Here is a 144,179-nt window from a genome sequence, read left to right as displayed (position 1 = left end):
TGCTTTTAATTCTCTTGTTTATTTAACGTAACCGGTGTAAGAGCCGTTTGCTTTTGAATAAGAAATCCAAATACGAATACCCATAAATATCCACTTGCTATTTCATAAACACTTCTTTTACACTAACTAAGGACATAATGTAGTCTCTAACAATAATCGTCAACATAAAGCATACTTTTTTTCTTTATTTCTTAGTAACCTGCTTATATACAATCTCATATATAAAGACGTCGTTGAAAATAAGGAACATATATTAGATTTAAGATCTTAGTAACAGGATTTCTAATATTTAAGCAACATGAACACAAATTTCGTTTTAGCTAAAGTAAATGATGACCCGAACAGGGATTCGATTAAAACCGCGAAAGTATAACAAGTTCCGTTTCTCGCGCAGTTCGGAAAGTAAAAAATTCTGACGTTTCGTTTCGAACCTCCGCATAATCAGTAAGAAATGAAAAGCCAAAATTCCCGAGACCCGGAAGTGCAAAAGTGCCGTTAACTACAAAAATCCACCCCATAATAAAACAATTCCCACACCCTAATTCTTAGAAAACAACTTCCGAATTCTGAATAACAAAAATTAAAATTAAATTAAACTTCTTGCTGCTCTTATAAACATACCCAAAAGGACCGAAAAAGATTTGGCAGACAGACTCACGAATCATGCCGGACCCTCATCAGCCAGTACCACACAAATAAACCCACGAATCATGACCGAGAGGGACATTGAGGAAAAAAAATCTCAATAGCCAAGTAAAGGAAATACTTAATCCAAATAAAGATTTTTCTAAATATACAGATCAAACAATTAAAAGAAAATTAAAACACAACCTTTGTGAACTAGATAAATTACCAGACATTGTTCGTACACTTAGAGACTTTTCAGGAAACAAAAGCGAATATTCGTCATGGAGGAAAAGTGTCGAGAGGGTGTTAAAAATCTATGAAAACAGAATTGGTTCACCAAAATATTATGGAATTATTTTAACAATCCGTTACAAAATTACTGTTCAAGCGGACGCAGTACTAGAATCATATAATACCCCCTTAGATTGGACAGCTATTTCAAAATGATGAACAGCACATTTCGCCGACAGGCGCGACTAAAAGACCTTAGAATATAAACTCTTTGCTCTTAACCAAGGTAACAATACTATAGACGAATATTATCAGGCAGTTTAACAACAACTATCACTAATTCTGAACCAAATTGGAAGCTTATATGCCTCACAAGAAACTATATAACCTCTGACAGACATGTACAGGGAAAAAGCCTTAGACACTTTTGTCAGAGGCCTTAATGGAATGAACCACATGACTTAGGACACGTTCTACATTTATGCAGTCTGCTACAGAATCAATATGCTAGGAATAACCAGACACCAAAAACTCCGTATTTAAGGAGGGCACCCATGCTACCATCCAAACCCCAACAACCATATCGCATATCCGCATCTCTACCATAACCCAAACCAATCTGGAAACCCCCAATTACTTAAACTAACCAATTCAAATCTTATAGTCAACCTTATGCAAACCAATACGGCGCAGTAGCGCCCTATAGCAAACCAAAACCGTCGTCACGACCACAACCGAAACCGGTACCTATGGACGTAGATCAGTCGGTTCGATCGCGTCATATAAATTATATGAACAAACCTGCAAATAATGATTATGCAGGGAAAAGACCTTTCAGCACCGCTAATGTCCCAAATAATAACATGATGCCAAGACAGTTTCATATTCAACCAGAGACAGAATAAATAAATTTAACATATAAATTTTTGGATTAAATCGTTCCTCACTACCTTACTCTAGAGTAAATATTCTAAAATTCTTAATCGACATGGGCTCAAATCAAAATTATATTCAAAACCAATTAGTACCAAATCCAAAACCAAATGAGAACACTTTTTCAGTTAGTTCAGTCCTGAGGTAACACTAAAATAACATAACACTCAATACTTAAGCTTGCTAATATTTCGGATACACCCATGAAATTTTTTTTACTAGACACACTGAAAACCTTCCACGGTATTTTGGGCAATGACACAATGAAAAGCCTAGGAGCAATAACAGATGTAAAAAATTATATATTAATTCTCGCAAATAAACGCAAAATTAAAATTCATCAACTAGGGACACAAGCAGTAAATACAATGGGTTCGCAAGTCAGCCATATGAACGAGTCACAGAAATCAACAAAAAAAACTCCTCGTACAAAGTCACAAAACCCTCTTTGCAGACCCCGATACAAAGTTAGCATACACAACTAAAATAGTAGGTGAGATCAGAACTTCATCAGATTCCACAGTTCACGGAAAACATTAGCCATACCCAATATCTCTCAAATAGGAAGTAGAAAAACAAATAACAGAGATGCTAAGAGATGGTATTATAAGACCTTCAACGTCACCCTATAATGCACCAGTCTGGGTAGTTCCGAAAAAGTCCGGTCATTCCGAAGAACCAAATTACAGATTAGCAATTGATTATAGGAAACTTAATGAAGTTACTATTGCAGATCGCTATCTCATTCCCGAAAATGGAGAAATTATTGCACAGCTTGGGAACAACAAGTATTTTTCGGTATTATATCTTAAGAGTGGTTTTCACCATATACCATCGAAAGATACAGACATAGAAAAAACAGCATTCGCGGTAAATGGCGGATAATATGAATTTACGGGACTCCCATTCGGTTTGAAAAATTCCCCATCCATTTTTCAAAGAGCGTTAGCGGACATAAATAGAGAAATGCCATTTATTCAAAAACGAAGGGGGTACACAATATCAGAAAATGGAGTAAAAACCAACATAGATAAAATAAAAGCGATTACAAAATTTCCAGTTCCAAAAACATTAAAAGATCTCCGTTCCCTTTTGAGCATGACAGGTTATTACAGGCGGTTCATAAAAGATTACGCCAAAATAGCAAAACCCCTAACCATTCTTCTAAGAGGCGAAGAAGGCCGTATATCTAAGACCAAGTCAAGCAGAACTGCTTTCAACTTGAGCAAAGACGCGATTACAGCATTCGAGAAACTTAAAAATACTCTCGTCTCCAGGGAGGTTATCCTTGCCTATCCAGATTTCGGAAAAGAAATTCAATTGACTTCTGACGTTTCAAGTTACGCAATAGGCGCAGTATTGGAACAAAATCATAGGCCAATAACGTTAGTTTCGCGCACCCTGTCAAAAACTGAAGAGAACTACGCAACTAACTTTTGGGCGCTCCAAAGTTTAGGACATTATTCTTACGGGTATTCAAAAGTGGATCACCATCACACGGATCACCAACCCTTGAGTTTTTCGAACAGCGTAAATAACCATAACGCTAAGCTTAAACGCTGGAGAGACCTCATTGGCGAGTATAACCACGAGATCAGGTACAAGCCCGGAGTAGCTAATGTGGAAGCGGACGCGTTGTCCCAGGCCCCGCAGAAATTAATTCAATCAGCTCCTCAGCATCCGCCCATAGCGACGAAAGCTCGTCACACAACCTCATATTTTCGGTAGAAGCTCCAATTAACGTATTTTAAAACCAATTATTTCTACTGACTGGCGATACAGATTCCTATAATTTCGAAATGCCATTCCCAACATACCACATAATTATACAAAAATCTTACACAGAAGAAAAACTTATTGCAATTTTAACTAGTAGACTTGACCTTAAGCTTATAGACGGAATCATTACATCAGAAGAGGTAATGGGAAAAATTCAAAACATTTACCCTATCTATTTTAAATCATACAAGGCAAGGTTTACTCAAAACGAAAAAGACGACGTAACTTCGGAGTCCCAACAAAACGAAATAATTACCCTCGAACATAAACGAGCCCATAGAGATGCAAAAGAGAACAAATTACAAATTTTGAAGAATTATTTCTTTCCACAACTTACCAAGAAAATCCAAGCAATAGTTCAAGCCTGTCAAACTTGTAAAGAATCAAAATACGATAGACACCCCCCAAAAGGAGAAATCCAACCGACCCCTATTCCTAATTACCCAGGAGAAATAGTTCACATAGATATTTATATTACCGAAAAACATAGAGTCTTAACGGGAATTGACAAGTTTTCAAAATATGTTCAAGTAAAAATTTTAGAGTCAAGAGCATCTGAAGATATTAAAAATCCGTTGAGGGAAATGTTAATTGCTTTCGGTATGCCGAAATGGATAATAATGGACAACGAACGATCATTTGGCTCAGCAGCAATAAAGTTTATGTTAGAAGATGAACTCAAAATATCATTACACACCACCGCACCGTACGCATCGACAAGTAACGGACAAATAGAAAGGTTTCATTCAACCCTATCTGAAATCATGCGGTGTCTCAAAAAAGACAACGGGAGCATATCATTTGAAGATTTAATCTTTAAAGCAGTTCAAGAATATAATAAATCGATACATTCTGTAACAAAAGAAAGACCCATAGACATATTTTTCAGAAGCACAATCTCTAGTTCAACAGAAGACATAGAAAAGAAACGAGAAGAAATAAAAAAGAAAATTAAAAATAAACAAACAGCCGACCTCGAATACCATAATCAAGGAAAAATATTACCAAAACTTTTTAAGCCAGGCGAAACTGTACATGTAAAAATAGATAAAAGATTAGGAACTAAACTTACACCTAGATACAAAACCGAGAAAGTAGCGGAAAATAGAACGACCACCATTAAAACACAAACCGGAAAAATCATACATAAAAATAATATAAGAACATAATTTTTCAGATTATTTTTACCAACATGCTTGGGAATAACTACAGTCCTCGACTATTCCAATTCACAAATCATTTCATTCGAAACCGGATCAGCAACTAAACAAGACGGAACATTTAAAATCATCCACATCTTTGACCTACAAAGCTATATAGAAACTCTGGCGAAGTTAGAAGAATCATTTCATTCACTCACCTCATCTCATCCATTACACCCATACCTTTCCTATGAACTAAAATAGATCCAAACGGATTTACGCATACTACAAACTCAAAAAAGACAAAAAAGGGCAATAGAAGCAATAGGTACTGCATGGAAATGGCTGGCGGGATCACCAGATCATCACGACTATCAGATCTTAGAAGATAAGATAAATGAGCAGCTAAAAAACTACAATAGACAAGTAGTAAATAACAGATTAATTAATCAAAAAATAAAAAAATGTACTAATGCTACTAATGCAATGTTGAAAATTACCCAGAGCTCGGAAGAAATCGTAAATCAGAAAGCAAATATTTTAAAGTATAAAATTCAATGAATAAAAGAAGAAATATCCAACATAATATACGCAATTACATGGGCCAAATCTAACACAATAAATTCATTTGTACTTACAAACACAAAAACCAAAATAGTGGAAGAAATTTTTAAATAGAAAATTACTTATTTTTTAACATAGAAGAATTATTGGAATTTGCTCGAATCAAGTTAGGCCAACGGAAAGTACAGAAACGCAAGAAAAGCCCATGTATTCCGGACCTGTACTTTACTACGTTGCGACCGAGGACAGTCGCGTTTAAGCAGGGAAGAGTTAACACCCAAAATAATACAATTTCCCAGACAGAAGTTTTCTTCTGGGAAGCATTGATTGCACAACAAACAGCAAAGCAATGCCCTAAATAAAGCTCAAACGAACTTAGCCACGTGCGCTGAGCTTGCACCTTTTGGTCAGCGTTCGTGGGAATGCAGAACAGCCAATTTCCAAAGTTGATCGAACTCAACTTAGTGCATACAATAAAAAAAATAATTAAAATTCACTGGCCAATTACAATTAAGTTTGGTCAACGGCAACGGCGACCAAGAGTAGCAACCAATAATATGAAAGAACGTCAGCAGAAACACCAACAGCGGCAGAGACGGCGGCAGCGATGGAGCGACGCGTAGCTATAAAAACAATTGTTTCACCTAAGTAAATCAGTTCTTAATCCAACTCAATAAAGAAAAGTATGATTTTTTTTTATATCAAAATCATACTCAATCATTTAATCTTAAATTAAGGTTTTTTCAATACTAATACATTGCAAACAAAAGGAGATCGTATTGTCCACCGTTACCGGTGTTCAGTTGAAATCACCCTACATAAGGCAAAACCCTTTTAATGATAGCTTTGAAAAAGTAATACTTACATTTAATTCAATGGGAAGAATTATATTCCATAAATAGTATAAATATTTGACCCAAAATCAGCAAAATCGCCCAATCAATAAAAGGTCCACTAGTCTCAAGTATCAACATTTTTGATCAGACTACGATCGAATTTATTTACGCGGAAATAAGGAAGAAAGATCTTAACGATCTTCCCATTCCCGCAGTTTTTTGAAGATCAGTATTGTCAGATCAATATATAATAGATTCCGATTCTGACAATAGTGAAGTAGATAATAAGCATTGCACAATGGCTGACGAAGCAGCCGCCAGAACTTAATGGAAAAAATATGTTGGTCAACATTACAAGAGGGTCCTACGAAGGAATCGCAATAGAGGTAATTAAGTCGAAGATAATTGGTACAACCATTTAAAAAGTCCAAAACGAGCTTACAATTGATGCAATTTTCGCATTAGAGGCCAATATTACCAATATAATAACTATCGAGGACAATATAGTCAAGGCCAATACCAAAACCAGAACTATTACCAAAATCAAAACCAGAACAATAAAAAAATAATTTCTATAATAGATAATATTCAAATGCTCAACTAAGAGCTATTGGAACAAAACTGGAAAACTAAGAAACTTCTCTAAGAAAGAAAAGAAAACTGGTTTGTGTGCAGTTGTATACAAAATAAATCTCAGTCTCAACATTTATATACAAATAAAAAACTATCACACGAAAACACCTCTAACCATTTTATTAGATCCTGGCGCTGATTTAAGCCTTTTCAAATTAAATTCTGATAGCTACAATGAAATGGACACAACAAAAACAATAACAATATCTGGAATAGGAGAAGGTACTCTTGAATTAAAAATATTTACCATTTATGGAAATACAAACACGAACATTTTTAGTCCCTTTCAATTTTCAAATAGTTAATGATGACTTTCCATTTCCTTGTGATGGTACAATAGGAATGGACTTTCTGAAAAAATGTAATTCCCAACTTGACGTCCAAGCTTATCAGGATTGGTTTATACCATAGCTACACTCGAAAACTTAGATCACGAGAACAACATAAATAACAAGTAATTAGCAGATAAATTCCCTTCACCACAAATCGATGATACTCGATCAACTTGGTAAAGAAAATTTCTATTCATATCTAGACTTAATGTCTGGATTCCACCAAATTACTATAGAAAAAGACTCCAGAGTCATAACATCATTTTCAAGAAGCACTGGCTCATAACGCTTCAAACTATTACCTTATTTGAAGCTTGACTTCAAAATTTTGTTTTCGCTGTAGCTCAGCTGAATAGATAACGCGACAAATGTAGCGAGATAAGAAAGGCGAAGAACAATAATCATGCAAAGCTGTATAACAGCCCTGCGTGTGCAGCGCACACCTATGAGCATTTGACTAGGTGCTGGTGCCCTTTGGAACAGGCACGGTTCCAACCAAATGGGATTCGATGGGCAGATGGTGACGGCCCTTTTGGTAAGAACTGTAGCTGTCCGGACCACAGCTACTCTGACTACGCCGTCCTTTCCGGGTATGACTTCATGGATGCATCCAAGCTGCCATTTCATCGGTGGAAAGTTGTTCTCCTGAAGCAATACAACACGACCGATTTGGATGTTGGATGTTTTGATCCGCCATTTGCTTCGTTCTTGCGACAGGGATAAAAACTCTCCATCTTTTCAAAAATGTATGAAAAGCGGTCGCGTGTAGACGTGTTTTCTTAACGCTCCGGCAAAAACAATTAGTCACGCAGTCGAACAAAATTATAAACGCGAGGTTTTGCGATTCGCGATGCTAATTCGAAAACTGTAAACTAAAGTTTAAATTAATTACATAATTAATCTTTACGCACTTTCAATAAACAATGGATTAAGAACGTGAATCAGCGCACTCAACGCCAAAAACAACAAGACGAAGCCCGTGAAAAAATTCAGAGAGAGCAAGACAAACGTCGAGTAATACTCCAGAACCGAAAGTGCAAGAAAGTGCAAGAAAGTGCAAGTTTACTGACCACCGAACACCAGACAGCTAGTTCTTGCTCTCCCGCCCTGCCTTTCATCGCACAAACGCCACCTAGTGCAACAACAACAGTAACTACTACGTCAACTACAACGGTCTCTGTCACCAACAATGCAACAACGACTCTACTCTCTTCTTCTGCAGCGGGTAAAGCAACAACACAACCAAGAGCAAAAATTGGCTACGGTAGAAGAAATGACAATTCCGCAATCGGTTTCGGCCATGCAGACAGGCATGGATCGCTACGTTAATATTTCCAAGCGTAAGCTAACACCCCCCAAAAAATCTGACGGCAATATGCCCAAAATAAACCCTACCAACAAAGGCCCTGAAAATCTCGGGCCATTAAATGAAAATAGATTTTCCATTCTGACGGAGCCTGAATAAGAGTCTGAAGAATTAGCCCCAAAGAAACTTAAGCCCCCGCCTATCTTTATTCGGGAGAAGATCTCCAACGTCCTAGTCAACAAAATAGTTGAGCTTGTCGGAAAAGATAACTTTCATGATATTCCGCTTATGAAAGGGAATATAAGCGAAACCAAACTTCAAACCAAAACCGAAGATGATTTCCGAGCAGTGTCGAAGTACTTCAACGATGAAAAAAAGAATTACTACACGTACCAGCTGAAAAGTTGCAAAGGCTTAAAAGTTGTGCTCAATGGAATAGAACCCGATATGACCACCTCCGAAATTATAAAGGCTTTAAAAAAAGCAGCCAGGTTATCATTTGGCCATTCAATTACTCCCAACGGCATATCCTACGCCAGTGCTCTAAGATCAGGCACAGCTCACATAGAGCCGAAAATTGATAACATATAGCAGGCCATGGGACAGTCACAAAGTAACATGGAAACTATGATGATAACTTTGCAATAAAATATCTTAATACAAATACAAATACAAGCTCAGCTGTCCAAATAAATTATGCATAGCCTTCGAATAACTCTGTGGAACGCCAAAAGGTGTTTCACGGCATGTACCTGAAATACCTCAATTTCTGAACGAAAGCCACGTCGACGTTATGTTGCTGGCAGCCATAACTTTCAAATACGGGGACACACGTTCTACGGCACCGATCATCCAGATGGTAAAGCACATGGCGAAACCGGCATCCTAATAAGAGACCGCATCAAACACCACTTTCACCAACGGCTTGCAAAAAATTATCTGCAAGCTACATCAATAAAATTACAATTGGGCAACTGCAAACTTGCCATTACCACTGTCTTCTGACCACCCCGCTTTACAGTCTCCGAAGACCAATTCATGGACTCCTATAATTCACTTGGAGAGCGATTCATAGCAGCAGGTGATTACAACGCCAAGCACACACACTGGGGATCCCGCCTTGTGACCCCCAAAGGAAGGCAACTATATATTGCACTCATCAAAACATGCAACAAACTGGACTACGTTTCACCAGGCAGTCCTTCATACAGATCCTAGGAAACTACCTGATTTAATTGATTTTGCTGTGACAAAAAACATTCCTCGCAATCTAATATCTGCAAAATCGCTTTTGGATCTATCATCGGACCACTCACCAGTGCTAATAACTTTTCTTCAAAACCTGCAACTAATCGAGTACCCTTGCAGGCTGACGTCGCATCGAACCAACTGGCTGAATTTCAAAAAGTACGTTAGTTCCCACATTGAACTAACTCCACAGCTCAATATCAAGGAGGACATCGACTGCTATGCCAATGCACTGGAGTCTGTACTCGTCGCAGCAGCCAAAGTCTCTACAACGCAAGGGAGGGATGGGCACACAGACCAGCACAAGACTAACCTTGAAATCGAACAGCTTAAGGAAGATGGTCGCAGACTGACCAGGGCTCTAAGGCACAAAGAAGAAAAAGCACAACGCCAGTACGTTGAGAAACTTTCACCCACCAGCACCAAGCATCCCCTGTGGAGGGCCCACCCAAATCTAAGTGCGCCGGCCGAAACAGTAATTCCCGTAAGAGACTCTTCAGGCAACTGGGCCAGAAGCGACAAAGACAGAGCCTGTACATTTACTTTACACCTTCGAAATGTTTTTCAGCCAAACCCTGCAAATAATTTATTCACACTACCGTCGCCGTCAATTCGAGGTGGAACTGAGACGGCGCCAATTCTGTTCCAAAAAAACGAAGTTGCAAAAGTCATCAGCGAGCAATTAAAAACAAAAAAGGCCCCAGGCGGTGATCTAATAACTCCTAGGATGCTAATTGAACTCCCAAACTGTGCAGTTGAGGTAATTTGTAAAAAATGGAAAAAGTCGGTAATCATAATGATCCCAAAGCCAGGAAAAGATCACACAATACCAGCCTCATATAGACCGATAAGTTTACTCTCGTGTCTGTCAAAACTGTTCGAAAAATGCCTTTTGACACGCATAATCCCATATCTGAAAGAGCACAACATTATTCCGGCGCATCAATTTGGCTTTCGAGAAAGCCATGGAACAATAGAGCAAGTTAACAGATTAACAACAGAAATACGAACTGCATTCGAGTCTCGGGAATACTGCAGTGCGGTATTCCTTGACGTTGCGCAGGCTTTCGACCGAGTCTGGCTCGATGGCCTTATGCATAAAATCAGAACGTTACTACCGGAAAACACTCACAGGATACTTGAATCGTACCCTTACAACAGAGCCTTCGCCGTGAGATGCAACACTACAATATCCGACGATTACACGATAGAGGCTGGAGTTCCTCAACTCTATTTCTCCTTTACACCGCAGATATTCCCACGAACGGCTAACTACTTCTACATTTGCAGAAGATACCGACGCTCTTAAGTCGGTCCAAATGCCCAATTCAGGCAACAGCACAACTAGCTGATCATCTCGTGGTAGTGGAGAGGTGGTTTTCCAATTGGCGTATAAAAATAAATGCGCAAAAGTGTAAACACATAACGTTTACTCTTAACAGACAAACGTGCCCCCAGCTAACTCTGAATAACTCGCCACTTTCACAAGCTGACGATGTAACGTACCTTGGCGTCCACCTTGACAGAAGACTTACATGGCGGAGACATATCGAAGCTAAGAAAATTCATCTAAAACTAAAATCCAATAACCTCCATTGGCTCATAAACGCTCGCTCCCCCCTCTGCCTGGACTTCAAGGTTCTGCTCTACAATTCAACGCTTAAGCCAGTCTGGACTTACGGCTCCCAATTGTGGGGAATCGCGAGCAGCAGTAACATCGACATTATCCAGCGAGCACAATCAAAAATCCTGAGAACTATCACTGGGGCACCTTGGTATGTTCGGAACGACAAAATCCACAGAGATCTTGGCATTCTACCCGTAAATGATGAAATTTCAAAACAAAAGGCGTCCTACCACACCAAGCTAACTTCTCATCCAAACCAACTCGCCAGGGCCCTAGCCAGGGTTTCCAACCGGACCCGATTGCAACGAAATGACCTTCCAGCTCAGCAATAGTTATTAGAGCCCTTACATCCCGCGTCAGTCAACTTGACTGTCAGATATAGCTTTTTAATTTAAGATTTTATATACTTATTGTTAGTCTCAATTCAGAGAAGATTCAATAAATAAAATGCATATGTAAAAAAAAAAAAAAAATAATATCAACTCTATGCTCTTAACCAAGGTACCAATACTATAGATGAATATCAAGCAGTTTATCAACAACTATCACTAATTCTGTACCAAATTGGCAGCTTATATGCCTCACAAGAAACTATATAACCTCTGACAGACATGTACAGGGAAAAAGCCTTAGACACTTTTGTCAGAGGCCTTAATGGAATGAACCACATGACTTAGGACACGTTCTACATTTATGCAGTCTGCTACAGAACCAATATGCTAGGAATAACCAGACACCAAAAACTCCGTATTTAGGGAGGGCACCCATGCTACCACCCAAACACCAACAACCATATCGCATATCCGCATCTCTACCATAACCCAAACCAATCTGGAAAACCCCCAATTACTCAAACTAACCAATTCAAATCTTATAGTTATGCAAACCAATACGGCGCAGTAGCGCCCTATAGCACACCAAAAGCTCCGCCACGACCACAACCGAAACCGGTACTTATGGACGTAGATCAGTCAGTTCGATCGCGTCATATTAATTATATGAACAAACCTGCAAATAATGATTATGCAGGGAAAAGACCTTTCAGCACCGCTAATGTCCCAAATAATAACATTATGCCAAGACAGTTTCATATTCAACCAGAGACAGAATAAATAAATTTAAAATATAAATTTTTAGATTAAATCGTTCCTCACTACCTTATTTTAGAGTAACCACGGGGAACGGAAATATTCTAAAATTATTAATCGACATGGGCTCAAATCAAAATTATATTCAAAACCAATTAGTACCAAATCCAAAGCCAAATGAGAACACTTTTTCAGTTAGTTCAGTCTGAGGTAACACTAAAATAACATAACACTCAATACTTAAGCTCGCTAATACCCATGATATTATTTTTACTAGGCACACTGAAAACCTTCCATGGTATTTTGGGCTATGACACAATGAAAAGCCTAGGAGCAATAACAGATGTAAAAATAATATATTAATTTTTGAAAATAAACGCAAAATTAAAATTCATCAACTAGAGACACAAGCAGTAAATACAATTGGACCGCAAGTCAGCCATATGACCAAGTCACATAAATCAATAATAAAACTTCTCGTACAAAACCCTCTTCGCAGATCCCGATTCAAAGTTAGCATACACAACTAAAGAAGTAGGTGAGATCAGAATTTCATCAGATTCTCCAGTTTACGGAAAGCATTACCCATACACAATATCACTCAAACATGAGGTAGAAAAACAAATTACTGAGATGCTAAGAGTTGGTATTTTAAAACCTTCAAGATCACCATATAATGCACCAGTCTAGGTAGTTCCGAAAAAATCCGGTCAGTCCGAAGAAAAAAAGTACAGATTAGTAATTGATTATAGGAAACTTAATGAAGTTACTATTGCAGATCGGTATCCCATTCCCGAAATTGGACAAATTATTGCACAGCTTGGGAACAACAAGAATTTTTCGGTATTAGATCTTAAGAGTGGTTTTCACCAAATACAATGAAGAGTGGTTTTCACCAAATACCATTTAAAGATACGGTCATAGAAAAAACATCATTCGCGGTAAATGGAGGAAAATATGAATTTACGAGACTCCCATTCGGTTTGAAAAACTCCCCATCCATTTTTAAAAGAGCACTAGATGACATATTGAAAGAATACATAGGGAAAATTTGCTATGTGTACGTTGATGATAGTATAGTCTTTAGCAAAAAAGAAGTGGAGCACGGCAAAAATTTTCAAAGAGTATTTTCAACGCTACAAAACGGAAATATGAGGGCTCAAATAGAGAAATGCCATTTTTTTCAAAAACGAAGTAGACTTCTTGGGGTACACAATATCAGAAAATGGAGTAAAAACCAACATAGATAAAATAAAAGCAAATTTCCAGATCCAAAAAACAATAGTAGATCTCCGTTCCTTTTTGGGCATGACGGGTTTTTATAGGCGGTTCATAAAAGATTACGCGAAAATAGCAAAACCCCTAACCATTCTTCTAAGAGGCGAAGAAGGCCGTATATCTAAGACCAAGTCAAGCAGAACTGCTATCAACTTGATCGCAAAGACGCGATTACAGCATTCGAGAAACTTAAAAATACTCTCGTCTCCAGGGAGGTTGCCCTTGCCTATCCAGATTTCAAGAACAAAATCATAGGCCAATAACGTTCATTTCGTACAGCATGTCAAAAACTGAATTACGCAACTAACGAAATGGAGATGCTCGGTATCTTTTGGACGCTCCAAAGCTTAAGACAATATCTTAACGGGTATTCAAAAAGGATAATATACACGGATCACCACTCCTTGAGTTTTTCGAATAACGTAAATAACCATAACGCTAAGCTTAAACGCTGGAGAGACCTCATTGTCGAGCATAACCACGAGATCAGGTACAAGCCCGGAGTAGCTAGTGTGGTAGCGGACGCGTTGTCCCGGGCCCCCTCGCATATTAATTCAATCAGTTCCTCAACATCATATTTTCGGTTGAAGCTCCAATTAACGTATTTAAAAACCAATTATGTCTACTGACTGCCGATACAGATTCCTATAGTTTCGAAATACCATTACACAGAAGAAAAGCTTATAGCAATTTTAACTAGTAGACTTGACCTTAAGCTTATAAACGGAATCATTACATCCGAAGAGGTAATGGGAAAAATGTAAAAAATTTAACCTACCTATTTTAAATTATACAAGGTAAGGTTTGCTCAAAACGATATAGACGACGTACTTCGGAATCCCAACAAATCGAAATAATTACCCCTATTCCTAATTACCCAGGAGAAATAGTTCACATAGATATTTGTATTACCGAAAAAAGTAGAGTCTTAACGGAAATTCACAAGATTTCAAAATATGTTGAAGTAAAAATTTTAGAGTCAAGAGCATCTGAAGATATAAAAAATCTGTTGAGGAAAATGTTAATTGCTTTCGGTATGCCGAAATGGATAATAAAGGACAATGAACGATCATTTGGCAGCAATAACGTTTATGTTAGAAGATGAACTCAAAATATCGGTACACACCACTGCTCCGTACGCATCGACAAGTAGCACACAAATAGAAAGGTATCATTCAACAGTATCCGAAATCATGCGGCGTCTCAAAAAAGACAACGGGAGCATATCATTTGAGGATTTAATCTTTAAAGCAGTTCAGGAATATAATAAATCGATCCATTCTGTAACAAAAGAAACACCCATAGACATACTTTTCAGAAGCATAATCTCTAGTTCAACAAAAGACATAAAAAACGAGAAGAAATAAAAAAGAAAATTAAAAATAAACAAACAGCCGACCCCGATTACCACAATCAAGAAAGAATACTACCAAACTTTTTATGCCATGCGAAACTGTTCACGTAAAAATGGATAAAAGGTTAGGAACTAAAATTACACCTAGATACAAAGCCGAGAAGGTAGCGGAAAATAAAACGACCACCGTTAAAACACAAACCGGAAAAATCATACATAAAAATAATATAAGAACATAATTTTTCAGATTATTTTTACCAACATGCTTTGGGATAACTTCAGTCTCACTCACAATCTCACTCGAAGCCGGATTAGCGGCTAAACAAGACGGAACATTTAAAATCATCCACATCTTTAAAATCTACATCTTGCAAAGTCAGAAGAATCATTTCATTTACTTACCTCATCATATCTTTCCTATGAACTAAAACAGATCCACACTGATTTACGCATACCCCAAACTCAAAATAGACAAAAAATCACAATAGAAGCAATAGGTACTGCATGGAAATGGCTGGCGGGATCATAAGATCACCACGACTATCAGATCTTAGAAGATAAGATAAATGAGCAGCTAGAAAACAACAATAGACAAGAAGTAATTAACAGATTAATTAATCAAAAAATTAATCTACTTACTAGTGCTACTAATGCAATGTTGAAGAGTTCGGAAGAAATCGTAAATCAGAAAACAAATATTTAAAAGTATAAAATTCAATAAATAAATTAAGAAATAACCAACATAACATACGCAATTATATGGGCCAAATCTAACACAATAAATTCATTTGTACTTACGAACACAGAAACGAAAATAGCGGAAGAAATTTTTAGAAATGAAAACAACCTATTTTTTAACATAGAAGAATTATTAGAATTTGCTCGAGTCAAATTAGCCACAAATGGCAATTATTAGTTCCCTAACCATTAAATTAGACAATTGTAGAACTTTAAAAATTAAAGCAATAAAAAAAGCCCAAATAATCATTGATATAAAATATGAAAATTTTTTAGAATGTAAGAGACAATTATTTGCATTAATTAAATCTTGTGAATCCTATATGCTTTAACGCTCTCTTAAACCTTCCAGAACCCGAATGTAAGATGATCAACAAAAAAAGAAGAAATAACCAACATAATATACGACTTACATGGGCCAAATCTAACACAATAAATTCATTTGTACTTACGAACACAAAAACCAAAATAGTGGAGGAAATTTTTAAAAAATAACTTATTTTTTAACATAGAAGAATTATTGGAATTTTCTCGAATCAAGTTAGCCACAAATGGCAACGACCTTATTTACATTATTAGCCTCCCAACCATTAAATCAGACAATTGTAGAACTTTAAAATTAAAGCAATAAAAAAAGCCGAGATAAAATTATGAAAATTTTTTAGAGTGTAAGAGACAATTATTTGCAATAATTAATTAATTAATTAATAATTAAACCTTGTGAATCCCTCATTGATAGGACAATTTTTAATTCAGAAAATTTGTTAGATTAAAGCAATGACACTTGCGTAAGCGATCTTTTAAAACTTCGAGAACCAGATTGTAAGATGATCAACAATCAACATATACCGGATTTCGAAGAAATACTACCAGGCACCATTCTGCTGAACAACTTCAATGGACAAGTCTCACTAGATGAAAAACTTCTATAACTGCAAGGCTCTTTCATAATACAATATCGTAATTCGACGGTAACAATTGGAGAAACTATCTTCAAGTCAAGGGAAATCAACAAGGGAAATCGAACCAGAACCTCCGTTATTTCAACTATTGGGAGAAAAGACTAAGTTAGAGGAAGTTCTCTCACTAAAAATGGTCAAGGAATTCAAAATTAACAACACAAAAGCGCTGGAAAAATTATGAAGCAAGGCAACCATAGAATCTTCCGTTAGCTACGGATCCGCCATTATCCTACTACTAATTATAATAGGATCAATCACGGAACTCCTAAAAAGACGTAGGTCAACGGAAAGTACACCAGCTTGCGTGCCAGAAACGCAAAAAAAAACCCACCCATTCCACCCCTGTACTCTACTACGTTGCGACCGAGGACAGTCGCGTTTAAGGAGGAAAGAGTTAACACCCAAAATATTACAATTTCCCAGACAGAAAAAAAAAGTAAGCACAGCAAACAGCAAAGCAATGCCTTGTGGTATGCACTGTTCCAAGAGTACTTAAAGGGTACACACTGTAACTTTTTGTTGTGGTGTTTATAAAAACCAAATGTCCCAGTCTTAAGCCCAAGTGGCCGAAATATGAACCGATCGCTATGCTTTGGACTACACACCGAAAGTGCTAGCGTCGGTATAATTGTAACACGAACGGACCACATGTGCATATACCTCGCGCTCCCGCTTAATAGAGCATAGCCTTTAGACCTAAGCATATTCATAGCTGTCTCTCTGCCGCCGTCTGTGGGCAGCGAGCGACGAGACTTAGCCTTACTTAGAATTAAAAGAATAATGTAAAAATCAGAAAATATATAAACGTTGGAGCGGCACCATTGTTGCTCCTACAAAATAAAGAAACAAGTTTAAATTAAAAACTTGATGTTTCAATTGTGAATTAAGAGGATACTTAAGCCCTCAATAATAAATTTCCCAGACCATAGAAAAGAGCATTTATTGCACAACAAACAGCAAAGCAATGCCCTCAATAAAGTTCAAACGAACTTAGCCACGTGCGCTGAGCTTGCACCTTTTGGTCAGCGATCTTGGGAATGCAGAACAGCCAATTTCCAAAGTTAATCGAACTCAACTAATTGCATTCAATAAAAAGACCGGGCAATTACAACTAAGTTTGGCCAACAGCGATGGCGACCAAGAGCAGCAGCCAATATTACGATCAACGTTAGCAGAAACAGCAACAGCGGCAGAGACGGCGGCAGCAATGGAGCGACGCGAAGCTATATAAAATAATTGCTTAACTTAAGTAAATAAGTTCTTAATCCAACTCAATTAAGAGAAGTTTTTTTTTTTTATGTCAAAATCATAATCAATATTTTAACTTACTTAATCCAAAAACTTTCTATAACATGTCTTACGATATATTCTATAACGATCAAGTTTAAATTTTAATATATGCAAATGCAACATTTTCCCTTGTTCGTATGTTTAAGCTGTTTGCCCACAAGCGCCACTACAAATTCCCGCTAACAAACTCTTACTTGGGGGTAACAACAAGGGTGAGCCGCGCTTTTGCTTTGCTTGGTATGTTTAAATAAATCGTCCTTGCGGGTCTTCCATACGTACATTGTAGGTTTTTTAGTAAATTGCCCTCCTTGGCTGACTGTCGAATAAAGTCGAATGAATAGAGCTTATTAAATCTTACAGCTTGATCATCCACCATGTCGAGATTCCTTAACAATTGGTACGCCCCCTTATTAATAATCATGCTTTGGCCGAAAGCTACTTGATATGCACTATTATTAATAGCAGAATGCACGCTACCATGAAGAGCCCAGATATGACTTAGTTTCTCATCTCATTTGACTTGTTCTGTATCTTAATACGATTTTATAGTGGCTAGAACGGATCTGTTGACCCTCTCAGACGCATTGGTTACGAAGATACCAATGTTGTCGTTTTTACTCCGACTTTACCCATCGGAGGACCCAAAGTTCAATTCGAATGCTTCAAGCTTCTGGATACACTACAGCTGTTAATATATTCCTCTCAGACGCATTGGTTACGAAGATACCAATGTTGTCGTTTTTACTCCGACTTTACCCATCGGAGGACCCAAAGTTCAATTCGAATGCTTCAAGCTTCTGGATACACTACAGCTGTTAATATATTCCTTTACTTCGGCCACCAAGTTCGGCCAATAAAAGAATATTCGAATTTTCGTTAAGGTCTTGTTTATGCCACTATGGGCGGCTAACGGATTAACGTGGTTTTTTTTTTAAGAACAGAGGGTACAAGAGTTGTGGGAACCGAAATTTTACTACAAACCACATCGGATACTTGCTCAGCAGTGCCATGTTTTGCACGACGACATATATATTTATCCAATACCCTGACGTTAGGCCTTCGCGTTTCGTTTTCTGATATTTTGGCTTTGAGTGCTGTGCATTCGCCTGAATTGAAGTGCTTTGACTCCAGATCTATGAAGGTAACTCAACTGCAGACAGGTCCTCTGTGTGGACTCGTGAGAGTGCATCCAGGTTTGCGCACAAGTACGACTGGCTAAGACCAAGAACTGTCTGACTCCTCTATCACTCCCAGTGCTAGCATTCTGCCTAACTGCCCTTTCTCATCTGGAGATACTGGGTAATAACACTGTTTAACAGGTTTAGATGTCCTGCGTCAATATCGTGTGAAAATCAATCCGTCATCCCGAATTTTTTTTTCGCAAATGAAGGCGAATGTTCCACTACCAGCTCCTGTCCTACACGAACATCCCTAACAAGTGCAAATACATTTGGTCAATACAGTTGATTAGCAAGAATCACTGGCAAAAGGTTTTAGCTTAGTTTATCTTATTTAATGATGGTGATATACAAAAAGTGAATTGTTTTGACTCTCCTCGGAAACAAATATTAGTGTTGATTCGGCCGACAATGGCTTGACTTGCCCCATCGACGGTACTTGGCTTGCGCCGGTGTTAAATTTGCGTTACTAACCGCTGGATCTCGCATAAAGTTCCCTTCGATGCAATTAATCGTTGCCCCGGCGTCCATTAGTCCACTTAGTGTTTTCCCAGAAAAGTCACCTCAGCGAAAGGTCGATAATCTTTTGAATTGTCAATTACTGAGGCTAGTATTCCATTCTTCCCTATAAGAAATCCTTTGTTTTCGAGTTACCTCTGACTTAATGGTTACTTTATTTTGGTGTTGCAATTTTAGGTGCAAAGGAATATCTGTTAGTTTTGGAACGTCCGATGCTGAAGAGGTTGAGTATTGTTCAGTTACTCGGTATTGCTTGCTATCGTTATCATCCGTTCGCGTGCATTGTTTACCAGTGCTCGCCCTCTCGAGTTTTTTGTTAGATATTGCAGTTGCTGCAAGTAGGTTTATAAGTCTCCGGCTTTCCACATCCGTAGCACTCTCCTGTGCACTCTTTATATCGTTGACCAGGAACGCCACTGTTTCAGCAAGGCCCTGCTATAGCCGCCATTTTAGCTTCCTCCACATCGCTTGTCTCTATTCCATTATCTGACTGGCTTATGCCACAATTTCCTGGACCTGACGTCGAGGCGCAGGTCGAGGAGCTGGAGTGCTAGGTTTCTCAACAGGCTGAAGATATCTTTTACGCGTCCGAATCACATGTCTAAGATGAGCAATGCTTGAAACTAGAACATATACAATTTCGTATTGGACTTCTGAAAATTGTACTAAGATGAGATCCCCCAGAGATTGCATAGCAAGTGCTTCAACTCGATAAATAAACTCGTCTACTGGGTGTAAAGTTGGTTGTATGTATATTAGACTTTATTTTATAAACACAAGAAAAAGAGTGCACTGTAATGTTATAATTTATATTGGGCTTTATTATTCCGTCCGTTTAGATCGGGACTCATTTTTAGAAATGCTCACTTAAGACTAATGTTGGCTTGGCTTAAAATTCATATATCTGTACGAGCAGCGCCGCGGCCAACGCTTATGTATCTGAATATATATGTTAATGTATACGTAAGTGTATTTAGGCGGCGCAAGCAGCGGCCGCGCATGAGAGGGAGAGTGTTATGCTCACATGGTAACCGAATGGTCGTCCGCGCATGCAGACATGCCGACTCAGCATTTAAGATGTGCATGACATTGTTGTGTGGGTCGAATTGCTTTGCACTTGAAGTGCTGGGACTATTCGGACATAAACAAATGCTACAATGTTTCAGTGATATAAGCGGTACAATGTGTACCCTATATATGAGCATACTACATCTCCCTCCTTTTGAAAAAAAACGTAATTTATGGAGTTATTTTGTTAATTATTGTGTTAAGTATATATATATATATATGTTTATAAAAATAAGTAAATTAGTAAAACCTTTTTTTTTTTGTTATTATTATTATTTTTTTTGTTTAATATAGTAAATATTGGAAAACTTAGTGAAGTTGAAACTTTAAAAATTTATGCGAATATTTCCTATTATTTATTATAAAAATTTTGTGTATTTGTATTCCTATATTTTTATTATAGTAAAGTAACAAAAAAAAATTTTTTTTTTTTGGTTGTTTTTTTTTTTTTGAAGAGAAAATTTTGATGTTATTTTATTTCTTTTTTTTTTTTATGAATGGCCATCCTACAAAATCTATTCTATAAAAATTTTTAATCTATCTTTATGAACTGTCTATTTTTTGTTTTTTGCATTTAAAATAGTTATATTATTATTGGATTCTATCCTCTTTACTATATATGGTCCTGAATATTTAAAGTCTAGCTTATGGCCAGTTTCATTTTTTAATAAAACCTGGTCTCCTATTTTTAATTCAAAGTCTAAGCTATTTTTGTCGTATCTATCTTTTTGTTTTTGTTTATTAGTTTCTAGAATTATTCTGGCTCTTTTATATGCCTGTTCTAATCTAAATTTAAATTCCTTAGCATAATCTTCTATATTATATAATGGTTCTATTCTATCTATGCTATTGAAATGTTTTGATAAGTTTGGAGTTTTCCCAAAAACTAGTTCATATGGACAATAATTATGTGCCATAGAGGGTGTTGTGTTAAAGCAGTATACGAAGTATTGTAGCCATACATCCCAATCTGTTTTATCAATTGAGTGTTCTGTGGCTTCGCTCCACTGTTCCGACGGTCTGGTGATGGTGTGCAGTAGAATTTATGTTTTTGATATTTAAATTTTTACATAAATCTTCAATTATTGAATTTTTATATTCTGTTCCCATGTCCGTAATGAACGTCTTTATTGGACCGTACTTCAGAATAAAATCTTCGAATATAGCTTTTGCTATTGTTTTTGCACTTTTGTTTTAAATTGGTATTGCTACAAGGTATTTTGTAAAATCGTAGATTAAAGTAACTGCGTATTCATTCCCTTGTTCAGACTTAGGTAGTGGACCGATCATGTCCACGATTACCCTGTCGAAAGCTGTTTGTGGTGTTTTCGTAATTGTTAATGGGGTCTTCGTATGCGTGATTATTTTCGCTTTTTGACATTTTAGACATTTTCGTACGTACTCTGTAATGTATCGAGTCATTCCTTTCCAAAAGTAATGTCTTTTGACCTTGGCCAAGGTTTTAGAAATGCCAGTATGACCTCCTTGAATTTGTTCATCATGGTATGTAGACATAATTGCTTCTTTTTCTTTTTCAGAATTTATTAGGGTCACCGGGTTGAGTAGCGCTACTCTCAATGATTTTAATGTTTTATTGCCCATTTCCTTGAAATTATCTATTGAAATGTATTCAAAGATATTTTCCCACGGTGCCACTTTGAGTTGGCTGATTTGATGTATACCGGCTTGCTTCTCAAGCCTTTGGAAAAACTGACCTAAGTCAAGGACTCCATTGGTATATAAATCGCTAACATCATATCTTGCAGTAACTTTTTTTCCATGTTTAAATAAACATAGCATATTTTTTAGGTGCAAGGTCACTACTTTACGTACTTCGTCATTGTTTATGACTCCGTATACGTTGGGCTTTGAAGCTTTTTCTATAGATTGCCTAGGCAAGTCTATTTCTTTTTCTCCTGCGCAGGATTTAAAAGCTAGACAGGAATATTTACGTATATTCATATAAAATCTCTTCAAATGAATGAATAACAATAGAATAGATAAATTCTCTGATTAATTATAATAATACCGATATATTGGAAGTACATCTACCCAAAATGGGAATCGTAGACGTTAAGTCAGTGGACTCCACTGCTAACGTTATTAATAAAGTAGAACCAAACAATATTGACCTATATTGGGTACATGTACTCTTAATAATAATCATTGTCATCTTGAGTGCAAATTTTATTACCAAAATATACAAATTGCACAATAAATGTTTAAAGAAGAAGTATTTAAGTAGAGCACACGATCTAGATAAGATATAAAAAAAAAATTTTTTTAGATTAGAGTGTTCAATTTAATATCCCCCCTATAAAAAAAAAAAATTTTTTTTAATATTTTTTGTTTAAATTATGGCATTTAACACGATAGAATTGGATAGCTGTCTTGAGGAAATAATTACTAAAGATCCAGAATTTAGAATGCGTGCATTACATACTCTCCATTGTCATAAAAACTTCATTACAATCACTGAATTCGAATATAACTATATGGAAAAGTACAATTTGGAATTTAGCCTTTTGTTTGCTTACAACAAAAAAATAAAAGGTTTAATCCTAAATACTTTGCCATACGTCTCAGTAAAAGAGATCGTGGATTACCATTCTATACTCTGTGAAACCACGATCCTCATGGTAAAATTACATAGATAATATGGCCATGGAATGGAACGATTTGTATGCGAAATTGAACAAAATAAAAACAGAGTTCGATAAATCCTACAAATCCCTTGATCAAAACAGACCAATTCAAGGGAGCACAATAAAAAAAACACGCAGAAATAGTAGTAAACTGTTTTAACGAAGCGCGCATATTAATACATGGGCAACGGGGAAAATTAAATGACGACCATTGGTCAAGGGTATCAAAATTTTTGCAAAGACTTAGAGAAAACCTAATATTGATAAAAGAAAAATTCAATTTGGACATCTCTGTACCTACCATTCTTAATACCGCAATAACAGTTGAAACCGATGAAGAATCAACAGTGGAAGAGTCAACTGGTTTAGATCAAACGGAACAAGAACATTTTAACGCGGAAATTAAGGAAGAAGATTTAAATAATCTTACTATCCCAGCCGTTTTATTATCAAACGCAGATAATAAAACAGATTCAGAATCAGATTCAAGCGCAAACATAACTAAGAACAATAACTTCGAAATGGCGCAAACAAATATCGACTTCATTAACACCTGCATCAAAGCTTATACCAGTTTTCGATGGTAAAGCAGAACTTAACCAGTTTCATTGATGCATTGCATATTATAGAGTCAATAAAAGGCGAACACGAAAGCCTAGCTGTCTCTATAATAAAGACAAAACTAAAGGGCGTAGGAAGAAATCTAATTGGAAACGAAACAACGGTAGGTGAAGTAATTGCCAAGTTAAAAAGCAACGTCAAAGGCGAAACTGTAGAGGTATTGTCAGCAAAGCTAATGAATCTACAGCAACGAAATAAAACTGCTGACGAAGGCTTTAGAAAGTGCATACATAACAGACGATTTTACACTAGAACTAGCAAGAAGTTATTCCACACAGCACGCAGTAAAAGCAATGACTAAAAACTGCACGATTGATAAGGCAAGCCGGCAACTTCAACACAATGAACGAAGCAGTTTCAAAATTCGTAAACAGTTGCACAAAAGCAACTGGATAACCAAATTCGGTCCTCTACTACAACAATTATACACAGCGCGGCGGAAACCGCGGACGTGGAAGTTATAGAGGTAATTTTCGTGGTCGTGGTAACAATTATGGTTACTACAATAATACCAACCAAAACAATGGTCGCGGCAACTACAGATGAAACTCAAGGGGCCGTGGCAACTCGAGCGGAGGTTACAATAACAACAATACAAGCAATGTAAGAGTAGCCAATGACACGTCGGGAAACTCCGAACCCCCTTTAAATGTTCAACAGTAGAAAAATTAACGGTCCATACTATTAATCTCAGTCAGAATATATTCGTCTCATTCACCCATGTGGCTACCGGAAAAGAACTTGTCTTTTGGTAGACACAGGTGCCGAAATCTCTATAGTAAAAGAAAATTCAGATATATTTCAAAACGTACAAAATAATAACATAATAGATATACGGGGAATAAGCCAAGAAATTACTAAGTCCAAAGGCTTAACATCAATTGAAATACAGACTACCAAGTACATAATTCCACACGATTTTCATATCGTAGACTTACACTTAGCCGTCCCTTGTGATGGCATTTTAGGGATTGATTTTATTAAAAAATACAACTGTCAATTAGATTTTCAGCCATCTGAAGATTTGCTTATAATAAGACCAAACAATTTAAAATTTCCAATTTATGTTCCAATAGAATACAGTTCTGGCAATAACTCAATTCTTCTGCCAGCAAGATCACAAGTCATTAGAAAAATAAAATTAAATTCAAAAGAGGACAGTGTATTAATTCCAACTCAAGAAATTGAGCAGGGAATTTATATAGCAAGTACAATAGCTACAACACAAAATGCCTTCATAAGACTACTGAATACAACAAACGAAGATAAAGTGGTCAGTGCAGACAATTTAAAATATGAATCACTGTTGAACTATGAAGTAGTCGAAGGAAACAAAGAAAATAGAGAAAAGTCTGTATTATCCCAATTGTCAGAAAATTTTCCCCCACAATTCAAATTCCAACTCACAAATTTATGTAAAAAATATAATGACATATTCGGATTAGAATCCGAACCAATTAGCACAAATAATTTCTACAAACAAAAACTGAGATTGAAAGATGATGAACCCGTTTACATAAAAAACTATAGAAGCCCACATGGTCAGGTGAACGAAATTCAAAAGCAAGTCGGAAAATTAATCACCGACGTGATAGTCGAACTTCAGTATCGGAATACAATAGCCCATTATTGCTTGTCCCTAAAAAATCAGCTCCAGGTTCCGAAGAAAAAAAGTGGCGATTAGTAATTGACTATCGTCAGATTAATAAAAAATTACTGTCCGATAAATTTCTACACCCTAGAATTGATGATATTTTGGACCAACTAGGTCGAGCAAAATACTTTTCATGTCTTGATTTAATGTCAGGATTTCATCAAATAGAACTTGAAAAAAGCTCAAGGGACATAACTTCCTTTTCAACGAGCAATGGCTCGTATCGATTCACACGATTACCTTTTGGCTTAAAAATAGCGCCAAATTCATTTCAGAGAATGATGACTATTGCATTCTCTGGACTTGAACCTTCACAAGCATTCCTTTATATGGATGACTTAATAGTTATAGGTTGCTCCGAAAAACATATGCTTAAAAACTTAACAGACGTTTTTGAGAAATGTAGGAAATACAACCTAAAGTTACATCCACAAAAATGTTCATTCTTTATGCATGAGGTGACTTTTCTAGGTCAGAAGTGCACAGATAAAGGAATACTTTCAAATGACAAGAAATATGACGTCATACTGAATTATCCAGTCCCACACGATGCAGACAGCGCAAGACGTTTTATAGCATTCTGCAATTACTACAGAAGATTCATAAAAAATTTCGCCGATTATTCACGGCACATAACACGATTATTAAAAAGAATGTTCCTTTTGAATGGACATCTAAATGCCAAAACGCATTCGAATATTTAAAAACAAAACTTATGGAACCTACTTTGCTACAATATCCAGATTTTAGTAAAGAATTTTGTATAATTACTGATGCAAGTAAGCAAGCATGTGGAGCGGTTTTAACTCAAAACCATAACGGACTCCAACTCCCCATTGCATATGCATCAAGAGCTTTTACCAAGGGAGAAAGTAATAAGTGTACTACCGAGCAGGAACTAGCTGCAATACATTGGGCAATATTACATTTTCGACCATACATTTATGGCAAACATTTCATTATCAAAACCGATCAAGGGTATCAAAATTTTTGCAAAGACTTAGAGAAAACCTAATATTGATAAAAGAAAAATTCAATTTGGACATCTCTGTACCTACCATTCTTAATACCGCAATAACAGTTGAAACCGATGAAGAATCAACAGTGGAAGAGTCAACTGGTTTAGATCAAACGGAACAAGAACATTTTAACGCGGAAATTAAGGAAGAAGATTTAAATAATCTTACTATCCCAGCCGTTTTATTATCAAACGCAGATAATAAAACAGATTCAGAATCAGATTCAAGCGCAAACATAACTAAGAACAATAACTTCGAAATGGCGCAAACAAATATCGACTTCATTAACACTGCATCAAAGCTTATACCAGTTTTCGATGGTAAAGCAGAACTTAACCAGTTTCATTGATGCATTGCATATTATAGAGTCAATAAAAGGCGAACACGAAAGCCTAGCTGTCTCTATAATAAAGACAAAACTAAAGGGCGTAGGAAGAAATCTAATTGGAAACGAAACAACGGTAGGTGAAGTAATTGCCAAGTTAAAAAGCAACGTCAAAGGCGAAACTGTAGAGGTATTGTCAGCAAAGCTAATGAATCTACAGCAACGAAATAAAACTGCTGACGAAGGCTTTAGAAAGTGCATACATAACAGACGATTTTACACTAGAACTAGCAAGAAGTTATTCCACACAGCACGCAGTGCTGTGACTAAAAACTGCACGATTGATAAGGCAAGCCGGCAACTTCAACACAATGAACGAAGCAGTTTCAAAATTCGTAAACAGTTGCACAGAAGCAACTGGATAACCAAATTCGGTCCTCTACTACAACAATTATACACAGCGCGGCGGAAACCGCGGACGTGGAAGTTATAGAGGTAATTTTCGTGGTCGTGGTAACAATTATGGTTACTACAATAATACCAACCAAAACAATGGTCGCGGCAACTACAGATGAAACTCAAGGGGCCGTGGCAACTCGAGCGGAGGTTACAATAACAACAATACAAGCAATGTAAGAGTTGCCAATGACACGTCGGGAAACTCCGAACCCCCTTTAAATGTTCAACAGTAGAAAAATTAACGGTCCATACTATTAATCTCAGTCAGAATATATTCGTCTCATTCACCCATGTGGCTACCGGAAAAGAACTTGTCTTTTTGGTAGACACAGGTGCCGAAATCTCTATAGTAAAAGAAAATTCAGATATATTTCAAAACGTACAAAATAATAACATAATAGATATACGGGGAATAAGCCAAGAAATTACTAAGTCCAAAGGCTTAACATCAATTGAAATACAGACTACCAAGTACATAATTCCACACGATTTTCATATCGTAGACTTACACTTAGCCGTCCCTTGTGATGGCATTTTAGGGATTGATTTTATTAAAAAATACAACTGTCAATTAGATTTTCAGCCATCTGAAGATTTGCTTATAATAAGACCAAACAATTTAAAATTTCCAATTTATGTTCCAATAGAATACAGTTCTGGCAATAACTCAATTCTTCTGCCAGCAAGATCACAAGTCATTAGAAAAATAAAATTAAATTCAAAAGAGGACAGTGTATTAATTCCAACTCAAGAAATTGAGCAGGGAATTTATATAGCAAGTACAATAGCTACAACACAAAATGCCTTCATAAGACTACTGAATACAACAAACGAAGATAAAGTGGTCAGTGCAGACAATTTAAAATATGAATCACTGTTGAACTATGAAGTAGTCGAAGGAAACAAAGAAAATAGAGAAAAGTCTGTATTATCCCAATTGTCAGAAAATTTTCCCCCACAATTCAAATTCCAACTCACAAATTTATGTAAAAAATATAATGACATATTCGGATTAGAATCCGAACCAATTAGCACAAATAATTTCTACAAACAAAAACTGAGATTGAAAGATGATGAACCCGTTTACATAAAAAACTATAGAAGCCCACATGGTCAGGTGAACGAAATTCAAAAGCAAGTCGGAAAATTAATCACCGACGTGATAGTCGAACCTTCAGTATCGGAATACAATAGCCCATTATTGCTTGTCCCTAAAAAATCAGCTCCAGGTTCCGAAGAAAAAAAGTGGCGATTAGTAATTGACTATCGTCAGATTAATAAAAAATTACTGTCCGATAAATTTCTACACCCTAGAATTGATGATATTTTGGACCAACTAGGTCGAGCAAAATACTTTTCATGTCTTGATTTAATGTCAGGATTTCATCAAATAGAACTTGAAAAAAGCTCAAGGGACATAACTTCCTTTTCAACGAGCAATGGCTCGTATCGATTCACACGATTACCTTTTGGCTTAAAATAGCGCCAAATTCATTTCAGAGAATGATGACTATTGCATTCTCTGGACTTGAACCTTCACAAGCATTCCTTTATATGGATGACTTAATAGTTATAGGTTGCTCCGAAAAACATATGCTTAAAAACTTAACAGACGTTTTTGAGAAATGTAGGAAATACAACCTAAAGTTACATCCACAAAAATGTTCATTCTTTATGCATGAGGTGACTTTTCTAGGTCAGAAGTGCACAGATAAAGGAATACTTTCAAATGACAAGAAATATGACGTCATACTGAATTATCCAGTCCCACACGATGCAGACAGCGCAAGACGTTTTATAGCATTCTGCAATTACTACAGAAGATTCATAAAAAATTTCGCCGATTATTCACGGCACATAACACGATTATTAAAAAGAATGTTCCTTTTGAATGGACATCTAAATGCCAAAACGCATTCGAATATTTAAAAACAAAACTTATGGAACCTACTTTGCTACAATATCCAGATTTTAGTAAAGAATTTTGTATAATTACTGATGCAAGTAAGCAAGCATGTGGAGCGGTTTTAACTCAAAACCATAACGGACTCCAACTCCCCATTGCATATGCATCAAGAGCTTTTACCAAGGGAGAAAGTAATAAGTGTACTACCGAGCAGGAACTAGCTGCAATACATTGGGCAATATTACATTTTCGACCATACATTTATGGCAAACATTTCATTATCAAAACCGATCACAGACCGTTAACATACTTATTCTCAATGACTAACCCAAGCTCCAAACTGACACGTATGAGGCTAGAATTAGAAGAATACAACTTCACCGTTGAATATTTAAAGGGAAAAGACAATTACGTAGCTGATGCGTTATCAAGAATAACCATCAAAGAACTCCTGCCTAGGCAAGTCTATTTCTTTTTCTCCTGCGCAGGATTTCTGTCTACTTTGATTTCTTGTAGTGACTTTATGTATATTTCCGGTTATATTTTGTAGTTCTTTGATGGTTATTCTTGATAACGCATCAGCTACGTAATTGTCTTTTCCCTTTAAATATTCAACGGTGAAGTTGTATTCTTCTAATTCTAGCCTCATACGTGTCAGTTTGGAACTTGGGTTAGTCATTGAGAACATATATGTTAACGGTCTGTGATCGGTTTTGATAATGAAATGTTTGCCATAAATGTATGGTCGAAAATGTAATATTGCCCAATGTGTTGCAGCTAGTTCCTGCTCGGTAGTACACTTATTACTTTCTCCCTTGGTAAAAGCTCTTGATGCATATGCAATGGTGAGTTGGAGTCCGTTATGGTATTGAGTTAAAACCGCTCCACATGCTTGCTTACTTGCATCAGTAATTATACAAAATTCTTTACTAAAATCTGGATTTTGTAGCAAAGTAGGTTCCATAAGTTTTGTTTTTAAATATTCGAATGCGTTTTGGCATTTAGATGTCCATTCAAAAGGAACATTCTTTTTACATAATCGTGTTATGTGCCGTGAATAATCGGCGAAATTTTTTATGAATCTTCTGTAGTAATTGCAGAATGCTATAAAACGTCTTGCGCTGTCTGCATCGTGTGGGACTGGATAATTCAGTATGACGTCATATTTCTTGTCATTTGAAAGTATTCCTTTATCTGTGCACTTCTGACCTAGAAAAGTCACCTCATGCATAAAGAATGAACATTTTTGTGGATGTAACTTTAGGTTGTATTTCCTACATTTCTCAAAAACGTCTGTTAAGTTTTTAAGCATATGTTTTTCGGAGCAACCTATAACTATTAAGTATCCATATAAAGGAATGCTTGTGAAGGTTCAAGTCCAGAGAATGCAATAGTCATCATTCTCTGAAATGAATTTGGCGCTATTTTTAAGCCAAAAGGTAATCGTGTGAATCGATACGAGCCATTGCTCGTTGAAAAGGAAGTTATGTCCCTTGAGCTTTTTTCAAGTTCTATTTGATGAAATCCTGACATTAAATCAAGACATGAAAAGTATTTTGCTCGACCTAGTTGGTCCAAAATATCATCAATTCTAGGGAGTAGAAATTTATCGGACAGTAATTTTTTATTAATCTGACGATAGTCAATTACTAATCGCCACTTTTTTTTCGGAACCTGGAGCTGATTTTTTAGGGACAAGCAATAATGGGCTATTGTATTCCGATACTGAAGGTTCGACTATCACGTCGGTGATTAATTTTCCGACTTGCTTTTGAATTTCGTTCACCTGACCATGTGGGCTTCTATAGTTTTTTATGTAAACGGGTTCATCATCTTTCAATCTCAGTTTTTGTTTGTAGAAATTATTTGTGCTAATTGGTTCGGATTCTAATCCGAATATGTCATTATATTTTTTACATAAATTTGTGAGTTGGAATTTGAATTGTGGGGGAAAATTTTCTGACAATTGGGATAATACAGACTTTTCTCTATTTTCTTTGTTTCCTTCGACTACTTCATAGTTCAACAGTGATTCATATTTTAAATTGTCTGCACTGACCACTTTATCTTCGTTTGTTGTATTCAGTAGTCTTATGAAGGCATTTTGTGTTGTAGCTATTGTACTTGCTATATAAATTCCCTGCTCAATTTCTTGAGTTGGAATTAATACACTGTCCTCTTTTGAATTTAATTTTATTTTTCTAATGACTTGTGATCTTGCTGGCAGAAGAATTGAGTTATTGCCAGAACTGAATTCTATTGGAACATAAATTGGAAATTTTAAATTGTTTGGTCTTATTATAAGCCAATCTTCAGATGGCTGAAAATCTAATTGACAGTTGTATTTTTAAATAAAATCAATCCCTAAAATGCCATCACAAGGGACGGCTAAGTGTAAGTCTACGATATGAAAATCGTGTGGAATTATGTACTTGGTAGTCTGTATTTCAATTGATGTTAAGCCTTTGGACTTAGTAATTTCTTGGCTTATTCCCCGTATATCTATTATGTTATTATTTTGTACGTTTTGAAATATATCTGAATTTTCTTTTACTATAGAGATTTCGGCACCTGTGTCTACCAAAAAGACAAGTTCTTTTCCGGTAGCCACATGGGTGAATGAGACGAATATATTCTGACTGAGATTAATAGTATGGACCGTTAATTTTTCTACTGTTGAACATTTAAAGGGGGTTCGGAGTTTCCCGACGTGTCATTGGCTACTCTTACATTGCTTGTATTGTTGTTATTGTAACCTCCGCTCGAGTTGCCACGGCCCCTTGAGTTTCATCTGTAGTTGCCGCGACCATTGTTTTGGTTGGTATTATTGTAGTAACCATAATTGTTACCACGACCACGAAAATTACCTCTATAACTTCCACGTCCGCGGTTTCCGCCGCGCTGTGTATAATTGTTGTTGTAGAGGACCGAATTTGGTTATCCAGTTGCTTCTGTGCAACTGTTTACGAATTTTGAAACTGCTTCGTTCATTGTGTTGAAGTTGCCGGCTTGCCTTATCAATCGTGCAGTTTTTAGTCATTGCTTTTACTGCGTGCTGTGTGGAATAACTTCTTGCTAGTTCTAGTGTAAAATCGTCTGTTATGTATGCACTTTCTAAAGCCTTCGTCAGCAGTTTTATTTCGTTGCTGTAGATTCATTAGCTTTGCTGACAATACCTCTACAGTTTCGCCTTTGACGTTGCTTTTTAACTTGGCAATTACTTCACCTACCGTTGTTTCGTTTCCAATTAGATTTCTTCCTACGCCCTTTAGTTTTGTCTTTATTATAGAGACAGCTAGGCTTTCGTGTTCGCCTTTTATTGACTCTATAATATGCAATGCATCAATGAAACTGGTTAAGTTCTGCTTTACCATCGAAAACTGGCAAAGCTTTGATGCAGTGTTAATGAAGTCGATATTTGTTTGCGCCATTTCGAAGTTATTGTTCTTAGTTATGTTTGCGCTTGAATCTGATTCTGAATCTGTTTTATTATCTGCGTTTGATAATAAAACGGCTGGGATAGTAAGATTATTTAAATCTTCTTCCTTAATTTCCGCGTTAAAATGTTCTTGTTCCGTTTGATCTAAACCAGTTGACTCTTCCACTGTTGATTCTTCATCGGTTTCAACTGTTATTGCGGTATTAAGAATGGTAGGTACAGAGATTTCCAAATTGAATTTTTCTTTTATCAATATTAGGTTTTCTCTAAGTCTTTGCAAAAATTTTGATACCCTTGACCAATGGTCGTCATTTAATTTTCCCCGTTGCCCATGTATTAATATGCGCGCTTCGTTAAAACAGTTTACTACTATTTCTGCGTGTTTTTTTTATTGTGCTCCCTTGAATTGGTCTGTTTTGATCAAGGGATTTGTAGGATTTATCGAACTCTGTTTTTATTTTGTTCAATTTCGCATACAAATCGTTCCATTCCATGGCCATATTATCTATGTAATTTTACCATGAGGATCGTGGTTTCACAGAGTATAGAATGGTAATCCACGATCTCTTTTACTGAGACGTATGGCAAAGTATTTAGGATTAAACCTTTTATTTTTTTGTTGTAAGCAAAGAAAAGGCTAAATTCCAAATTGTACTTTTCCATATAGTTATATTCGAATTCAGTGATTGTAATGAAGTTTTTATGACAATGGAGAATATGTAATGCACGCATTCTAAATTCTGGATCTTTAGTAATTATTTCCTCAAGACAGCTATCCAATTCTATCGTGTTAAATGCCATAATTTAAACAAAAAATATTAAAAAAAATTTTTTTTTTTATAGGGGGGATATTAAATTGAACACTCTAATCTAAAAAATTTTTTTTTTTTTATATCTTATCTAGATCGTGTGCTCTACTTAAATACTTCTTCTTTAAACATTTATTGTGCAATTTGTATATTTTGGTAATAAAATTTGCACTCAAGATGACAATGATTATTATTAAGAGTACATGTACCCAATATAGGTCAATATTGTTTGGTTCTACTTTATTAATAACGTTAGCAGTGGAGTCCACTGACTTAACGTCTACGATTCCCATTTTGGGTAGATGTACTTCCAATATATCGGTATTATTATAATTAATCAGAGAATTTATCTATTCTATTGTTATTCATTCATTTGAAGAGATTTTATATGAATATACGTAAATATTCCTGTCTAGCTTTTAAATTCTGAGGAGCACTCAGCAAAATAACGTCATCAAACAAAAATGTAGGAATTTAGTTGTTCAAATCTGGTTGATTAAATTATTGTCTTGTGGCATAATCGCATAAATTTCATTTTATTAAAATTGGAAATTGGAAGAAAAAAAAATGTTGTGTTAATATTCATATAACTGATTTACAATATTTTGCTCTATATAAACCAATATCAGTTATATGTTGTTAGTATATAGCCTAACAGTGGTTAGTATTTTTCGAGCAGCGCTTTCGCGCATCGGCTCGGGTTGAGAAGTTTATAATTAAAGACAACTTAGGCATTGGCATAAATGCAGCCCTTGTTGCGTTACTTTGCTCGTTTACAAAGAATTCTGTCCAGTTCTTTGATATTTTGTTCGTGTGCTTCCTTCTCCTGTGGGGTTGTTGCTATTTTCCTGAAGTCCTTCAGTAATCGTCTCTGTTGCAGGAGTTTTACCCTTTTTCCACTCATTTTTCTTTTGTGGATGGGTTTGCTGGACTCCTGTCGTGCCCTGTACTCAGCTATTGTGAGGGGGCGAGGTCCATCGTTGGGACACAATTCGAGGGCCTCTTGTAATGTTGGTGCGTCCCTTTGCTCAACAGGAGCAGGTGTCTCCCACGACGGTGCAGAGGTCGGACTGCCTTCCGCACTTAATGCTTCCTTCGTTGGTGTAGCCGGCGGTCTGCCTACCACACTTCAGTTTCCATTGTTGGTGCAGAAGGATTGGCCATTCCTTCCACACATGTCCTGGTCAATTTTTTCCTTTCCTTTTTTTTTTGTGTTGATTTTGTTGTTTGTTGTTTTTTTTTTTTTTTTCTTTTTTTTTTTTTTTATTGTAGGCCGGGCCTTTTGGGCTCAGGCGGCGCCGGTGCTGGTCATCGCACAGGCTAATTACTGTTATATTTTTTTTTTTAATTTGGCTGGAGATTTCGATTGACGATTTTCGAGGGCGGCTCTGGAGAACCTAATTTTGGACAGCCGAGGATTAGGGCTTGCATCGGCTTGCATCGTCCACATTGGACGGCCACACTTGTTAAGCACTGGCTTTAATTAGCCAAACTCGCCGATTTACGCATTTTGGGGCCAAAATAACGAAAATTACACAGCGCGCAGAGACAAAAATTAAACCGTCTCACTTTCTACTCGCGCACATGTCACGGTCGCCATGTAAAGTTGGTTGTATGTATATTAGACTTTATTTTATAAACACAAGAAAAAGAGTGCACTGTAATGTTATAATTTATATTGGGCTTTATTATTCCGTCCGTTTAGATCGGGACTCATTTTTAGAAATGCTCACTTAAGACTAATGTTGGCTTGGCTTACAATTCATATATCTGTACGAGCAGCGCCGCGGCCAACGCTTATGTATCTGAATATATATGTTAATGTATACGTAAGTGTATTTAGGCGGCGCAAGCAGCGGCCGCGCATGAGAGGGAGAGTGTTATGCTCACATGGTAACCGAATGGTCGGCCGCGCATGCAGACATGCCGACTCAGCATTTAGGATGTGCATGACATTGTTGTGTGGGTCGAATTGCTTTGCACTTGAAGTGCTGGGACTATTCGGACATAAACAAATGCTACAATGTTACAGTGATATAAGCGGTACAATGTGTACCCTATATATGAGCATACTACATGGGACGGATGAATAACCTGAGAAATGTACTTTCCAGTTCGAAATTATTTGTCCTATACGATCGGGTCGAAGATCTTGTTGAGGCTAAGACCCCGACTGTGAGAATACCACTCGGTTGAGATTTCTTCCTCTGCTCTGATCTGTTCCAGGCGGTGGCGTTTGGTCAAACTTTGATCGAAAAAAATTTCTCGCTCCAATTTCGCAACGTCCATATTTGAAAGCTGGCTGCTATGGTACGCGATAAGCGTTGGGTCTGATCAGCTAAGGAACACGCGATCGCTGTCCCAATGACCTGTTGTAGATTTGCAGCTAATGATTCCTGAGAATTGGTATTATTACCTCTCGTCTCTTTTGTCACACTGGGGTCGCCTCCTTCAGCACTGAATCCAGCTACGTCACTTGAAACTGAATTTTGTAACGCTACTTGACAAATTGGGCAAATTTTTTTGTTTCCTCATCGGCACGTAAAGCATCTGCGATGGAAAATGTGGTAACAGGATGTTAAATAATGTTGTGCTTGAAATTTTATAGCTTGCTCACAAATATTGCTCCTCGCCATCTGCTGCGCTAGCGTCTTCAGTACTGTGTCTGACCGGCATTGTGACTATAATATTTATTTGTTTTACTTTTTAAATATTTTTATTTATTTATTTATTGTTTTTGAGTTTAATTTCTCTTATACAATTTTTTTTTCGGGAGGAAACTATTTTTCAATTATGACCGAAAATCAACGACTATCGACTATTATCAAACAAACTAAAAGCCATTGCGTTCTTCCTGACCACAAGAAGATTAAAAGATGATAGACAGGGTTAGAGAAATGTAAAAGACAGGAAGTAAGGAATATTGCGACACTCAAGCATTACTATTAATTTAGCCAGGCCGTAGACTTTATTCATGTAACAACCCGACTCCATAGACTAAATTCTCCAATCGTCTTTGAATAAGCGTTGATATAAACAAATTTGTTTGTTTGGTTTAAAACATTTTAACAGCAATGTCTGTTTAAAAGCGTAAAATTTCTCCACCATTTCTTTTGATCACAGATTTAAAACTACCGTAAATATCTTTCGACGAGTTATCAAACTCTTTAGTTTGACGCACTTTAAAGGCAAAATACCTTTTTTATTATTTACGGCAAGACAATCAGAACGAACATAACAACTAGTTTACAGGGAATTGAACTGATCGCCTTGATATTATTGACTTTTGATTCGGGCCAGACGGACTTGGCCCCACTCTGCCCTTGTGATCGTTCCCCAAGTATACTAGATGGACTCGAGCCAATCGCCATTCGTTTCACCCAACATTTTTGGGTGAAAAAGCCACTTATTTCGTGTTTACAGTTCGCTTAAATACTTTCGGTTTTATCTGACACAAAATTGTTGGGTCAGAGCCCTCATGCGTTGCCAATTGAGGTCGCATTTAAAATTGAGGTCGCACTTTTCTTAACCTCCGGTTCAGCGAAAGAGAGTAATGGTGCTCTAATAAGGAAATGGCCCTTGCTTAGCGGCAGCTGATTTGTTAGATCTTCAGACATTGGTTCAGTCGGCTTGGAATTCAGACGGGCTTCAACTTTGAAAAATAAACTGTATTGTAGGGACAGCAGTAAATGTAGTGACGATGAGCAATGGTAAGCGTGCGCAAGAAGACTACCATATATAGGCGAAATATTCGAAGTCAGCTATGAATAGTCTGAAAGTCTGAATAGTCAAAAGGTTTCACTTTTATAAGACTTTGTTTTACTTACTAAGAGTTTTACAAAGTCATTTGGTTTCGGAGGTTAAAAGTGCGAAAAAATGTTGTCTTACACAGGAGCTGTTGGGGCTGGTGGACCAAAAGTTTTACTTTTATGGCATGGTTGTATTCTGTCTTTAAATACGCGTCCTACGACACCACAATTATCTCAATCCGATATATTGTACATTAAAAAGATATTTAATAAACAAGAAAAACGCGGCATTTTTGAAGTGAGAACGTTTTTCCGTTTTTAGTTTGTGTGTGCGATGTTTTAGGGTCCTGAAACCAATTTGCTACCAATTTTTGGAAAACCCGCTAGCTTAAAGCTACGGTTAAGTGCTATATATCGTTAATAAGGTATTTTTAAGGGCTGCGTTATCTTAATAACGTTACTTGACAAATTGGGCAAATTTTGTTTCCTTATCGGCACATAAAGCATCTGCGATGGTAAGTGTGGTTACAGGATGTTAAGTAAAGCTGTGCTTGAAATTTTATAGCTTGCTCACAAATATTGCTCTTCGCCACCTGCTGCGCTAATTGCCAATTTTTGGAAAACCCGCTAGTTTAGCGGGAAAAAAAAATAAAAAAAACTAGATTTCACACGCCCACAACTTCCAAACGACTAAAGCTACGGTTAAGCGCTATATATCGTTAATAAGGTATTTTAAGGGCTTTAATTAAAATAATTACGGAATTATAGCCAAAATAAGGTTTTTCTCTAAAAAAAAATCGCTCTTATGAGCTATTTAGCGTTAAAAAATTCCAATCTATTTCAAATATTTTATACTAGGGTTTTATGTTTATGCTTATTCAAGGCGTCCTGCTTATGGTGTTGACGTACTTTAATACAAAAAGTGGGTTTTAGTGTCTTGTACAAATTAAAAACAAGAGAGCCTTGTAGCTTCTGCAAGCAAAAAATTGATATTTATTCGTATATTTAAGATAAAATGATTTTGAGATCAATCGTTATTGTTTTGAACCCCGATTGTTCCAATAAGAGCAGTAGGATTTTTTTTTTTTTTTTTCCTATGCAATTTATTTATTGAATCTTCTCTGAATTGAGACTAACAATAAGTATATAAAATCTTAAATTAAAAAGCTATATCTGACAGTCAAGTTGACTGACGCGGGATGTAAGGGCTCTAATAACTATTGCTGAGCTGGAAGGTCATTTCCTTGCAATCGGGTCCGGTTGGAAACCCTGGCTAGGGCCCTGGCGAGTTGGTTTGTATGAGAAGTTAGCTTGGTGTGGTTTTGAAATTTCTTCTTTTACGGGTAGAATGCCAAGATCTCTGTGGATGTTGTCGTTCCGAACATACCAAGGTGCCCAAGTGATAGTTCTCAGGATTTTTGATTGTGCTCGCTGGATAATGTCGATGTTACTGCTGCTCGCGTTTGCCCACAATTGGGAGCCGTAAGTCCAGACTGGCTTAAGCTTTGAATTGTAGAGCAGAACCTTGAAGTCCAGGCAGAGGGGGGAGCGAGCGTTTATGAGCCAATGGAGGTTATTGGATTTTAGTTTTAGATGAATTTTCTTAGCTTCGATATGTCTCCGCCATGTAAGTCTCCTGTCGAGGTGGACGCCAAGGTACGTTTCATCGTCAGCTTGTGGAAGTGGCGTGTTATTCAGAGTTAGCGGATGACACGTTTGTCTGTTAAGAGTAAACGTTATGTGTTTACACTTTTTCGCATTTATTTTTATACGTCAGTCTGATAACCACCTCTCCACTACCACGAGATAATCAGATAGTTGTGCTGTTGCCTGAATTGGACATTTGGACCGACTTAAGATCGCGGTATCGTCTGCGAATGTAGAAGTAGTTAGCCGCTCGTTCGTGGGAATATCTGCGGTGTAAAGGAGAAATAAAGTTGGACCAAAACCGCTACCTTGAGGAACTCCAGCCTCTATAGTGTAATCGTCGGATATTGTCGTGTTGCATCTCACGGCGAAGGCTCTGTTGTAAAGGTACGATTCAAGTATCCTGTGAGTGTTTTCCGGTAGTAACGTTCTGATTTTATGCATAAGGCCATCGAACCAGACTCGGTAGAAAGCCTGCGCAACATCAAGGAATACCGCACTGCAGTATTCCCGAAACTCGAATGCAGTTCGTATTTCTATTGTTGCTCTATTGGTCCATGGCTTTCTCGAAAGCCAAATTGATGCGCCGGAATAATGTTGTGCTCTTTCAGATATGGGATTATGCGTGTCAAAAGGCATTTTTCGAGCAGTTTTAACAGACACGAGAGTAAACTTATCAGTGTATATGAGGCTGGTATTGATCATTATGATAACCGGCTTTTTCCATTTTGGGAAGTAGCCAAGTCGTGTAATCCCGTTAAATAGTTTACAAATTACCTCAACTGCACAGTTTGGGAGTTCAATTAACATCTTAGGAGTTATTAGATCACCGCCTGGGGCCTTTTTTGTTTTTAATTGCTCGCTGATGACTTTTGCAACTTCGTTTGTTTGGAACAGAATTGGCGCCGTCTCAGTTCCACCTCGAATTGACGGCGACGGTAGTGTGAATGAATTATTTGCAGGGTTTGGCTGAAAAACATTTCGAAGGTGTAAAGCAAATGTACAGGCTCTGTCCTTGTCGCTTCTGGCCCAGCTGCCTGAAGAGTCTCTTACGGGAATTACTGTTTCGGCCGGCGCACTTAGATTTGGGTGGGCCCTCCACAGGGGATGCTTGGTGCTGGTGGGTGAAAGTTTCTCAATGTACTGGCGTTGTGCTTTTTCTTCTTCGTGCCTTACAGCCCTGGTAAGTCTGCGACCGGCTTCCTTAAGACTATGTTTTGAGGATGGCGATCTGCTGGTTTGCCAAGCACGCCTCAAACGTCTTTTCTCCAAAACAAGCTGTTCGATTTCAAGGTTAGTTTTGTGTTGGTGTGTCTGCCCATCCCTCCCTTGCGGTGTAGAGACTTTGGCTGCTGCGACGAGTACAGACTCCGGTGCATTGGCATAGCAGTCGATGTCCTCCTTGAAGTTGAGCTGTGGAGTTAGTTCGATGTGGGATCTTACGTATGTTCTGAACTTCAGCCAGTTGGTTCGATGCGACGTCAGCCTGCAAGGGTGCTCGATTAATTCCGGGCTTTGAAGAAGAGTTATTAGCACAGGTGAGGTCCGATGATAGATCCAAAAGCGATTTTGCAGATATTAGATAGCGAGAAATATTATTTGTCACAGCAAAATCAATTAAATGAGGTAGTTTTCTAGGATCTGTTGGCCAGTATGTAGGACTGCCTAGTGAAACGTAGTCCAGTTTGTTGCATGTTTTGATGAGTGCATTATATAGTTGCCTTTCTTTGGGGGTCACAAGGCGGGATCCCCAGTGTGTGTTCTTGGCGTTGTAATCACCTGCTGCTATGAATCGCTCTCCAAGTGAATTGTAGAAGTTCATGAATTGGTCTTCGGAGACTGTAAAGCGGGGTGGGCAGTAGACAGCGGCAATGGGAAGCTTGCTGGTGCCCAACTGTAATTTTATCGATGTAGCTTGCAGATAATTTTTTTGCAACCCGTTGGTGAAAGTGGTGTTTGATACGGTCTCTTATTAAGATGCCGGTTCCGCCATGTGCTTTACCATTTGGATGATGCCGAAGAACGTGTATCCTCGTATTTGAAAGTTATATTTGCTGGTGAGATGCGTTTCTGCCAGCAACATAACGTCGATGTGATTTTCGTTCAGAAATTGAGTTATTTCAGGGATATGCCGTGAAACACCGTTGGCGTTCCACAGAGTTATTCGGAGGCTAGGCATAATTTATTTGGACTGCTGAGCTGCAAGCATTTGTAACAAGATATTTTGGTTTTGCATTAGAGTTTGCATGGTGGTTTTCATGAAGGACATAAATTCCATCATATTTTGTTGCAAAGTTATCATCATAGTTTCCATGTTACTTTGTGGCTGTCCCATGGCCTGCTGTATGTTATCAGTTTTCGGCTCTATGTGAGCTGTGCCTGATCTTAGAGCACTGGCGTAGGAAATGCTGTTGGTGGTAATTGAAGGGCCAAATGATGACCTGGCTGCTTTTGCGAAGAAAACTTCGGGTGTCGTTTGTGATTTCATGTAAATGTTCTGGCGTGCCGTTGTCGCTCTTTGCATCCGACTTTTCATCTCCTTGTAGACTGGACAGCCTCTGTAGTTTGCTGTGTGGTTCCCTTGGCAGTTTACACACTTTTTAGTGAGAGAGTCTCCCTTGTTGGCAGGGCAGGGTTCGGAGATGTGGCAGTTTCCACAAGCTACACAAACTGACCTGAGGGTGCAGTAAGCCCTGGTGTGTCCGTATTCCGTTTGTGCGGCTCTTCTACTGTGATCCTACGGTGCAGAAGGTACTGCAACTTGTAGATGGGGTGCACTGCGATTTTTTTTCAAAGTTCTGCTGTCCAGCTCGACCTTGAAAAGTGGTTGCGGCTTCTTGTTTTTGTTCATAATGTTTATAACATTTTTGGCGCTAAAAACCGTTTTCTTTAAAAGCCCCTATAATTTCAGAGGGGGTCACATCGGGTTCTATTCCCTTGAGGACAACTTGTAAGCCCTTGCAACTTTTCAGCTGGTAAGTGTAGTAATTCTTTTTGGCATCGTTTAGGTACTTCGACACTGCGCGGAAATCATCTTCGGTTTTGATTTGAAGTTTGGTTTCGCTTATATTCCCTTTCATAAGCGGCATAACATGAAAGTTATCCTTCCCGACAAGCTCAACTATTTTATTGACTAGGACGTTGGAGATCTTCTCCCGAATAAAGATAGATGGGGGCTTAAGTTTCTTTGGGGCTAATTCTTCGTACTCTGTTTCAGGCTCCGCCAGAATGAAAAATCTATTTTCATTTAATGGCCCGAGATTTTTAGGGCCTTTGTTGGTACTGTTTATTTTGGGCATATTGCCGTCAGATTTTTTTGGGGGGTTAGCTTGCGCTTGGATATATTAATATAGCGATCTGAAAATTTAATACTATTTTGTATTAACAACGCGAAAACTTGTGAACGCAGTAGTTCGAGATGATTTTAATTGCGAAACTTGTGAAAACTATGTCGAAAGCGCGACGAAAAGGAGTGGCTACGATGACGTTCGATGGATCACTAACAATTATATTTCAATAATTTCTTTTAGAACCTAACTTATGCTACGGTGGCGAGAGACGGGGCGAATTCGCAAGAGCGAACAGACGAAAGCTTTATTGGCTCCCGCTCTCGCCCTACAACTAGTGATTTAAATACAAGCGCTGAGTGCGCAAACACCGCCCCCTCTGAAGGGACGACGTCCTTCAGCCCAGAACGGGCAACAGGGCCAGTCGGTGGACAGCTCGCCGATATTCGCCGTCCTGCGTCCTGACGTCCGCCTCGCGAACCTTGCTATCGGCGCTTGCGTGCACCGCTACCACTCGTCCGATCCTCCACTGCTGGGGCGGAAGATTGTCTTCTGCGACGACGACGAGCGCTCCCACGACGAGGTTGGGCTCCCCCTGGTGCCACTTGGACCGCTGCTGGAGGCTGGAGATGTACTCCCGGGACCATCGCTGCCAAAACCTGTGCCTGAGAGACGAGACACCTCGCCATCGTCGCAAGCAGGACAGACTGATCTGGTCCGGGAGCGCCGCTGATGGTGGGGCCAGAAGAGGGCCGCCGATGAGCAGATGCCCGGGGGTCAGGGCCTCGCCGTCGTTCGGGTCGCTGCTTAGAGCGCCGAGGGGCCTGGAGTTGAGCACGGCCTCCACGCTGGTGAGCAGAGTTCCGAGCTCCTCCGCGGTCAAGAGGTCTTGGCCTACCGTCCGAAGGAACAGGTGCTTTGCAGACTTCACACCTGCCTCCCATAGTCCGCCGAAGTGCGGTGCTCTGGGCGGTATGAACGCAAACTCGCATCTTTTTTTTGATGCGAATGTTTCGATACCGCCCCCCTGCTCCTCCAGACGGGCTCGGAACTCTCTCATGTGGCGATCTGCGCCGACGAAATTGGTGGCGTTGCCGCACCACACCTTCTCCGGAATCCCGCGACGACTCACGAACCTTTGAAATGCCAACAAGAACGCATCAGTGGTTAGGTCAGACACTAATTCTAAGTGGACCGCTTTGGACGCAAAACAGACGAACAAGGCCACGTACGACTTGTACGGTGGCTTACCACGGATACGATACGTTGTGCTGAAGGGACCACAAAAATCAACGCCACAAATATTGAACGGGCGGAGAGCTCGAAGTCTATCTGCTGGCAAGTTTCCCATAATTTGCGTCAAAAGTTGCGGCTTACAGCGAAAGCAGCGCATGCACGACCGAACTGTTCGTCGGCAGACTTCTTGAGCATTAACTAGCCAGATTTTCTCGCGCAGACGACTTACGAGAGCTCGTGGGCCAGCGTGACAGTTCGTAACGTGCAGGTATGACACATAGGATCTGACGAACTGTGAACTTTTAGACAGCAACAACGGGAATTTGGCTTCGTACGGGATAGGAGCATTCAATAACCCCCAACTCGTAGCAATGTCGAGGAGCACCAATCTAATTTATTTTCGTGAAGAAAAGGGTTTAACTTTTGAATATTCGTTGCTACCGGTTTATTCTTCCGAATTTTACTTATGTCGTCCCTGAACTCGTGAAATTGGACAACTTCGACAATTTTATCAAAAGCGAAATCCAGTTCTCTTGGCGAAATACTTTTTTCAAAGGGCTTCGACACCTTTCTGCACCTTTGAATAAAACGAAAAACCCACACGAAAACTCTCAGAAGCTTCAGGTGCGACGAAAAGGACTCTATTTTCTGAAGCACATAATTTGGCTCTGGGCTGACTACGAGAGCTATTGCCGATTTGCGTAGCTCCATCGACATTAAATCAGCCGGCAGTTCGAAATGTTTATTTACAGGCCAATTATTTTCTGAGTCTAGCAAGAACGAAGGCCCACCGAACCAAATGGACGTTGTAAGCTCCTCTACGTCACATCCTCGGGACACTATATCTGCTGGGTTGACTTTCGTGGGAACGTGTCTCCAAATTGCTTTCTCCGACCACTCCTGAATTTCTGCAACCCGGTTCGAAACAAAAACCGACAACGACGAGGGATGGGTTTTAATCCAGTGTAAAGTGATCTCGGAGTCTGTCCACAGGAAAACATTCTCAATGGGAGAATTTAGCAATGGCCTGACACGATTATAGAGATCTACTAAAAGGTGAGCTGCACACAGCTCAAGGCGAGGCAAAGTTTTCGTCTTGAGGGGAGCTACTTTCGATTTGGCGGTCAATAAAGACACTTTCAAACCTTCAGCAGTTTGAGTCCGAATGTAGATGCACGCTCCATACGCTCGCATGGAAGCGTCAGCGAAACCATGTATTTGAATCGGGACTTGTGGATCTGTGTTGACGAATCGCGATACCTTAATTTTAGGCAGCTGCAGAAGCGTCGCTTTAAACGTCTCCCACGACGTGAGCAACTGCATCGGTAGCGACTCGTCCCAATCTAATTTTCGAAGCCACAGTTCCTGCAACAACATCTTTGCCTTTGTGACCAAAGGACACAAGAGGCCAAGTGGGTCGAAAAGTCGAGCAGTCACCGACAAAATATTTCGTTTTGTCGCGCGAAGATCCAGGAAAGAGTCATCCAACCGAAATTGAAAGTAATCTTTAACCGGTAACCAAACCACGCCAAGGGTCTTGGTTACGTCTGAGTCTGCCATAAGTGGCATCACAGCGCTATCAGATGCGGATAACTCTGGGCAGTTTGAAAACCACTTTGCCAATTCAAAGCCTGCCTCTTGCAAGACCTGAGAAACTTCGTCTCGAAGGCTTTGCAGGTCCTCAACGTATCCGGCGCCAACAAATCGTCAACATAAAAATCATTCTGAATAACCTTTGCGGCTTTTGGATGAGTTGCTTGCGACATCTCTCCTAGCCGCATTAAACACCGAATCGCCAAAAAGGGGGCTGGCGAAGTTCCATATGTAACGGTGTTCAACTTAAAGATTTTCAGGGACTCAGAAGGATCTCGTCTCCATACTATGAGCTGGAAGTTACGATCAGCTTCGTCCACCATCACTTGGCGATACATCTTTTTGACGTCGGACGCAAGGGCAAACTTATGCAATCTAAACCGAAGCAGAGTCGAGTACAGCTCCTCTTGAATAGTTGGGCCTACCATCAAGATGTCATTCAACGCTACCTGCGTAGAAGTACGGCTCGATGCATCGAAACTTAGTTGAAGTACTTTGTGGCCGTAAAACGCATTGGTGCGGAATGAAATAGTGCGGAGTATTCGGAATTTTGTCATTGGTGGAGGACATGTGGCCCAGTGAAACATATTCCTCCATGAATTCAATATACATCTTCTTCAGCGAAGGGTCCTTTGACAATTTCCTTTCTAGCGACAAAAATCTACGTTTCGCAACTTCGTATGACGAACCAAGAGTATTTGGGTCAGATTTAAACGGCAAACGAACCGAAAATCTACCGGACGACCATCTTTGAGTATTTTTCTCAAAGTGTTGTTGACAGAGTTTTTGCTCAGGAGTATGGACTTTAGCCTTGGGCGGCAAGTCCTCCACAGACCAAAATTTCTGCAGGGTTGTGTCAATTGACTCCAACGCTTCCTCCTGGCAGCTGAGATGTACCATTTTTTCAGCGTTTTTATTATTTTCAGAGGCACATCTGCCTGACACTATCCAGCCGAGAACTGTCTTTTGTAGGATGGGGAATTCAGGCCCCTGCTTTATCTGGCCAATAGATAAAAGTTCAAAGAATGTTTCAGCGCCGATAAGCATATCTATTTTTTGGGGCTTGAAGAAGAATGGATCTGCCAACTGAATATTTTCAGGCACCCTCCACCCGCTGGTGCTCACCGCTTGATCCGGATGATAACCAGAAATATTTTTCGTAATCCAAAAATCGGACGACAATTGGCTGTTCCCTACTCGCGACTTCACAATCGTGTGTATTTTTTTTTGTGGCTTGGACATTAGTTCCACCAATGCCTCGCAAGCTCATGCACACGTCCTCTCTTGTAATTTTGAGCCTCTGAGCGAGCTCGTCGGTTACAAAGTTTAATTGTGAACCAGAGTCGAGCAACGCTCGAGCTAATACAAACTCGCCGCTTTTTGTTTGGACGCTCACAACAGCAGTTGCAAGAATGACTCGATCCGATGCATTCGCATGCAAAACATGCGAAGTGGATGGAGACTCCTGCATGAGCGTGGGCTGAGAAGGAGGTGGCAACGCGAGATTTGTGTTTGGGGCATATATATGTAGCAAAGTGTGATGTTTGCGCACTCAGCGCTTGTATTTAAATCACTAGTTGTAGGGCGAGAGCGGGAGCCAATAAAGCTTTCGTCTGTTCGCTCTTGCGAATTCGCCCCGTCTCTCGCCACCGTAGCATAAGTTAGGTTCTAAGAGAAATTATTGAAATATAATTGTTAGTGATCCATCGAACATCATCGTAGCCACTCCTTTTCGTCGCGCTTTCGACATAGTTTCACAATTTTTCGCAAATTAAAATCGTCTCGAACTACTGCGTTCACAAAGTTTTCGCGTTGTTAATAAAAAATAGTATTAAATTTTTCATGGTGACCCCGACGTGATCAGCAGTAGAGTTCGCGAGTTTTAATTTTTTTTGTCGGTGAAAACTATAAACAATACCAACAACAACCAATTTATTCGCTGGAAATTTTCTGCCGTTCTTGAAGTTGCGCCTGACGTTTCGGCAATTTAATTGCTCAATTTGCTGCTGCCGCCAAATGGAAGACAAAAAGGAAGTTGCAATTATCAAGTCGGCCATCCAGGTATAGAGTGCCAAAAGTTGAAAGTTAATCTGTGGCGTTTTGTCAATTGTGTTTTGGCCCATCTTTCAACTTTTTGCATTCGTGTAAAAATCGGTAGATAGTGAGCATTCTAACCAAGAAATAAAAATTTGCATATACTAACAACCAAAATTCTACAATAAACATAATCTATTTCGAATTATATGTGAATCGCTTTGGCCAAAGAACAAGCAATAAAATACTCGTCGTCGACCCAATTAGTGCGAACTTAATTCCCCCAACTTTCGTCGTAGTGAGCACCAATTTAGGGTATAAATAAAAATAGCTGGAAAAAAAGTGCAAATTGTGAAAATTGAAGCTCTCAGAAAATTAGCGGCAATAACTTTCGCTGCAGTTTGTCCGAACATTTCCCGCGCTTTTCAGAATTTTCCCGCGCTTTTCCAATTTTCCGCGCTTTTCATAATTTTGCGCGCATTTTGGCATCAGGCTTATATATTCGTTGCCCTTAGTTATCGGTCAGTGTATCATTCTCCGTTAGCATCTGCATAGGAAGAGCCGCTAGCCGCGTACACATACACACGCACACCGACACCGCTGCCGCTATTTCGAGTTATCTTTTGTCGTTTTCGTTCTCGATCGCTGCAGCAGTGCAATTTTCGGTCTGCCTAAACGTTTGTTCGTTTTTTCGGTACGCTTGAGCTTGAGCGGAAACTCCCCTACAGTGCGTGCGTGCGGCATATACTGTCGCAGGGTTTATATAAAAAATATAAAAACCCTATTTAGATTTTTCGCTGTAATTCTCTCGGCACTTAGCTCCCTTACACCGTGTGCGATCGGTATAGTACTCGTTGATTTTTTATTTTATTATTTAACAAAAAAAAAAAAAATAATTTAATAAAAATAAATATTTAACACCTCTTCGATACCAACCAAATAAATACAAGTAAACGCAATGGCAACTAAGGATATCGAAGAGCTTAAACATCAACGAGATGTTTGCATGAAAAGTATAAACCGAACTTATCGCCACTTAAAAGAAGCTAAATTATCTATAAATCCGGTCGAGCTTGAGTGTCGATTAGAGATTCTAAATACGCACATTGAAAATGCTTCACTTTTGCAAAACCAAATAGAAGTGAAAGATACAAAAGATGTATACCGCGAAGAGTTGGAAGAGAGGGCCGTAATGACAAAGTCATTGATTGATTTCAATTTTAAATAAGTCCAAACAAAATAATATCGAGAAATCCGCTCCGCCAGCAAATCGCCCGCCTCAATGCCGTCTGCCGAGCGTTGCACTCCCAACTTTTAGCGGAAAACACTCCGAATTTAAAAATTTTATAAGCCTTTTCGAAACTTTCGTTGACAAAGATGACACTTTACACGATATTGAAAAATTCAATCATTTAATTTCGTGTTTAGCTGGAGACGCTTTAGGAACAGTTAGGGCCTTCCAAGTCACTGCGGAAAATTATCCCAAAGCCCTTGCTAGCCTGAAGCGGGTGTACGATAATGATTGTCTTATTTTTTTTGACAACATATCGACACTTTTTAATTTGCAAAAAATTTCCCAGCCTTCAGCTACAGCCTTGAGAACCCTCATCGACACGGTCACAGCCTTGTATGACTCCTTGCTGTCTATTGGGGATGATAGACGCATTACTAATGCCATTTTAATACATCTGGTAATGAGCAAGGTCGATGCAGGAACTAAAAGAAAATGGGAAGAACAGTTAGATTATACTTCGCTTCCACTTTGGAGCGAATGTGAGGCGGCCCTCAACAGGCGATACCAACACATGGTAGCAGAAGAGGCTTTCAAGCCCAAAACTGTTCAGCAGGCCCAATCTAACCCTAAGAAGAATGGAAATAGGAGTTTTTCGTTTGTCGCTGCCGGGAACGACTCTGTTCCATGCATGTATTGCAACTCAGCTGAACATCAGATTAGAAACTGCGCTTCCTTCGCAGCCCTGACAGTTCAGCAAAGATTCGATTTCGCTAAAAGAGCACCCTTATGCATTAACTGTTTAAGAAAGGGTCACACTGTCAAAAAATGCAAATCGAACAGATGTAGAGTGTGCAATTTAAATTTAATTCTATTTTGTATTAACAACGCGAAAACTTTGTGAACGCAGTAGTTCGAGGCGATTTTAATTTGCGATTTTAATATGTCGAAAGCGCGACGAAAAGGAGTGGCTACGATGATGTTCGATGGATCACTAACAATTATATTTCAATAATTTCTCTTAGAACCTAACTTATGCTACGGTGGCGAGAGACGGGGCGAATTCGCAAGAGCGAACAGACGAAAGCTTTATTGGCTCCCGCTCTCGCCCTACAACTAGTGATTTAAATACAAGGGCTGAGTGCGCAAACACCGCCCCCTCTGAAGGGACGACCAGTCGGTGGACAGCTCGCCGATATTCGCCGTCCTGCGTCCTGACGTCCGCCACGCGAACCTTGCTATCGGCGCCGGCGTGCACCGCTACTACTCGTCCGATCCTCCACTGCTGGGGCGGAAGATTGTCTTCTGCGACGATGACGAGCGCTCCCACGACGAGGTTGGGCTCCCCCTGGTGCCACTTGGACCGCTGCTGGAGGCTGGAGATGTACTCCCGGGACCATCGCTGCCAGAACCTGTGCCTGAGAGACGAGACACCTCGCCATCGTCGCAAGCAGGTCAGGCTGATCTGGTCCGGGAGCGCCGCTGATGGTGGGGCCAGAAGAGGGCCGCCGATGAGCAGATGCCCGGGGGTCAGGGCCTCGCCGTCGTTCGGGTCGCTGCTTAGAGCGCCGAGGGGCCTGGAGTTGAGCACGGCCTCCACGCTGGTGAGCAGAGTTCCGAGCTCCTCCGCGGTCAAGAGGTCTTGGCCTACCGTCCGAAGGAACAGGTGCTTTGCAGACTTCACACCTGCCTCCCATAGTCCGCCGAAGTGCGGTGCTCTGGGCGGTATGAACGCAAACTCGCATCCTTTTTTTGATGCGAATGTTTCGATACCGCCCCCCTGCTCTTCCAGACGGGCTCGGAACTCTCTCATGTGGCGATCTGCGCCGACGAAATTGGTGGCGTTGTCGCACCACACCTTCTCCGGAATCCCGCGACGACTCACGAACCTTTGAAATGTCAACAAGAACGCATCAGTGGTTAGGTCAGACACTAATTCTAAGTGGACCGCTTTGGACGCAAAACAGACGAACAAGGCCACGTACGACTTGTACGGTGGCTTACCACGGATACGATACGTTGTGCTGAAGGGACCACAAAAATCAACGCCACAAATATTGAACGGACGGAGAGCTCGAAGTCTATCTGCTGGCAAGTTTCCCATAATTTGCGTCAAAAGTTGCGGCTTACAGCGAAAGCAGCGCATGCACGACCGAACTGTTCGTCGGCAGACTTCTTGAGCATTAACTAGCCAGATTTTCTCGCGCAGACGACTTACGAGAGCTCGTGGGCCAGCGTGACAGTTAGTAACGTGCAGGTATGACACATAGGATCTGACGAACTGTGAGCTTTTAGACAGCAACAACGGGAATTTGGCTTCGTACGGGATAGGAGCATTCAATAACCGACCCCCAACTCGTAGCAATGTCGAGGAGCACCAATCTAATTTATTTTCCTGAAGAAAAGGGTTTAACTTTTGAATATTCGTTGCTACCGGTTTATTCTTCCGAATTTTACTTATGTCGTCCCTGAACTCGTGAAATTGGACAACTTCGACAATTTTATCAAAAGCGAAATCCAGTTCTCTTGGCGAAATACTTTTTTCAAAGGGCTTCGACACCTTTCTGCACCTTTGAATAAAACGAAAAACCCACACGAAAACTCTCAGAAGCTTCAGGTGCGACGAAAAGGACTCTATTTTCTGAAGCACATAATTTGGCTCTGGGCTGACTACGAGAGCTATTGCCGATTTGCGTAGCTCCATCGACATTACATCAGCCGGCAGTTCGAAATGTTTATTTACAGGCCAATTATTTTCTGAGTCTAGCAAGAACGAAGGCCCACTGAACCAAATGGACGTTGTAAGCTCCTCCACGTCACATCCTCGGGACACTATATCTGCTGGGTTGACTTTCGTGGGAACGTGTCTCCAAATTGCTTTCTCCGACCACTCCTGAATTTCTGCAACCCGGTTCGAAACAAAAACCGACAACGACGAGGGATGGGTTTTAATCCAGTGTAAAGTGATCTCGGAGTCTGACCACAGGAAAACATTCTCAATGGGAGAATTTAGCAATGGCCTGACACGATTATAGAGATCTGCTAAAAGGTGAGCTGCACACAGCTCAAGGCGAGGCAAAGTTTTCGTCTTGAGGGGAGCTACTTTCGATTTGGCGGTCAATAAAGACACTTTCAAACCTTCAGCAGTTTGAGTCCGAACGTAGATGCACGCTCCATACGCATACCATGGAAGCGTCAGCGAAACCATGTATTTGAATCGGGACTTGTGGATCTGTGTTGACGAATCGCGATACCTTAATTTTAGGCAGCTGCAGAAGCGTCGCTTTAAACGTCTCCCACGACGTGAGCAACTGCATCGGTAGCGACTCGTCCCAATCTAATTTTCGAAGCCACAGTTCCTGCAACAGCATCTTTGCCTTTGTGACCAAAGGACACAAGAGGCCAAGTGGGTCGAAAAGTCGAGCAGTCACCGACAAAATATTTCGTTTTGTCGCGCGAAGATCCAGGAAAGAGTCATCCAACCGAAATTGAAAGTAATCTTTAACCGGTAACCAAACCACGCCAAGGGTCTTGGTTACGTCTGAGTCTGCCATAAGTGGCATTACAGCGCTATCAGATGCGGATAACTCTGGGCAGTTTGAAAACCACTTTGCCAATTCAAAGCCTGCCTCTTGCAAGACCTCAACGCATCCGGCGCCAGTCAACAAATCGTCAACATAAAAATCATTCTGAATAACCTTTGCGGCTTTTGGATGAGTTGCTTGCGCCATCTCTCCTAGCCGCATTAAACACCGAATCGCCAAAAAGGGGGCTGGCGAAGTTCCATATGTAACGGTGTTCAACTTAAAGATTTTCAGGGACTCAGAAGGATCTCGTCTCCATACTATGAGCTGGAAGTTACGATCAGCTTCGTCCACCATCACTTGGCGATACATCTTTTTGACGTCGGCCGCAAGGGCAAACTTATGCAATCTAAACCGAAGCAGAGTCGAGTACAGCTCCTCTTGAATAGTTGGGCCTACCATCAAGATGTCATTCAACGCTACCTGCGTAGAAGTACGGCTCGATGCATCGAAAACTACTCTCAACTTAGTTGAAGTACTTTGTGGCCGTAAAACGCATTGGTGCGGAATGAAATAGTGCGGAGTATTCGGAATTTTGTCATTGGTGGAGGACATGTGGCCCAGTGAAACATATTCCACCATGAATTCAATATACATCTTCTTCAGCGAAGGGTCCTTTGACAATTTCCTTTCTAGCAACAAAAATCTACGTTTCGCAACTTCGTATGACGAATCAAGAGTATTTGGGTCAGATTTAAACGGCAAACGAACCGAAAATCTACCGGACGACCATCTTTGAGTATTTTTCTCAAAGTGTTGTTGACAGAGTTTTTGCTCAGGAGTATGGACTTTAGCCTTGGGCGGCAAGTCCTCCACAGACCAAAATTTCTGCAGGGTTGTGTCAATTGACTCCAACGCTTCCTCCTGGCAGCTGAGATGTACCATTTTTTCAGCGTTTTTATTATTTTCAGAGGCACATCTGCCTGACACTATCCAGCCGAGAACTGTCTTTTGTAGGATGGGGAATTCAGGCCCCTGCTTTATCTGGCCAATAGATAAAAGTTCAAAGAATGTTTCAGCGCCGATAAGCATATCTATTTTTTGGGGCTTGAAGAAGAATGGATCTGCCAACTGAATATTTTCAGGCACCCTCCACCCGCTGGTGTTCACCGCTTGATCCGGGTGATAACCAGAAATATTTTTCATAATCCAAAAATCGGACGACAATTGGCTGTTCCCTACTCGCGACTTCACAATCGTGTGTATTTTTTTTTGTGGCTTGGGCATTAGTTCCACCAATGCCTCGCAAGCTCATGCACACGTCCTCTCTTGTAATTTTGAGCCTCTGAGCGAGCTCGTCGGTTACAAAGTTTAATTGTGAACCAGAGTCGAGCAACGCTCGAGCTAATACAAACTCGCCGCTTTTTGTTTGGACGCTCACAACAGCAGTTGCAAGAATGACTCGATCCGATGCATTCGCATGCAAAACATGCGAAGTGGATGGAGACTCCTGCATGAGCGTGGGCTGAGAAGGAGGTGGCAACGCGAGATTTGTGTTTGGGCATATATATGTAGCAAAGTGTGATGTGAGGAATTGCACACTCTACATCTGTTCGATTTGCATTTTTTGACAGTGTGACCCTTTCTTAAACAGTTAATGCATAAGGGTGCTCTTTTAGCGAAATCGAATCTTTGCTGAACTGTCAGGGCTGCGAAGGAAGCGCAGTTTCTAATCTGATGTTCAGCTGAGTTGCAATACATGCATGGAACAGAGTCGTTCCCGGCAGCGACAAACGAAAAACTCCTATTTCCATTCTTCTTAGGGTTAGATTGGGCCTGCTGAACAGTTTTGGGCTTGAAAGCCTCTTCTGCTACCATGTGTTGGTATCGCCTGTTGAGGGCCGCCTCACATTCGCTCCAAAGTGGAAGCGAAGTATAATCTAACTGTTCTTCCCATTTTCTTTTAGTTCCTGCATCGACCTTGCTCATTACCAGATGTATTAAAATGGCATTAGTAATGCGTCTATCATCCCCAATAGACAGCAAGGAGTCATACAAGGCTGTGACCGTGTCGATGAGGGTTCTCAAGGCTGTAGCTGAAGGCTGGGAAATTTTTTGCAAATTAAAAAGTGTCGATATGTTGTCAAAAAAAATAAGACAATCATTATCGTACACCCGCTTCAGGCTAGCAAGGGCTTTGGGATAATTTTCCGCAGTGACTTGGAAGGCCCTAACTGTTCCTAAAGCGTCTCCAGCTAAACACGAAATTAAATGATTGAATTTTTCAATATCGTGTAAAGTGTCATCTTTGTCAACGAAAGTTTCGAAAAGGCTTATAAAATTTTTAAATTCGGAGTGTTTTCCGCTAAAAGTTGGGAGTGCAACGCTCGGCAGACGGCATTGAGGCGGGCGATTTGCTGGCGGAGCGGATTTCTCGATATTATTTTGTTTGGACTTATTTAAAATTGAAATCAATCAATGACTTTGTCATTACGGCCCTCTCTTCCAACTCTTCGCGGTATACATCTTTGTATCTTTCACTTCTATTTGGTTTTGCAAAAGTGAAGCATTTTCAATGTGCGTATTTAGAATCTCTAATCGACACTCAAGCTCGACCGGATTTATAGATAATTTAGCTTCTTTTAAGTGGCGATAAGTTCGGTTTATACTTTTCATGCAAACATCTCGTTGATGTTTAAGCTCTTCGATATCCTTAGTTGCCATTGCGTTTATTTGTATTTATTTGGTTGGTATCGAAGAGGTGTTAAATATTTATTTTATTAAATTATTTTTTTTTTTTTGTTAAATAATAAAATAAAAAATCAACGAGTACTATACCGATCGCACACGGTGTAAGGGAGCTAAGTGCCGAGAGAATTACAGCGAAAAATCTAAATAGGGTTTTTATATTTTTTATATAAACCCTGCGACAGTATATGCCGCACGCACGCACTGTAGGGGAGTTTCCGCTCAAGCTCAAGCGTACCGAAAAAACGAACAAACGTTTAGGCAGACCGAAAATTGCACTGCTGCAGCGATCGAGAACGAAAACGACAAAAGATAACTCGAAATAGCGGCAGCGGTGTCGGTGTGCTTGTGTATGTGTACGCGGCTATTCCTATGCAGATGCTAACGGAGAATGATACACTGACCGATAACTAAGGGCAACGAATATATAAGCCTGACGCCAAAATGCGCGCAAAATTATGAAAAACGCGGAAAAATTGGAAAAGCGCGGGAAAATTCTGAAAAGCGCGGGAAATGTTCGGACAAACTGCGGCGAAAGTTATTGCCGCTAATTTTCTGAGAGCTACACTTTTCACAATTTGCACTTTTTTCCAGCTATTTTTATTTATACCCTAAATTGGTGCTCACTACGACGAAAGTTGGGGGAATTAAATTCGCACTAATTGGGTCGACGACGAGTATTTTATTGCTTGTTTTTTGGCCAAAGCGATTCACATATAATTCGAAATATATTATGTTTATTGTAGAATTTTGGTTGTTGGCACATGCAAGTTTTTATTTCTTAGTTAGAATGCTCACTATCTACCGATTTTTACACGAATGCAAAAAGTTGAAAGATGGGCCAAAACACAATTGACAAAACGCCACAGATTAACTTTCAACTTTTGGCACTCTATACCTGGATGGCCGACTTGATAACTGCAACTTCCTTTTTGACTTCCATTTGGCGGCAGCAGCAAATTGAGCAGTTAAAATTGCCGAAACGTCAGGCGCAACTTCAAGAACGGCAGAAAATTTCCAGCGACGAAATTATTGAATTTAATTTGTTGGCCGAACCGACACGAATAAATTGGTTTTTGTTCGTATTGTTTATAGTTTTTCACTGAAAAAAATATTAAAACTCGCGAACTCTACTGCTGATCACGTCGGGGTCACCATGAAAATTTAATACTATTTTGTATTAACAACGCGAAAACTTGTGAACGCAGTAGTTCGAGACGATTTTAATTGCGAAACTTGTGAAAACTATGTCGAAAGCGCGACGAAAAGGAGTGGCTACGATGACGTTCGATGGATCACTAACAATTATATTTCAATAATTTCTCTTAGAACCTAACTTATGCTACGGTGGCGAGAGACGGGGCGAATTCGCAAGAGCGAACAGACGAAAGCTTTATTGGCTCCCGCTCTCGCCCTACAACTAGTGATTTAAATACAAGCGCTGAGTGCGCAAACAGCGATCCATGCCTGTCTGCATGGCCGAACCCGCTTGCGGAATTGTAATTTTTTCAACCGTAGCTTTGTTTTTGCCGTTTGACCCGATATTTGCACTTGGTTGTGTTGTTGCTTTACCCGCTGCAGAAGAAGAGAGTGGAGTCGTTATTGCATTGTTGGCGACAGAGACCGTTGTAGTTGACGTAGTAGTTGCTGTTGTTGTTGCACTAGGTGGCAGAAGCTCGGTTGGAGTTTTGCATTGCTCACTCCATGGCTTTTGAGCGGTGAAAAGCAGGGCGGGAGAGCAAGAACTAGCTCTCTGGTTTTCGGCGGCCAGTAAACTTGCACTTTCTTGCACTTTCGGTTCTAGAGTATTACTCGTGAACGAGTAATAAGCATTGTTACGGGCCAAAGAGAGACGACGTTTGTCTTGCTCTCTCTGAATTTTTTCACGGGCTTCGTCTTGTTGTTTTTGGCGTTGAGTGCGCTGATCCACGTTCTTACTCATTTATTGATAGAGCGTAGTATTAATTAATTAATTAACTAAAACTTAAGTTTACGATATGCGAATTAGCATCGCGAATCTCAATACCTCGCGTTTATAAATTTTTCGAACGTTTTCGACTTAGTGGCTTATTGTTTTTCCGGAGCGTTAAGAAAACACGTCTACACGCGACCGAAGTTTGACTCTATCAATGATAGTAAGATATATTCGACGGATTTTAACCAAATTTAAAAAGAATTAGCAAAACAAGTTATAGTTTTTTTCCCTTCTTTTCCTAGTAGTTCCAATGGGAGCTATATGATATAGTCGACCGAACAGCCTAGTTTCGACTTATATATAACCTGCAATAGAAAGATTACTTTTGGGAAAATTTCCTGTAGATAAATTTACAACTGACAGACTAGTTTCGGTAGAAACGGCAATGCGGTTAGGTATACTCTCCTAATGTTGCTGATCAAAAATATATGTATACCTTATAAAGTCGGAAAAGAATCACATTTTGTGACATTTTTACAAAAAAAAAAATTTTTTTTTCAATTTATTTCTTTATCGGCACAAAGCTGCACAATAAAATCAGCCTTGTAAAGCAGACTGCCGATAACAAAATTAATTGAATAAAAAAAATGTTTTTTTTTTTGGTAAAATAAAAAATAGTCGTCACAAAGTGAGATTTCGCGGCTGGCAAAATGTAGTTTTTTCCACGACAAACTTATTTCCCTTTTAAGCGTCATAGGTTCGCTATAAGTAATTTTTAAACAACAATTTACCGCGATGACCAGGGACAAAATTGCGCAGACTATATGTACTTGCGGAATTTTAGCGGCGGAATTATGCCGTAATGCCAGTCCTAGCCTTCTTTAGTTGCAGAAAATCTGAATTCAAAAGATGATCAACTGATGCCTTTTGTCAAGAGCGTCAAGAGCGTCAAGGTATTCACGAATCATCAGTCGAAGTGCTAGGAAGGCGCACAGTTAATGCCGATGGTTACTAACTTTATCTCAAAATCGTTAGGATTACCGTTGTGATCTCGAAATAATATTCTTTGGAGTTGAGTGTGTTGTCGGTCTACTAGGATTTGGCGATACATATTTACATATTTACCGAATCAAAACCGTAACCGGTTTGGCTTTTACTACATAAATTAATTCTTGGTACGAGCTGAACAGGATTTAAAAGCTTTTTCTGTTGATGCTGGATCGAGCCGCTGTCCTGGCGACGTCATCCAATTCCGGCTAAAAAGAGAACTAGATATTTCTTCAAAATTAGATGTCACAAATGCGGAATGTCGCTCACCTGGTGTGTTCACGCAACATAATCAACCAGGTAATCAACGTTCTGAATATACTGGAGGAAGAGATCAATCCACTCTAATCCGCTTTAAGTGTGGAAAGGAGTGGCACGTGACTACTGTGTATCCGGGTTGTCAGCAGCGCCCGACACAGGCCAAGAGGGACTATGTTTAAGATTTCAGCCTGTGTACCATATTAGAAGCTGTCTGGATCGAGAATAAATAACGTAGTAATTTTAAGGGGTATTAGTAGTAAAACCGTTTGTAGCACCCTACAGATATTGGCTAATGTTTTGATTTGTAATCATTCTTTCGAAGTCCTTTTTCAGGTAGTTCAAGATAGTTATATCAAATACGATGCTTTGATTGGGCGAGAACTTTTGAGCCAGGGAATTGCTGTGACAGTTACATCAACTTTAGTTTCAATGCTTAACAAAAAAACCCGCATTGCATTATGGGGAAAACAACCAAAATGCCACCCTTTAGTTTAGAAATAGAAATTAAACGCACGATAGGTTCAATTGAAATTATTTCTTGATTTTATTAGATGTGCTCGGAGTTGCAGTGATTTTGGATTACTGACTTGCCGAAAGCTTGACTTCAAATTTTTGTACATGTTTTTGCTGTAGCTCAGCTGAATAGAAAGCGCGACAAATGTAGCGAGATAAAAAAGACGAAGAACAATAAACATGCAAAGCTATATAGCAGCCCTGCGTGTGCAGCGCACATCTATGAGCATTTGACTAGGTGCTGGTGGTCTGCTCTAAATATGCTCCCCCCGTTGGAAGAGGCACGGTTCCAACCAAATGGGATTCGATGGGCAGAGCGGCTAGTTTGGTGACGGCCCTTTTGGTAAGACCTGTAGCTGTCCGGTCCAAAGCTACTCTGACGACGCCGTCCTTTCCGGATATGACTTCATGGATGCACCCAAGCTGCCATTTCATCGGTGGAAGGTTGTCCTCCTGAAGCAATACAATACACGACCGATTTGGATGTTGGATGTTTTGATCCGCCATTGGCTTCGTTCTTGCATCAGGGACAAATACTCTCTGCTCCATCTTTTCCAGAAGTGCTGCTTGATTTGTGTTATTCTTTGCCAACTGCTTAACCGGCCTTCGCGAAGATGAGTAACGTTCCTTGTGTAACTGGAACCTTTGAGTAAATGCGCTGGCGTTAGCACCTCAAAATTTTCAGCGTTTTCTGAAATTGAACAAAGCGGAAGGGAGTTAAGAATGGCAGAAATTTCATATGCAAGAGCTCTCAATTCATCAAGGGCTAAGATGGCTGCACCGAGAACTCGGTAGAAGTGAAATTTTGCCGATTTTACAGCCGCCTCCCATAGACCACCGAAATGTGGGGCACGCGGGGGTATGAACTTCCAATCAATCCCATTCGCTAAGCAGGAAGAAGTTGTCGAATCGTGTGCGGTTCGCTCAAAAATAACTCCTTCAGTTCCGCTAGCTCTCGTTTAGCGCCAACAAAGTTTGTAGCATTATCACTCCAAATGAAAGAAAGCTGCAATGAAAGAATCCGTTGTGAGATCCTGGACGACTTCCAAGTGCGCATCCTTCGTCGAAAAGCAGACAAAGACGGCGATGTAGCACTTGTGGGGTGCTTTGTTCCGGGCCTTTTACTTGTGATAGAACGGTCCACAATAGTCCACTCCTGTGGTGTGGAATGCTGGGTTAGGCTGAACTCGATCTGCTGGCAGGCTTCCCATCACGTGTTCCCAAGCCACAGGCTTCATCCGAAAGCATCTGGCGCATTTGTTGATGACGCTAGCCACGAACTTTCGGCCTCCAATTGGCCAATACCTTTGCCGTAAAGCAGCGAGCAACGCCTGTGATCCTGCGTGGAAGTATTTCTCATGATAATAGACGATAATCGCCCTGGTGACCGGATGATCCTTGGGTAACAATATCGGATGTTTAGCCTCGTAGTCCAAGCTCGAAATGGAGGTCCATTTGCCCAAGGGGAGTGCTCCAGCAATTCTTTGGGGGTACATCCGCGCGATACCACATCCGCCGGATTCAAGTCTGTTGGAACATGACGCCAAGCCAAGGATTTTCGCGATTCTATTAGACACAAATACGTTGAACTCCCTCGGAGGTTGCCGAATCCAAGCCAACACAATAGACGAGTCCGACCAGCAGTGAAAGGTGCAATCAAAACCTATGGTTTCCTTAACGTTTACGATAAGCTCAGCCAATAAACACGCTGCTGAAAGTTCTAATCTGGGTATTTATTGTTATAGCTTTTAAGGGAGCTACTTAAGACTTGGCGCAAAGTAGATATGCTTCAGCGGCAATGGCAAGGCCTCCGACCGCAAATATACGCACGCTCCGTAAGCTGCTGTGCTAGCATCACAGAATCCGTGCATCTCGACGGAAGCCTGCGATTTCATTACGAATCGTGGAAATTTTAGGTTCTAGACGATCGACAACTGAGAAGTCAACTCCCCCCATGACGAAAGAAGGGCTCTGGCAGTGTGGCGTCCCAATCCATGTTTGGATTTTGTAACAATAGGTGCTATTAAACCAAGCGGATAATAAAATTTCGCAATTGTTGACAACATAATCCGTTTTGTTGCTCGTTGACTTGATAAAATTTGTGCAAAATTAAATAGAAGATTATCCGGAGATGGATCCCAGACCAACCCCAAAGCTTTGGCGATGGCTGATCCGTCGTGGAATTTAATCAATTGCTCTTTATCGCGATCAGACTCTCCTTCGAGAGAGCTTGCTTCATTCGAACACCATTTTCGAATCGGAAAGTGGTCGCGCGCCAGTAGCTTCTTTACCTGATGACGAATTTCTTTCACCTCTTCAACTGAATCGCCACCAGAGATTAGATCGTCTACGAACGAATTTTGCTCCAACTGGAAATGATTCCTCTTCATCATAAGAGAGCTGATGCATGGCTCTTATAGCCAAGAAGGCAGCCGACTTGGTTCCATAAATTACTGTGTTTAGTTTATAAACACTCAATTTGTCTGTGGAGTTCTCTCGCCAAATGATACATTGCAAAAAGTCATCAGGGTACGAAATACGAACGCAGCGGTATATCTTGCAGATCTCTCCACAAAGAGCTACTTTAAAAAATCTAAACCGAAGCAAAATATTAAAGATTTTTTGCTGAAGTGTTGGTCCTGCTAAAAGCAAGTCGTTTAGAGCTATCCCAGATGTAGTTTTAGCAGAAACATCAAAGACGAAACGAAGTTTAGTGGTAGTGCTTTCAAGCTTCTGAACAGAATGGTGAGGCAAGAAAAACTGTGGCCGAATACTGCGCTTTCAGATTGGGGTTTTTATTTAGGTTTTAAAACGACGACGGGCAAGACAGTAGGAGTCACCCAAAGATTCGAACCCTAAATTGGATAAAAGGCGAACCGAATATTGACCATTCTCCAGCCTAATGCAATTTTCTTTGAAATGCTGCTCGCATCGTAAGTCCTCGGACAGCATCGATGGTTTTTCTGAACTAATGTCTTCAATCTCCCAAAACCGCTTTACTACGGCAGCAAGTGTGTCATCATCTGAATGATCAGCAGGATCCTTGACAATGGCAGCCAAGACAGATTTGCGATTTAGCATACTTGACATCCCTCCAGAAACTATCCAACCAAGCTTGTTGTTTTGAAGCGTGGGCAAGGTGCTATCCAAATGAATTTTCCCTTTAGCGATTATTTCGAATAAACAGACCAGCGCTAATTAAAAGATCAATTCGTTGTGATTGGTTGAAATGAGGGTCAGCTAGCGAAATGTTTTGTGGCATCCTCCATCCTGCAGTATTTATATTGAAATTTGGCTGGTAATCAGTGATACTATGGGTTACAACAGCTGCGAATGACGCACGATAGCTTGCATCCCGTGATTGCGCCAGAATATCGACTGCCTTATTAGAGTTCATTGAAGATTCCCCTATCCCAGAAATAAGTGTGTGTGATTGTCTAAGTGTCAAATTAAGTTGGCTAGCTAGGCGCGTAGCAATAAAGTTTAACTGAGAAGCTGAATCTAATATGCAAGGCATAAATGCACCAACTCTATTTTTTATGTAGATAATAGCAGTTGGAAGCAGCACGTAATTCATTGGCATTGTATTTAAGTTTTGTGGTGGAGAGTGCGTTAAATGGTGATTAGGTTGCGATAATGGAGATGAGCATGACACTAGTGATGATGAAGTCGATGGTAATGGCTGAGAGCTTATAAATGGGTCGGATGATGGGGATGAATCTGAGGTCGATGGTATGGCTGCCTCTGGGATAATGTGCAGTAATGAGTGGTGCTTCATGCGACAATGTTTTCAATGAGTTGACTTACATTGCTGCAAGCTGTGCCCCTTGCGTAAACAGTTGAGGCAAAGGTGCATTTGCTTTGCTTCTCTATATCGAAGATTGGGACTTAAGCTTAAAAATCGGGAGCATTTTGGCAAATAATGATATCTAGCATCGCAAAATAGGCAAATTGGATGTTTTGAGTTAGGAGCAGATATAATCAGTACACTTGGGTTATATCTATGTATGCCTTTTCCCACATGATGGTGTGGTGTTTGAATTACCACGGCATGGTCCAAGTTTTCCATCATCCTGCACCTCTTCTCCAATAACGACTCCATAGCAGCCATAGCTCAGAGATTGACAAATCATCTTCCCATTTTTCACGAGTCTATTGATCCAGCTTGTGTGCCACGATATGAATGAGAAATTGCCCTTAGCTGATCCCTTCTCGATATCTTTTAAACCGAATAGTGCCTAAACGTGTGCCTGAAAGTGTAAAACTTTATTATCAAATCGATTAATAAGTAAATTTAAAGCCTTTTTCTAATTTTCATTTGAGGGCTCGAGCGATCGTATGGTTTCCAAAGCCACGCCGCCTAAAGAGGACCTCAAATATTGTAATTTTTCAATATCACTTAGCTCGTCATCATTTCCAATGACCGTGGTAAAAGTTGCAATAAATTCCGGCCATTCTGAGTACGATCCTTGAAAACGAGCAATCTCTAGATTTGGCAATCGAGGCTTCCTAAATCTGAATGAAATATCCGCATTGTTTATAATATCAAAGGATGTAGAATTGGCTGCTGTGGAACCCGGCAAATGCAGTTTGCGCAGAGCTGCTAAGGCCCGATATAGCTTCGCCTTTAAATTCATTAAGATTGCGGAAAATTCAAACCGCTTATCTTTACTAATCTCCGAAAAGTCCAGTTTTTCCAGCGAAGTCTGTGCAAAATCGAATTCCAAGTTCATAGAGTTCACCCATTCCAGCCGCGCGACGACATCAGATTCATATAACTGCTCACTAGCTCCAGCAGTTAAATAATCTTTCATTGCGTTTAACTGCCGCAAAACGGAGCGCACTTTGGCTCGGTAAAACTCGATGTCACTGAGAGCATCATTTTGAGGCTGAATCGCGTCTCCTGGGTTAACCATTTTTTAATTGTCTGACCGGATTCAGAGGGCAGGAAACATTCTATGCCTATTGCCGCGCAAATGTTAATACACCGAGCGTCGCCAACAACGTAACGGAACCATTGACTTTGTTTTTGTTCTTTTTACCGAAATTTTTGCCTAGCAACAGCGCATTGACTTGGCAAAGGAATGTATGTGACCATACACATACACGGCTATTTACACTTAACAACAATTAATTGCGTTTCCTTTTATGTTAAATGTTTGCAGCACAACACAGTTTTGCTTCTTTCACAGCGCGAAAATGCTCAAAAAATTTAAACGGCCGGCCGACAGCACGCACATAAAGTGTTCGTGTGTTTGTGACTGAGATGCAGCAAACGACAGCGAAAATAAGATATTGCTTAAACGATATTAAACAATGTTAAAAACCGACATGCAGACTACGATTAAACGAATATCACGTCGGGTTCACCAAAATGTTTATGGGGAAAAGAACCAAAGTGCCACCCTTTAGTTTAGAAATAGAAATTAAACGCACGATAGGTTCAACTGAAATTATTTCTTGATTTTATTAGATGTGCTCGGAGTTTCAGTGGTTTTGTATAAGTGACTTGCCGAAAGCTTGACTTCAAATTTTTATACATGTTTTCGCTGTAGCTCAACTGAAAAGATAACGCGACAAATGTAGCGAGATAAAAAAGACGAAGAACAATAAACATGCAAAGCTGTATAGCAGCCCTGCGTGTGCAGCGCACATCTATGAGCATTTGACTAGGTGCTGGCGGTCTGCTCTAAAGACCTGTCTTAACATCAGATTTTATTACCGATTTGGCCAATGTTAATACCGATTTGTATGGTTTGGATAAGGATAGGCTTATATCAATGCTACAAAATTATTCTGACTTGTTTATAAACTGTATTCCCCAACAACGAGTTACTACATGACAGTTAGAGATTCGACTGATTGATCAAAACGAGACTGTTCAGTGACGCCCTTACAGATTGAGCGTGGAAGAAAAAGAACAAGTTAGAATATCTATTAATCAGCTGTTGGGTGCGACCATTATTAGACCTAGTTCGTCCCCCAGAGCTAGTCCAATGCTACTTGTTACGAAGAAAAATGGAAGCGTCCGTTTCTGTGTTCATTATAGATAACTGAATGCGAACACGGTTCCTGAAAAGTATCCGTTGCCACCTGTTACGGATCAGATAGGTAGTCTGAGTGGCGCCAAGTTTTTTACCTGCATAGAAATGGCAAGCGGATTTCACCAAATCTCGATTCACCCGACAGTTTGAATTTGTAACTTTGACATTTGAGCTAAAGAATGCAACTTCCGTGTTTCAACGAGTTAACAATTGTGCTTTAGGTGATTTTGTTCATTCTTATGTCGTCGTCTACATGGACGTAATGATAGTATCTTTTAATATCACAAAATACTCTTTTTCTTAAATCTTGTGTTGAATATTTGGGGTTTGAAGATAAGGCAGGTAAAATACAACCCAATTTAAGGAAAATTAAAGCTTTGACTGATCTACCATCCCCAACAGTCGGTGACGCAGCTGGGATGGTTTATTGGTCTTGTTTCTTATTTTAGGCAATTTTTTTCTCAGTTTTCACAATTGTTGAACTTTCAAAAACATATCATTCGGGTGGAACCCTGGACACGAGCAAAGCCTACAAAAAGTAAAATTTGCAAAATTAGTCCCCAAATTTAAGGGCCCATTCTTGGTTGTTGAGCTATTACCAGGAGATCGGTATGAACTTAAAGCGTTAAAAGGAAATCGAACTAACAAATATTCCCATGAATTTTTATGATGTATGTCTGAGAAGGGGATTACAATAGAGTGTACAAATGGGTGCCCGAGTTATGCGGCTCGCCATTTGCTTGGTCTAAACGAAATCTTCGGAAGGATCGAAGATTTTTATCTGTTTGATAGTTTTTGGCCGGTTGGTCGAGACAACTGTGTGCTATGTGTTGGCCGGTTGATCAAAACAACTGTGTTCTGTGTGTTGGCCGGTTGGTCGAGACAAAAATGTTGAATTTCGTAAGAGGGAATGAAATTTTTTGTGAATAAGATTTTTTGTTTAACAATGAGATTGCTAGATGGAGAAGGAAATGATAATAAAATGAAAATGAATCAGTTAATATTATTTAAACTGATGGTAATTCGGATCTCTTTATATAAATAAATATTATCCTTAGATTAAGTATGAGGAAATTTGAGTTTGAGTTCCTCTTCAAGAACTAAAAAAAAAAAACAATGTTCTACGTTTTTTTAATCGTAAAGAAATATGTTAAGTTCAACTTTTTGCTCATAGATTAATTGCTTATAAGGCTTTTGATTAAAGCGAATATAATTGCTTCTGCTTCAACCTGAGGATATCGTGTTTTATTTATTATTGGGAGATGGTATTTTGTGAGTGTCAGAATGGCCGTGTCGTGGATTAATTGGCAAGTTCAAGCTATCCCATTCGTTTTCGTGTACTTCTGTGCTGATTCTTTGACTCTCCAAATAGCCGCCACAGTTTCTTTAGTTAACGTTAGTCTGAGCGCTGGTGTGAGTGAGATAGAAGGATGCAGATGGCTGCATCAAAAAGGAATACCGGAAAGCTCCTTAAATTGTGTGGGTCGAAGTGTGAAGAAGTGATGAAGAACACGACACCAGAGCAAAAGGGCAGCTAACTGTGATAGAGATTATTTGTATTTGGGAGGTCAAACAGTAAAGATCATGTCACGCGCCAGAAAACGTTTCTGTTTGGAGCTAAGCGAAGAGCAGCCTGAAGCAGAGGACGATTCCACTGAATCCGCGATATGTTCATTCATACAAAAATGCTTAAAACAAAACCAAATCCCTACTGATTTAAGTTAAGTTGTACTTAGTGACAAAAAAAAGTGTCGATGGGTAAATAATATAAATTTTTGTATAAGAAGTTGCAAAGGGTTCATAACTTATAAGTAAATAAGTACAAGTAAAAAAATTCGCTGTTTTTATTTATTTTTATGCAGTAATAAATAGTTATACTGCTACCCACAACTTGTTTTGGTTGCGGTACCGTAACCGCAAACGAAATACAAACTGAAACCGTTATCGAAATAGTTTTATTGGTTGTAACCGTAACAGTAACCGAACCTGTTATTTGAGCCGGTTTTAATCCCTGCATTTTTGTGATGTCGGCATTAAAGGCAAATCAAATTGCCATTTTAGCAACTGGATGCTTAAGTCTGTTTGTAGGACAGGCACTGGATGTTGAATTTCATTTAAGGAAACTTCACAAGCTAATTGCTTGATGCGTTAAACACAACTCGCACCTTTGTTGTTGTACTGTCCGACTTAAAAACCGCATGATAATCGATATAAAACTTTTGTGAGGCGGAATCAGCTGGATCTTGGAACATGTGTCCCAAATATAAGTATACTTGCTTGACTTGGTTATACTGCGCCTGCAAGTTGGAATATTAACTCAAACGATTTTTTATGAATTAGGACATAGCTTTGAAGCTGGAATGACCCAAAGAAATGACATTTGGGTTACGAAACGGAAGAGATACCACAAATCTCTCGCACTCTAGTCGCTTTGTCTTTTTTGAAAAAAGTGCTCTCAGAGTTCTTTTGACTTCCAAAGCGAACGGTCGTGTTTTTTTGTGCGCTCTGAATTTTTATTGTTTTTGTAATAACTAATCGGTGGGATATAAAAAATGTAGTAATCTATACTAACAATTTATTTAACCTTTTGTGTTTTCTTTTCTGTGTTTTTGTGGTTCTTGCAGTTTCTATTTCCGTCCACGCCGTAGTGTTGCCTGCGCTTACCGCATTACACTCCCGCTCTCATGATCTCCCGCTGTTTTGTGCTCCCGCTCTCTCCCTCGAAAAGTCTAAGCGTGCAGTTTCTGCGCTCTTGCGGTTCCTTTAACTGCTAGCTTACCAAATTCAGTTCCCATTCCCTGGTACAGTGGTCGTCGAATTTGATATAAATATAAATATTAACAAAAATGTTACCTGTGGATACCATAATGGTTTAGTGATAGTTCTCAGGATTTTTGATTGTTTGCGCTGTATGATGTCTATGTTGCAGCTGCTCGCGTTCCCCCATAGCTGGGAGGCATATGTCCAGATAGGCTAGTGGAGTTGTACAGCAGGACCTTGTATTCCAAAAGCAGCGATCTAGCGTTTAGGGTCCAGTGGAAGCTTGTAGCTTTTATTTTTAGATGTAGTTTATTGCATTCGATGTGTCTGTGTAGTTGAACGCCGAGTTATGTTACTTCGTTGACCGGGGGAATCAGCGTACTGTTTAATGATGGTGGAGGTCATGTTTGCCTGTTAAGAGTAAATGGAATGTGTTTACATTTTTGTTAATTTGTTTTAACACGCCACTCTTTACTACAATGAGGGGATTGGCTAGTTGTGTTTTTGCTCGGTTGCGGCATCTAGAGCGACTTAGGATTGCAGTGTCGTCAGCGAATGTTTATGTTGTTTGCCGCTTGTTTGTCGGAAAATCCGCTGTATTTATGACGAACAGAATAGGTCCAACTTCGATAATATAGTCGTTAGATTTTTGTTCTTACTGCGGAAACTCTGATGTAGGGGTACGACTCAAGTAGCTTATGATTTTTAACATGAGGCCATCGAGCCAGACTCGACCGAAAGCTTGAAATACATCGAGGAATATTGCGCTGCAGCATTCCCGATGATCGAAGGCTGTGCGTACTTATGATGGTATTCTGTTAACTTTTTCGATTGTTCCATAGCTTTGACGGAAACCAATTTCCATTTTTGGGGTTATAAAGTCACCGCCCGAGCCATTTTCGGTTTCAGTTCCCCGATGACTTTCGCGCTGAAGCAGTGTTGGTAAGGAATTAGGTTCAGATTCGATTTGTGGTAACAAAGTTCGGCTGGAAGACTCTTCGTAGATGTGAAGCAAAAGTTTCGGCTCTATCATTGTCTCTGCAGGCCCAGCTACCAGATGAAATTCTTATCGGTGTGACTGTTTCGATTGGAGGGCTCAGATTTGAGTGAGCCCTCCACAGAGGACGTTTTTTCTGTTGGTTTGCCAAATACGTCACACAACTGCCCTGGGTTTCTCGCTATCCCGCCGGACGTAAGCTCGTTTTTCCTATCGATCTCAAGGCTATCGTTATAGCCACTATCATCTGTAGAGCATAGGCTCACCAACACTGGCGGGTTTTATAGCCCTGGTGCGCGCGAGTATTTAAACCTAATATGGCTTAGGGTTCTATGTTTTATTTAAAATAAGATGCCTTCGTGGCGGAAAAACTTTAAGCTAATTGCCTTCATTTCGAAAAACTTAATTTAGTTGCCAACAATGTGGAAGGTGAGTTTTACACATCCTCACAACCGCCAACAAGGGAATTTTGTTTGCGCAAAAACCGGATGTACATAGCTGGTTCGGCAGAAATTCAGTCTGCAGATCTGAAACTCCTCTCAGTGGTTCCACTCGAAGGATCTTCTGATGTGCTGTTTTATATATAAAACAGAACTAAATCCGATAATGTTAATGTAAAAGTGGAAAAAATTTAACTTTTCTTGCTCCAGGGACATTTCATCTTTCAAGATCACTGTCCCAAACGAGCTTTTTGAAACCATATGCCGTGCCGACATTTGGCTGCAACATATGGTGGTAAAAGAGTTCGAAGCTAAGACAAAAAAGAAAAGGCCCGTGGGAGTCAGTCTACCCAGTCGAGGCCCGACTAGTGTGCCATCTTCTTCTTCAGCTCCCTCTTCAAAAAACTAACATTCCGCTTCCTTCTTTCCTATCAAAATACAAGGGGCTTACTTAGTAAGCTGACTAAATTGTGTTCTGATAATTTTTCTTTTTCATCCCATGTTATCGTGTTCCCGGTAGTTTTATATATTTTACTTTTTCATACATTCCGCCAGCACCTGAGTTTCCGATTTATGCGAACCACCTTGTTGTTATACAGTTCATTTTCAAAAGAACTGCCAGATAGAGATTAGCATGACTTTATTGACGACTTGACAGTCTCAAGTAAACCATGTCCAGGGTTCTTTGGGTCGCTTACTGGATATGTGCTTATTGTCAAATTCAGAGAGAATCTTTTTGCTAAGAATGTCACCACCTATGAAACCTGAGGATCCTTCTCACCCAACTTTAGAGCTGACTGTTGATGCAGGACCAGAGCATAAGAAAAATCTGAAAAGCCTGCTAAACTAATCCAATGCTTTCGCAAGACTTACTTTGATCGCTTAAATACTTGTATATCTGGCTTTAATTGGTCCGAACTTTAATTATTCACTTATGCTGAGGCCGTTAATATATTTTATAATGCATTAAAGTACGTCAAACTACATAAACCTCAGTGGTATAATAAGGAGTTACTTGCCTCAAAAATGTGAAGTCCAGACTTTTTAATAATTATTAAAGATTACAAGCTTCCTTTTCCAGATACATAAGTGCTTGGTCTAATTTTACTGTGCTTAATCTTTTGTCCGAGTCTGAGTGAAAGCTCCCTTCTTCTAGATCTGCAAAGGGTAAAGCCAGTCTACTCCCCGGGCCCTGACGGTGTACCTGGCTGTGTGCTTAGATACTGTGCAGAGACCCTGTGCAGACCACTTCACAAACTGATTACGCTATCCTTAGTAACTACCGACTTTTTACCTATAGAAGAAATCATTTGTTGTTCCCCTTCAGAAAAAGGGAAATCAATCATATACTAGCAAATATAGAGGTATCATCAAGTTCTCCACTATCTCCAAGCCTTTCGAAAACATTATTACCCCCATCTGCAACATCTTTGTAGATCGGTTATATCTCCATGTCAGCACGGATTTATAACACGCAGGTGTATAACGACAAACCTTTTGAAGCTAACATCGTAGTGTACATAACGAGTCCTTTTCAAAAGATCGGGCTGTTATCTGATCAATGTACGTTATTTTTAACGATCTCCCTTTAGTGTTGACAAAAGCCGCGCGTCCTTATGTACGAAGATTACATTAAGTTATGCCTGCAATATTGCGATATTTTCCGAAGTTCAGACTTACAAACAGATCTTAACGCCTGTAAAACATGGAATTGTTAAAATCTATTAAACTTAAATAGTACTAAATGCAAAATAATGGCATTTTATCGTGCCAATCCATGAGTTGACTGGATTTAGACAAATTGATGTCCTTGGCGTGCTTCTGGACCTAAAACTTAAGTTTTCTGACCATATTTCGTCCTTGGTAAATAAAGCCAGGGGAGTCTTGGATTTATATAAGCTCGTTAAAGGAATTCGATGATCCGTATGTCACAAGAACCTTATTTATTTCATTAGTTCGCTCAATCCTGAAGTACAGCTCACCTGTTTGGTTTCCCCAACGCGATGTGCATATAGAGTCCGGGCAAAAAAACTTTTTAATAATTGCTCTATGGGGCCTTAACTGGGAAGCCAACCTTGTCTTACCATCTTACTCTTGTAGACTTCTGATAATTAATTTACTAATTTTTTTCAACCGTAGGACTATGCTTGGAATTACTTTTATTTGTAAGCATACTCAAGGGGATGTGGAGAGTACCGAACTACTTGGCCGCCTACATTTCTCAGTGCCTATTCGTATTACTAGGAATTATATTCCTCTTATTGTTGTTGATCAAACATTTAAATGCATGTATCCAGAGTTTTTTTTATCCAGATTTTTACGAGAGTGGCGAGAGGTCTAATCAGATTGAATGGGTCAAAAAAGCGAGAGGCGAATGAAAGTGTTGAATGCTTTATTGCAACAGAGCAACGAAGAAAATGGGATGAGATTTGCTTCTATATGTTGTTGCACTGACCATGTGCTTCCAACACCAATTTGTCCAATAGCAAAAGTATTTTGCGAGAATATGCTGCATATTAGCATGTTATTTCAAAACTAGATTATTACATACATTATTTATTGATACTTTGTATGCAATTCAAACGGCGATGACTTCCAGAGTGCGCTCCCTTGTGTGTGTGCGTGTGGAACCGGCAAAACGACGAGAGTTGTGCCCAAACGGCAGCTATAATGCGACTTCCACTTTATCAGCCGGTTAAGATCCAACGAAGAAATGTGGTCGTCTGAAGCAAGGAAACACACACGTGGCAATTGGATAGCTGTACTCCAATGAAAGGCTCCGTCCACACAGAGGGTGTACGGGCTCGATTTTAGGCAAATCAACGCCAAGACGATAAAAGACATTGACGCGTTTGCATACTAAGACGACATCACGACGCTGGAGGAACTCAGACGGAATTTGATAGAGGTGACGCCTAAAGCAGGCTAACCTGAGGATAACTCCAGAGAAGCGAATTGCAGCTTGTGGGTCACCGGGTTACAAGGGATTGGCACAGATCCAGAAAAGGAAGCAGCCATAGCCGAATTGGAGCCACCATCAACCGTTTGGGAATTAAGTCAATGTCTAGGCGTAGCTTCTTGGTACAGACGTTTCGTGTCAGACTTTGCCGGATAGTAAACCACTTAACGATTTAACGGGCAAAGGCACGAAGTGAGCATAGACTCCAGAGAACCAGCAGGCCTTTGAAGAAGTAAAGGCATGTCTAGTGGCCGACCCGTACTGGCGTGCCCAAATTTTGAGAAACGGCAATCCTGACACAAGAAGCAGAGAACGGCATAAGTTACATATCATAGCAAGCACCCTGAATGGCGTGGAGAAGAACTACTCCAGCACTGCAAAATTAATGCTTGGCAATCGGGTGGGCGAACAGAAAGTTGAAACCATACCTATAAGGACACCAATTTATAGTGATAACTGACCACAGTAAAATGGTTAAAGAGCATCGAAAGCCCTTTAAGAAGGATCGTGCGATTGGCCCTGGAACTGCAGCAGTACGATTTTTGGTGGCTGATGCACGTTCGAGGCAGCCACTGCCAAAAGTCCTGAGGCGAGCAAAGGAAAGCGAAGATGTGGCAGAATGGAATCTCTGTGTCCCACGAGATCTGAGAGAAACCGTCCTAAATGAGAAACCCTACTCCCCAGCTGCTTGACATATAGGAAGTCGAAAAACATTTGCAAGGCCAGGAATGCATAGAGACGCCCTAGAACATGTGTGGAAATGCAGAACATGTTTAAAATACAAGCCTAACCAGATGCAGGCAGTTGGGAAAATGCTGAAGCAAATACCCGAAGTATGCGCAGACTTTGTCGGACCATTGCCAAGATCGAAGTATGAAAACCAGATTCTGCTAGTGTTGATAGATAGGGTTTCAAAGTGAAAACATATTGCACACTAAGTGCACTGGTTTTACAGGCCGAGCAAATGATGACCTTTCTAAGGGGCCCAATCAGCGATTCTGTTCTGACGCTTGTGTCGAGTTTGCGAACGAGATAAAATTTTTCATGCTAAACTAGAGGCTAGAGATATTTTTCGCCGAGGGACATTTCATCATTCAAGATGACTGTCCCAAGCGAGCCATACGCTGTGCCGACTTATGGCCGCAAAAAAAAAAGGCCCGTGGGAGTCAGTCTACCCAGTCGAGGCCCGACTAGTGTGCCATCTTCTTCTTCAGCTCCCTCTTCAAAAAACTAACATTCCGCTTCCTTCTTTCCTATCAAAATACAAGGGGCTTACTTAGTAAGCTGACTAAATTGTGTTCTGATAATTTTTCTTTTTCATCCCATGTTATCGTGTTCCCGGTAGTTTTATATATTTTACTTTTTCATACATTCCGCCAGCACCTGAGTTTCCGATTTATGCGAACCACCTTGTTGTTATACAGTTCATTTTCAAAAGAACTGCCAGATAGAGATGAGCATGACTTTATTGACGACTTGACAGTCTCAAGTAAACCATGTCCAGGGTTCTTTGGGTCGCTTACTGGATATGTGCTTATTGTCAAATTCAGAGAGAATCTGTTTGCTAAGAATGTCACCACCTATGAAACCTGAGGATCCTTCTCACCCAACTTTAGAGCTGACTGTTGATGCAGGACCAGAGCATAAGAAAAATCTGAAAAGCCTGCTAAACTAATCCAATGCTTTCGCAAGACTTACTTTGATCGCTTAAATACTTGTATATCTGGCTTTAATTGGTCCGAACTTTAATTATTCACTTATGCTGAGGCCGTTAATATATTTTATAATGCATTAAAGTACGTCAAACTACATAAACCTCAGTTGTATAATAAGGAGTTACTTGCCTCAAAAATTAATAATTATTAAAGATTACAAGCTTCCTTTTCCAGATACATAAGTGCTTGGTCTAATTTTACTGTGCTTAATCTTTTGTCCGAGTCTGAGTGAAAGCTCCCTTCTTCTAGATCTGCAAAGGGTAAAGCCAGTCTACTCCCCGGGCCCTGACGGTGTACCTGGCTGTGTGCTTAGATACTGTGCAGAGACCCTGTGCAGACCACTTCACAAACTGATTACGCTATCCTTAGTAACTACAGACTTTTTACCTATAGAAGAAATCATTTGTTGTTCCCCTTCAGAAAAAGGGAAATCAATCAAATACTAGCAAATATAGAGGTATCATCAAGTTCTCCACTATCTCCAAGCCTTTCGAAAACATTATTACCCCCATCTGCAACATCTTTGTAGATCGGTTATATCTCCATGTCAGCACGGATTTATAACACGCAGGTCTATAACGACAAACCTTTTGAAGCTAACATCGTAGTGTACATAACGAGTCCTTTTCAAAAGATCGGGCTGTTATCTGATCAATGTACGTTATTTTTAACGATCTCCCTTTAGTGTTGACAAAAGCCGCGCGTCCTTATGTACGAAGATTACATTAAGTTATGCCTGCAATATTGCGATATTTTCCGAAGTTCAGACTTACAAACAGATCTTAACGCCTGTAAAACATGGAATTGTTAAAATCTATTAAACTTAAATAGTACTAAATGCAAAATAATGGCATTTTATCGTGCCAATCCATGAGTTGACTGGATTTAGACAAATTGATGTCCTTGGCGTGCTTCTGGACCTAAAACTTAAGTTTTCTGACCATATTTCGTCCTTGGTAAATAAAGCCAGGGGAGTCTTGGATTTATATAAGCTCGTTAAAGGAATTCGATGATCCGTATGTCACAAGAACCTTATTTATTTCATTAGTTCGCTCAATCCTGAAGTACAGCTCACCTGTTTGGTTTCCCCAACGCGATGTGCATATAGAGTCCGGGCAAAAAAACTTTTTAATAATTGCTCTATGGGGCCTTAACTGGGAAGCCAACCTTGTCTTACCATCTTACTCTTGTAGACTTCTGATAATTAATTTACTAATTTTTTTCAACCGTAGGACTATGCTTGGAATTACTTTTATTTGTAAGCATACTCAAGGGGATGTGGAGAGTACCGAACTACTTGGCCGCCTACATTTCTCAGTGCCTATTCGTATTACTAGGAATTATATTCCTCTTATTGTTGTTGATCAAACATTTAAATGCATGTATCCAGAGTTTTTTTATCCAGATTTTTACGAGAGTGGCGAGAGGTCTAATCAGATTGAATGGGTCAAAAAAGCGAGAGGCGAATGAAAGTGTTGAATGCTTTATTGCGACAGAGCAACGAAGAAAATGGGATGAGCTTTGCTTCTATATGTTGTTGCACTGACCATGTGCTTCCAACACCAATTTGTCCAATAGCAAAAGTATTTTGCGAGAATATGCTGCATATTAGCATGTTATTTCAAAACTAGATTATTACATACATTATTTATTGATACTTTGTATGCAATTCAAACGGCGATGACTTCCAGAGTGCGCTCCCTTGTGTGTGTGCGTGTGGAACCGGCAAAACGACGAGAGTTGTGCCCAAACGGCAGCTATAATGCGACTTCCACTTTATCAGCCGGTTAAGATCCAACGAAGAAATGTGGTCGTCTGAAGCAAGGAAACACACACGTGGCAATTGGATAGCTGTACACAGAGGGTGTACACAGAGGGTGTACGGGCTCGATTTTAGGCAAATCAACGCCAAGACGATAAAAGACATTGACGCGTTTGCATACTAAGACGACATCACGACGCTGGAGGAACTCAGACGGAATTTGATAGAGGTGACGCCTAAAGCAGGCTAACCTGAGGATAACTCCAGAGAAGCGAATTGCAGCTTGTGGGTCACCGGGTTACAAGGGATTGGCACAGATCCAGAAAAGGAAGCAGCCATAGCCGAATTGGAGCCACCATCAACCGTTTGGGAATTAAGTCAATGTCTAGGCGTAGCTTCTTGGTACAGACGTTTCGTGTCAGACTTTGCCGGATAGTAAACCACTTAACGATTTAACGGGCAAAGGCACGAAGTGAGCATAGACTCCAGAGAACCAGCAGGCCTTTGAAGAAGTAAAGGCATGTCTAGTGGCCGACCCGTACTGGCGTGCCCAAATTTTGAGAAACGGCAATCCCGACACAAGAAGCAGAGAACGGCATAAGTTACATATCATAGCAAGCACCCTGAATGGCGTGGAGAAGAACTACTCCAGCACTGCAAAATTAATGCTTGGCAATCGGGTGGGCGAACAGAAAGTTGAAACCATACCTATAAGGACACCAATTTATAGTGATAACTGACCACAGTAAAATGGTTAAAGAGCATCGAAAGCCCTTTAAGAAGGATCGTGCGATTGGCCCTGGAACTGCAGCAGTACGATTTTTGGTGGCTGATGCACGTTCGAGGCAGCCACTGCCAAAAGTCCTGAGGCGAGCAAAGGAAAGCGAAGATGTGGCAGAATGGAATCTCTGTGTCCCACGAGATCTGAGAGAAACCGTCCTAAATGAGAAACCCTACTCCCCAGCTGCTTGACATATAGGAAGTCGAAAAACATTTGCAAGGCCAGGAATGCATAGAGACGCCCTAGAACATGTGTGGAAATGCAGAACATGTTTAAAATACAAGCCTAACCAGATGCAGGCAGTTGGGAAAATGCTGAAGCAAATACCCGAAGTATGCGCAGACTTTGTCGGACCATTGCCAAGATCGAAGTATGAAAACCAGATTCTGCTAGTGTTGATAGATAGGGTTTCAAAGTGAAAACATATTGCACACTAAGTGCACTGGTTTTACAGGCCGAGCAAATGATGACCTTTCTAAGGGGCCCAATCAGCGATTCTGTTCTGACGCTTGTGTCGAGTTTGCGAACGAGATAAAATTTTTCATGCTAAACTAGAGGCTAGAGATATTTTTCGCCGAGCAGATGAGATACTCTCTGCGCTGGCTACAAGCTATTATCGGATTCTCCTAAGCGCAAGAAGGCCGCTGGTGGTAGGCCGCCTAATGGGAACACCCTGCAGCCATCAGCAAGCGAGCAGAAAAACGCTCCCGCGGATCAGCAGCCGATCGCAGCAGCCTCTCCCAAGGCTGTTAAGATCGGCAGCTAAAAAAAGATTTGGAACTCGAACAATCCGTAGCAGCGGGTGTCCAGCCAGGGACTTCCCAAGTTTCTGATTTGTCCGTTGTGTCTTCACAATCAGTGAACTCGCAAAGTCTTCAGTCTTCAGTTCCGAGACACCTTTCAGTGGCTCCACTCAAGAAAAAAATATTTGTTTCTCGGCTTTCCTCTGATCTTCTGACAACTTCTGATGCGCTGCCTTGTATACAAGACAGAACTAAAGCCGATCAAGTTAATGTAAAAGTGAAAAAATTAAACATTTGTTGCGCTAGGGACATTTCATCATTCAAGATGACTGTCCCAAGCGAGCCATACGCTGTGCCGACTTATGGCCGCAACATATGGTGGTAAAAGAGTTCGAAGCTAAGACAAAAAAGAAAAGGCCCGTGGGACCATTTTCAGAATTCTTTCCAGAAAGCGTCTGTTTATTAAGAATGTCAACACTTACGCTATTTGAGGATCCTTCTCACCCAACTTAGAGCTGTCTGTTGATGCACGATCAGAGCTTAAAGAATAATCTAAGAAGTCTGTAAAACTTATTCACTGCTAAAATACAGGTATATCTGGCTTTAGTTGGTCCGAACTTTATCTATGCACGGCTGAGGCCGTTAGTATCTGCTATCTTTTATACAAAGTTCTTTTCTTTGTGTGTTCAGTTACAATATCCGTCGAACTCCTTTATGGTTTAAAAAGGAGTCTCGCCAAAAAATTTTTAAGTCCAGGCTTTATAATAAATATAAAATGTGTGGATCACAAGCTGCCTTTTCCAGATACATTAGTGCTCGGTCTAGTTCACCGCGCTTAACGCACAGTGTTGTAGGGCCAATTATTTATTTAACCAAAACATTTCTATAATTTTGCTTACACTAAGCGTAAATCCGCCTCTTACCCAGCATCACTATCATATGCAAGTTCTACTGCAAACACTGATCAGGCATTTGTCGATCTTTTTGCGCAGTTTTTCCAAACGACATATTCAGGTACGTCCTAATATTTTGTCCGCGTCGGAGTGAAAGCTCCCTTCTCCTAGATTTGCAGAGGGAAAAGCCAATCTTCTCACCGGGTCCTAACGGTGTTCCTGGCTGTGTGCTTTGATACTACACTTCACAAATTGATTACCCTCATCTGAGAAACTACTGACATCCCACCGATTTGGAAGGAATCACTTGTTATTTCCCTTTGTAAAAAGGGAAATAAATCGAATACCAGCAAATATAGAGGTATATATAACTTGGATCCGCTAACCCCCAAGCTTTTCGAAAACGTTATTACCCCCCATATTCTTTGTAGTCAGCATGGATTTATAACACGCAGGTCTACTACGACAAACCTTTTGGAGCTTAAATCGTACGTCATAAATGGCTTTAGAAATAGCCTTCAGACTGACATTGATTTCGAGTCATTGGTCTCTAAGCTGATCCATGTTACTTTAGGCGTGCCACAGAGAAGCCACCACTTCTTTTTAGATTATTTATTAACGAACTCCCTTTAGTCTTGATAAAGTCTGCAATATTGCGACAGTTTCCGCACTTCAGACTTACAAACAGAGTTCCCTCGGAGCCCAAGTCGATCAAGAGCGTGAAAGCCGTGCCATTGTTAATGACTTGCACAAGTGCAAGTTGCGTTGTAGAAGCGTATGATTCACCCGAAAATTATTCTGACTTGGAGCGGGCGTGATAGAAGCAGCTTCAGAAGCATAATGGCGGTGAAGCAGCGTATGATGTCGACCCCTGCACTTGTAACAACGGCGAGTAATAGTACACTCACGAAGTCAGTGTCCCCTTGCGAAAGAGTTCATCCATAATTTTTGCTGTAATTAGGACTCTCTTCCACTGTTAGTTGCAGGAATTTTCTTTGGAACAAGACTTGTAATTTTGTGGCTTTGTGCTCTCTTTTGTGTCTTCGATCGCTTTCAATGTTCTGGTTTTCTCATTTACAAGTAAGTAGGTGTTAATTTCAAATTGCTCAAGCACAGGAAAACGAGCAACAGTGCTTTAAAGCAAGCAAACAGCCTTGGATAGATTAATGAGAATCTTAATCTGATCTAGCAGTCTTCGGTTAACAAATTGTGTCATTGACACCGTCGTCATTAAGAGGGATTTTGGAGACAATCGCATGAGCGTCTCCAGTGGTTTTTGCGTTTAGATGAAATAATTTTTCGAACTCGGTAAGCTCAAATATATGGTCGTATAAATGTCCCTAAATATGGGCTAGCGCAGATAATTTCCACTGAAATCATATATTCACGAATGGCTCAGCTGTGCTATGGATCCTTGATTTAAACTGACTCAACTGCCAAAACTGCCATTCTAGCGGTGGATCGAGTGGCTCTAGAATTTCTCACATGTGTAAATATCCATCTACGTACTAATATATATTTATATATCTATGCTTCGGTCAGTGTGGTACAGGGCCAAAACAATTGGCGGAACTAGGAACTGAAGGCGGCAATATCTATATCTATATACATACAATAGTGTATAAACATGTGTACTATATGTACAATCCTTTAGAAACCTGTATTTCAAAATGTCATTCTCCTTGGAAATGGTTTAGGTTAATTTGTTTGTGTGTTTTTGTTTGTATGGTTTGATATTTTTTTAATACTTTGTTTATACGGAATTTTATAAATGGATTAGCGGATAATACGTTCATGCATAAATGGTGCCAGAGCTGGTGGATAAGGGGGGAACTTAGTGTTATCTGCTGGAAACTCGCGGGTAATGAACCCCGCTCGAAGGACCAAATGTTCGGGTGGTCAGCAAAACAGCAGAACTTAGAACTTCAAAACCTCGTCCAAGGGTAAAAAATAAGAGACGACGTTCTCCTTCATTTTTCAATTTCAGTAGTAGTCGCCAGTCATTATAACAACAATTTACCTAGACTTTACAAAGGAACATTTTGGAACTTCGGAAATATCGAAAATGATCGAAATTTCACAAAACAAACAAAGTGCATTTTGAACGAGATTTTTTAAGGTAATTTTGCCGAGAAATACATGTTTCCCCAGTGCGTGTGTTAATAAAAGAAAACGCTGAAATTCTTTTTGGTCAAGGGCGATCAACCCAGAGCTGGCGCTGCCAAGCTGTCGCACTTTTACAGATACACACAAATCGCTGCCGCAGGTGTCCCAACTTTTAGGACTCGCATCTCCGCGATTAAATTGATCGAGCCAACAAGGACTTAAGAAGCAAAAAGTACAGCAGAGGCGCTGAGAGGTGGGTGCAACAAAACCCAAACTGAAAATAAAAGGAAATTTTATTGCAACTAAGCTACTAACTAATCTAATGAAATATAACCTAGTCGACGTGAGTACGACTAGACGCAGCTAAGCTACTCTGACGTTATGGATTATTTGAAACACACCTCACATACAATAACTGGAATTGTGGTAGTCCTGATAGTACTTTCGAACTGAAAGAATCACCCTGTACCGCGAAAATTAAAAACAGTTCTTGAATGTTCCTTACTTACAATTATCTTGAATGTGAGCATAAGCACGAATATGGTTTTAAAATTAAGAACTGAGTCATTTATGGTGCAAAGCACCTTTCTATAGCAAGGTTAACATAAATGCATTCTATATAAATAATAATAACTAATAATATCTTGGTCCTCAAGGCGGGTCGCAGGTTGCGGATAGCGAACGACCTTCTGGGAAGGTTAGTTGCGAATAAGCGCAAGCAAAAAGGGAACCCCGAACAAACAGCGGGTATAACGACGGAGGTATACCGAAAAGACGCTTGTTTGGCCGTCTAAACACCGTAGCCTTACACACCCCCTCCCTCACAACTAAGTACCTCCATCCTATCCCCAACATCTCACCTCGGTGCCGAACTAAGGTGTCATTCGACCCGTGCCGATAGTCAGCCTGGCTGGGGGCCCGAGTTAACAAATAGCCCAGTCGCAAACGGAGGGTTCAGGCAAGTGTCCTAACTACGCCTTACCCGGGTACGGCGGATCTCTGCCCGGGCGGACTGTATACTTCTCCGCAACTCGTGGAACCCCATGATGAAGAAAAGAAGAAATATAAAAATCCCGCAGGATATCCCTGCAACCGGTATCGCAAGACACTTCGAGGAAAGATCCCTCGACGGCGACAGACCCCAGGCAGCCCAGGCGAGAAGACCTGCGCCGCAGTTATTCCCAGCCAGGGATCGTGGTGTGCCAGCAGGAGCTACCCTGCCAGCACGCCCACCTCTCGCGTCTGATAGGCCAACCTCTATCAGACAGCTGAAGCAGCAGGACGCTCTTCCAGCCCAATGCATCGTTATAAGGAAAGATATCAATAATAGTATCTTTTCAGAGTTCACGAGCAGAGACTGCGTCACCGTAACCATCAACGGCACAGAAGCTGCACCGAAGCTAGCAGTGGCCACCGCCTATTTTGCCGGGGAGGAGGCAGGTCTACCGCCAGGAATACCCGGGCTCGTGGACCACTGCCGGACGAACAGGATCCCCCTCATCATAGGATGTGATGCCAACGCTCATCATGTGATCTGGGGCAGCACGGATGTAAACAACAGAGGTAAGCAATTACTAGAATTTATTTTAAACAATAACCTAGAGATCTGTAATGTCGGCGCCAAGCCGACATTTGTTACTAGGGTACGGGAAGAGGTGCTAGACATAACTCTGGCAACCAATTCATTTAAACCCCACATTAGGAACTGGCATGTGTCACCAGAAGAATCCATGTTCGACCACAGGACAATTTTGTTTGAGGTAGCCTTCAATACAAAAAGATGTAACCCTAAAAGAATTTCCAACGAATCGTCAGGATACCCTGGACATCCCTTGGAATTAGTTAGAGCGGTAGACAACCTAGGCCATTAAATAGTGAATGCCTTTGAAGACAGTTGTCCTCTAGGCAGACAGAAGCGGGAAACAGACGCACCATGGTGGAATGCTAGTCTTGAACGACTACGAGTAACCACTCGAAATCTCTTCAACAAACCAAAAACTGATAGGAACTGGGAACTATACAGGCGAAGCCTAACGCTCTACAACAAAGAGATCAGGAAAGCCAAACGGAAAAACTATAGGAACTTCTGTGGGGCAATAAGTAACGTCAACGAGGGCGCGAGACTGCACAAAGCAACGTCTAAAAGTGCAACGGATAGTAATTTAGCCCTGAGGAAAGGGAGGTAGCCTTCACCTCCACGGATCGGGAGAAATTAGAATTGCTATTTGACACGCATTTCCCGGGGAGTACTCCCACTACGGGAAACATAAGGCGTGATCAACATAGAACCCCTAGGACAGTAGCTAGTGACTGGGCAGCAGCCAAGTCTATAGTTACGCCCGAGAAACTCAAATGGGCTATTGGAACCTTTCAACCATTTAAATCACCGGGATTAGACATGATCTCACCAGCTTTCTTACAGCAGGGGCAGGAACTACTCCTAACCCGCCTAAGAAGACTAATGGTGAGCAGCCTAGCCCTTGGGTACATCCCAAGTACATGGTGCAGCGCTAGGGTGGTCTTCATCCCCAAGATCGGGCAGAAAGACATCACCAGCCCAAAGACCTTCAGACCTATCAGCTTAACTTCGTTTTGTCTTAAAACGTTGGAAAAACTGGTAGACTACAATATCAGAAGAACAGCTCTCCGCTGCAAAACACACAGCATGCATACAGAGCAGGCCGTTCAACAGACACTGCGCTTTATCAACTATGCCGCACCCTAGAAGGGGCAATTGACAGCAAAGGAATAGCTATCTGTGCCTTTCCAGACATAGAGGGAGCCTTCGACAATACACCACATGATGCGGTTCTAGATGCCCTGTCCAGAAGGAACATAGATGTTACTTCGAACAAATGGATTGGCAACCTACTTGAATCCAGGCAAGCAACATGTACACTGGCTTCGGATAGAGTGACAATTGCAACCAGCAGAGGCTGCCCGCAAGGACGAGTACTGTCCCCTTTGCTATGGATTCTGCTAGTAGATGACCCTCTTAGCAAACTTGCTGGAAAAGGAATCCAATGTCAGGGATACGCCGATGACATCGTGATAATCGCCAGAATCAAATTTGAAGTGACACTCGACATGCGACACTGCGACATCGTCCAATTCGGACTAAAGACAACGCTAGACTGGTGCAGGGAGGTTGGACTCAACTTAAATCTTGCTAAGACAGTCATCGTTCCTTTCACAAGGAAGTACAAACTACAGAGAATGAGAAAAATCTCAGTGCTAGGAACTCCTATAGAAACTAGCCGAGAGGTTAAATATCTAGGAATCACCTTGGATAGTAAGCTGAACTTCGCCTCCCATGTCCAAAAGACATTGGAAAAGTGCTACAGAGCACTCTATACCTGTCGGAAAATTGCTGGGAAATCCTGGGGAACCAGGCCTCAGATAATACTATGGCTACACTTAATGATCGTGAGACCAATCCTCACTTACGGAGCACTTGCATGGGGCAAACGAGCTAAGCTCACCAGCATGCAAAACCAGCAAGGAAAGCTACAAAGACTTGCCTGCGTATGCATGACAGGGGCAATGAGGACCTGTCCTACAACTGCCTTAGAAATTCTGAAGGAGCTAACACCACTCCACTGTGTGATTGAAATCCAATAAGCACTGAGGGCACATGTAGTGGTTGCATTCTAAATAACAGGGATGCGACTAATCTGTTAGGTGAGGTGCCCCTAATACTCCACCCTAGGGATGAAATGACAGACGAACTAATCTTCGAGCAGAACTTCACAGCACACCTAGGCAATAAGAAAGATTGGACCACATTGTCTGAAGTGCACCCGATGGCTAAACACACCATTGCATGGTACACAGATGGATCCCTGACACAACAAGGCACGGGCCTTGGAGTGGTAGGGCCTCGCATAAAATACCACGAATTTCTTGGCCAATACACCAGCATATTCCAGGCTGAGGTATGTGCCATTGGATGGATTCCGGGACATAAGGATATATCCGGAAATGAACTTGCCGATAAAATGGCAAAACTAGGAGCCGAACAGCCCCTGATAGGACTAGAGCCCTACTGTGGCATAGGGAGGGACACGCCATTAGACAAGAACACTGGAGGAATACCCCAGGCCTAAGGCAAGCCAAAACTCAAATAAATAACTACAACAAGAAGAGGTTTAAGGAACTTATTGAACTAGGGAAAAATTCACTTACGATCGTTACCGGACTGTTAACCGGGCACTGTAGACTGAAAAGTCACCTAGGTAAGATGGGAATAACCAGCAGTAGAACTTGCAGATTCTGCGACATAGAGGATGAAACCTCTAAACACATCATCGCAGACTGTGCGGCTTTAGCAAGTATAAGATGTAAAATCTTAGGAACCAGAACTCTTACACCTGAGCTCCTAGGAAGAATCAACCCACTAAAACTCCTCGACTTTATTCGAGGAAGTGGGTTGATATCTGAGCTGTAGGCTCTGAATGGGGGTACAATAGATCATACAGGTCGCAGTACGCTAAACACCTCGATACTAATAATAATAATAATATAAATAATATCTGGAATTTTGTTGGCCGCTTTCTCGGCCAGATATATTGCCGCCTTTTGGAGCTCTTCGATCGAATAAAAAACGTGTTAAACTGCGCTTAATTTTCTGAGTTTATTGGCGTCCGTCGCATTCACTCAAAAAGGAGAGCCGTAGAAGTGGGTCTGGTATTGCCAGAGCTCGTGCCTTCCAGGTTCTCGTTGTATCGATTCAGAACAAACAATTTACAATGTGGTAGAATTAATAATCAGGGATATGAGAGGCGTTTGTAACGAATTACGAATAATTCCGAGTTCAGGCGAGATGGTAATACATGGAACTGAGCGCACGCGAGCGTTGGTCCACCTGCTGCTTGTCGGCAAGGAGGGGGTGGTGGTCTTGCTTCAGATTCCATAGATGCCTTTTTTGATCCTAAAACTTATTTTCGCGTGAAAGACAAGCTTACTAGAACCGGAAGTAGAGAACTCATATAAGAAAAGTGGAGAGGGACATTGGTTTCTTCTAGCCCAAACAAGTCTCAGTTCACCTCCTATGACTGAGGAGGTCTTCTGCCCGCCCTACCTATGGCCATCATACCCTTTTATTTTCTTAATTATTGATGACCCCTTATTAGGCCCAAGTAACTTACTCTACAGAGGCTTCATGCTAGCTGCGGCAAAAAATATTGATGTTCAAAACATTATAAACATATTTATTAAAACTAAGACGAAATAATACTCTTAAAAATAGACATAAAAATTATGGTGAATAAATAAATAAATATTGAAATTGACATGTATGAACGTATATAACGGTTGATATAAATAATAACTAAAAATATATTAATGATCAAAAAGGCGACTAATGAAATTAATGGGAAATCCTAATACAATGAAATTTATTTCGGGCAAATTAGTTGCTTAAGGCAGAGTATTCGATTGACATAGTGCGTGAGGATAGGAATACTTTTAAACGGCGACTGGGTTGCGTTCGCGCAAACATATTAATGCATGTAAATTTCTTTTGGTTATTTTGCCTTTGTTTACATTTTTCTTTTTCAAGAGGCCCTAGCGAACGGTAGCGTATGATTTATTTCTTTTCTTTTTGTAACAGCATAACTATACGCAATGTAGGAACATTCTTGTAGGGGTAATATCGGGATTTATTCAATTAATATCACTCACCAAATTTCTTTAAACATCCATCGATGAAAGCGCTTTCGGCGACGGTAGTCTGCTGTTTGGGAGGAACTAGAAATTTTATTTATTTGAACATTACCCGATACCACTAAATGAACGTTAGTACTTTTAATTCTTATTCTTTTTTTTTTTTTTGAGTTATTTTTTTTTTGTAATATAAGCCTAATTCGTTTTTCTTTTTCCTTTAAGCTACCAATAAAACAACACCACGATAGCCACACATTCCATATTTTCTCACTCACTTAATCACTCACTCCATTGGAATACCAAACAAAATTATTAAAAAAAAACTTAGACTAAATTAACTTTACTAATTTCCGCACATCATTGCAGCTTTTTGCTGCCTTACTTTTTAGTTGGGCTGACGATAAAACTATTGGCAATTAATATGCCATTTTTCTTAATACGATGAGACTTTTAACACCACCGACGAATTCTGAGACACTTTCGCTCTCCCGCCGGACGCTGACTTGACCGCTGATTTCTTTTATGTTTTCTGCCGGCCGTCCATCCGTGGTCTCCTCCTTCTCCTCTTTGGAGCGCCGATCACTGGTGGCTTTTTGCGCTGTGGTGGCTTCACAGCACTGCAAAAAAAACTGGTGCCTGCTTCTAACTTCACGGGTTGCGTCTTGGACTTGGGGCGGCACCTTTTGGCCAACACCCCTGAACTTGGCCGGAATCCCGCTGGGATCTTCCTTCTGGGCTCCCTTGCCGTGGTAACTGTGCGGCTGTTGGTAGCCGCTTCTGCTTGTCGAGCACTTTCACTGGTTAACTGATTTCAAACACTTTTTAATCAACCGACCACTTTGGATGCCCAATTAGGAATGGCGGCTAGTGACGCCGCAATAAAGGCGGCAACCTACCTCTCCACCTAATTGGAGAAATTCTCTCACTCAGAGAAAGTCTGACATTTCGCCCTGTTACCGCAAATGATCTAACCCTGCCAGGCCACCAATTCTCCCCATCGAGATCTAGATGGCGCCACCGATTTTTTTTTTACTTCGTATCTAGATGGCGTTGGACTATCTGCAGCTGCACCAAGCGCTACACGTTCTCCACCAACAGATATATTAAACTAACGCTTGTTCCACATCAACCGGCAGCGTTTAATGGGGCCCAAAGAGCATGTTAGAGGTAAATTTGAGTGGTAACTTCGTCCGATAGTCAGGCACCTGTTTGCTTGCATGATTTGTGTGTGGTTCTTGCATTGGCCTGGTGTCATTATGGTCAGGAATTCGCCTATAACTTGCAAAACCCGCTCATCTTTCAGAATATTTAGATCGAAGTCTTTTGGTTGTCTGGTAATGCGGAGCCGGTGCTTCTGGCTGTGCATTGCTTCAGCCAGAAGCTGTCAGTACGGAGTGATTCGGACCGGTCTGGCGTATTTCGAGCCGTCATAAGTTGGCCAGGCAGTTGTGAACGGTTACTTACAGTTACCTGGCTTTGAAGTTCAACCATTTGGGATTTCATATCCTGAATAGCGGGCGTCAGTTTATTATTCTGCGTGATTACTGAAGCTATTGGTTTTTTCTTTTCGTTGGTGCTGATATTTCCCCATTTTTTTTTAAATCACTGCAGTGACTTTCTGCGTCTGATTATGGTGTTGGATGTATATATATATAAATATATAATTTGTCGACTGCTCTGGATCCTGGGCATTAGAGGATGTAAAAATTACATATACATATATGCGTGCCTGAAGGCTGCTGTTCTTGAATCAGTAATTCACAACAAAAACTGAAAACTTAAAAAATAAAAACAAAAACTACAACATATTTATATATATTAACCGGCTCGAAACGCGACTTTGCTTCTGAAATTACGTTGCTCACTGCATTTCGTATTTGCACTTTGAAATGCATTAATTACTCGTTTGTTATTATTGGTCCATTATTTTCTATAAATGTTGACAGTGGCGAATTTTTGTCAGATTGTTTATGTTTGACACCTCAACTTGGGTTTAAAGACAAGCATTCCGTTGTCGTACAATGAAAGCGGTAGATTTGGAAGTGATTTTATGAACCTAGTCATATTGTGAAACACAAAACTAAAAAATGCACCTTTTGGTTGCATGAGTTATTGGGTGGTGTAGATATTGTATGACTCAACTTTAGGGTGGACATAAGCTCGCACTCTTCGTTTGGTGTTTTCATGGGTATGGGAAATTCTTGTACTAGACTTGACAGATCTAGTAGGGTTTACTTAACAGGCTCGAAATTATCGATGCGATAAGCATGGAATGTCTTCGCAAAAAAGTCTGTGTATGACTACCCATTATCGCTTGCACCTTTTTTTTTGGTGTCCGCATATCATTCTCCAATAGACGTGTGGCTTCGACCAGTGCCTATAATAAGTAGTCTCATGATATTTCGATTTAACTTGCCGGGCTGTCACCGATAAAATTCATTTTTCTAGTTGATGATTTTATAGTTTTGGTTGGACCCTTCTCCTTCACCTACGTCCATCTGAAATTCATCGACTGGAAGGTCTGTGTCGTTACTGTTTTCCGACCATTCCTCAATTTCGTTTATTTCTCGGGTTCTTGTACGTTCTTCTTTTGGCCATCAGTCAGCTGGAGTTGCCTCCCTTTTTAAATTCCGCGATTGTTTTTTTGGGGGAAGTGTTAATAGGAAAGCTCGTATCTGGCAATTAAGATTTTATTCATAATTCCTATAAAATGTTTTTTAACTTAAAGTGCTGGTTATGCATTCCGGCTATATAATCGTTAAACGGCTTATTGATTCCCTTGCGTCTCTCCATTGATGTTATTATAACCTGAAGTGGAAAATGCTTAGGTCAGCTCGCGTGTGACAACGTAATAAACGAATTCATAGTCGTCAGCTGTATCTTCCATTCATAAACAATGAAATTTTCGGAATGTTTGCAGAAGAGTGACTCTATAAAGCTTTTGTAAGAGGTCGATAAGGAAATAAAAACTTTTTACTTTCATTCCTCGGGTAGTCCCATCAGATTTGATTATCTCGAGTCTTACTCCTTTTGGACAGGTTAAAAGGGGCTAAGTTCATCGGAACATGAATTCCTATCTATTGAATGTATTTATATGTATATCCGTGCCTCACAAAAATTACTATTTTATGGACTTTATGGATCAATATCAATAGCCAACACTTTCTGTAACGATTCAGAATTTTATAATCGAGTGGAGTATTCCGGCATGTCTTCCTTATCTCTGTATTTAAAACAGAAAAACATATAATAATTTTATTTAGATTTTCCCCTCTACCCATGTAAAATTTCACTTATGAAAAACCCTTCCTGGGCAGAAACATAGAATTTTTAATCACCCGTTAATAATAATAACAATCCATATGTTTTTTTATTTTTTAATGACTTCTGTCAACTTTATAATTTAAATCGGCCCGCCGTTTGATTGTAAGTAAATTAAATTGAGAAAAGTCGCCTAGGGCAGTCATGGGTACGTTTTGTCTGGATGACTAGTGTAAACGATAAAATAAAACAAAAAACCCAACGTTTAAGAACGCAAGAGCTAAAACAAATTTTAAAAATGAGCAATAATCGGAAAAAACGAACGTCGGCTTTTGTCAATTAGAAACAACGCTTACTTTTCTATACGAGCGGCAGAGATATCAGAACCAGCAAAAACTGCTTTACTTTATCTAAGCGGCAAGGAACAAAATGAGCCGTGGAGTCCAATGTCCGTTCCCCGACCCGTACAACCTTACCAACGATCTGCTAATAACAACAACGACCAGCACACTGAACCTGTTTATAACTGTGACCTCGACCCTAACAATGACAATTACCTACCACATCAACTCCACCTACTCAGTGTCCGGTATCGTCAGTTCTCTCTGACAAGCTCCCACTACCTCCACCAAAAACAAACGCACCAAATTTGGCGTAAAGAAATTTTATGTCATGTCTATAAAAAAGGGTCACATAAATGAGACAAACAATCCAATTAATGGCGAACAAGATTATCGATCAGTGACCAAGTACCTCGACACCGGAAAAATAAATTACAACTGTTGATGAATTCATATATTTGTATTCAACTTAAGTTTTGGTATTTTTTAGTGTCATATACCATATGTGCTGCGCCACACTCTTGAGATTTTTTAGTGATAAGACTACAGCCAAACATGTCGGACACGCAGAAACCGTCTGGTTAAAATAAAAATAATACAGTTCACTCAAACTCGGGAATTAAACGTTTTAATTCATCACCATATCTTTGGTCCTTTTCGCCAGATAAAGTAATTGATTAACATGGATCAATTAAAATTACTTGATCACAAGATCCACGTGCGGTATCACCCTGGGAACTGGACGAAATAACAGTATTATTGGATATGGTCACTACCATTTGGAAAAAATTTGAGACACTCAGCGACAAAATGGCCCTTTTCGACGAGGAGGAGGGGTATGTCGATCCAGCCATCGAAAACGAGCGGTACGAAGCGGTACTTGCAAGCAAACACCTTATTTCACTCGCTAAAACGGGGTTACGAACAAGCAAGGGAGAGCGAGGGGGAAAGCAACAACGGAAGACAGTCTGGCAACCTTGATGAAGCCTCATCTATTGCACCTGGGTTGAGAAACGAAAATCTGGTTCGTTTTCTACAACAACAACAGGAGCTTAATGAACGTTTGGCTGAGCAACAAACTACGGTTTTGCGGGCAAACTCGACAGTAAACGTAATGCAGAAGGAGTTGCCAAAAATACACATAAAGTCTTTTACTGGTGACTACAAGGAGTGGCCAGCATTCAAGAACATCTTCGAGAGCACGATTCACAGCAATCAGCATTTGACAGCGATACAAAAGTCTCACTACTTAAAGACACACATTACGGGAGAAGCAGCTGACTTGCTACGTCATATGCCAATTACGGTTGCAGCTTACGAGTCTGCTTGGAATTGCTTGATTGAGCGCTATAACAGACCACGTCACATTGTAAACACTCTGCTGGATACTTTTGTAAACTTACCTTCGAAATCCAGAGCAGATGTATTTTCGTACAACGGATCAGCTACTACTAGCTACCAGCGAATTGTATGGAGAGATGATGAATGTTCGCCTATCAAACACTATGAACTGTCCACGATAACATACGGCACGTCTAGCGCACCATTTTTGGCAGTAAGAGTTTTGGATCAGTTAGCTCACGACCATCAACACGAATTTCCCACTGCTGCATACACAGAGGAAGAACTCGTTCGCAATCAAAATGAGTTAATCAAACTTATGAAATGTGCAGGCATGAAGCTTGGAAAATGGGTCTCAAACTCGCCACGCATTTCTGAAGCAACGCTCACTTCTAAAGGAAAAGGATTCCAAACAACAGCGAAGGTTCTTGGCATCCATTGGGAGCCAAAGCAAGATACGCTCTTATTCAAAGTTTGCCTTTCATCAAATCCGAAGAATTCTAAGCGACAAGTGCTGTCTGACGTGGCACGCATCTTTGACCCGCTGGGTCTCCTATCGCCAGTGGTGGTACAATTCAAAATTTTGTTTCACGAATTGTGGCTTCTTGATCTCGGCTGGGATACGGAACTTCCTCCAAAAATCGCTGAATGGTGGAACAAATGCCGTAACGCCTTGAATGCACTACAAGAGCTACGTATGCCAAGATTTATTGACAACAAGGAAAATCACATCGAACTGAACGGATTTTCGGATGCTTCTATCAAGGCGTTGTCTACAGCAGATTCGTACGCGCGAATGGTACTGTTTCTGTGTCACTCATAGCAGGAAAAACCAGAGTTGCAGCGCCTCGAGCTGTGTGGAGCTCTGCTACTTAGTCGACTAATTTCTTCAATCAAAAACACAAGGAGATCGTCATACATGCGTGGTGCGACTCAACTATCGTTTTGGCATGGCTTCACACCCACCATCGAAGCTCAAAACATTTGTGGCAAACCGAACGACAGAAATACTCGATACAATACCTCGCAATGCCTGGCATAATGTAAATACTAAGGAAAATCCTGCTGATTGCGCCACGCGAGGCATGCTGGCTGCAGAACTCATTCATTTCGACCTGTGGTGGATGGGTCCTCCATGGCTGCAAGATCAAGAAAAACTCGAGGTAAAGTTGAGCCTGCCAAAAGTTCTGTTCTTTTATTTCAGAAAACCATGGTAAAAAAGAGGTGAAGACCACCGCACTGACTACTCATGAGGTCATCTTTTTGTCACCGACCGAAGCACTGGCTCAGCGGGTCAAATCCTGGACAAAAATGGCTCGCATTGCAGCTCACTCCCTACTTCATTCAAGGGATCAAGGCTATTAAGTCAGTCACGCTGACGAATTGCAAGGGGCTCACCTTTGAGGAGATGCAGGCTGCTCGCATTCTTTGCCTTCAAGAGGCTCAGAAATGCTTCAAGAACGACTACACTACTGTTGGAGTACAAGCATCTTCAGAGCCGCTCCCAGCTCATCAAGCTTTCACCGATCATTAGCAAGGATGGATTTCTTCGAATTCACAATTACCAGCTGATGTCAAACACCCAATTTTGCTTCCCAAATCGCACAGCATTACAAAGATGATTTTGGAACACGAACATGAGTCAAATCTGCATTTTGGAGTTTCAGCACTTTTTGTCATTATCCGTCAAAAATATTGGGTCTTTAGCACACGCAACCTCATAAGGAATCTGGTGCACAATTGCATCAAATGTTTTCGCCAACGAAATCAAACAGCACAACAATTCATGGCCGATCTACCGGGGATTCGCAGCACTCAGGATGCGATTACGCTGGACCATTTATTCTCAAGGAAAGAAGAGGGCGAAATCCACGGAAAACTAAGGGCTACATATGTCTGTTTGTCTCGTAACATCAGCCATTCACTTGGAACTAGCCACCGATCTCAGCACAGACACCTTCAAAGCATGTTATCGTCGTTTCATGTCCCTGCGTGGGAAATGTTCTCAAATCTGTAGCGACAACGGGACGAATTTTGTTGGTGCCAAGCGGGCTTTAGATGAAATACAGCAACTTTTATCTTCACAGGAGCATCGTAATACAGTAGCGCAAACTTTGGCCACCGATGGCATAAAATGGAATTTCATACCTCCACACTCGCCACACTGGGGCGGAAAATGGGAGTCAGCGGTACGTTCTGTGAAATTGCACCTTCGACGCGTCGTGGGAAAGACGACCTTGACTTTTGAGCAAATGCAAACTCTAATCGCCCAGATAAGCGCGGTTGTGAACTCAAGACCGTTGTGCTTTACACCTGACACTGACCTCACATACTTGTCGCCAGCCCACTTTCTTATTGGACGCCCATTTACAACTGTTCCAGAGGGTGATCTAACTTACTTGCCAATCAATCGCATGGACTATTGGCAGCATTTGCAATCCATGTATCAAGGATTTTGGAAACGCTGGCACCATGAATACTTAACATCGCTACAGCAACGTCACAAGTGAAACAGCAAGGAACGCAACATTTCAGTGGACAACGTCGTGCTTGTAAAGGACTCAAATCTTCCACCAGCAGCTTGGCAACTAGCCCGTGTGTTAGAAGCACATCCTGAACCAGATGGAATTGTACGCGCCGTGAAACTTAAGACATCCACCAGAGAGATGACTAGACCTATCACCAAGCTAGCAGTATTGCCTAATTCTGAAACCGTGTTTCAGGGCGGCCCGGGATGTTGATGAACGCTTTGCAGCCGTTATTTTGAATTCATATATTTGTATTCAACTTATTTTTGGTATTTTTTAGTGTCATATACCATATGTGCTGCGCCACACTCTTGAGACTTTTTAGTGATAAGACTACAGCCAAACATGTCGGACACGCAGAAACCGTCTGGTAAAAATAAAAATAATACAGTCCACTCAAACTCGGGAATTAAACGTTTTAATTCATCACCAACAACACCTACCAATTTAAAATTAGCAAAGGACTACAGGTGGTTAACGAAGGAGTCGAATAAACAATCATTTACGACGAAGTAATAGCTGGTCTTGAAAAAACGAGCTTTGACTTCAAAAAGGCAATGAAAATAATAAATTGAGATACAATTTCTAACCAATGTTCAAGGAAGAATTGTCACCTAAGAGTATAAATAAAGTTCATACGATCTACAACCCGAAATATCTACTGCACCTAAAGTAATGCAAAGTAAAAACGATTGTTAATATTTGACTCTTGTTTTTTCCACCAGTGGCTAAAAACACAGCAGAAATTCAAAAAAAAGCTATAAAAATAATATATAAATTTTTGCCATCGAGCAATTATTACATCGAAAAAGTGTTTAATTTAAATTGAAAGTTTACAGAAAAACAAACAGAAATCCAATAAAATAGTAAAAAATCCAGAAATTGAAATAAAAAAAAAAATTATCCAACCCAAGATCCCTGGCTCCTTACACAATTTGTAAAAATCTTTTATCTGGGAACTTGTTACTCAGCTTTCCTATTTTTTTAAATATTTCACGAACGAGAAACTTAATTGGCGTCCAACGTGGGGCCGTGTGATTAAAAAATTCGTAATACATATGAATATATAAAGCCTGTGTTGATGCAAATATGTGGATATTAATAAATACAACAATCATAAAAGCCTGTAAATCTTTATATTAAATGTGCTAGTCACAAGAAATAACGGTATTTTATCACATAATTTAAAAAAAAAATAAAAAAAATAGGAATCAAATTTTTAGGGAATGTATAAATGGATGATATGAACTCCTGGAATAACATAAGTGCGTTTAGTGCGCTGAGCTCGTAAAGTCCATCCGGGATCATAAAAGCTGTAAATTTCTTGCTTGATTGGACCATTGGAATCTGGTAGTGTCCTGAAGTTATTTCCAGATTTGTAAAGTACGTAGATTTGCTCCTCCACAATTCGCAGTATGTTTCGCTTCTTCACGGTAACTGCGTTGAGAGCCCTGTAGTCAATGCACAATCTCCATTCGACTTTGAAACCAGAATAGCCGATGACTTTACTAGATAAAATTATGTTTGAGAAGCAGATCCAACTGTGAACTGCAAGTTATCCAACCCAAGATACCCAATTTGCAAACAACTTCTAGATGGGAACTTCTTACTCAGCTTTCCCACTAAAGTCAGAGTTATTAATCATCTTCCCCACTCCAATGAATTCATTATTAGGTTCGAATTGCGCTGCGATCACTCTACTGTAAACAATTGCCGCGCCGCGGTCCTTCTACTGTAAACGAAGCCGGGCCTTCCGAACGTAAACAATAGCATCCGGTCAGCATCTAGCGCGGACCAAAGTTGCAGAGACATCAGTTAACAGATTTTCACAATCAACCTAAAAATTTCATCATCCAATTTATTTCGATTCTTTTAAGTCCAATTTATTCCGACTCTCTTGAGTCCATTTCTTATCCAATATTCAAGTCCCTAGATTCTCTTAAGTCGAGGTTTGCTTATCAGATAATCGGCCTTGGGCCAGTCAGTCCATTTTGGAGAACAGAATCGAGCAGAAGAACAAATCGAGATAAAGAGCAGTGAATTAAATAAGTTCGACCTATTGTAATAATGAAGAAGTGATTAAATGAAATAAAAAACATTTTTTTAATTATTTCACGAACGAGAAACTTAATTGGCGCCCAGCGTGGGGCCGTGTGAATAAAAAATTCTTAGACACAGTAAAAAAGGAATTTAGCGCGACCAAAAACCGGATACAATCGACGAATATATAAAGCCTGTGTTGATAAAAAATAATGTGGATATTGTAGTAGGCTCATACACACACTAACACACATAAATTATTATACCGATACTTACACAATACAAATAATTATAAAACACCAATATACGATACTTATGTTAAAAGTTATGTTAAACCTATGTTAAGTAACATGAACTGTTAGAGGATCTCTCCGAGAGGTCATTCTAAAACTTGGAGTGTGAGTGAGTGGTAGCGTTGAGACGTGTGAGAAAATAAAGAGTTGTTAAACGCCGACCACAAATTCAGAAGTGGTCAAATCTACGCCATGAACGAAGAAAATTTAAACCAATTTACGGTCGTCCAGCTGAAAAGATGGCTTTCAGCATTGGGATTATCAACCCAAGGTATTAAAACCGAGTTGATGGCTCGTCTAGGGCAGTTACCGCCTGAACAACGAGGCCAAGTACCAGAGGCAGAAGTTGACCAGAATGCTGGAGAAGATCAAGCTGGCGCCTCTGGAACAGAACGTGAAGAGGTTAACACAAACCCTGAAAGCGCATCGCAGGTACTACAGGAGGGCGTCTCCGACGATGTTACAGACCAAGACGACCTTCTGGAAATTATCACGCAGCTGCGAACAACACTTATTGCGCAGCAGAATGCGTTGCGGCGAGCGGAGACGCGTGGCGCCATACAGCGACAACAGTTAGAAGAGATCGCTATACAACAACAGCAACAGCAGGTTGAAACTTGCGGTACCATCCAACAACAACAACAGGCAGAGACACACGTTGCGCGCGAACAGCCAATTGGAGATGCATCGAATGGCAACGCCAGCAATCCAACTTCAATCGCTATAGGAAACGGATTAGGTGGCAACGCGGAAGGTGCACGAAATGACACACAGGGAGTTCCATCGTCCAGGGCTGGATCAGCTGCTTCACTCTCGTTTGCCAAAGAAGCTGCCATCGACTTCGACGGAAACATTTGTGCACGCAACTGGGTAGATCACCTTAAGAACATAGGCCAAATCTACAACTTAGATAATGACTGCCTAAAAATGCTACTCGTTACCAAATTAAAAGGTAATTGTCAGCGTTGGCTGCACGCCAACCCATCCCGAATACTAGATTCTTTTGAACGACTGTGCGAACAACTAATCAGAGCGTCGCCGCAAATTCGATCAACGGAAATGGCAAAAGGACGAGAGATTCACAATGTATTTCGAGGATAAAACAATGATGTCCCAAGCCATCAACATGGACACTGAGGAACTGCCCGAACAACTCATCGAAGGAATCCCATCTGCAAGTTTGCGTGATCAAGCCCGTATCCAAAGGCTCGCAAAGCCGGAGAAGATGCTGCTAGCATTTGCCAATATACGTCTTCCACAACAACCCGGAACATACGAACCGAAGAAGTCGACGTTGGAAGCGACGCAGATCAACAACTTGCGCTGCAGGAACTGCAATTCGAAGGGCCATTTCGCCAAGAAATGTCGCAAGCCAGCAAGGGCACCTGGATCTTGTTTCGCATGCGGAGAAATGGGTCATTTTGTGGGAGAATGCCGCCAGAGGAAGAGCAACAACAACAACAATAGCAACGACAACAACTATGTAAGAAAAGTAGTAATTTTTTCGATCACTACCTCAATTCACATATTATTGCAGAATGTCTCATAGACTCAGGAAGCGCGATATCATTCATTAAGCATTCCAGAATTCCAGCTGCATTATCATTAAGTAACGTTAACCAAGTTTATCATGGGCTGAACCAGAGCCAACTTAACATTTTTGGAAAAACTTCATGTTTCGTTTTAAAAGAAAAATTAAAGATCAAATTTGATATGATTGTTGTAGCAAATGAATCAATGAGGCACGACGCAGTCCTGGGAAGGGACTTTATGAATCTTTATGGTTTGAACATGAATCTCGACACCCTTGAAACTTATGGAAATATTAATGACATATTAAAAGTAGATGCCCATGGCTCAAACCTAACACCTGGGAGAAAGGATCAACAACAAGCAATTACCGCAGAAGCCAACTGCGATTCCAAAGAGAATTTTAACGAGACCGTTAGGGAAAAATCTTTAGAAAATGAAACGACTGGCGAAAAAGTTTGTAAAAATGAAAAACTGTTAGGAAAGGCAACTGTTAATGAAAAACTGTTAGGAAAGGCAACTGTTAATGAAAAATTGTTAGGAAATACAACTGTTAATGAGAAATTTTTAGAAAACGAAACTGTTAATGAAAAACTGTTAGGAAAGGCAACTGTTAATGAGAAATTTTTAGAAAACGAAACTGTTAATCAAAAATGGTTAAGAAATGCAAATATTAATGAAAAATTTTTAGGAAATGAATCGATTAATGAAAAATTGACAGGAAATGAATATTTTAATGAACGATCATTGGAAAATTCAACTTTTACGGAAAAACTATTAAAAGAGGCAACTATAGAGAGAAGTTTGCTAGAAAAGACAAGTAGTACCGGAAAAAGTTTAAGAGAGACTGTTAACGGTGTTCAACTGGAAAATGAGAATATTAATAAGCAACAAAGAGATAAGCAAACTAATAGAAATGAGTCAACATACAGGCAAATGAAAACATGAGAATCACATTTAAAAGACAGTCAATTTTACAGAGAGATGCCTCGAGGTGAAAAAACAGAAAATTTTGAAGACAGTTTTGAAAGAGATATGTTAGATATCAACGTGGCTGATGATCAGTTTGTTGACTACTACTGTGGGAGCGATGTAAGCTATCAAACGAAATGTAAATTTGTTAAAATGTTTGAAGAATTTTATGTCAATTTTATTTAGACAAAGGGATAATAAGAAACCGTAATTCAGAATATTGCTCTCCCATTGTACTAGTAAAGAAGAAAACAGGAGACTATATAGACTATCGAAAATTGAACAAAGTTTTAATAAAGGACAATTATCCGTAAATAAAAGTGTATTTTCAAAGCTCGACTTGAAAAATGGTTACTTTCACGTATTCGTTAGCGATGAGTCAGTGAAATATACTTCGTTTGTCACTCCACTAGGACAATTTGAATTTTTAAGGATGCCTATGGGCATAAAGAATGCATCAGCAGTATTTCAACGCTTTGTAAATAAAATTTTTGCGGATTTGATACGGGAAAATAAAGTAATCATATACATGGATGACATTATGATAGCAAGCAAAGATGTGGAAGAACATTTAAGGACTTTAAAAGAAGTTTTAATAAGATTAGTAAACAATAAGTTAGAGTACCTAGGTTTTTATTACCAAAGAAGGAATCAGAGCAGACGACAGAGTAATTGATGCAATTAAAAACTTCCCAATTCCCGAAAAAGTACATAACGTACAAAGCATTTTAGGACTATGTTCCTATTTTAGAAGGTTTATAAAAGATTTCTCCACATTAGCTAAGCCACTTTATGACACTTTAAGGAAAGACAAGGAATTTTCTTTCCAAGAAAGAGAACTAGACTGTTTCTTGAACCTAAAAAAAAACTAATAGAATCACCTGTTTTAGCCATATACAATCATTAAGATGAGGTTGAATTACATTGCGATGCAAGCGCTATGGGTTTCGGTGCGGTTTTAATGCAAAGGAAGGGAGATGGAAAACTCCATCCCGTATTCTACTTTTCAAAGCGAAGTACAGAGACTGAGGCAAAATACCACAGCTTCGAGCTGGAAACCCTTGCCATCATCTATGCCCTGCGTAGATTTCGAATCTATCTTCATGGTAAACATTTTAAGATAATAACCGACTGCAATTCCTTAACTCTGACATTAAACAGAGTCGAACTAAATCCTAGAATCGCCCGATGGGCACTTGAACTGCAGAATTATGATTATGAACTGATTCATAGATCCGGAACAAAAATGCAACACGTAGATGCTCTGAGCAGATGTTATATTTCAATAGTAGAAACCACTAGTTTTGAAGACAATCTATTAATCTGTCAATCAAAAGATATCAATATACAGAAAATTAAGGAAGAATTAGAAAGAAATCAATTCAAACATTTCGAAATGAGAAACGGCGTTGTGTACAGAAAAACGAATGACGATCGTTTACTATTTTTTGTCCCTGAGGACATGGAACGTCACGACTTGCATAAATATCATAATGAACTTTGTCACGTTGGTAGAGACAAGATGATGCAATTTCAAAGAGTTATTGGTTTAAAAATATTAAGGAAAAATGCAAGAATCAGATTGAGAATTGTTTAAAATGCGTAGCATTCTCTCGAAATACTGGAAAATCAGAAGGCTTTTTACACAGTATCCCCAAAGGAGACAGGCCGTTTGATTTGTTGCACATCGATCATTACGAACCAGTGGCAGCAGGAAGAGCAAACAAACACATTTTCCTAATCATAGATGGTTTTACGAAATTCGTTGGACTTTATACAACAAAGACAACAAGCACAAAATAAGTAATAAAAGCTTTATCCGATTATTTTAGGGCGTATAGCAAACCAAAATGTATAGTTTCAGATAGAGGCAGTTGTTTTACATCTAATGAATTTAGTGAATTTTTAACAGAAACAAACATCAAACATTTGAAAATAGCGACAGGTTCTCCACAAGCAAATGGACAAGTGGAACGCATAAACAGGAGCATAGGGCCCATGATAGCCAAATTAACGGAGCCTGAAAATAATGTACATTGGGATAATGTAATCGAGCAAGTTGAACATGCACTTAATAACACTGTACACAGAAGTATAAGACAAATTCCTAGCAAAATGCTGTTGGGTGTAGAGCAGAGAGGTCAGATTATTGATGAACTTAGGGATAAGTTAGAAGAAATTAACAACACAGCTCAAGTAGAGAATTTGGATGAGATTCGAAAACTGGCAATGGAGAAACAAATACAAGCGCAGAAATACAATGAAACATATTATGATAAGACAAAGAAAACGCCAAAGGATTACACGAAAGGAGATTACGTAATGTTAAAAAATTTTGACAACACTGCGGGAGTTGCTAGGAAGTTGATCCCAAAAAATGAAGGCCCATATACAATTGCTAAAGTGCTTCGCAATGACAGGTTCTAACTAAAGGATGTTGAAGGTTTTCAAGTGTCTCGAAATCCATACAAGGGTGTATGGAGTGCTCAAAACATAAGACCCTGGATAGGAAATCGAAAAAAATAAATGAAGAAAATACATGTAACTAAACACTGTTTTAGTATAAGATAGATATAAGAGTTATTTGTCAAAATTTTTTCCAAAAGAAACCAGGATCAGGGGATCCGTATTACAGGATGGCCGAATTGTAGTAGGCTCATACACACACTAACACACATATATTATTATACCGATACTTATACAATAAAAATAATTATAAAACACCAATATACGATACTTATGTTAAAAGTTATGTTAAACCTATGTTAAGTAACATGAACTGTTAGAGGATCTCTCCGAGAGGTCATTCTAAAACTTGGAGTGTGAGCGAGTGGTAGCGTTGAGACGTGTGAGAAAATAAAGAGTTGTTAAACGCCTACCACAATATTAATAAATGCAATAATCCCCTTAAACTCTATAACACCGGCAAAAAAAAAAAGTTTGTGTCGATCAAAAAACTAAGGTCGAAAATAGATAATAAAACAATCCTTTTAAATCTTAGATTACAAAATAGTTATCGTAATATAAGTTCAGAATATATATATTAAAAAGTGACAACAAAGTTTATCGAAACAAATAACAATTGTGAAAAACAATTTAATTAAAAAATGTATAAAAACAAAATTTATCAAAAAAATCTTCGAAATCAAAAAGACATTCAAAGAAAAAAGGCTGAAACCTCGCAAAAAATAAACACTGAAAAAGAAGGAAGACCCCTAGATAAAATCTGAAAACCCAAAAAAGAAAAGGACGACCCCAACAGAATCAAAAAACAACAAGAAGAATAAGGAGGACGATTTGTGAGCGACACTCTCTTTATTATTTTTAAAGAAATTTGTATAAAATTCATATATAAAAACAAAGTGGAAGACATGATTTCTGATTTCAAAAAGATTCTTAAAATGTCAGAACCTTCAACAAGCCAGACTGGAGCAAATAAAAGACTCCACCTGAATTTGCCTCAAGAACATACATACCACCAGGCAATGTTAAATGTATTAAATTTAACTAAACAAATTGTAAATTGTGAAATAAATCCATTAAAGGACAAGATCGTAAACTTAATATCGCAGCTTTATCTTAAAATAAATTTGGTTATGGATTATCAGATAGTGACTGTGGGTCCAAATATCAAATCCGACACATCTTATGGTATCATCAAATCCCTTAGGTAATATAGAGGTTTAGAAGATAAATATGTCAGTTGGAGAGAATCAGCCGAAATAGCCATTAGGCAATATAGCAAAGCTAGTAAAAGGTTTTATTCTGCCTTATCAATATTAAGGAACAAAATAACGGGAATGGCAAATGATGCCTTAACCCATAATGGTACGGTATTAAATTTCGATGCCATAATGCCCAGACTTGACTTTGACTTTAACGACAAACGTCCAATTCACATTATTGAACAGGAACTAAGTGTATTGAGTCAGGGAAAATTATACTGTTAAACGAAAATTAACTCTATTAGTAAATAAAAGTATTATGACCCATGGTAGAAACAAACCGATAACAGCGGAAATGAATGAGAATCAGTTCTAAGAGTTTTTATTACCGGCCACCTGAATCTACCAAATGCCATGGTCATAGTTCAGGAATTGGAAAGCAACAACATGAGGGCCCATTTTGCAAGTAGCTTCTCAACTACTCAGAGAAAACACAGTGAGCCAAACTTTTGTGGATATGGAAAAACCAGTTCAAACACAAGCCAAGACAACAAAACAACAATTACAATAATCAGCGAAACAATAATAATTTAAGGTTTAATCATGACAACAACCAGATCAAAAATACTTATGGTTATTATAATCATAATATGAATAAATCCTGGAAATACAGTAGATTTAATAAATCCTGAACAAGCCGACTTTAGTTCACGACAGACCCATTTACGGAAAGCAGTATCCGTATTCGTTTTCGGTCGACGATTTTGTTAATAACGAAATCAGTAGAATGCTTACAGAAGGAATAATAAGACCAAGTCGCAGTCCTTACAATTCTCCAGTATTGGTGGTACCAAAGAAAGGTCAAAACGAGGACGGAAGTCCTAAATTAAGACGAGTTATTGACTATAAAAAGTTGAACGAAAGTACGATGCCCGACAGGTATCCCAAGCAAAACCCTTCTGTAATTCTAGCTAATTTGGGAAAGGCAAGATATTTTTCAACCATAGACTTAGAATCAGGATTTCATCAGATTCTAATGAAAGAATCAGATGTGGGAAAGACTTCTTTCTCAATAATTAACGGGAAGTATGTATTTTTAAGGATGCCATTTGGATTTACCAATGCACCAAGAATTTTTCAAAGAGCAATGGACGACGTTCTAAGGGAAGAAGTAGGAAAAACATGTCATATTTTTATGGACGACATAATAATTTTCTTTAATACACCTGAACAACATTATTTCGATTTAACTAAAATTATTGATATATTATTTAATATGAAGATTTCCTTGGAGGAATTGTTTGCGCACTCAGCGCTTGTATTTAAATCACTAGTTGTAGGGCGAGAGCGGGAGCCAATAAAGCTGTCGTCTGTTAGCTCTTGCGAATTCGCCCCGTCTCTCGCCACCGTAGCATAAGTTAGGTTCTAAGAGAAATTATTGAAATATAATTGTTAGTGATCCATCGAACGTCATCGTAGCCACTCCTTTTCGTCGCGCTTTCGACATAGTTTTCACAAGTTTCGCAATTAAAATCGTCTCGAACTACTGCGTTCACAAGTTTTCGCGTTGTTAATACAAATTAGTATTAAATTTTCATGGTGACCCCGACGTGATCAGCAGTAGAGTTCGCGAGTTTTAATATTTTTTTCGGTGAAAAACTATAAACAATACGAACAAAAACCAATTTATTCGTGTCGGTTCGGCCAATAAATTAAATTCAATAATTTCGTCGCTGGAAATTTTCTGCCGTTCTTGAAGTTGCGCCTGACGTTTCGGCAATTTTAATTGCTCAATTTGCTGCTGCCGCCAAATGGAAGTCAAAAAGGAAGTTGCAGTTATCAAGTCGGCCATCCAGGTATAGAGTGCCAAAAGTTGAAAGTTAATCTGTGGCGTTTTGTCAATTGTGTTTTGGCCCATCTTTCAACTTTTTGCATTCGTGTAAAAATCGGTAGATAGTGAGCATTCTAACTAAGAAATAAAAATTTGCATGTACTAACAACCAAAATTCTACAATAAACATAATATATTTCGAATTATATGTGAATCGCTTTGGCCAAAAAACAAGCAATAAAATACTCGTCGTCGACCCAATTAGTGCGAACTTAATTCCCCCAACTTTCGTCGTAGTGAGCACCAATTTAGAGTATAAATAAAAATAGCTGGAAAAAAGTGCAAATTGTGAAAAGTGTAGCTCTCAGAAAATTAGCGGCAATAACTTTCGCCGCAGTTTGTCCGAACATTTCCTGCGCTTTTCAGAATTTTCCCGCGCTTTTCCAATTTTTCCGCGTTTTTCATAATTTTGCGCTTCATTTTGGCGTCAGGCTTATATATTCGTTGCCCTTAGTTATCGGTCAGTGTATCATTCTCCGTTAGCATCTGCATAGGAATAGCCGCGTACACATACACAAGCACACCGACACCGCTGCCGCTATTTCGAGTTATCTTTTGTCGTTTTCATTCTCGATCGCTGCAGCAGTGCAATTTTCGGTCTGCCTAAACGTTTGTTCGTTTTTTCGGTACGCTTGAGCAGTAGCTTCCCTACAGTGCGTGCGTGCGGCATATACTGTCGCAGGGTTTATATAAAAAATATAGAAAACCTATTTAGATTTTTCGCTGTAATTCTCTCGGCACTTAGCTCCCTTACACCGTGTGCGATCGGTATAGTACTCGTTGATTTTTTATTTTATTATTTAACAAACAAATAATTTAATAAAAATAAATATTTAACACCTCTTCAATACCAACCAAATAAATACAAATAAACGCAATGGCAACTAAGGATATCGAAGAGCTTAAACACCAACGAGATGTTTGCATGAAAAGTATTAACCGAACTTATCGCTACTTAAAAGAAGCTAAATTATCTATAAATCCGGTCGAGCTTGAGTGTCGATTAGAGATTCTAAATACGCACATTGAAAATGCTTCACGTTTGCAAAACCAAATAGAAGTGAAAGATACAAAAGATGTATACCGCGAAGAGTTGGAAGAGAGGGCCGTAATGACAAAGTCATTGCTGATTTCAATTTTAAATAACTCCAAACAAAATAATATCGAGAAATCCGCTCCGCCAGCAAATCGCCCGCCTCAATGCCGTCTGCCGAGCGTTGCTCTCCCAACTTTTAGCGGAAAACACTCCGAATTTAAAAATTTTATAAGCCTTTTCGAAACTTTCGTTGACAAAGATGACACTTTACACGATATTGATAAATTCAATCATTTAATTTCGTGTTTAGCTGGAGACGCTTTAGGAACAGTTAGGGCCTTCCAAGTCACTGCGGAAAATTATCCCAAAGCCCTTGCTAGCCTGAAGCGGGTGTACGATAATGATTGCCTTATTTTTTTTGACAACATATCGACACTATTTAATTTGCAAAAAATTTCCCAGCCTTCAGCTACAGCCTTGAGAACCCTCATCGACACGGTCACAGCCTTGTATGACTCCTTGCTGTCTATTGGGGATGATAGACGCATTACCAATGCCATTTTAATACATCTGGTAATGAGCAAGGTCGGTGCAGGAACTAAAAGAAAATGGAAAGAACAGTTAGATTATACTTCGCTTCCACTTTGGATCGAATGTGAGACGGCCCTCAACAGGCGATACCAACACATGGTAGCAGAAGAGGCTTCCAAGCCCAAAACTGTTCAGCAGACCCAATCTGTTCAATGCATGTATTGCAACTCAGCTGAACATCAGGTTGGAAACTGCGCTTCCTTCGCAGCCCTGACAGTTCAGCAAAGATTCGATTTCGCTAAAAGAGCACCCTTATGCATTAACTGTTTAAGAAAGGGTCACACTGTCAAAAAATGCAAATCGAACAGATGTAGAGTGTGCAATTCCTCACATCACACTTTGCTACATATATATGCCCAAACACAAATCTCGCGTTGCCACCTCCTTCTCAGCCCACGCTCATGCAGGAGTCTCCATCCACTTCGCATGTTTTGCATGCGAATGCATCGGATCGAGTCATTCTTGCAACTGCTGTTGTGAGCGTCCAAACAAAAAGCGGCGAGTTTGTATTAGCTCGAGCGTTGCTCGACTCTGGTTCACAAATAAACTTTGTAACCGACGAGCTCGCTCAGAGGCTCAAAATTACAAGAGAGGACGTGTGCATGAGCTTGCGAGGCATTGGTGGAACTAATGCCCAAGCCACAAAAAAAATACACACGATTGTGAAGTCGCGAGTAGGGAACAGCCAATTGTCGTCCGATTTTTGGATTATGAAAAATATTTCTGGTTATCATCCGGATCAAGCGGTGAACACCAGCGGGTGGAGGGTGCCTGAAAATATTCAGTTGGCAGATCCATTCTTCTTCAAGCCCCAAAAAATAGATATGCTTATCGGCGCTGAAACATTCTTTGAACTTTTATCTATTGGCCAGATAAAGCAGGGGCCTGAATTCCCCATCCTACAAAAGACAGTTCTCGGCTGGATAGTGTCAGGCAGATGTGCCTCTGAAAATAATAAAAACGCTGAAAAAATGGTACATCTCAGCTGCCAGGAGGAAGCGTTGGAGTCAATTGACACAACCCTGCAGAAATTTTGGTCTGTGGAGGACTTGCCGCCCAAGGCTAAAGTCCATACTCCTGAGCAACAACTCTGTCAACAACACTTTGAGAAAAATACTCAAAGATGGTCGTCCGGTAGATTTTCGGTTCGTTTGCCGTTTAAATCTGACTCTTGGTTCGTCATACGAAATTGCGAAACGTAGATTTTTGTCGCTAGAAAGGAAATTGTCAAAGGACCCTTCGCTGAAGAAGATGTATATTGAATTCATGGAGGAATATGTTTCACTGGGCCACATGTCCTCCACCAATGACAAAATTCCGAATACTCCGCACTATTTCATTCCGCACCAATGCGTTTTACGGCCACAAAGTACTTCAACTAAGTTGAGAGTAGTTTTCGATGCATCGAGCAGAACTTCTACGCAGGTAGCGTTGAATGACATCTTGATGGTAGGCCCAACTATTCAAGAGGAGCTGTACTCGACTCTGCTTCGGTTTAGATTGCATAAGTTTGCCCTTGCGTCCGACGTCAAAAAGATGTATCGCCAAGTGATGGTGGACGAAGCTGATCGTAACTTCCAGCTCATAGTATGGACACGAGATCCTTCTCAGTCCCTGAAAATCTTTAAGTTGAACACCGTTACATATGGAACTTCGCCAAACCCCTTTTTGGCGATTCGGTGTTTAATGCGGCTAGGAGAGATTGCGCAAGCAACTCATCCAAAAGCCGCAAAGGTTATTCAGAATGATTTTTATTTGTTGACTGGCGCCGGATGCGTTGAGGTCTTGCAAGAGGCAGGCTTTGAATTGGCAAAGTGGTTTTCAAACTGCCCAGAGTTATCCGCATCTGATAGCGCTGTAATGCCACTTATGGCAGACTCAGACGTAACCAAGACCCTTGGCGTGGTTTGGTTACCGGTTAAAGATTACTTTCAATTTCGGTTGGATGACTCTTTCCTGGATCTTCGCGCGACAAAACGAAATATTTTGTCGGTGACTGCTCGACTTTTCGACCCACTTGGCCTCTTGTGTCCTTTGGTCACAAAGGCAAAGATGCTGTTGCAGGAACTGTGGCTTCGAAAATTAGATTGGGACGAGTCGCTACCGATGCAGTTGCTCACGTCGTGGGAGACGTTTAAAGCGACGCTTCTGCAGCTGCCTAAAATTAAGGTATCGCGATTCGTCAACACAGATCCACAAGTCCCGATTCAAATACATGGTTTCGCTGACGCTTCCATGGTATGCGTATGGAGCGTGCATCTACGTTCGGACTCAAACTGCTGAAGGTTTGAAAGTGTCCAAATCGAAAGTAGCTCCCCTCAAGACGAAAACTTTGCCTCGCCTTGAGCTGTGTGCAGCTCACCTTTTAGCAGATCTCTATAATCGTGTCAGGCCATTGCTAAATTCTCCCATTGAAAATGTTTTCCTGTGGTCAGACTCCGAGATCACTTTACACTGGATTAAAACCCATCCCTCGTCGTTGTCGGTTTTTGTTTCGAACCGGGTTGCAGAAATTCAGGAGTGGTCGGAGAAAGCAATTTGGAGACACGTTCCCACGAAAGTCAACCCAGCAGATATAGTGTCCCGAGGATGTGACGTGGAGGAGCTTACAACGTCCATTTGGTTCAGTGGGCCTTCGTTCTTGCTAGACTCAGAAAATAATTGGCCTGTAAATAAACATTTCGAACTGCCGGCTGATGTAATGTCGATGGAGCTACGCAAATCGGCAATAGCTCTCGTAGTCAGCCCAGAGCCAAATTATGTGCTTCAGAAAATAGAGTCCTTTTCGTCGCACCTGAAGCTTCTGAGAGTTTTCGTGTGGGTTTTTCGTTTTATTCAAAGGTGCAGAAAGGTGTCGAAGCCCTTTGAAAAAAAGTATTTCGCCAAGAGAACTGGATTTCGCTTTTGATAAAATTGTCGAAGTTGTCCAATTTCACGAGTTCAGGGACGACATAAGTAAAATTCGGAAGAATAAACCGGTAGCAACGAATATTCAAAAGTTAAACCCTTTTCTTCAGGAAAATAAATTAGATTGGTGCTCCTCGACATTGCTACGAGTTGGGGGCCGGTTATTGAATGCTCCTATCCCGTACGAAGCCAAATTCCCGTTGTTGCTGTCTAAAAGTTCACAGTTCGTCAGATCCTATGTGTCATACCTGCACGTTACGAACTGTCACGCTGGCCCACGAGCTCTCGTAAGTCGTCTGCGCGAGAAAATCTGGCTAGTTAATGCTCAAGAAGTCTGCCGACGAACAGTTCGGTCGTGCATGCGCTGCTTTCGCTGTAAGCCGCAACTTTTGACGCAAATTATGGGAAACTTGCCAGCAGATAGACTTCGAGCTCTCCGCCCGTTCAATATTTGTGGCGTTGATTTTTGTGGTCCCTTCAGCACAACGTATCGTATCCGTGGTAAGCCACCGTACAAGTCGTACGTGGCCTTGTTCGTCTGTTTTGCGTCCAAAGCGGTCCACTTAGAATTAGTGTCTGACCTAACCACTGATGCGTTCTTGTTGGCATTTCAAAGGTTCGTGAGTCGTCGCGGGATTCCGGAGAAGGTGTGGTGCGACAACGCCACCAATTTCGTCGGCGCAGATCGCCACATGAGAGAGTTCCGAGCCCGTCTGGAGGAGCAGGGGGGCGGTATCGAAACATTCGCATCAAAAAAAGGATGCGAGTTTGCGTTCATACCGCCCAGAGCACCGCACTTCGGCGGACTATGGGAGGCAGGTGTGAAGTCTGCAAAGCACCTGTTCCTTCGGACGGTAGGCCAAGACCTCTTGACCGCGGAGGAGCTCGGAACTATGCTCACCAGCGTGGAGGCCGTGCTCAACTCCAGGCCCCTCGGCGCTCTAAGCAGCGACCCGAACGACGGCGAGGCCCTGACCCCCGGGAATCTGCTCATCGGCGGCCCTCTTCTGGCCCCACCATCAGCGGCGCTCCCGGACCAGATCAGCCTGACCTGCTTGCGACGATGGCGAGGTGTCTCGTCTCTCAGGCACAGGTTTTGGCAGCGATGGTCCCGGGAGTACATCTCCAGCCTCCAGCAGCGGTCCAAGTGGCACCAGGGGGAGCCCAACCTCGTCGTGGGAGCGCTCGTCGTCGTCGCAGAAGACAACCTTCCGCCCCAGCAGTGGAGGATCGGACGAGTGGTAGCGGTGCACGCCGGCGCCGATAGCAAGGTTCGCGTGGCGGACGCAGGACGGCGAATATTGGCGAGCTGTCCACCGACTGGCCCTGTTGCCCGTTCTGGGCTGAAGGACGTCGTCCCTTCAGAGGGGGCGGTGTTTGCGCACTCAGCGCTTGTATTTAAATCACTAGTTCTAGGGCGAGAGCGGGAGCCAATAAAGCTTTCGTCTGTTCGCTCTTGTTAATTCGCCCCGTCTCTCGCCACCGTAGCATAAGTTAGGTTCTAAGAGAAATTATTGAAATATAATTGTTAGTGATCCATCGAACGTCATCGTAGCCACTCCTTTTCGTCGCGCTTTCGACATAGTTTTCACAAGTTTCGCAATTAAAATCGTCTCGAACTACTGCGTTCACAAGTTTTCGCGTTGTTAATACAAAATAGTATTAAATTTTCAGGAATCAAAGTTTTTAAACGGGAAGTCAGTTTTCTAGGATACATTCTATAACGTCATCAAGACGGACCCGGAAAATATAGGCACCATTATTAAATATCCGCCTCCAAAAAAAAAATCGAGAACTACAAAGTTTCCTCGGAATTACCGGCTATTTTAGAAAATTTGTTCAGAATTATGCCTACTAAGCTAAACCCCTAACGAACTATTTAGGAGGACATCATGGCAAATTCTCAAAATAGAATGTCAACTAAAACGTTAATTCAGCTGGATGACCCAGCTATAAAAGCTTTTAACGAGTTAAAAGAAAATCTTGTAGCTCAAATCGAACTGGTTCAACCAGACTATAATAAAAAATTTACATTAACCACAGACGTCGCTATTGGTGCGGTATTATCTCAAGAAGGTAAGACAATAACATTTATTTCAAAACCCCTGTCTAAGTCTATGCAACTAATAATAAGGAACTTTTGGCAAAAGGACTCTGAAAAACTTGAGAAATGACCTATACGGAGTGATTGGAATTGAAATTCAAACCGATCATCAACCATTATCTTTTGCAATCTCGGATGAAAATCCAAATATAGAAATGAAACGCTGGTTTTCATTTATAGAAAGTTTCACTCCAAAAGTTGTCTATAAACCAGATACAATTAACGTAACTGCCGACGCATTATCGCGAATACAGATTAACAATTTGATCAGTCGGAAACATCCGATTCCGATCATAATACTCTGCACTCAGTAGAAAGAAGTTTCGAAAATGTAATTGAAAAAACAAAAAAAAATTTAAACCAGTTTATGACTCAATTATTAATAGTTAAGGCTAGGTTCACAGTCCTTGAATCCGTATTTATTAATATCAGACACAATATTTACTGCCAAATGTCACAGTCGGTATCCATTGTACACTGGAAGATTTTTATACAATTCAAAAACCTCTAAAAGAAAACTTCGTTAATAAATTTCTTTACACAAGGACATTCGTTCAAGATGTAGAAAGTAATGAGCACCAGGCTGCCATAATAGAAGAACACACATAGTAGAGCTCACCGAAGATTCGATGAAAATAATATACAAATATGTGATTATTTAATGGCCCAAGTTATTTTCAAAATTTAAAGAAAAAAAAATTGCACATTTTGTAATCATATTAAATATAAAGACACCCTGTGAAAATTCCTATCCGAGAGGCACCTGTCCCGGAAAGAGAAGGTGAAAATTTGCATATCGATATTTACTATGCCCAAAATCTTATATTCATTACTTGTATAGATTCTTACTCAAAATATTTGGTAGTAAAATAAATTCAAAATAAATTAAATATGGAAAATAAAGTTTCAGAAATTCTACAACAATTTCCATTAGCCAAAACTTTCGCACAAAGAAATGGGATATCTTTATTTTAAGCGGTGTGAGGAGTTGAGTAACTCCCCACAAGTTAGAAAGCAAGCAGAGTAAACGCATGCAAGCAGTAGCCCACCAGTTACCAGTTACGCGGCGAATTCGCCCTTATTAACGGTAGTGCAGCGAGAGAGAGTGGTGTCCTGAGCATCAGACAAGGACAGGGAGGGTCAGAGAGAGACGGCAATAAAAGAGAGCAGCGAAGGGCCGTGTGCAGAAGGAAGTGTCGAGACGGCACCGGACTTCTGACCTTGATATTGGGGCCTTGCACAGATTTCGAAGAAGACGCCGAAAACTAGCGGTAAACAGAGGCCTACATAAGCAGGCCGAGCGCAGGAAGCTGGATCAGTCTTTTTTTACCAGTCAACAAGTATCAGTCATCAAGTGAACCAGTTATCAGTGAAACAACGTGACGAACCAAGAAGAGCCGTGCGGAGTCATCAAGGAAACAATACCGATATGTCGAGACGTTCGGGACTTGAGCTAAAGTCTCTGAATTGAGACACAGGTAGCTGAGGTCCTTACGGCATCACAAGGCTAAGTCCAGGCGCTTTGTCACAACTTCTGTCGGGATTTAGGCTTGGCATCCCAGCCCAACAAAAAGAGTCTTTCGACAAGGAACTGTGGGCTAGAACAAGCTGCTTGCCTACAAGGACTGCATTGGCGATCTCCGGCGTATGCCTGATCGTCCTGGAGGAATTGTACAAGGTCCTGGTGCGACTGGCCCGGAAGGACGCGCGTTTGTTCAGCTAGTGTCTCGAAAGGCGTATGCGTTGAGAGCACAGCAGTTCACCGCTAGAGTCCCAGAACGGCAGCATGCCGAATCGTAAGCGCTACGCCAACAAGGACCGCTCCAGCTAGTCGAGACATCCGGAGGCAGAGCAAGGACAACGAGGACACCCAGGACGAACATTTACATCTTCTGAGCTAACCGCACGACATTCGTAGCAAGCAGATAAATCAAGAAAACCAGAACGTTACATCTAGCCCGTAATTGTCCTGACAGTGAAATTCAGCATCAAACAGAAATGGGGAAAGGATGGATCTACCTCCTCAAGAATGAGGATTTCTCAAAAGTGGCAGCTAAGCTTGGCATCATCCTGGAGGGCAGGTCGGAGGACATGCGGAAAGCCCTTTCAGAATATGTCACAAAAACACAAAACGACCCAAGAATGGCGGAAATTTGGGCTGAGCTGGAGGAAATCAACGACAAACCAGGCTCAAGCGTTAAATTGCAAAGTCCCAGACGTCGAACAGCTCATAGCTAGCCTAGGCGTGGAGAGCATGAAGGAGGCAGGAAGATCCAGGGGCACAAGTCAAGAAAGGAAAAAAAAGTCAGAGAATGGTCAGCACACACATACGGTTTGAGCCTAAACCTCATTTCCCGAGCCATGCCAGAATTGCTGCAAGGCAAGGCCCTTAAGTGGTTTATTTCAAACAATTAACACTAGAGGACATGGGGAGAATTCAACGAAAGTTTCCAATTTTATTTCCTGCCGAGGGGATTCCTCTTAAAGCTCGCAGATCAGATTAGGCAAGGGAAACAGGGTTTCAGAGATTCATTCAAGGACTGTATGGTCGATAGTCAGACCATGATGAGACCACTCGGCTACTCCCCAAAGCAAACGCTCGAGCTGATAAAGGAAAACCGCACGAATCATTTGAGGATTTCCCTGAGAACGTATAGGATAGACGATCTAGAGTCTCTAGTGGTGCTGGCTGATGAGCCACCCAACGCAGCACCGAGAGCCCACAGGTCACAGACGCACGTCGTGAACCTTCACGAAGCCTGCAGACGGTGTGGCGATCACGGACATTGGGAACGAGGATGCCGAAACCAGCGGCAACTTTTCTGCTGCATTTGCAAAAAGGTGGGTGTTAGAAGCGTAGAGTGCTGCCAGAGATCGGCGAGCCATCCCAGCCGCAGAGAAGCGAGCAGTGGTCGCAAGGTGTCTCTCCAAACTAACTGGCAAATAATTCGAAGAAGAGCAGTAGTTATCGGCAGCGGTAACGATTGGCGGAACCTCACACAAAGCCACAATCGACACCGGAGCAACAGCGAGCTTTATAAGCGAGGAGCTGGCGGAAACATTTGTTGCTGAAGGAAAGATTACAAGGACGAGAAGGAAAGTTAGGTTGGCAGATGACAGGTGCAGCGGGATAAACACACAGCTCGAGGTAGAGATCGAGTTCGGCAATAAGCGATTGCCCATGAGCCTGCTGATCCTACCAGGAGTGGTAGACTCGCTGGTGCTAGGATGGAATTTCCTCACAGGAGTCGGCGCCGAAATAAAGTGTGCTGGACATAAAGTGGTGATCTTATAAAGCGATGTTGAAAAATTCCTAGAGCAGGAGCTCGCAGAATTTCGAACAGTGAGTGGAACATCCAACATAGCCGAGCGCCGAATCGCTATGACGACAAGGTGGGTGTTAGGAGTGCAGAGTGCTGCCAGAGATCGGGAAATGGGCCGCGATCCCAGCCGCAGAGAGGCGAGCAGGGGTCGCAAGGTGTTGTCTCTCCAAACAAACTGGCAAATTAATCGAAGAGGAGCAGCAGTTATCCGCAGCGGTAAAGATTGGTGGAACCTCACACAAAGCCACAATCGACACCGGAGCAACAGCGAGCTTTATAGGCGAGGAGCTGGCGGATATACTGGCTGCTTTTGGAAAGATTACAAGGACGAGAAGGTGTGCCGGACATACAGTGGTGATCCCAGGAAGAAGAAGGCGCAGAAGAAGAAAAATTGTCCGTAGCAGTGGTACAAGCCACCTCTGAGAAAGGCGATGTTGAAAAATTCCTAGAGCAGGAGCTTGCGGAATTTCGAACAATGAGTGGAACATCCAACATAGCCGAGGACCGAATCACCATGAAGGACGACAAACCAATCAAACAGAGATACTACCCGAAAAATCCAAAGGTTCAAGGAAAATCAATGCGAAAGTCGACGAGTTGCTAGAGAAGAGATGCATTCGATAAGTCCGTACAGCTCCCCGATTGTCATGGTGAAAAAGAAGACAGGTCAGTGGAGGCTTTATGTCCACTTTAGACAGATCAATGCCAAGTCAATCAAAGATGCTTATCCGATGCCAAGAATAAATTACATTTTGGACCAGTTAAGGGAGGCGAGATACATAAGCAGTCTAGATTTGAAAGATGGCTACTGGAAAATTCATCTGGAAGAAAATAGCAGGCTATCCACGGCGTTCAGAGTGCAGGGAAAGGGACTTTTCCAGTGGAAAGTAATGCCATTTGGCTTACACTCCGCCTCGGCGACTTTCCAGAGAGCATTGGATCAGGTTATTGACCGGAGATGTCACCACACGCGGCGTGTCCGACAGAGTTGAACAAATAGAGTCCTTCGACAAGGAACCGTGTGCTCAGAGGAAAAGTTGTCTAGAACCAGCTGCCTGCCTACAAGCACTGCATTGGCGAACTCCGGCTAATGCCTGATCGTCCTGCAGGAATTGTACAAGGTCCTGGTGCGACTAGCCTGGAAGGACGCGCGTTTGTTCAGCTGGTGTCTCGAAAGGCGTATGCGTTGAGAGCTCAGCACCGTCAGGTAGAAACTGAGCCGACGTCCGGTGTGACCGGCCAGGACAGAGCAAGAGACAGGAGGCTGCGGCTGCGAAAGACTTACGCCTTGAGAGCATAGTGCCTGTTCACCCAAGTCTGGGAACGGTGAAGCATCCCTAAGCCCTGTAATGCCGTCGAGCCAAAGGCAACAGAAAGCTTCGCGAGCCGTTGAACGTGGGAATACAAAATTCGTATCTCGCAAATTATACCCAATAGAGCTAAAAGGGGAATCAACGAATTAGCCTGACCATGATGATTTCATAAAAGTTCGTAACAAGATTAATGATTTAATCCGTAATAATAACAATCAATTTGTAATTAATTCAAAATTATTTAAAGAAATAAAAACCCTAACTGAAAATCTTCAATCGATATTTTTAAAACAAGAATTCCCGCTTAGAAAACAACGCCTTCGGTTGCTAATTTACGATCTTATGAATTTAATGGACACAATTACATTAGCATAAATAGATGTTTTCAACACGAAAATAAAAACCTGTAGTAATCACAGACATATTTGATATTTCCAAATTTAAAATCGCCACACACCAAGAGTTAATTATAATAATAAATATAAATAATAAAAATAAAATAAACCGGTGCGAAGTGTATAACGCACGAGCGTGGAGAGCATGAAGGAGGCAGGAAGATCCAGGGGCACAAGTCAAGAAAGAAAACAAAAAATGTCAGAGAATGGTCAGCACACACATACGGTTTGAGCCTAAACCTCATTTCCCGAGCCATGCCAGAATTGCTGCAAGGCAAGGCCCTTAAGTGGTTTATTTCAAACAATTAACACTAGAGGACATGGGGAGAATTCAACGAAAGTTTCCAATTTTATTTCCTGTCGAGGGGATTCCTCTTAAAGCTCGCAGATCAGATTAGGCAAGGGAAACAGGGTTTCAGAGATTCATTCAAGGACTGTATGGTCGATAGTCAGACCATGATGAGACCACTCGGCTACTCCCCAAAGCAAACGCTCGAGCTGATAAAGGAAAACCGCACGAATCATTTGAGGATTTCCCTGAGAACGTATAGGATAGACGATCTAGAGTCTCTAGTGGTGCTGGCTGATGAGCCACCCAACGCAGCACCGAGAGCCCACAGGTCACAGACGCACGTCGTGAACCTTCACGAAGCCTGCAGACGGTGTGGCGATCACGGACATTGGGAACGAGGATGCCGAAACCAGCGGCAACTTTTCTGAGGCATTTGCAAAAAGGTGGGTGTTAGAAGCGTAGAGTGCTGCCAGAGATCGGCGAGCCATCCCAGCCGCAGAGAAGCGAGCAGTGGTCGCAAGGTGTCTCTCCAAACTAACTGGCAAATAATTCGAAGAAGAGCAGTAGTTATCGGCAGCGGTAACGATTGGCGGAACCTCACACAAAGCCACAATCGACACCGGAGCAACAGCGAGCTTTATAAGCGAGGAGCTGGCGGAAACATTTGTTGCTGAAGGAAAGATTACAAGGACGAGAAGGAAAGTTAGGTTGGCAGATGACAGGTGCAGCGGGATAAACACACAGCTCGAGGTAGAGATCGAGTTCGGCAATAAGCGATTGCCCATGAGCCTGCTGATCCTACCAGGAGTGGTAGACTCGCTGGTGCTAGGATGGAATTTCCTCACAGGAGTCGGCGCCGAAATAAAGTGTGCTGGACATAAAGTGGTGATCTTATAAAGCGATGTTGAAAAATTCCTAGAGCAGGAGCTCGCAGAATTTCGAACAGTGAGTGGAACATCCAACATAGCCGAGCGCCGAATCGCTATGACGACAAGGTGGGTGTTAGGAGTGCAGAGTGCTGCCAGAGATCGGGAAATGGGCCGCGATCCCAGCCGCAGAGAGGCGAGCAGGGGTCGCAAGGTGTTGTCTCTCCAAACAAACTGGCAAATTAATCGAAGAGGAGCAGCAGTTATCCGCAGCGGTAAAGATTGGTGGAACCTCACACAAAGCCACAATCGACACCGGAGCAACAGCGAGCTTTATAGGCGAGGAGCTGGCGGATATACTGGCTGCTTTTGGAAAGATTACAAGGACGAGAAGGTGTGCCGGACATACAGTGGTGATCCCAGGAAGAAGAAGGCGCAGAAGAAGAAAAATTGTCCGTAGCAGTGGTACAAGCCACCTCTGAGAAAGGCGATGTTGAAAAATTCCTAGAGCAGGAGCTTGCGGAATTTCGAACAATGAGTGGAACATCCAACATAGCCGAGGACCGAATCACCATGAAGGACGACAAACCAATCAAACAGAGATACTACCCGAAAAATCCAAAGGTTCAAGGAAAATCAATGCGAAAGTCGACGAGTTGCTAGAGAAGAGATGCATTCGATAAGTCCGTACAGCTCCCCGATTGTCATGGTGAAAAAGAAGACAGGTCAGTGGATGCTTTATGTCCACTTTAGACAGATCAATGCCAAGTCAATCAAAGATGCTTATCCGATGCCAAGAATAAATTACATTTTGGACCAGTTAAGGGAGGCGAGATACATAAGCAGTCTAGATTTGAAAGATGGCTACTGGAAAATTCATCTGGAAGAAAATAGCAGGCTATCCACGGCGTTCAGAGTGCAGGGAAAGGGACTTTTCCAGTGGAAAGTAATGCCATTTGGCTTACACTCCGCCTCGGCGACTTTCCAGAGAGCATTGGATCAGGTTATTGACCGGAGATGTCACCACACGCGGCGTGTCCGACAGAGTTGAACAAATAGAGTCCTTCGACAAGGAACCGTGTGCTCAGAGGAAAAGTTGTCTAGAACCAGCTGCCTGCCTACAAGCACTGCATTGGCGAACTCCGGCTAATGCCTGATCGTCCTGCAGGAATTGTACAAGGTCCTGGTGCGACTAGCCTGGAAGGACGCGCGTTTGTTCAGCTGGTGTCTCGAAAGGCGTATGCGTTGAGAGCTCAGCACCGTCAGGTAGAAACTGAGCCGACGTCCGGTGTGACCGGCCAGGACAGAGCAAGAGACAGGAGGCTGCGGCTGCGAAAGACTTACGCCTTGAGAGCATAGTGCCTGTTCACCCAAGTCTGGGAACGGTGAAGCATCCCTAAGCCCTGTAATGCCGTCGAGCCAAAGGCAACAGAAAGCTTCGCGAGCCGTTGAACGTGGGAATACAAAATTCGTATCTCGCAAATTATACCCAACAGAGCTAAAAGGGGAATCAACGAATTAGCCTGACCATGATGATTTCATAAAAGTTCGTAACAAGATTAATGATTTAATCCGTAATAATAACAATCAATTTGTAATTAATTCAAAATTATTTAAAGAAATAAAAACCCTAACTGAAAATCTTCAATCGATATTTTTAAAACAAGAATTCCCGCTTAGAAAACAACGCCTTCGGTTGCTAATTTACGATCTTATGAATTTAATGGACACAATTACATTAGCATAAATAGATGTTTTCAACACGAAAATAAAAACCTGTAGTAATCACAGACATATTAGATATTTCCAAATTTAAAATCGCCACACACCAAGAGTTAATTATAATAATAAATATAAATAATAAAAATAAAATAAACCGGTGCGAAGTGTATAACGCACGATCCATCTCGCACCATGATGGAAAACTCTTAATTGATAATCATGTCGTAATCATGTCATGTAAATGTAAAAATAAGTATTATGTAATCTCTAATTTTAAGACAGAATTATTTGATAACTATGGCACTTTAAGACCAGACAGCACTTGCTTTACCAGATTACTAAATGGAAAAAAATTTCTATGTAATAAAATCAGAGAATATAATAAAACAAGAAGGAAAGCAAACTTCGGCAAGCCGAAGTTCATATACCCTTGCAGCTATTGCATTAATTAAATACTTTTGAAAACATTTAAATTATGATTTACTTGAGCATGTGCTAAAAAAAAACATTGAAACTATGATGATTTGCAGCTCAATTATTAGATAGTTATTTTATATATTTTTATTATTTCTATGGGAGCTATATGCTATAGACGTCCGATTTTGATAAAATTTATACCATAATTCTGAAATAATTAAACATTGCTATATGTCGAAGAACTAAACAAAAAATTAAAAAACAGAAAAGTTATAATTTTTTTTCATTTATTTTTCCGATTATTCCTATGGGAGCTATATGCTATAGTCGTCCGATTTTGATGAAATTAAAACCGTAATTCTGAAATATTAAACCATTACTATATCTCGAAGAACTAAACAAAAAATTATAAAACAGCAAAGTTATAATTTTTTTTCATTTATTTTTCCGATTATTCTTATGGGAGCTATATGCTATAGTCGTCCGATTTTGATGAAATTTAAACCGTAAATCGGAAATATTTTACCATTACTATATGTCAAAGAACTAAACAAAAAATTAAAAAATAGCAAAGTTATAATTTTTTTTCATTTATTTTTCCGATTGTTCCTATGGGAGCTATATGCTATAGTCGTCCGATCCGGCTCGTTCCGACTTAAATACTACCTGCAATAGAAAGACAACTTTTGGAAAAGTTTCATGCAGATAGCTTAAAAACTGAGAGACTAGTTTGCATATAAACGGACGGACAGACGGACAGACGGACGGACAGACGGACATGGCTAGATCGACTCTACTAGTGATGCTGATCAAGAATATATATACTTTATAGGGTCGGAAACGTCTCCTTCACTGCGTTGCAAACTTCTGACTGAAATTATAATACCCTCTGCAAGGGTATAAAAATTTATTAAAAATAGTCATAATGGGTCATTTTTAGTTTCTTTTAATGGCACTACTTTAATAAATAATATTTCCTACACTAACATAGACTTTAAGATATTGGAATACATCACTGCTAAACAATACAATAATTTCTTAATATCCGAATATCATATTTCAAATGATTCGGAACGTACTATTGATAACATTAACATATTAAACCCTTTCATTCAAATTAAACAAACTCAAATCCCAATAACGTTAATATTGATCATATTAACTTTATTATATTTGTTTATCACGACTTTATTTAAATTAAAAAAATATCTAATATGCAAACCACGAGAACACATATTGAAGCAGAACCCGTAAATAATATATCCAACCAATCCAAATACCATTGAAGATGAATTTGTAGTCGAGTTGACCACTCAGATAAAATCGCTTTATCCATCAGTTCCAATGAATCGGGACAATTCAATTTAGGATAGGGGGAGTTATCAACAACTTCTAGCTGGGAACTTGTACTCAGCTTTCTCACCAAACCCAGAGTTATTATTTATCTTCCCCACTCCAATGAATTCATTATAAGGTTTCAATTGCGCCGACATCATTCCACTGTAAACAATTGCCGCGCCGCGGTCCTTCTACTGTAAACTAAGCCGGGCCTTCCAAAATTGCAGATACATTAGTTTAATTGATTTTCACAATCAAACCAAAAATTTCATCATCCAATATATTCCGACTCTCTTGAGTCAATCTCTTATCCAATATTCAAGTCCCTAGAAGCCAAGGTTTGCTTATCAGATAATCGACCCTTGGCCAGTCAGTCCGTTTTGAAGAACAGAATCGAGCAGCAGAACAAATCGAGACAAAGAGCAGTGAATTAAATAAGTCCGACCTATTGTTATAGTGCATAAGTGATTAATTAAATAAAAAATATTTTTTTGAATTAATTCACGAACGTGAAACTTAATTTGCATATAAAAAAGTTGCTGACGGAAACACCGCTGGAAAACCAAAATACTCAAAATTCAAAATCTTAAAATCATCAAGACGTCACCAAAACGACATCAACAGTAACTTACAACAGCGACAATTAAGTACAACAACCTCAAAAGGAGCGGAAATAAAGTAAAACAGGATAGGAACAACAACAACATCAGCGAAAACCAACGACGTGATCGGCTACAAACAACCATTGAAGACGGCAACGAGAGCAGCAGCTAAGTTACATTTTAAATAAAAATTTATAGGTTACGGTTCAAAAATAAAAAACAAATTGTTGTTCGGTTGATATAACAAATGTAATTGGGGCCCTTGAGGAGCTACCGAGTATGTCGTTAGAATTCATGAGGCAGTAGGATGAATTCAGAGCCGAATGCATCAGTAATCATTCGGCATTAATAAATTTTGAAGTTGTCGATCATGACAACTTCAGAAAATCCCATTATGAACATTATGAACTTCTGTGAAGAGCCCAAAACGCTTTACACACATAATCTGTATAATAAGTATTATTTATAAGACATAATCCTATAAGCATTAAGTATAAGTAGTAAATAAATTAGATTTAAGGCCAGTGGCCATAACGATAGTTAGAAAAAACGCTCATCCCTAACCCAACTACAGCAGAGAGCGAGGGAGCGCCCGATCGCGCCTGAAAACAACACCCGAAAATTGGCACGTCCAATGGATGAAAAGAGAGGAAGCGATGCACGTAAACTTCTGAAAGAAATAAAACTGGACGTTCTAGAAGCGGAGTTGAAGTCAATTCTGTGGAAGCGGTCGATTGACGCGGAAGGAAAAAAAAAACAAAAAACAATGGGCGATTGACCCTTTCTCGGCACGTGGAGTTGAAACCACGCATAGCCAGGTGGTCGCTTGACACTTGCGCCGATCCGGGCAAAACGAAGCCCCTACCCACCGGCAGCAGCGCCCGAACTAGAGCCCCATCAGCGGTCGATTGACGCTGACAGCGCGGCCTCGCGGATCCCCAGATCCACCTGGGAAAAAGACACCCAGTCGTCGAGTAGCGGCGGAGTCGCCGAGTAGCAGGTACCCACATTTAATGGAGATTCCAAAGATTGGGACCAGTTTTATGAGCTTTTAATTAAATTGCCTTCTTGAGCTTCAAGTTTTACAAGTTGACTCAGTTAAGCAATTAAGAATGTTCATTGACTTTGTTTAGGTCGCAGTTAAATTTGAAGGCGCTGCACTGTAGTGCTCCCATTCACCCGCTCACCGCCGCTCTCAATGTTCTATGTTTTATGCTGCGCTCAGCGCTTAAGCCGCTCTAGTTTTAAAATTTTAGTTTAAAATTTAAAACGCAACTGAATAAACGCCCGGTTGGTCCGCGTCTTTTACGAAAACTCTACAGTATTTTTTCTTTCCGCAATCGTCGAGTGTTTTATTCTATCTTTCACAGGTGCCACCAGATCAGCCTACTGCTGCAAAGTGAAACTGCCTTCAACCCCAGCGCCACATCACCAACAAAGCATTTCGATCCATTCGTTCCGGAAATTTTCCACCCCTTTCTACTAAGATAAGTCCGAAATTTTCCTAAATTTACAGTCCGCAAACCAAAAAAATCTACCACACATATCATCCGGAAACATCAAAAAAAATTTTCCGCCACTCCTGGGCGGAGTTAAATATGCATACATATACACAGATACATATTTTCTACATCCAACAACAAAAATATTCCAACACATTAAAAGTTTCCCATCTGGAACACGATAAATAAATAAAATTCCTAAAACTGATGCGGAAAACGCGATTCCAAGGCGGCCTTTGCTTGACATCAAGTTTGCACCTTTGCATTTGTTTTGCATCCACATTCATTTTATTCCGAGCAATTATGATTAAATTCAAATCAATTCCAACAAATATAACAAAGGAAAAAAAAAATTTTAATACCATTTCAAAGGAAAATACTAAAATACACAAAAAAAAACTTAGAAATCCATTTTAATTTTCGGGTATGGTTGCAATACAGCCGCGGCGGCGAAATCCCATCAACATATAAATGAATTCAATTCAAACAAATAAAATGTAATTTAAATAAATAAAGTAAGTAAAATAAACGAATTAAATAAATTATTTCCAGACTTTTAAGTTTTATTTTCCAACAAATTGCACGAAATTATTGCTCGGAAATTACATATTTCCTGGAAAATTGTAGCCCTCTTTTGCGTGATTTGTTTTTTTTTTCGCTGAAGCTTATTCTTTGATACATAAATAACAGTTTTCCAACAATTAAATAATTTTTACACACCACGAGCTAATATGCGCAAGAAAACTACACATATATTTTTCCACCTCAAAACAATAAGAAATACATCCCGTTTTCACTGAATGTATATATTTAACATTGAACTCCAGTTTCATTTATTATTTGTATATTTTTTTTTTTTGCGTGCTTAGCTGCAAAAATCGACTAAAGACAAGTTGTATGTGTTCCAAGCGATCTAAAGACGGGGAAGCGGCCAAAAATATCCAACGCAATATACCGCTGTTTTTCTTCTTTCCGAGTCTAAAAACAAATAGTTCCGCTTTGTGGCATGTCCAGTAAAGGTGCTAACAAATCATCGCCTATTCTATAACCAAAAATTTAAAGAGTTTTCACAAAGCCTAACCTAAAAGCAGCAGTAGGTCTCCTTCGCCCCAAGAAGGGCTTACGCGTTCATCCACAAAAATGCAGCAACAGAAATTGAGGTTCACAAGTTAATTGAGGTCGCAGACCGACTCAGTGAATTTGAGTCAAGAACAAATATGCTCAATATCCGACGCGAAGAAGTCCGAGCTTTATTGGGCCGCATCAAAAAAGAGTACGACGAATGTACCGCGTGCTTGGTGGCAGCCGGAGATAGTGCAGCCTATAGCTTGCCAGTTTTTTTTAGCTAAATATAACTATTGCTATTCCGTTTTCGAAAGCTGTGGGGCTCAGATAGCGGATATGATAGCGCAAACTCCGCAAACACAAGCCGATCCTTCCCAGACATATCTTTCAGGCCGTCAGCTTCCTCCATGCGAAACCGAATTCTTCTCCGGCGATTATCTTCGCTGACCGACGTTTAGGGACCGTTTCATGGCAATTTACAAAAACAATCCCTGGCTAACGCCGGTCTAAATTTGTTACACCTAAATGCCAAAGCGAGTGGCGATTCACACAACGTAGTTTTCAATGCGCTTTGACTAACGACGGTTTTCGCTCAGCTTGGGCTAACCTAACAGTCAAAAACTAACGATTGTTAGTTAACAGTTAACTTTAGATACTGTTTAAAGTGCAAGCTATCAATCAGGAATCTGTGTCAGCACCATCTAGGGCTGTGTCACGGCACTAGAAATGTGGGAAATAATTATCGAAAATTGGCATTGCCTCTTGGTGTACATGTGCTCCTCCGTGGCCGCCATCACTACACTAAGGCAACTCATCCCCAGAGCTTTTAACTCCAACTCCAACAACTAGAACAAAACCAAATACACCAGGTCCCGCGACTGCCGTGGCCACCGATTCCGCAGTGCAAAATTACCTTGCGTCATGGTATAGATCCGTCTGGCTGGGCACCGCCATAATTGACATTTGTCACCTGGGTTCGAATTTCACAGCCCGCGCGCAACTTTTATTACTGAGCGGCTTTTCAACCTTATTAAGTTGCCTTACAAAATACCCAGGCGTAATTGCCAGCAACATATTCTACGGGACCGGCCCGAACTTCCACTGGCGCACAAATAGATATTCTGATCGGGGCCGATATACGGTCATCCATCCTTTTAAGCGGGACATGTTCGCTTGGCACTCTTCTCGGCCAAGACACCATTTTCGGATGGATCCTAACAGGAGCAGTACCTGCTTCAAGGCAGAATAAGATTTCTGCCTTTTCAACGCGAATTTCTCACGCGTCGGACACGGCCCTGGACAAATGTCTCACCAATTTTTGGAGGTGAAGGATCTGCCAGTGAACGTAGCAAAAGCATCCGAAGTGACTTGGGAGGAAATTTTCCTCCGGACTATTACGAGAGACGATAGCCGCAGGAATATTGTAAGCCTTCCATTTAGTGATCTTGAAAACATAAAGTTCGCATTAGGACACGAGAAACGAGCAACACCTAAAAAGGGACAGTCAACAGAAGACCAAATATGAATATGATTCATGAATATCTCGATCTCAACTGTATGAGAGAGGTTCTTCCTCCCATGACTCGGCCAGGTTCTATCCTCCGCATCAGGTCGTGCTTAAGCCGGAAAGTACAACTACCAAACTTCGTGTGGTATTTAATGCTTCCAGCCCTTCAGAAAAAGGGGGCAGTTTAAATGACATCCTTCACGCTGGCCCAGTCTTACAGTCCGACCTAGTCATATCAATCCTGAATGGCAATATTTCCAATACAGATCTGAGTAGATCCGAAGCATACCCCGATCCAACACATCTTATTCCGATACAGCGAAGGGAACATTCGGGCTTATGAATTAAAAACGGTGAATTTTGGAATCAATTGAGCGGCCTTCCTGGCGATTCGAGTTCTGCCACGTGCAGCTCAGCCATCCGAGAGCGAGCAATGTCATTCACAACTATATGTATCTTGACGATGTTTTATCGGGGGTTTACTCCGCAGAAAACGCGCAGCTCAGTGTTCAAGAGCTACAAAGTGCCCTAGATTCCGCGGGTTTTCCATTAAGAAATCCACAAGCCACAAAGAAATCCTAGCTCATATCCAAAGCGAATCATCTTCTGAATACAGACTTCCTTTCGACACCGAAAGTACAACCAAAACTCTCGGAGTACTTTGGAAAGCGACGTCCGATGAATTTTTCTTCGTCCCACCAGAATTATCAACTAAGAAATCCCCACTCAAAACGCCAGATCATTTCCCAAATTGCCAAAGTGCTTGACCCAGCGGGCTGGCTCGCTCCATTTGTTTTTGCCTGCATTGGCAAAGGAGCGGAGCTGTTTTTACAACGGAGGCAGCATAAGGTGCAGAAGTTAACTAAACAAAACAAACAAACGGCCAGTGGGGGGAAAACTCAAGTTACAGGCATGAGCACTCTGCCAGTGGAATGGGAAGGCGAAACAACAGAATTGAAATTACACAGCAAAAATTTACCTTTCAAGCAGAGGCATTATCCCATTTCACCAGCAAAACAGAAACTGGTATTTGCCGAACTCGACCGAATGATAAAATTAGGGGTAATAGAGGGAAGTAATAGTAGTTGGAGTTCCCCTGTGACCTTAGTGCAAAAGGGCCCCAAAAATCGGCTTTGCTTAGACGCCCGCAAAGTTAATGCGAGGACTGTAAAGGTACAGCGTCAATTCATATAGCTGCATGAGCAGCGCCGCGGCCAACGCTTATGTATCTAAATATATATGTTAATGTATGCATAAGTGTATATAGGCGGCGCAAGCAGCGGCCGCGCATGAGAGAGAGAGTGTTATGCTCACATGGTAACCGAATGGTCGGCCGCGCATGCAGACATGCCGGCTCAGCATTTAGGATGTTCATAACATTGTTGTGTGGGTCGAATTACTCCGTACTTGAAGTGCTGGGAATATTTGGACATAAGCAAATGCCACAATGTTGCAGTGATATAAGCAGTACAGTGTGTACCCTATATGTGAGCATACTACATCTCCCTCCTTTTGAAAAATATCGTAATCTATGGAGTTATTTTGTTAATTATTGCGTTAAGTATATATATATGTATGTTTATAAAAATTATCAAATTAGTAAAACTATTATTATTATTATTATTTTTTTTTTGTTAATATAGTAAATATTGGAAAACTTTGTGAAGTTGAAACTTTGAAAATTTATGCGACTATTTCTTATTATTTATTATAAAAAATTGTTGTGTATTTGTATTCTTATATTTTTATTATAATAAAAAAAGTAATAACATTTTTTTTTTTTTTTTTAAGAGAAAATTTTGATGTTATTTTATTTATTTTTTTTTTTTTTTTTTTTTTCTTATGAATGGCCATCCTACAAAATCTATTCTATAAAAATTTTTAATCTATCTTTATGAACTGTCTGTGTTTTTGGTTTTTTTGCATTTAAAATAGTTATATTATTATTGGATTCTATCCTCTTTACTATATATGGTCCTGAATATTTAAAGTCTAGCTTATGGCCAGTTTCATTTTTTAATAAAACCTGGTCTCCTATTTTTAATTCAAAGTCTAAGCTATTTTTGTCGTATCTATCTTTTTGTTTTTGTTTATTAGTTTCTAGAATTATTCTGGCTCTTTTATATGCCTGTTCTAATCTAAACTTAGATTCCTTAGCATAATCTTCTATATTATATAATGGTTCTATTCTATCTATGCTATTGAAATGTTTTGATAAGTTTGGAGTTTTCCCAAAAACTAGTTCGTATGGACAATAATTATGTGCCATAGAGGGTGTTGTGTTAAAGCAGTATACGAAGTATTGTAGCCATACATCCCAATCTGTTTTATCAACTGAGATGTATGAGCGTATGAACTCGTTAAGTGTTATGTGGCTTCGCTCCACTGTTCCGACAGTCTGGTGATGGTGTGCAGTAGAATTTATGTTTTTGATATTTAAATTTTTACATAAATATTCAATTATTGAATTTTTATATTCCGCTCCCATGTCCGTAATGAACGTCTTCATTGGACCGTACTTCAGAATAAAATCTTCGAATATAGCTTTTGCTATTGTTTTTGCACTTTTGTTTTGAATTGGTATTGCTACAAGGTATTTTGTTAAATCGCAGATTAAAGTAACTGCGTATTCATTCCCTTGTTCAGACTTAGGTAGTGGACCGATCGTGTTCACGATTACCCTGTCGAAAGCTATTTGTGGTGTTTCCGTAATGGTTAATGGGGTCTTCGTATGCGTGAATTTTTTCGCTTTTTGACATTTTAGACATTTTCGTACGTACTCTGTAATATATCGAGTCATTCCTTTCCAAAAGTAATGTCTTTTGACCTTGGCCAAGGTTTTAGAAATGCCAGTATGACCTCCTTGAATTGGTTCATCATGGTATGTAGACATAATTGCTTCTTTTTCTTTTTCAGAATTTATTAGGGTCACCGCGTTGAGTAGCGCTACTCTTAATGATTTTAATGTTTTATTGCCCATTTCCTTGAAATTATCTATTGAAACGTATTCAAAGATATTTTCCCACGGTGCCACTTTGAGTTGGCTGATTTGATGTATACCGGCTTGCTTCTCAAGCCTTTGGAAAAACTGACCTAAGTCAAGGACTTCATTGGTATATAAATCGCTAAAAACATATCTTGCAGTAACTTTTTTTCCATGTTTAAATAAACATAGCATATTTTTTACGTGCAAGGTCACTACTTCGTCATTGTTTATGACTCCGTATACGTTGGGCTTTGAAGCTTTTTCTATAGATTGCCTAGGCAAGTCTATTTCTTTTTCTCCTGCGCAGGATTTCTGTCTAATTTGATATCTTGTAGTGACTTTATGTATATTTCCGGTTATATTTTGTAGTTCTTTGATGGTTATTCTTGATAACGCATCAGCTACGTAATTTTCTTTTCCCTTTAAATATTCAACTGTGAAGTTGTATTCTTCTAATTCTAGCCTCATACGTGTCAGTTTGGAACTTGGGTTAGTCATTGAGAACAAGTATGTTAACGGTCTGTGATCGGTTTTGATAATGAAATGTTTGCCATAAATGTATGGTCGAAAATGTAATATTGTGTTTTGCAATTTTTCAACAATTTTCGCTTGGTTTTGTATTTTGTTTAATAGAAAAATATGAAAAAACATTATTTACTGGTAATATTCTCGATTCTCTTTGTAACAAAGTCAGAACGCAAATAAAATCGCGGCGGCGTTCGCTTACTAGTTCTCATTAAATATATATATACCTATATATATATATATATATATATATATATATATATATATATATATATATATATATATATATATATATATATACTTTGGAAATTGTAATAAATTTCTCGCTCTCATTCTTTTAGTGATCATAAAAATCCTGCTTGCATTTTATTTGCCCTGGGGTTTGTCGCCCTTTTTCATCAATATGCTTCATAAGTTTTTCGCGCTTTAGCGCTTTTCATGTTTTTCTTGTATTTCTCATATATGTTGTTGTTTAATATGTGTGTGTGTGTGGATGTGTGTTTACATATATATAGTGACATGTCCATATTCCTATGAGACTCTGCATATATTTAAGCAACACATACACAGTCCCATCATACTCTGAATATACCCATTACTTTATGTATCCACAATATACCCTACACTACCCTAGAATTATTCACCCTTGTAACAAGAGCCCAAAATCGAAGGCCAACGGAAAGTCCCCAATGTTATCACCCAAAAATGTAGACTAAACAACTCACCCCAATGGTCACGTTCACACGTTCAAAGATAATCAAAGTTCGGCTCGCAGACACATAAACTCCTATTTCAAAAACACATAAACTCCTATTTCAATCCAAAGACATTTCAAAGTCATAAAATCTAAGAGCGCACTTGTATCCAAGAGTCAAGACACTTGAATCCAAGAGTAATTAAAGTTTCACTCAAAAGAAACTGAAAGTTCTCAGAACAATTTCACAACTCACTCAAATCCCGAAAAGCTCGAGACCGAGGCTTGATCATCAACAAAATCAGATCAGAAAGTTAAGTTCAGTTTGAGACCTCAAAGTAATAGGTCGGTGTTCTTCACTAATAAGTTTAAAACTCTGTAAACCATCAGTTGAATAAAATAAAATTATATTTTTTTATTTAATCGGAGTTGCAAACATTTAATTGGCGCAGTCGGTAGGATCTAAAATAAAAGTCCTTTTAAATACGGTACTGATCAACAAAAAGATATACTACACAACTAGTTATCTTGATCAGCGAATTGAACAAAGTGCACTTAAAAAGATCCGCAAAAGAATCTACGTGACGTAAAACCTATGAGTGGTCATAAGACATCTAAAAAAAATCCAGTTCGGTCAGAAATAAAAAACATTCTGAAAATAAAATCTATGTGACATAAAACCTACGAGTGGTCATAAGACATTTAAGAAAAAATCCAATTCGGTCAGAAAAACATTCTGAAAATAAAATAACGTGACGTAAAAACCTACGAGTAGTCATAAAATATCCAAAAATCCAATTCGCACAGTTATAAACATTTTAAGAAGCCCAAATAAAAACTCAAGACAAGATGGCAGTCCAACAATTATCAGAGATCCATCTGAACCAGTTACTGGGTCAGATCAAGGAGTTACAATACTTCGACGGAACACCAGGAAAACTCTCAGGATTCATCAACGAAGTCGAGTACTTGTTACAATTGTACCCCACCCAAGAACCAAGGCAGGCACACGTCATTTTTGGAGCTATCCGAAGAGTGATAGTCGACACAGCAGCCGAAACCGTCGCACAATCTGGAGCCAACAACTGGGTAACAATGAAGACAGCTTTAATCACCGCCTTCAAAGATCATAGGCCTTACGAAACAATCATCAAGAAGCTGGCGGAAACACAATTCAAAGGGAGTCTTAGTAAGTTTATAAGCGAATTAGAAAAACAATATAGAAATGTGTTCGATAAATTAGAATTAGAATCTGATCCATCAGATAAAATAAACTATACAAGAATGTTGGATAGAACAGTTCATATTACCATTGATCGAAAACTTCCCGATCGCATGTATATGTCATTAGCAAGAAAAGATATAACCAGTATTCCAAAATTAAAGCAAGCTTCTATGGAATTAGGATTTTATGATGCAAATCCAGAAGAAGAATATACACAAAATAGAAACAACAATAAAAATCATAGGAATAAAGGAAAATATCAGAGTAATAATCAAAGATATTACGATAATCAAAGAAATTTAAGTTCGTACTACAATTCAAATTCAAATTCTAATTCTAATGCAACAACTTCTCAGAATAACCAAAATCAATATCAACAACGTCCCATTCCCCCACATTTGCAAGGCAATTACCAAACATTTAGAAACAGTTTGAATCAAGCCAGATTACAGAATCCGAATAACCATCAAAATTCAAATGATCAAGCTAATACAAATAGATTTAGTGGTGCCCCTGTAAAAAGACAAAGGGAAAGTCAAAGTGGTCAAAATAGGATGGATGTAAATTTTCATCAAACTGCCTCGGAGACCGAAGACACAATCCATATGTAAAAATTGCTTTTCACAATAAATTTTATAAGGGAATGATAGACACAGGATCATCAATCAATATAATGAATAAAAATTTTGCTAAATTAGAAGAGACGAAAGAAGATCTAAAAGTGTATACAATTAGAGGCCCGGTAAAAATACATAAAAGTATCATAGTAAAACCAAGCGTAACATGTCCATCAGAACAGAAATTTTATTTACACAAATTTTCCGACAATTATGATATCCTGTTAGGTCGAAATTACCTAGAAGCCGCTAAAGCAAAAATTGATTATGAAAACAAAACAATTAAACTAGGCCCAAAAACATATAATTTCCGATACAACGACGAAGATATGGAAGAAGATAAGACCGCACAGGAGTGCCTTAATCTACCTTCTACAGAAGATCAATCGGTAAATTTCGCGATTCACAATGATTTATGCGAAAACAATGAATTTAGGCTCGAACATCTGAATAGCGAAGAGATTGAAAGTTTAAAGAAAGTTCTATTTGAATATGGTGACATTCAGTACAGAGAAGGCGAAAATTTGACTTTCACAAGTACAATTAAACATACAATCCAAACTCAGCATGAAGATCCAGTTTATCGTAAGCCATATAAATACCCCCAGAGCGTTGATGAGGAAGTAAATAGGCAAATCAAAGAAATGATAGAGCAGGGAATAATTCGTAAGTCGAAATCTCCTTACTGTTCACCTATTTGGGTCGTTCCAAAAAAGGCAGACGCATCTGGCAAGAAGAAATTTAGGTTGGTTGTAGATTATAGGAATTTAAATGAAATCACTATCAATGATAAATTTCCAATTCCTAGAATGGACGAGATCCTTGACAAATTAGGAAAATGCCAATATTTCACAACCATAGATTTAGCTAAAGGATTTCATCAAATCCAAATGGACAGCAAATCAATCGCAAAAACTGCATTTTCTACGAAACATGGTCATTACGAGTACACTCGAATGCCATTCGGCCTTAAGAATGCCCCCGCAACTTTTCAAAGATGTATGAACAACCTTTTGGAAGACTTAATCTACAAAGATTGTTTAGTTTATTTAGACGATATAATAATTTTTTCCACTTCATTGGAAGAAAAGAAAGTTTTTGGAAAACTTAGGGATGCAAACTTAAAATTACAATTGGATAAATGTGAATTCATGAAAAAAGAAACAGAATTCCTAGGCCATGTTGTTACTACTAATGGTATCAAACCCAATCCAAATAAAACTAATGCTATCACAAATTTTCCACTACCAAAGACTCCAAAACAAATTAAATCATTTTTAGGATTATGTGGATTCTATCGCAAGTTCATTCCAAACTTCGCTAACATAGTTAAAGCCATGACCATTAAATTGAAAAAAGGAGCAACAATAGACACAGAAGATAAAGATTACATAGCAGCATTTGAAAGGTTAAAGGTACTTATTACATCAGATCCGATTTTAATCTACCCTGATTTTAATAAAACTTTTTCCTTAACTACTGATGCTAGTAATATTGCCATCGGTGCAGTCTTATCTCAAAATCATAAACCCGTCTGTTATGCTAGTAGGACATTGAATGAGCACGAAATAAACTATGCCACCATAGAGAAAGAACTTCTAGCTATAGTTTGGGCGACAAAATATTTCAGATCATACTTATTTGGGAGATCTTTTGAAATACTTAGTGATCATAAACCCCTTGTCTGGCTTAATAATATTAAGAACCAAATATGAAACTTCAAAGATGGAAAATTAAATTAAACGAATTTGATTATAAAATTAAGTATCTTCCCGGAAAAGAAAATTATGTAGCAGATGCATTATCGCGTACTAAAATAGAAGAACTAATGCTTGGCGAAGTTGCCAATAGTGTAGATGCAACTATACACAGCGCTTCTGAAGATAATCTTAACTATATATCCATCACCGAACGACCATTCAATTATTTCTCTAGACAAATAGAATTAGAGAAAGGAGATAGCGATGAAACTGAGGTAAAGCATTATTTTCACAAATTAAAAATCAAAATAACTTACAAAGAAATGACAGATGACTTTGCTAAAAACATCATTAAGGAATATGTATGCACTAAGAAGAGCGCAATTTATTTCCATAACGATGAAGATTTCTTAACATTCCAAAGAGCATTCGTACAAATAATAAGTCCCAACAATTTAACAAAACTGGTAAAATGCACGCTTATATTAAAAGATATTCTAACTTATGCCGAATTCAAAAGTATAATATTAAAAATGCATAAAGAACTTTTACACCCAGGAATCGAAAAAACTATCAATTGGTTTAAAGAAGAACATTACTATCCAGATAGCCAGAAGTTAATACAAAATATAATTAATGAATGTGAAATCTGCAACATTGCAAAAACAGAACACAGAAGTACAAAACTATCATTTGAAATAACTCCAGAAATACTTAACGCAAGAGAAAGATATGTAATTGATTTCTATATGGTCGGTAACCAACAATTTTTATCTTGTATCGACATTTATTCGAAATTCGCTACTTTGATTGAAGTGAAAAGTAGAGATTGGCTAGAAGCAAAAAGAGCCATAATGAAGGTATTTAACGATATGGGAAAGCCACAAGAAATCAAAGCAGACAAAGACTCAGCTTTATGTGTATAGCTTTGCAGAATTGGTTAAAATCTGAAGGAGTAGATATATCAGTAACAACCAGCAAAAATGGTGTATCTGACATAGAAAGGTTTCATAAGACAGTAAATGAAAAATTAAGAATTATTAGTAACGAAAACAATATAGAAGACCGATGTACAAAATTCGAAGTAATCTTATACGTTTACAATCATAAAACAAAACACAATACAACTAATAGAACTCCCGCAGATATTTTCTTATACGCAGGAACACCAGATATTAACACTCAACAAAACAAAATCAATAAAATAGACAGACTAAATGAAAATAGACATGATTTTGAAGTTAATACGAAATATAGACAGGCACCATTAGTTAAAACTAAAATTACCAATCCTTTCAAGAAAACAGGTTTAATAAGACAGGTTGACAACAAACACTTTGAAGAAACAAATAGAGGCAGGAAAATCACACATTATAAGTCAAAATTCAAAAAGCAAAAGAAGATTAATAAGAGCAAATATGATAATTCCAGACAAACTAATGAAGATGAAACATAACCAAGTCATCCCAATATTATCCCTGATATTAATCTCGCTTATAAGTACAACCACGGCACAAAGTATAGAAATAAGTCCAATAAACGCAAAAAACGGATATCTGATATTTAAAACCGGATCAATGGAAATCCCAACGAATTTTGAATACCACCATTTAAGTATAAATCTAACAAGGACCGAAATAACATTCGACAACCTATTGGAAGAAGCTAAAGAATTCCAACACATTGTTCAAATCCAATATTTAGTTGAAAAATTAAAAAGAGAAATGAATGGGTTAAGAATAGTCAGAAGAAGTAAACGCGGGCTTTTAAACGTGGTAGGTTCAGTCTATAAATATTTGTTTGGCACACTTGATGAAGACGATAAAGAAGAACTCGAAATGAAAATCAATAATCTAGCAGACAACTCCATCCAGAATCATGATTTAAATATGATTATTGACGTTGTCAATAACGGACTTGACTTAATAAACAAATTTGAAGAATCTAAAAATAAGCAGGAACAAGCTGCAGTTCTGATTTTTAATCTTCAACAATTTACAGAATACATAGAGGACATAGAATTAGGAATGCAACTAACTAGGTTAGGTATATTTAACCCAAAATTATTAAAACATGATTATTTGAAACAGGTTAATTCAGAAAAGTTGTTAAAAGTAAAAACATCAACTTGGCTTAAAACAGACACGAACGAAATCCTGATAATTTCCCAAATTCCTAAAGAAATAACGCAAACTCCTGTATATGAAATTATTCCATATCCAGATGAATTTGATAATATCTTAACAGAAAACACATTTGATAAATATTACATTTATGATGATAAAGTATTCAATGAAAATACAGGTCAAATTATTTTCGACAAATGCATAATTGGAATTCTAAAACAAGAACCGACAAAATGCAAATATGTAAAAACCCATAAAAATTTCCAAATAAATTATATCGAACCAAATATTTTGTTAACATGGAATATACAAAAATCAATTATAAATCAAAATTGTATAAGCACAGAAGTTTCGATCGTTGGTAATAATATTGTTAAAATAAAAAATTGTACTATTCAGCTAGATGAGTTTATAATATCCAACAACATAGCAGACTATACACAATCAATTTATGTTAACAACAATATCACAAAAATCGAACCGTTGTCATATATTCAAACAAAAGAAATAGTCGAATCACATATAAAATATTACAATACATTTCAAGTAATATGTTTAACCACATTTGTAATAACTATAATAAGTTTGACATTATATTTAATTTACAAATTTAAAAATATTCCTAAGGAACTTATTGTAAAATATTCTAAACGTGAAGAACAACCAATCATAGAAAATAAGAATGTAAAAATTAATGAAGACAATATTGTAACAGAAAATATTATGTTATACCCTACGTTATCGCCCTGAGGACAGGCCAAATTCAAAGGTTGGGGGAGTGACATGTCCATATTCCTATGAGACTCTGCATATATTTAAGCAACACATACACAGTCCCATCATACTCTGAATATACCCATTACTTTATGTATCCACAATATACCCTACACTACCCTAAAATTATTCACCCTTGTAACAAGAGCCCAAAATCGAAGGCCAACGGAAAGTCCCCAATGTTATCACCCAAAAATGTAGACTAAACAACTCACCCCAATGGTCACGTTCACACGTTCAAAGATAATCAAAGTTCGGCTCGCAGACACATAAACTCCTATTTCAAAAACACATAAACTCCTATTTCAATCCAAAGACATTTCAAAGTCATAAAATCTAAGAGCGCACTTGTATCCAAGAGTCAAGACACTTGAATCCAAGAGTAATTAAAGTTTCACTCAAAAGAAACTGAAAGTTCTCAGAACAATTTCACAACTCACTCAAATCCCGAAAAGCTCGAGACCGAGGCTTGATCATCAACAAAATCAGATCAGAAAGTTAAGTTCAGTTTGAGACCTCAAAGTAATAGGTCGGTGTTCTTCACTAATAAGTTTAAAACTCTGTAAACCATCAGTTGAATAAAATAAAATTATATTTTTTTATTTAATCGGAGTTGCAAACATTTAATTATATATATATATTTTTATTTTTTTCCGGTTTTTACATAGGTTTTGACATTTTTTTTTTGTAGTTTTTTTTCATAGTAGCAAAAGCTTAACTCTCATATTATTGCAGTTTTCTTTTTCCCTTAGTAAATACGTAAATAGTCCTATCTAGCTTTTAGAGTCTGAGAAGCACTCAGCAAAATAACGTCATCAACCAAAAATGTAGGAATTTTGTTATTCAAAACTGATTGATTAAATTATTGTCTTCTGGCATAATCGCATAAATTTCATTTTATCAAAATTGAAAATTGGAAGAAAACAAATTTTGTGTTAATATTCATATAACTGATTTACAATATTTTGCTCTATATGAACCAATATCAGTTATATGTTGTTAGTATACAGCCTAACAGTGGTTAGTATTTTTCGAGCAGCGCTTTCGCGCATCAGCTCGGGTTTAGAAGTTTATAATTAAAGACAACTTAGACATTGGCATAAATGCAGCCCTTGTTGCGTTACTCTGCTCGTTTACAAAGAATTTTGTCCAGTTCTTTAATATTTTGTGCGTGTGCTTCCTTTGCTCAACAGGAGCAGGTGCCTCCCACGACGGTGCAGAGGGCGGACTGCCTTCCGCACTCATATGCCGCCCTGTTGACCAGTAAAAACGCACAGAAAGATTGGGAGTACGCAGTGATCTTTTATTTGCCGACTTGACCCTCGGCCGGGTGGCGTATTGATAATGTAGAACTATGTTCTGCCGTCGTCTCCTTCCCACGTTGAACGTCTCGCTGGATCGTGCTGGCTCGCCGGAAATGGTGTCTCCCTCGCCGGTTTGGCTTGCGATGTCTTCTGCTGCCCTTGGCTCGGCGGGGCTACAGGGATTAGGGATGCGTCACCGTTCCCAGACTAGGGTGAACAGGCACTGTGCTCTCAAGGCGTACGCCTTTCGTAGCTTCTGTCCCGGCCGGTCGCACCGGACGTCGGCTCAGTTTCTACTTGACGGTTCAGGCGTACGCCGGACGCCGCCAACGCAGTCCCTGGGTCAAACGCCAGGTTCTAGACGAACGCTTCCACCCTACCCTCTCTGCCGCAGGCTTAAGAATTCGAAGTATAGGCTGCTCGCTCGACGCTCGTTGTTCGTCGTCCTGCGGTCCTCGTTGTCCTTGTTCTGCCTCCAGGTATCTCGACCAGCTCCGCTCCTTGTTGGCGACTCGGTAAGCTGCCGTTCTGGGACTCTAGCGGTGAACTGCTGTGCTCTCAACGCATACGCCTTTCGAGACACCAGCTGAACAAACTCACGTCCTTCTGGGCTATTCGCAGCAGGACCTTGTACAGTTCCTGCAGGACGATCAGGCATACGCCGGAGTTCGCCAATGCAGTCCTTATAGGCAGGCTCCCCTCCTTGTTGGCGACTCGGTAAGCTGCCGTTCTGGGACTCTTGCGGTGGACCGCTGTGCTCTCAACGCATACGCCTTTCGAGACACCAGCTGAACAAACGCGCGTCCTTCCGGGCCAGTCGCACCAGGACCTTGTAAAGCTCCTGCAGGACGATCAGGCATACGCCGGAGTTCGCCAATGCAGTCCTTGTAGGCAGGCAGCTAGTTCTAGACAACTTTCCTTCTGAGCCCACGGTTCTCTGCCGGACACGCCGGGTGGGATGCCAAGCTCAAATCGCGACAGAAGTTGTGACAAAGCGCCTGGACTTAGCCGTGTGATGCTGTAAGGACTTCAGCTACCTGTGTCTCAATTCGGAGACTTTAGCTCTAAGTCCGAAACGTCTCGACATAGCGATCTTTTTTCCTTGATGACTCCGCACGGCTTTACTTGCTCCTTCACGTTGTTTCACTGGTTACTGGTTCACTTGATGACTGTTACTTGTTGACTTGGTAGAAATCGACTGATCCAGCTTCCTGCGCTTTGCCGGTTTATATAGGCCTCCATTTACCGCTAGTTATCGGCGTCTTCTTGCCTCCTGGTCCAAAGTCCACGGTTTTACCGTTCGACCTTTCGCCCTCTGCGCACGGCACCAATATCAAGGTCCGAAGTCCGTTGCCGTCCCGTTACTTCCTTCTGCCCACGGCCCTTCGCCGCTCTCTTCTATTGCTGTCCTTCTTGGACTCTCCTTGTCCTTGTCTGGTGCTTCGTGCACCACTCTCTCTCTCCGCACTACCGTTACTACGGGCGAATTCGCCGCGTAACTGGTAACTGGTAGGCCACTGCTTCCATGCGCTTACTCTGCTTGCTTCTGAACTTGTGGGGAGTTATTTAACTCCTCACATTCTCCCCTTACTTCGGAAATGAAAAAGAGACTCGCTGTTCTCTCTGCCTCCACATGCTCCACATCCTTCCCTCGACGTGTCTTCTCCTCGTACTTGTCCTCGTTTGCTTGTAGTCTTCTAGTCGACTCGCTCCTCCAGACGGTTCCCACGACGCTCACAGCTCATTCTTGAGTTCCACAGCGCCGATCCTCCTTCCAGATTTTGAATCTCCCGCTCCAGACGATTCCCCCGTAGACTTTAAATTCCCGCCCCAGACGTTTCCCCCGATGATTTTCTCGATCTCCGTGATTTGTCTTCTCCGTCGGATGGTCACTCTACGTTTTGCCGATCGGTCTCCAGTCGTTATCGGTGTTATCGATATTCTCCCGTGTGACTCTCCGCTGAATGGTCACTCTACGCCCAACCGATCGCTCTCCAATTGTTATCGGTTCCATGACCCATCGTGGCGTTGCCACCCGATGTTATCGATGTTCCACAGCGTGACTCCATTATTTTGTGGCCACCGATCCACACTATCGTTTAGTGCCAATCGGCCGCCATGAATCGAAGTGCCCCCTTCCCTTGTTTATAGTGACTTCGCACAATGCTATGGTAAGCGCAATTATTTATTATTTCATGTTTACTTATTTTCTTTTTCCCCCAAAGCTTGGCCCAGGATTGCAGAGTTGACCTTTCCTGCCCTTGGGGTCAATGACCCTGCTCGGCTCATCGCTTTCTTGCGTCGTTCTGCATTTAGTTGGCAAGTGGTTTGTTTCCCTGCGACCCCGGTTTTCATGTACATCTCTCATTTCAGATTGCCGGATCATCCGTAGTGCATTTCATGTGTGTGTATTTTTCTTTTTTTTTTTTTAAATCGTGGCCGTTTATGTGTGTGCGCGTCATTTTCGTGTTTTTCCGGCTTGGCATGCTAATTAATTTAACTACGGCCGTTTATGTGTGTGCGCGTTATTTTCGTGTTTTTCCGGCTTGGCATGCTACGGTAAAGCTCTCGAGCTGTACCGTCTCCCCTCTTTCCTCGGGAAACAAAGATCTGGTCGTGGTCTTTCTCGATTCGTACAGAGTCTGCCGACGCTACGGATTGTTGTTGGCCTGCGGTCTTTTCGGTTTCTTGTCCTGTGCATCACCTTATTCTTCGCGGCGTATTAACGAATGACTCTTGCTTCATGCCCGACGCAGAATCTGTTTGCCTCGTTGTCTGGGTCACTGTGCCTCCCTGTTTCCTGCGTTCTATATAGACTCTGGTACTTGTGCCCGACGATATAGTCCGCACTTTTTGTCGTTGAATGCTCGTGTGTTCCTGCAGTCTGTATAGACTCGGGCTTATGCCCGACGATATAGTCCGTACCTTTTGTCGTTAAGTGCTCGTGTTATCCTGCGGTCTATACAGACTCTGGCTTATGCCCGACGCTATAGTCTGTGCTTTTTGTCGTTGCATGCTTGTGCTACCCTGCGGTCTATATAGACTCTGACTTATGCCCGACGCTATAGTCCGCACTCTTTGTCGTTGCATGCTCGTATTGTCCTTGCTTGTCTGTACCGAGTTCTTGTGTTTGTTGCTTAAGATCACTGACGAGGATGGTTCGTTCCTTTTGTGCATCCTTGTGGCGGGTTCTACAAATGGCTGGTGAGACGAAGTCTGTTACCGTGTACGGTCCGTCATATTTCGGCGCTAGCTTTGCCGCGAAACCCTCGGCTGCCTTTGACAAATGGTGCTCCTTCGCCCAGACCGTGTCCCCTATTGTTGGATTCCATTTCCTCCTTCGTAGATTGTAATGCCTGGCTTGGTCCTGAGCAGCTTTCTCCATGTTCCGGCGCTCAATTTCGAAGATCTTCTTCATCTTATTGGCCTTATCTTCAGGCGTTTCCGTCTGCTTTCCTGTGCCGATGGTTTCCCTGTCGTACAGGGCGCTGGGCAGTCGAGGCTCTCGAGCCTGCGTGAGGAAACACGGGAAGTACCCTGTTGACTCCGACGTACTTGAATTTACCGCTAGCATAATCTCCGGCCACTTCTCGTCCCAATTCCTCTGGTTCTGTCCCGCAAACTGCGCTATCATGGTTTTAACTGCTCGGTTTGCTCTTTCCGTCGGATTCTCCTGCGGTGTATATGGTGCTGTAAATTGTTGCTTAATGCCCATTTCGCTGAGGAATTTTTTGAATGCGCGGCTGGCAAACTGAACTCCATTGTCCGTTATTACCACCTTCGGGACTCCGAACCTAACGATGACTATTTCTCGGAACGCCTTTTGAAGTGTTTCTACCGTTGCTGCTCGCAGTGGCACCAATTATGTCCACTTTGAGAACCTATCTATCAGCACTAGCAGCATCTGGTTGCCATGCTTCGACCTGGGCAATGGTCCGACAAAGTCTGCACATACAGTTGCCCATGGTTCTTCGGGTATTTGCGTCAGCATTTTCCCAGCTGCCTGCATTTGGTTTGGCTTGTATTTGAGGCATGTCTCGCATTTCCGTACGTGTGCTTGGGCGTCCCTATGCATTCCTGGCCAGTAATATCGAGCCGCCAGCCTTGCAATCGTTTTCCGACTTCCCACGTGTCCAGCAGCTGGTGAGTCGTGATTCTCCTTCAGGACTGTTTCCCTCAGCCCCCGTGGGACACAGAGTTTCCATGCTGCCACGTCTTCGCTGCCTGCTCTGTGCGGGATATGCCTGTATAACGCGCCTCCCTCCATGAGGTAGTCCGGAAAGTTCTGTGGCTGTGTGTTAATCTTCTCACACATATCCTTGATCCAGCTGCATGTTCCCTGCGTGTCCTCCGGAGTTTCCTTGGCTATCCTAAAGGCTTCTGGCAGAGGCTGTCTTGACAGTGCATCAGCGACCACGTTAAGCTGCCCCTTCCTGTGTGATATTTCAAAATCATACTGTTGCAGCTCCAGGGCCCACCTCGCTACTCTTCCTGAGGGACTTTCGATGCTGTTCAACCATTTATGCGCCATATGGTCCGTCACCACTTTGAAGTGGTATCCTTGCAAGTATGGTTTGAGCTTCCGGATTGCCCACACGATTGCCAGGCATTCCTTTTCGCTGGTTGAATAGTTCTTTTCCGCGCCATTCAGGGTCCGGCTTGAATATGAAATGACCTTTTCGCCGCTTTCAGTTTCCTGCGTCAGGACTGGCCCTATACCATAATCTCTTGCGTCCGTCTGCAGTACGAATGGTTTATCGAAATCTGGGCATGCCAGCACAGGATCGGCCACTAGCCTTGCCTTCACCTCCTCGAATGCTTGCTGGTGCTCTGAAGTCCATGTCCATTTCGTGCCTTTCCGCAATAGATCATTTAGTGGTTTTACTATTCGCGCAAAGTCGGGCACGAATCGCCTGTACCACGATGCTACGCCCAAGTATTGGCGCAGTTCCCGGATGGTTGTGGGTGGTTCCAGCTCGGCTATGGCTGCTACTTTTTCGGGATCAGTGCCGATTCTTTGGTTCGTAACGCGGTGTCCCAGGTAAAGCAGTTCGCTTTTGAAGAAATTACATTTTTCGGGATTTATCCTCAGGTTTGCCTGCTTAAGGCGTCGGAAAACTTCTCTCAGGTTCCTACTGTGTTCTTCCAGTGTGCGTCCGATCACGATGATGTCGTCTTGGTATGCAAACGCGTGTGGTGACATCTCCGGTCCAATATCCTGGTCCAGTGCTCTCTGGAAAGTCGCCGAGGCGGAGTGTAACGCCGTGAGTGGCCTGCTATTTTCTTCCAGAGGAATTTGCCAGTATCCATCTTTTAAATCCAGACTGCTTATGTATCTCGCCTCCCTCAACTGGTCCAATATGTAATTTATCCTTGGCATCGGATAAGCACCTTTGATGGATTTGGCATTGATCTGTCTAAAGTCGACACAAAGCCTCCACTGACCTGTCTATTTCTTCACCATGACAATCGGACTTCTCGAGTGTTCTATGCATCCCTTCGCTAGTAACTCGTCGACTTTCGCATTGATTTCCCCTTGAAGCTTTGGATTTTTCGGGTAGTATCTCTGTTTGATTGGTTTGTCGTCCTTCATGGTGATTCGGTGCTCGGCTATGTTGGATGTTCCGCTCATTGCTCGAAATTCCGCGAGCTCCTGCTCTAGGAATTTTTCGACGTCGCATTCCTCAGAGTTGGTTTGCAACATTGCCAGGGACAATTTTTCCTCTAACCACCCGTTGTGCCTTTTTTTTTCTGGGATCACCACTGTATGTCCGGCATACCTTATTTCGGCGCCCATCCTAGCACCAGTGAGTCTACCACTCCTGGTAGGATCAGCATTCGCTTATAAAGCTCGCTGTTGCTCCGGTGTCGATTGTGGCTTTATGTGAGGTTCTGCCAATCTGTACTGCTGCGGATAACTGCTGCTCTTCTTCGATTAATGCGCCAGTTAGTTGGGAGAGACAACACCTTGCGACCCCTGCTCGCCTCTCTGCGGCTGGGATCGCGGGCCATTTCCCGATCTCTGGCAGCACTCTACACTCCTAGCCCTCACCTTGCCGCAAATCCAGCAGAAAAGGTGCCGCTGGTTTTGGCATCCTCTTGCCCAATGCCTCCATGACGTGCTCTGGTGGTTGTAGGTGTTTGAAGTCCATTGGCTTGGACCGTCAATAGGTGCTTGGTGTCCGCCTTCTTCTTCGCACCTTCTACATGTGACTTGTTGTGGTGCTGTTGCTTTGCTTCGCGAGAATTTGTTTTCTTGACCAAATGCTTCTCGCTCTTTCTCGAGTTCTTCATACTCGTCAGCCAGCACCATTAGAGACTCTAGATCGTCTATCTTATACGTCCTCAGGGAAATCCTCAGGTCAGGCGTGCAGTTTTCCTTTATCTGCTCGAGTGTTTCCTTTGGGGAGTAGCCGAGTGGTCTCATCATGGTCTGCATGTCAACCATTTAGTCCTTGAACGACTCTCTAAAGCCCTGTTTCCTTTGTTTGACCTGATCTGCGAGCTTTGAGAAGAAACCCCTTGGCAGGAAAAAAGTTTGAAAACTGTCGCTGGACTCTCCCCATGTCCTCCAGGGTTTATTGTTTGATATGAACCATTTTAGGGCCTTGCCTTGCAGCAATTCAGGCATGGCTCGGGGAATGAGGTTTAGGCGCAAACCGTATGTGTGTGCTGACCATTCTACTTGTTCCAGAAACTCTAGTGGTTTCTCCGTGACGTCAAACTTGAAAGACCATGCCCTGACTTGCTTTGCGACTTTTGCATAGTCTGGTTCGCTGGGCCTTTGCAGTTCTGGTTTTCTTTCTTGACTTGTGTCCCTGGATCTTCCTGCCTCCTTCATGCTCTCCACGCCTAGGCTAGCTATGAGCTGTTCGACGTCTGGGACTTGCAATTTGCCGCTTGAGCCTGGGTTGTCGTAGATTTCCTCCAGCTCAGCCCAAATTTCCGCCATTCTTGGGTCGTTTTGTGTTTTTGTGACATATTCTGAAAGGGCTTTCCGCATGTCCTCCGACCTGCCCTCCAGGATGATGCCAAGCTTGGCTGCCACCTTTGGGAAATCCTCTTACTTGAGGAGATAGATCCAATTTTTCCCCATTTCTGTTTATTGCTGTATTTTCACTGTCAGGACAATCACGTTGGGCGCCAGATGTAACGAACTGATTTTCTTTGTTATCTGCTCGCTACGATTGTCGTGCGGCTAGCTCAGAAGATGTAAGTGTTCGACCCACCAAATTTATATATACGTGACCGCCCTGTTGAACAGTGAAAACGCGCAGAAAGATTGGGAGTACGCAGTGATCTTTTATTCGCCGACTTGACCCTCGGCCGGGTGGCGTATTGATAATGTAGAACTATGTTCTGCCGTCGTCTCCTTCCCACGTTGAACGTCTCGCTGGATCGTGCTGGCTCGCCGGAAATGGTGTCTCCCTCGCCGGTTTGGCTTGCGATGTCTTCTGCTGCCCTTGGCTCGGCGGGGCTACAGGGATTAGGGATGCGTCACCGTTCCCAGACTAGGGTGAACAGGCACTGTGCTCTCAAGGCGTACGCCTTTCGTAGCCTCTGTCCCGGCCGGTCGCACCGGACGGCAGCTCAGTTTCTACTTGACGGTTCAGGCGTACGCCGGAAGCCGCCAACGCAGTCCCTGGGTCAAACGCCAGGTTCTAGACGAACGCTTCCACCCTACCCTCTCTGCCGCAGGCTTAAGAATTCGAAGTATAGGCTGCTCGCTCGAAGCTCGTTGTTCGTCGTCCTGGGGTCCTCGTTGTCCTTGTTCTGCCTCCAGGTATCTCGACCAGCTCCGCTCCTTGTTGGCGACTCGGTAAGCTGCCGTTCTAGGACTCTAGCGGTGAACCGCTGTGCTCTCAACGCATACGCCTTTCGAGACACCAACTGAACAAACGCGCGTCCTTCTGGGCCAGTCGCACCAGGACCTTGTACAGCTCCTGCAGGACGATCAGGCATACGCCGGAGTTCGCCAATGCAGTCCTTGTAGGCAGGCAGCTAGTTCTAGACAACTTTCCTTCTGAGCCCACGGTTCTTTGTCGAAGGACTCTATTTGTTCAACTCTGCCGGACACGCCGGGTGGGATGCCAAGCTCAAATCGCGACAGAAGTTGTGACAAAGCGT

Source organism: Drosophila gunungcola, unplaced genomic scaffold, assembly GCF_025200985.1.
Source record: "Drosophila gunungcola strain Sukarami unplaced genomic scaffold, Dgunungcola_SK_2 000124F, whole genome shotgun sequence".
NCBI lineage: Eukaryota > Metazoa > Arthropoda > Insecta > Diptera > Drosophilidae > Drosophila > Drosophila gunungcola.
Note: the sequence above shows the minus strand (reverse complement) of the source record.